This window comes from Scyliorhinus torazame, chromosome 1 (assembly GCF_047496885.1).
Source record: "Scyliorhinus torazame isolate Kashiwa2021f chromosome 1, sScyTor2.1, whole genome shotgun sequence".
In the NCBI taxonomy this organism is placed as follows: domain Eukaryota; kingdom Metazoa; phylum Chordata; class Chondrichthyes; order Carcharhiniformes; family Scyliorhinidae; genus Scyliorhinus; species Scyliorhinus torazame.
The window spans coordinates 351,310,027-351,454,205 of record NC_092707.1 but is presented as its reverse complement, the minus strand read 5'-3'; the positions used below and the strand labels follow the sequence as shown (position 1 = coordinate 351,454,205).

Sequence of the window (144,179 nt, the reverse complement as noted above, 5' to 3'; positions counted from 1 at the left end):
TTTATTTTCACTGCCTCTGTCCGGACTACTCTCAAGCTTCCAGATAGGGGTCTCTCTCTTGGGAGGCATCCAGGCAGAAGTCTCTCTTCTGGGGGTCTCTTTAATCAGGGGGTTTATTGGGGGTCTCTTTAATTAGAGGGTCTCTAGTAAGGCGGCAGTGGATGAATTCTGGTGGAGATGGGATGGGCAGGTCTTGCATTTTGAGGGGGAGGGTGCCCTCTGATGGATACTATGGGGCCAACTCTCTTAAAGAGTTACTCCCTTGGCTCACCACGAGGTCCACCACGTCAGGTACACGCTTGTCACGACCTGCACCAATTATCACCCATGTGATTCCCGTCCAGCGGTCCGGACAATCACTAGGGCCGGGCGCCGATCAAGTTTCTTCCCCGACGCTGGATTCTCCACCACATCGGGAACGCCAGTAGCAGCAGCAGGTGGAACAGAATCCAACCGATGATTTCCCTTTCATAAAACCATGTTGACTCTGCCTGATTACCTTGAACCTATCGAAGTATCCTATAACTGTAACATATTTAATAATAGCTTCTAACACTTTCCTTTGACAGTTGTTAAGCTAAATGCCTATAGGTTCCTACTTTCTGTCTCCCTCCCTTTTTGAATAACCGAGGTACAATAGCTAGTTTCCAATCGAATGCAACCTTCTCCAAATCTAGTGAATTTTGGAAAATTATGTTCACAGATTCAAGATATTTTTCAATTACATCTTTCATCATTATTATATTATCTTTCCTCCATCTGATGTTGAATTAGCTGACCTATAGTTCCCTGAGCTTGTCTATCTCCCCTTTTAAATATAGAAATCATATTACCTGTCCAAAGTGCCCCTGCTACCTCTTCCCTGATTTATTTTAATCCACCTGAACCAGCGGTTTGGTCCTTTCTACGTTTTGTCTGCACATTCTCCCAGTGTCTGTGTGGGTTTCCTCTGTGTGCTCCTGTTTCCTCCCATAAGTCCCAAAAGACGTGCTGATTAGGTGATTTGGACATTCTGAATTCTCCCGCAGTGTAGCCCAACATGCACCGTAGTGTGGCAACTAGGGGCTTTTCACAGGAACTTCACTGCAGTATTTATGTAAGCCTACTTGTGACACTAATAAAGATTATTAGATTATTATTATTAGTTTATCAATTATCTTCTCACTTTCTATCTTAAATGTCCTTATGTCATTTTTGTTTTCTTCTTCCAATGTCATGTCTACCTTTTTAGTCCCCTTAATAGGCCAAGTGACGATTCGAATATTTCTGCCATTTTGCTATTATGCTTAGTATTGCCTACATATTTCTGTTCAGAAATGCTGTTGTGGTGATTGTCCCTTAAGGGCAACACAGCAGAGCAAGGGTCACCTGGCCTTGGTAACCAATCGGGACTCAGGGTGGGGAATCACCCCGGGGTTCTCCAATGCAGATGTATTATAGAGCTTGCTGCAATCATGCTGCTGCTCTTGAAGCTCACTGAACAAAATCCCTTTTGTTCACTAGTGAAGCTTCTGAAAGTGCATCATTGCAGTTGTGCACTCTTCCAAGGTTTAGGCACTTAAATTAACCTTTTTCTGAATTTTTGCAATTGTTGGACCAAGAATTGTTACTAAAAAGCAAGAATATTTTGGCATTTTAAGTCTATTTTCTGTGCAAACCATGCACAATCTGCTATGTTGCTGACTGTACTGAATATATCGTATCAAGAAGCTAATCCAGCAAGGACTTAGTTCCAGCATTTGCCAGTCATTAAATGATAATTTTAAAAGCGAGCATTCAGTGTTGGGGAGTCATGGTCAACATTTCTATCTTTAGTGGTTCTTTTAAAAAAAAACAAGATTATAAGACAGGTCATTAATTCCACTGCAGTGAATTCATTACACTATCACACTCTTCGGTGCTGTTAATGCCAGAAAGGGATGAAGATTTACCGCCTGTGATTTGTGTGTAATGAAACTACAAATCAGTTTGTAAAGAATGAGCTTACAATTTTGTTACACACAGACCACAGAAAAGCTTCCCGTATGATGATTAAAAATATCTTTTCTTTTTAAATTGCCAGTCACCATACCACAGTGTGCAAAATCATGGCCGTCGGATTTGGAATTATACTATTTCACTTAAAAATTGTTATGTCTGAGAACTTAACTCAGGCCTGATTGAACCAATGCAACCAGCCAAATTAGCACATCTTTCAAACATCTGCCTGCTGCTGGTGGTAATACAAGATGAAGTAGACTTTTTGACTCATGCATCTGATGTAGTCAAAACAAATTTACATCAGCCCTTAATAGCATGACAGGGTCCAATTTGGTGGTTTGATTTGTCAATCGCCTGGCCGTCAATGCCAAGAAAACTGAGACGCTCACTTTATGCTTAGCCACAAAAAAGAAAGTCAGGAAAAAAGCAATTTGCCATATGGTTTTGTATATTCTCATCAGTGAATTGCAATTAGGCTGAATAGGGTACGCGTCATTTCAATCAAGTTAAGGAAGCCACATCAAGCCAGTAGACCCAATGTGAATAGCCAGCAGTGTACATGGGACGACCCAATATCTGAAAGAGTATACATGAGGTTAAAGTCGTGTGAGAAGCTCAAATCCACAGGCTTTTCAGACAATCTGGATGTAGTTGTCTAAGAGAGATCATTAGAGGAATGTCTGACCAGAACTATCCTTTGGAAAAGTAAACTAGGGGGAGGTTAGGATCAAAATCAATATAAGCAGCCCTCATATCTGTGCGTCAAAGATTTGCCTTTGTTGCAAATATTTATAAAGCTGAACTCTTTGGGGTTTAAAGGGACATAAATCCACTTTATGCTCTGTTTTTTATTATTGGCTTGTTCATGTTTGTTGCAACTCAGGAATACCAATATTTCATGGCAAGATTTTGTTACAAAGTAATGTCAGCAAAGTTAGAGCATTCGGTGCTTCAGTGCTGTGTTAATTTTAGCCAACTATTGTGCCTTGACATTATAAACCTTTTGATGCTGTCATTTATTACCACAATGAGAACTTATCAACGTGGTACAGCAGCGGCTCATTTTGCCAGCAAGCAGTCAGTCGTTCATTTGCAGGCTAAAGTTCTTCCCATATTAGGTCAACTTCATCGCCTGAGCTGGTTAACAACAAAGAATGTAAATCCTCACGATCTGTTTAAATTACCCAGCTAGGTCAGGGTGTGTAGCGTGTCTTTAAAATTTGGTCATTGCTGACCTTTCATGATGGATTCCAGTGGCTGGTACAGTGACTGTCTTGGAGATCAGGGTGGGCGGGTGGCGAGGTTGTGTGGAGGGGGAGTGCGGGGGGGGGGGGGGGGGGGGGTCAGGGGGTGTGGATGAGGGCGATGCTGGTATAAGCTAGCAATTTCCAATATTCTGGGACAATACATCGTTTCCTCTCTTTCTCTTTTTATTTCTCTGTCTCTCTCCTTCATTCTTTTTCTCTCTCTCTCTTTCAGTACGTTTGTGTCTTTGTTTTATGGTCGTTGCTTTCCAAAAAATGCTGGAATTGAAATGGTGTACTGATCACGCTCAATAAACGGTACAATTTTAAAAGGGGTACAGCAACAAATAAACTTGGGAATTTACTTGCTCAAATCTTTTAAGTTAGCAGGTTAAGTTGAAAAAGGATCTTTGGTGTTCCAACCCCACGGAGATCATAGGGTATGGACCATCAGGTTCCCCATGACCTTTGCTGAGTACAAACTTCCCCAGTAACGGGGTGGGTTTCCCCTTAACAAGAGGAGCCTGGGCAGTATATAAACCCATACCTAAGTGAAGGTTTAGGCGGGAGAACCCTTCAGGCAGTGGAGTAGTCTACTTTACCTATGTGAGCAGCACGGTAGCAGTGTGGGCAGCACGGTAGCATTGTGGATAGCACAATTGCTTCACAGCTCCAGGGTCCCAGGTTCGATTCCCGGCTTGGGTCACTGTCTGTGCGGAGTCTGCACATTCTCCCTGTGTGTGCGTGGGTTTCCTCCGGGTGCTCCGGTTTCCTCCCACAGTCCAAAGATGTGCAGGTTAGGTGGATTGGCCATGCTAAATTGCTCTTACTGTCCAAAATTGCACTTAGTGTTGGGTGGGGCTCCTGGGTTATGGGGATAGGGTGGAGGTTGGACCTTGGGTAGGGTGCTCTTTCCAAGAGCCGGTGCAGACTCGATGGGCTGAATGGCCTCCTTCGGCACTGTAAATTTTATGATAAGCCCAGTTTCATTGTGGTCACTCTGTGGGGATTCTACACTTGGCTTTATAAATCAAGCCATAGAATACACTAGCATGGAGGTTATGCTGAACCATTGCAAATCGCAGGTTGGGCTTCAACTGCACATGTAAAAGTGATGCATCTAGTGCGTGGGCAAAGAGAGTTAGCCTGCATTCCACTTTTGTGTACTCATTTGCTTCTCACTTTTAGCCTGGCTAGCAGCGATTAAATAAAGAGAACCAAACGTGCAAGTCTCTCCCTGTCAGCCTGTCCATCATCAAGTCCTCACCTGTGCCTCCTTGTGGCATCACATGTCCCTCGTGGCCCCAGGCTAAAGTCTGAGGGGAACATGAAGGGGGTTTGGCCCTGATCAGTGTTCAGGCCCAGAGACATTGGGGACACACACTGGCATTCATGGAACCAAATGCCCAGCTACGGGTGAATAACTCCACTGCCTTGTGGAACCCTCAGGAGAGTTGAAGGCTGAGGGAGTAAGACCTGATGAAGAATCAGGAATGCAGCCCAAAGGCAGAGTGATATCTAAACAATTCCTGCATCCGAGGTGATGCCAAATGGAATGCTTTGCATTCCTTTGGGCAAAACCTGGACGGTCAAGAGGAGGTCCCTGATGATTGGGCAGCACAGGGTCATCAAAGATTTTTCCCAGGCTTGGGCCCTGGAGAGGGTACTCCATTTTCACTATAAAGCGTTAAGACAACACAGGAGACAGCAGTTACGCGTGATAAGCCCAACTCAATTGGCATAGAAAACGGATGTTGAGGGGCCGACTTCAATAGTGGGAGGGAACATCATGGCCGGGATTCTCCGACCCCATGCCGGGTCGGAGAATCGCCGGGGAGGAGGGGCGCGAGAATCGTTCCACGCTGCCCCGATGCTGGCTCATCGATTCTCCGGCGCCAATTCCCGGGCGCCTGCGGGATCGCCGCCGCGCCGGTCGGGGGCCATTGAAAGCGGCCCCCTCGGCAATTCTCCGGGCCGAGACACTCACCGAGTTCGGCCGGGTCCCGCCAGCGTGTGTTACGTATGGTCCCACCTGCCTGGACCTCGGAGTTCTGTCTGTGGGGGCCGTCCTGGTTTAGGGGGGGGAGGGGAGGATCCGACCATGGGGGGGGGGGGGGGGGGGGTCCTCCACGGTGGCTTGGCCCGCGATCGGGGCCTATCGATCGGCAGGCGGGCTAGTTCCGTGGGGGCCTATGGTCCTCTGCGCAGGACCCCTATAGGGCTCCACCATATTGCCCGGGGGCCGGCACGGAGACGGGAACCCACGCACATGTGCGAACTCGCGCCAGCCATGGCGCGCATGCGCAGACTCATGCCAGCCGTGGTACACCGGCTTTCAGGCACCGGAGCTGCAGACACCACTCCGGTGCCTACTAGCCCCCTAGGAAGGGGTGGATACCTGCCATTTGAGGCCCGTTGACGCTGGAGTGGCTCGCACCGCTTTTCACATCAGCGTCAGAACTTGCCCTCAGGATTGGAGAATCCCGGCCCATATCTGCTGGTCAGCCACCACCCACATCAAGTCAGGAAACCCCCAACTAGTAAAGTGCTGACCTGCCATTGTCCAAATGTTTCAATGGGAACTCAGAATTTAGTCTCTGTTCAAAGTGGACAGAATCCATCACAGCCGCCAAGCAAGTGAAGCAAGCAATTGGCAAGCTGGAACCTCAGGACGATGTGCACAGGGTTGATAGGTGACTTGGAGCTGGTAAGAGGGATGAGTTGGCTGTGATTGATTGGGTAACTTCATTGAAAGGCATGACGGTGGATAAGCATTGGTGAATATTTAAGGCACAAATGTATACATTGAGACAGTTATACATTCCTCTGTGGCACACACACACAACTGGAAAATCAACCCAACATGTCTATGTCTATATATGTCTAATAATCAAGGCTGGTATCAGATCCAAAGAGGAGACATATGAAGTTGGTTGAAAGCTTGAGGATTGGGGGCAGTTCAGAGTTCAGCAAAGGAGAACCAAGAGATTGTTTAAGAGGGGAGTATGAGAGTAAACTTGCAAGGAACGTAAAAGCGGACTGTAATAACTTCTATAAGTATGTAAAAAGGAAAAGATTAGTGAAAGATTAGTCTGAAATGGGAGGCCTGTAACAGATGACAGGGGAATGGTAGAGCGATTAAACATCTACTATAGTGCTATCTTCACAGAAGATGCAAATAACTTCCCAGAAATGCGAGGGAAGCAAGGGTCTAGTGAGAGGAGGAATTGAAGGAAATTAGTATTGGTTAAAAAAATAGTGTTGGAGAAATGAATAGGACTGAAAGCCTATAAATCCCCAGGGCCTGATAATCTACATCCCAGGGTACTAATAGTGGTGGTGTTGGAAATAGAGGATGTGTTGGCTGGCAAATGTAACCCCACTATTTAAAGAAGAAAAAGGGGAATTATAGATCAGTCATTCTAACATCAGTAGGAAAGAAAATGCTTATTCCTGGGATGGCAGGATTGTCGTATGAGGAGAGGTTGGGTCAACTAGGCCTATATTCCCCGGAGTTTAGAAGACTGAGAGGAGATCTCATTGAAGAGTACCACTTCTGACAGGGCTGGACAGACTGGATACAGGGCTGATGTTTCCCCTGGCTGGAGGGGTCTAGAACAGAGGTTAAAGTCTCAGAATACAGGGTAGCACTGTGATGAGGAGAAATATCTTCACCCAGAGGTGAACTTCTGGAATTCTCTCCCACATAAGGTTGTGGAGGCCACGTCACTGAATGTATGTAACAATAAAATAGGTAAGAGTTTTCGATAGAAATAGCATCCAGGAGATTTGGGATAGAGCTGGAGTATGGTGTGGAGATAGAGGGTCGGGCCTGAGCACATTGAATAGCAGAGAAGACCAAATGGCCCACTCCTGTCCCTAACGTTCTATGTTTCTATGAGAAGGTGCACAAAAGATTAACTAGATGGTACAAGGGATGAGAGACATCGGTTGTGTTAAGATAATTGAGAAGCTAGGTTTGTTCTCCTTAGACCAGAGCTGAATCATAGAATTTACAGTGCAGAATGAGGCCATTTGGCCCATCGTGTTTGCACTGGCCCTTGGAAAGAGCAGCCCACCTAAGCCCACACCTCCACCCCATCCCCGTAACCCAATAATCCCACCTAACCTTTTTGGACACTAAGGGCAATTTAACATGGTCAATCCACCTAACCTGCACATCTTTGGTTAAGACAAAATTTAATAGTCGTATTGGTATTATGAAGAGTTTGGATCAAATAAACCAAGGAAAACTATTTCCACTTGTATAAACAGAGAACATAGATTTAAGCTAATTGGCAAAAGAACCAGGGAAATATGAGGAGAAAAAAAATGTGAGTTTTTAGGATCTTGGGGCGAAATTCTCCTACCCGCCCCGCCACATTTCTGCGCCGACCGGCCGGCGGGAGTCTCCGTAACACCGGCCGGTCAATGGGGTTTCCCATTGTGGGGCAGCCCCACGCCGTCGGGAAACCCCCGAGCGCCGGCAGAACGGAGACTCCCGCCGGCGGAGAATGACGCCCTTGGAATCCGCTGCCTGAAACAGACTCAATGGCAACTCTCAAAAGGGGAAAGAGCTGGTGAGTGAAAACTAAATGGATAAGGTCAGGCAGCCAAGCCAATACCATCTACTTTGTTAGTGTTGTAAGATACTCCCACTTATATCTATAGGACTAGCAGAATATAACAGTGGTTTAGGAATTGTGGCCGGGATTCTCCAATCTGAGTTCGCCCTCCGCTGCTGCCAGCGAGATGGAGAATTTGGCGCTCAGCGAAAACCCTATTCACTGCAGCGGGACTGGAGAATCCCGCCGGAGTGAGCGGACGGGGAATTCCGGCCAATGATTCTGGGCATTGGCCAGATTCAAATCTTTGAGGTGAAAGGACTGTCTATCCAGGGCAGACATTTATGGCTTAAATAACAACCAGCATTTCCAGAAACTAAACAATTCATGGTCTATGTTTAAAAGGAACACCGATAGAAAGTCACTTTCACTTCACTTTTACCATTTTGCTTCAAGTCTCTTTTTAAAGGTACAGTTTGGATAGTATATTGTTATATCTGGACTGTTTAATGGATGGATTTGAAACTAAACTTTATAAATTCGAAAGGATGAATGAATCATACATTGTTATAGAATCATACATTGCAGAAGGATGTCATTATGTGAGATCAATGGAAATACAAATCGTGAGCAATATAAAAACAGGCTGCGGGGGCAGCATGGTGGCGCAGTGATTAGCATTGCTGCCGCATGGCGCTGAGGTCCCAGGTTCGATCCCGGCTCTGGGTCACTGTCTGTGTGGAGTGATGCACGATCAATGACCACTAAAGCGAGGTTGTAGTCCAACTGAAGGCTTTAATAAGCTAGATGTTTCCCCAGCAGCTCAGGTACAGAATGAAGGCTGCTGGGGCAGCACGGGCTCTTATACCCTGCCTAGCAGGGCGGAGCTACCATTACAGCTTGACCAATAGGAAGCATACAATGGTGTTTCAGCATTACCAGGTACCGTAATACCTCTACACAGGCTACCCACATTCACCCCCTGTTATAAAAGAGTCCAGTGGGGGTGGTGGCCTGATACTACAAACATGGCAAAGTGGTAGAATTAGTTATGGAGGTACCATAATAACTCCGTACAGCGTTTGTAACGATTTACAATTCTATCAACTATTTACAATTTATGATTTAAATTTACAGTTTAAAATGAAGCAATCAGTCGATCGGGGGCCCTGGTCATCCTCTGTGATCGCCGGAGTTTCGGTAGTGACTCCGGTGGAGGCTCTGGCATCTGTGACTCCGGGAGCGTGGCCTCGGTCTCTGTGGCAGCTTCGACACCCCTCGACGGTGCTGGTGGGGAAAACAGTTGACCTGGTAAGGGAGCGGGGTGCGTCGATGGGTGGGGGGGCCTAGGCGGGGCCGGCGGAAGGACCGATCCTCTTGTAAGATGCCCTGGTGGAGGGGAGGGTGGGACTGGTGGCTGGGGTGTGCATGGGGTTCCGGCGGGCGACAGGTCTCGTAGGGAGACCGTATCTTGTCGACCGTCGGGGTACGCAATGTAGGCGTACTGGGGGTTAGCGTGGAGACGATGGACCCTCTCGACCAACGGGACCGACTTGTGCGCCCACACATGTTTTCGGAGCAGGATGGGTCCAGGAGCTGCCAGCCAGGTCGGGAGCGAGGTCCCAGAGGAGGACTTCCTGGGGAAGACAAGGAGACGTTTGTGAGGTGTCTGGTTGGTTGTGGTACAAAGCAGTGACCGGATTGAATGGAGGGCATCCGGGAGGACTTCCTGCCAGCGGGAGACTGGGAGATTCCTGGACCGTAGGGCCAGTAGGACGGTCTTCCAGACCGTTCTGTTCTCCCTCTCTACCTGTCCGTTACCCCGGGGGTTGTAACTGGTCGTCCTGCTCGAGGCGATGCCCTTGCTGAGCAGGAATTGACGCAGTTCGTCGCTCATAAAGGAGGACCCCTATCACTGTGTATGGAAGCGGGGAACCTGAACAGTGCAAAGATGCTATGGAGGGCCTTGATGACGGTGGTTGCGGTCATGTCTGGGCAGGGGATGGCGAATGGGAACCGGGAGTACTCGTCAATCACGTTCAGGAAGTACGTGTTGCGGTCAGTGGAGGGGAGGGGGCCTTTGAAGTCCATGATGAGGCGTTCAAAGGGACGGGAAGCCTTTATCAGGTGCGCTTTCTCTGGCCGGTAGAAGTGCGGTTTGCACTCCGCGCAGATTTGGCAGTCCCTGGTGGCTGTCCTGACCTCCTCGATGGAGTAGGGCAGGTTGCGGGTCTTGATAAAGTGGAAAAAGCGAGTGACCCCCAGGTGACAGAGGTCCCCGTGGAGGGCTCAGAGGCGGTCCACTGCGGTGGCACGTGTGCCGCGGGACAGGGCATCAGGACGGTAGCATTGTGGATAGCATAAATGCTTCACAGCTCCAGGGTCCCAGGTTCGATTCCGGCTTGGGTCACTGTCTGTGCGGAGTCTGCACATCCTCCCCGTGTGTGCGTGGGTTTCCTCCGGGTGCTCCGGTTTCCTCCCACAGTCCAAAGATGTGCGGGTTAGATGGAATGGCCATGCTAAATTGCCCATAGTGTCCAAAATTGCCCTTAGTGTAGGGTGGGGTTACTGGGTTATGGGGATAGGGTGGAGGTGTGGACCTTGGGTAGGGTGCTCTTTCCAAGAGCCGGTGCCGACTCGATGGGCCGAATGGCCTCCTTCTGCACTGTAAATTCTATGTCCATCAGGAGGCTCGTTTAGCTTCCCGGGCGATACAAGATCTCGTAGTTGTAGGTGGAGAGTTCGATCCTCCACCGCAAGATCTTATTGTTTTTTTATTTTGCCCCGCTGTGCATTATCGAACATGAAAGCAACCGACCGTTGGTCAGTGAGGAGAGTGAATCTCCTGCCGGCCAGGTAATGCCTCCAGTGTCGCACAGTTTCTACTATGGCCTGGGCCTCCTTTTCGACTGAGGAGTGGCGGATTTCGGAGGCATGGAGGATACGTGAGAAGAAGGCCATGGGTCTGCCCGCTTGGTTGAGGGTGGCCGCCAGAGCTAAGTCAGACGCGTCGCTCTCGACCGTGAAGGGGAGGGACTCGTTGATGGCGTGCATCGTGGACTTTGCAATGTCTGTTTTAATGCTGCTGAAGGCCTGGCAGGCCTTTTTCGACAGGGGAAAAGCTGTGGATTGGATCAGGGGATGGGCCTTGTCCGCATAGCTGGGGACCCACTGGGCATAGTAACTGAAAAACCCTAGGCAGCGCTTCAGGCCCTTGGAGCAGTGAGGGAGGGGGAACTCCATAAGGGGGAGCATGCGCTCAGGGTCGGGACCTTTCACACCATTTCGCACTACATAGCCGAGGATGGCTCGGCGGTCGGTGCTAAACATGCATTTATCCTTGTTATAAGTAAGGTTAAGGATCTTTGCAGTCTGGAGGAATTTTCGGAGGTTGGTGTCATGGTCCTGCTGGTCGTGGCTGCAGATGGTGAAATTTTCGAGATACGGGAATGTTGCCCGTAAACCGTACCGGTCAACCAGTCAACCATTCGGTCCATCTCGTGCTGGAAGACCGAGACCCCGTTGGTGACACCGAAGGGAACCCTTAAGAAGTGATAGAGCCGCCCATCTGCCTTGAAAGCAGTGTATTTGCGATCACTAGTGCGGACGGGGAGCTGGTGGTAGGCGGACTTAAGATCCACCGTGGAGAAGACCTTGTAATATGCGATCCTGTTTACCAGGTCGGATATGCGGGGGAGCGGATACGCGTCCAGCTGCGTAAACCTGTCGATGGTCTGACTGTAGTCGATGACCATCCTATGCTTCTCCCAGGTCATTACCACCACTACTTGAGCTCTCCAGGGACTGATGCTAGCTTCAATGACCCTCAGTAGCCTTTGGACCTCTGACCTAATACAGATCTGGTCCTGGGCACTGTCCCGTCTGCTCCTGGTGGTGATGGGTTTGCAATCCAGGGTGAGGTTCGCAAACAGGGAAGGCGGACCTACCTGAAGGGTCGCGAGGCCGCAGACAGTGAGGGGGTGGGTATAGGGCCGCAGAATTTGAAAGTCAGACTTTGGAAGTCTAAACCTAGGAGTGTGGCCGCGCAGAGGTGGGGAAGGACGTGGAGCCGGTAATTTTTAAACTCCCTTCCCTGGACTGTGAGGTTTGCTACACAAAACCCCTTTATCTCTACTGAGTGGGAACTGGAGGCCAGGGAGATTTTTTGATTAACGGGGTGGACGAGGAGAGAACAGCGCCTTACCGTGTCGGGTTGTATGAAGCTCTCCGTGCTCCCAGAGTCGATTAAGCAGGACATCTCGTGCCCATTGATAAGTACAGTCGTTGTAGCAGTTGAAAGTGTTCGAGGCCGGGACTGATCCAGAGTCACCGAGGCTAATCGCAGCAGTTGAGTATTCTCTTCGGGCAGTGTATGGTCAGCCGAGCTGGCGTCCTGGGGGTCCATCCAAGATGGCGGCTCCCATTGGTCGCACATGGCTGGGGGTGCACAAAATGGTGGCGTCCGCGGGACAAGATGGCGGCGCCCGGGGGCTACACGTGGCCCTGGAGTAGGAATATGGCGGCGCCCGCTGTCCGCACGGGGACCGTGGAGAGGATTGTGGTGGCGATCCGCATTTGCCGCCGGAGACCGCGGCAACCGTACGGGCCTGGCATACCACCACGAAATGGCCCTTTTTACCGCATCCCTTGCAGGTGGATGCGCGGGCCGGGCAGCGCTGGCGGGGGTGGGGGTGCTTGGCCCGCCCTCAAAAGTAGCAGTGGGGCCCCCCGGGGTTGCCAGGCCGCCTTGCAGCACAAGCTTGTGGGGGGATAGGGGATGTCTCGGGGTCGGCTGTGGAGGGGTTCCATGCTGCCGTGTGGTCGGGAACGTAAGCGCGGGCGTTTCTGGAGGCCACTCCAGGGAGCCTGCAAGGGCCCGTGCCTCCTTGAGACCTAGAGTGCCTTTTTCCAGCAATCGCTGGCGGATTTGGGAGGACAGCATACCTGCCACGAAAGTGTCCTGGCCCAAGAGTTCTGTGTGTTCGCTCGCCGAAACTTGCGGGCAGCTGCAGTTTCTCCCCAACACCAGGGGTGCACGGTAGAATTCTTCCAGCGATTCCCCAGAGATTTGTCGCCTCGTTGCTAGCAGGTATCGGGTGTAGACCTGGTTTAGCGGGCGAATATAATGTCCTTTTAGCAGCTCTATTGCTGCATCGAAGTCTTCTGCTTCCTCGATGAGGGTGTAAATCTCCGGGCTCACCCTTGAGTGCAGGACGTGCAGTTTCTGTTCTCCCGTGGGTGTGTTTTCAGCCGTTCTGAGATACCCGTTAAAACACACCAGCCAGTGCTTGAAGATTGCCGCTGAGTTCACCGCGTGGGGGCTGAGTTGCAGACACTCTGGCTTGATTCGGAGCTGCATCCTTTTAAATCTAGCTTATTAAATTGATGCACGATCAATGACCACTAAAGCGAGGTTGGAGTCCAACTGAAGGCTTTAATAAGCTAGATGTTTCCCCAGCAGCTCAGGTACAGAATGAAGGCTGCTGGGACGGCACGGGTTCTTATACCCCGCCTAGCAGGGTGGAGCTACCATACAGCTTGACCAATAGGAACATCACAATATCTACCAATGGTGTTCCAGCGTTACCAGGTACCGTGATACCTCTACACAGACTACCACATGGAGTTTGCACATTCTCCCCGTGTTTGCGTGGGTTCCGACCCCACAACCCAAAGATGTGCAGGCTGGGAGGATTGGCCACACTAAATTGCCCCTAAATTTGGGGGAAAAAATGCATTGGGTACTCTAAATTTATTCAAAATAATAAAAACAGTTTGCTGACTTGATAGCACCTGTTTTGCAACACCACACAAAGCTAAGGGACGGGATTCTCTGTCCCGCCAGGCCCGTTTTCTGGCGCAACGCGCCCCCGCCGGCAGCAGGATCCTCCGTCCCGACAGCCGGCCAATGTGGCTTCCCATTGTGGCTACCCCATGCCGTCGGGAAATCCGCGGGCCCGCTAGCAGGGGCGTTGGTATTCCGTGAGCCCCACGGGGAGATCAATTGGGGTGAGTTATTACTCACACCCACGGGTTTAAAGTGAGACATCTTTTTTATGCTGGGGGCAGCCTGCCCATCAAGGTGTTGCCCGTCCCCAGGTTGCCCTTCCCCCATGGTCTCTCAAAACCCAGAACCTGTCCCCCTCGCCTCCATTTCCAGGACCTGCCCGCACTTGGTGAGACCCCCCAAATGCACCCTCTGTCCTGAATTACTGGAGAGCTGCCAGCCAGGTGGAACCTCCTGATCTGGGGTGGGGGGGGGGGGTGGAATCCAACCCCAAATCCAGCCAATTGACCATCAATTGGCTGAGGGGCAGCCAGTGATCCCCTCGATGGACCCACCCCCCCCCCCAGCTTCTTAGCTGAAGGACAATTAGAATCCGGCACCTATATAATTCAGCCCAATCTCTAGGTTTGCATAGGAAGGTTGGCCACCTGGATGAGCTAAGGGCAGCTGAAAGCACCTGAAAATATGGATCAAAACTCAGCAGAAGAGGCGGGAAGAGAAAATGAAATTGAATGCCACATTTCTACAGATGTCTCCTGTCTGTCACTGTGCGAGTTTAGGCTGCCAATGAGCAAGTCAAAGGTTAATCTGTGTTTTCAGAGCAGGTTATACCCGAGGGCTGCAATAAGTGCACTTGGTGTCCCCAGTATAGCAACAAAGTCTCTGTTGAACTATGCTAAAAATAAACAAGCAGAATCTCATCAGAGCATTGCACACCACAGATTAACTGAGATAGCTCATGCACTGATTTTCGAAAACACATGCCGATACCGGGAAAGATTTAGTCATTTTGCACATTACAACTCCCAAGGGGTGTTCTGATATTTCCCTTTCACCACATGTAGAACAAAGAACAAAGAACAAAGAAATGTACAGCACAGGAACAGGCCCTTCGGCCCTCCAAGCCCGTGCCGACCATACTGCCCGACTAAACTACAATCTTCTACACTTCCTGGGTCCGTATCCTTCTATTCCCATCCTATTCATATATTTGTCAAGATGCCCCTTAAATGTCCCTATCGTCCCTGCTTCCACTACCTCCTCCGGTAGCGAGTTCCAGGCACCCACTACCCTCTGCGTAAAAAACTTGCCTCGTACATCTACTCTAAACCTTGCCCTTCTCACCTTAAACCTATGCCCCCTAGTAATTGACCCCTCTACCCTGGGGAAAAGCCTCTGACTATCCACTCTGTCTATGCCCCTCATAATTTTGTATACCTCTATCAGGTCGCCCCTCAACCTCCTTCGTTCCATTAACCGAAACAAACAAGAAAATCACCAATCATCAGTGCTGAGTGGAATTTAAAAATTGAACTGTCAAGCAGGTAAATCCCATCGAACTAATTAAAGTCAAACGGAGAAATTCGACCTGTGCCCAAAACAGTGATTTGCGAGTTCGCAAAGTGATTGTTCTACAGGTTTGACTGTTCTGGCCCGAGGCCTGAGGCCTCATTGAATAGAAGCAGCGAGCTGAAGGGAGCAAATGGACATCCAAATGATGCACCTCGGATTGGTCTTACTGATTTTATTCAGTTCTGACACACTTCGAGCCCACATGTAATTCAGATACAGGTCACCCAGGATCTAATAAAAAAAGCAGAAAGGGTTCTGTGTTCAATTATTCAAATTCAGTGTTTAATTGTGTGTGTCTGCTTAATTTAATAATCTTCATTGTCACAAGTCAGCTTACATTAACACTAATGTGAAAAGCAGACTCCGCACAGACAGTGATTCAAGCAAGGAATCGAACCTGGGACCCTGGAGCCGTGAAGCCACAGTGCTAACCACTGTGCTACCGTGCCGCTTGTTAGTCAAGCCTCTGGGTGTGGTTGCACAGACACTTAAATTAAGCTGTAAGCATTAGGCCACAGACATTTTAAAAGCTTTGCAATAAAACTCCTATTCACACGTGGAAGCTGGTGAAAGCCATCTCTACATATCTCCAAAGTACAAACACAGGGTGGAATTCTCCCATCCACGAGTCCTGTGGCGGAGGTGGGAACATGGAGAGTTTCTCACTGCAGAGGCCAGAGGGCAAACATGCCCTATCTTCCGGCCCCCACCTCATTAATTAAAAAAATAGCTTTTTTGCATCGTTGTCTGCGGCAGCCAGGCCTGATGGCGTGCAGTCTGCCATACTGAAAATGCGCCCAACATCACTAACCTATTATTGAAGAAAGAAGATGGACCTCCAGAAAATGAAGATGGATCTCCGGAGCATCCTGAGGCTGGAAAATGGACCTCGTGAGAAAGAAGATGGATATGCAGGAACATTCTGAGGCTGGAAGATGGACCTCCTTCAGGACAAGGAAGCTGGAAGATCCATCTGCAGATGCTCCACACATCCACTGCTGAGGTGCTCCGGGGTCCAGGATTGCTGCGACCTCCATCCCGAAATGCAGAGACAACTCCAGGCATTGCTCATGTGACTCTCGACATCTGCCATATTGTTCCAGGTGCGTTTTGCATTTGCTTGTTGTTCGGCTGGAGTCACAGAGAATCGGGCATGGGTGGTCAGATATTCGTTTCATCATATCAGTTTCATGCTGGACACCGGCGAGTCTCTGATCCGCTATGATGGTTACCAGCAGAAGACCCTGCTGGAAATTCACGGCAGCTTAAAAATAAGTTCTGGACCACCCGCCAAATTCTTCCCCCCACAACCACCCCCTCCGCATTGCCCGCCCACCCACCCACCATTGAACCTGGCCGGGACATGAGAGAATTCAACCCATAATATTTGGCGAAAGTGGAGAATAGTTTAAACGTATTGGCTCTAGCACCTTTCATGGATTTTGGCGTTCAATATCTACTTGGTCTCAAAGGATATGGAGGTTCACAGATAACAATGAATCACAAGAAAGCGATACTCAACCATTACCTCAGAGCTGAACGCCATTTGAGCAGCTCACAAAAGGCAGTATGTTTGAATACTGCGAACAGTTTTGTCCCCTTATATGAGAAAATATATACTGGCATTGGGGACAGTCCCAGAGAAGGTTCACTAGGTTAATACCGGTATGGAAGGATTTTCTTATGAGGAGAGGTTGAGTAGATTGGGACTGTACTCATTGGGGTTTAGAAGAATGAAAAGTGACCCTATTGAGACATATCGGATCTCAGGGAGCTTGACAGGGTAGGTGCTGAGAGGATGTTACCCTTGTGGGAGAGTCTGGGACCAGAGGGCGCAATCTCAGAGTAAGGTGTTGCCCATTTAAGACAGAGAAGAGGAGGACTTTCTTCCCTCAGAGGGTAGTGAATCTGTGGAACTCTTTACCACAGAGAGCTTTAGGGGCTGCACATTAAGCATGCTCAAGGCTGAGATAGACAGATGTTTAATCAGTAAGGGAATCAAGGGTTATGGGGATAAGGTGGGAAAGTGGAGTTGAGGATCATATCGGATCAGCCATGGTCTCATTGAATGGTAGAGCACACCTGATGGGCCAAGTGGCCTACTTCTGCTCCTATGTCTTATGGCCTTATGATAAAGCGGTAAGCGTGTCGTTAAATACTTCAAGCCGCAAAAAAGTGGAATGCTCAAACCATATACATTTCACCAGAGATGTCAGGAAAATGGTGAGTTCATAAACTAATTTATGACAGTGTTGCGCCAATTGGCCTCGGCATATAAATTTGACACAATAGCCAACAAACTAATACGTGACAAACATTTTGAAAAAACTTCAATCCCAAGAATAAGGGGCGGGATTCTCCGAAAACTGGCGCGATGTCCGGGACCTGGCGCCAAAAACGGCGCAGATCACTCCGGCGTCAGGCCCCCCCAAACAACACAAATTCTCCGGCCCTGAATGGGCTAGCAACAGCGTGACGCCATTCGTGATGGCGTCACCCAATGTGGACGGTGACGCCGTGCGGCTCAAAAGACGCGCCCCCCCCACCCCGGAAGACCTGACAAGATGGCCGCCCGCCGCGCAGCCCGAGGTTCCAGGACCGCAACATCGAGGCGCTCCTGGACGCAGTGGAGGAGAAGAGGGAGTCCCTGTACTCCGGACACGGCCGCAGGGTCGCCCCACGCCTCAGCCGGCGTCTGTGGAGGGAGGTGGCAGAGGCCGACAGCGCTGTGGCTCTGACACCACGGACAGGCACCCAGTGCCACAAGAAGGTGAACGACCTCGTCAGGGCAGCCAGGGTGAGTCCCCCCTCCTCCCTGCCCGATGTGCGGCACACCCCCAGGTGAAACCAACCCTAACCCTAACCTCTGCACTATACGTGCAACCGATGGCATGCATTCATATACCTGTCTAACACTGTTGCCCTTTACCCCTGCCACCCACCCGCCCCCCACAGGAGAAGAGTACACACAACAATAGGGAGCATGAGAGGACTGGAGGGGGCCCAGTGAGAGGCCACTCACCGTACATGAGGAAAGGGCCCTGGAACTGGCTGGCCCGGGAGGTTGCCAATGCAGAGGTCGGGGGCCCACCAGCAAGTGAGCCACCGACAGCCCGTCCCCATATCCCCCCTCCCCCATATCTCCCCTCCCCCATATCCCCCACCTCCAGTTCTGCTGTACCTTCTGGGGAACCACCTAGGCGTAGTCAAATGGCCCATAAGGCCAAACAATTAGACACTGAGTAAGTTGGCACGGGTGCAGGGCACAGACGAGTTTTAGGGGCTAGGGCACGTGTTTGCACTGTTTGTTATTAAAATCACTTTCACACCTACAGAAGCTGCCTTTGTGCTCTGTCCAAAGCGTGCGGGGGTGTCATGTACGTTGAGCGCCAGTGTGTGTGTGAGGGGTGGTCTTAATTGGCCTCAGGTGAGTCTGCCCCCTTCCCCCTGGGCCGCCCTCACCATCCCCCCGGGCAGAGGACGGGACCGTGCCAGGGATGGTCCGGGTGGATGGTGGTACTGTGGCCATGGCTCAGACATCGTCCAACGATGTGGAGCCAGGAGCTCATTGCAGAGCGGGTTGTCATCATCCTCCATGGCCTGCAATAAACCCGCTTCCACCAGCGCCCGTGAGAGCCCGGCCGATGTGCCGCAGGTGGATCTGCAATGGAGGGGTGGTGCGCATGCGGGTGGGGTGGGTGTGGTTGGGGGGGGGTGAGGGTGCTGGGTGGGTGGATGGGTGGGGGGGGGTGAGGGTGTTCAGGTGTCGCCATGGTGTGCGGTATGTGGCCATACTCGCCGCAACCCCTAGTCAGTGAAGGTTCTTAAACACGCAGAGATAGGGGCAGCATGGTGGCACAGTGGTTAGCACTGCTGCCTCACGGCACCAAGGACCCGGGTTCGATCCTGGCCCTGGGTCACTGTGCGTGTGGAGTTAGCACATTCTCCTTGTGTCTGCGTGGGCCTTACCCCCACAAACCAAAACGATGTGCAGGGTAGGTGGATTGGCCATTCTAAATTGCCCTTAATTGAAAAAAAAAAATTGCACCTTAAATTCAAAAACAATACGCAGAGATTGTGGAGCCTCTTTGAAAGATACTGCACAATGGGAATGGATGTTTACATTTTGATATGTTAAAGATGAAGAATTCAACCCACATGCGCAAACATGCATCGCAACAGATGTATCAAGAAATGCGATTGGAGATATACTCTCACACTGCATTAAAGCTAGTGAATGACCAATTGCCTATGCAGCACACCTGTTTTCAAAAACTCAACATGAACACTCTACTGGAGAGTGGGAAGCTCGAGACTGCATATAATAATAATCTTTATTAGTTACACAATAATAATGATCGCTTATTGTCACAAGGTGGCTTCAATGAAGTTACTGTGAAAAGCCCCTAGCCGTCACGCCGCCTGTTCGGGGAGGCTGGTACGGGAATTGAACCTGCGCTGCTGGAATTGTTCTGCATTACAAGCCAGCTGTTTAGCCCACTGTGCTGGCTTACATTAACACTGCAATGAAGTTACTGTGAAAATCCCCTAGTCGCCACAGTCCGGCGCCTGTTCGGGTACACTGAGGGAGAATTCAGAATGTCCAAATTACCTAACAAGCACGTCTTCCGGACTTGTGGGAGGAAACTGGAGCACCCGGAGACACAGGGAGAACATGCAGACTCCACACAGACAGTGACACAAGCCGGGAATCGAACCTGTGACCCTAGTGCTGTGAAGCCATAGTGATAACCTCTGTGCTACCCTGCCGCCCTGTGAACAGTGAGACATCTACCTCTGTGGTAGAAAGTTCACTCTCTGATCACCAAGTACTGAGTACATGTCAGGATCCACAAACAACCCAATGACCAACTAAACCATGGCAGCAAATTCCAATTGGATATTTTTGGAGAAGTGCGAACAGCCAGGCCCGAACCATCACCGTTTTTTGCTTGTCGTTCGTGATCTACATAGCAAATGGTCAGAAATCGCTGCAATGGATTCCATAATCCAGTAGAATTCCTTAATCACCACTTTGGTCATTAACATTCTAGACAACTTGTTTACTAAATGGGGTTTGCCAGGGATTATCACTACAGACAATGGACCACAGTTTGTTTCCCGTCAGTTTGCAGAGTTCCTAGCAATCAATAGAATTAGTCAACATCTGACACTGTGATACAATCCACAATCAAATGTTGGCGTTGAATATCATTCAGCAGGGTGATGAAGGACAGTCTGAGTGCTAACGTTGGAAGGGAAACCTTTTGAACAACCCATTCATATCCTACTTCACACATAACGATTCATCCCACACTGAGCAAATAATGCGTAAGGAAACTACAATTTGAAATTGGAGATTGGGTTTGCATCAACCAAATTGTGAGCACAAAAACATCATCTCTATCAGGCCCAAAGCAGGTGAAATGGTTGCTCAATGCCAGCATTTATCTGTTGGATGATGTTGCAAAGTAGAAGGTGAATGCTCAATAGCGAGCAAGACCAGGATATTTTGAGGACAGCAGTTATGAGGATACATTTTCTTTTTCTGAAGAGTGACCGCAATATGGATCATCCAATTCATCGAGGTGATCGTATAGAAGAACACCCTGAAGTCGAGATCTCAGCGCCATCACCAGCAACCTTCATATCTCAAAGACCATTTCTGTATGTGGAGAAAATGTATATTTTGAACTCTTAAGAAATGATTCAATATATATTTGATGTTTAGGATGGTTTAATTTAAAAGGAGAAAAGTTGTGTTTAATTGTTTGGTGTTTGATTGTGTGCATCTGTTGACAGCTCATAGTGTTGTGGGCAATTAATCAAGCCTTTGAGTGCAGTTACAGAGAAACTGAAAGTTAACTAGTGGCTTGTGGCAGCAGACAATTTTAAAACAATGTTGTAATGAGTCTCCTGTTCACATAGAACATGATGTGTGTAATCTCTCCATATCTGTGAGACACAAAACACAAGTAGGCTTAAGGGGCCGAATGGCCTACTCCTGTTCCTAAGCTTCCTTGGCAGCTCCTGGTTGGATGGAGGAGGAAAAGTGAAGGTCAAGGCAAACCTGAGCTGGTATTGGCCCATAGGGCTTAGGCTGAACAAGGGGGAACATTTATGCTCCTTCTGACTCCACAAGAATATACAGTAACTCGCAAGATGTTTTGTACATTATTTTGAGTGATCAGATAAATTAGGAAGCAATGATTTGGTGACATCCCGCAGGGACGTTGCGAATGTGGACGCTGAATTTGCTCGAATTTCCTGACACCATGCAGATTTGGAAAAATGGGAGCCTAATGGCCAGAGGTAAACACTACCACTGCCAGAGGGAGAACATAGAAACATAGAAACTAGGATCAGGAGTAGGCCATTCGGCCCTTCGAGGCTCCACCATCATTCATTATGACCATGGCTGATCCTCTATCTCAACGCCATATTCCCACTTTCTCCTCATACCGCTTGGTGCCATCAAAATGTAAAAAAAATATTGACCTCTGACTTGAGTATATTTGGTGACTTGGCCTCCACACACGAAGACGCTTCCACCTTGAGGCAGCCTCAATTATTATTTACTTTAATAAACCAATTGATGGACGCAGCTGGCAGGCCACTCCTGAGAGGTTAGAGAGAGGGGCCCAAAGCAGCCATTGGCAAGCTGCCTGCACACGCCTCTCAGGCTTGGCCCTCACTAGGAGTGCCGTTCACTGCCAGGAAAATTCCAGTGACATTCAAAATCAGCGCACAAACAGGCAGTTAAATATGCAGATTGGCTACTTGCCTCTGCCCTGAGGAGTCACCTCTGGGAAAAATCAGCCTGGAGGTGAGAACTTGACAGCCTACTGACCCAGTGTCCTCCCAGTCCCACCTTCAAACTTGTCCCCTCGGGACCAGGAAGAGGCTGCCCAAAGGTAAAAAGTTTTCGGTGTACAATTTTCAGGCAGGATTCTGGATCGAACACTGCACAGGGTGAACTTCACCTCCAGGCGCAAAGGGCTGAGCCTAACGCAGCTAAAGGTGGTGTACAGAGCGAACCTACCCAGAACCTGAATGAGGGAGTTCTTTCCAAGAGTGGAGAACAAATGCAAATGGTGCCAGGGAGGCCCAGCCCACATGTTCTGGGCTTGCCCCAGGTTTGTCGGGCATTGGACGTCCTTCTTCGAGGGTTGTGGGAATGAGGGTAGAGCCATGCCCAAAAGTGCCGGTCCTTGGGGTATCAGATCAGCCAGAACTCTTCATGGGGAGGGGTGCCGATGCCCAAACCTTTGCCTCCCTGATCGCCCGCTGAAGAATCCTGCTCTGTTGGCGATCGGCCGCACCACCCAAGGCTGCAGACTGGTTGTCCGACCTGGTGGAATTTCTCAGGCTGGAGAAATTAAAATTCGCCATCCGTGGGTCGGAAGAAGGCTTCTATAGGACGTGGAAGCTGTTCACCAACTTGTTTCAAGATCTGTTCGTGGCCACTAATCAGTAGAGGGAGGGGTGGGGGGAGGTGGGGGGGCGGGGGGGGGAAACGGACGAGCCATGGGACAAAGAGGAAAAGGAAAGGGGGGGAAGAGGGAAGGGGGGTGCGGGGGAGGAAGGGGGTGGGGCAGGGGTGAAGGCATGCAAAGGATATGGGACAACGCCACAGGGGATTGGTCCGAGGGCAAGTTAAAGCCCAAACCATACTGTAAATAGGCACTTGTAAAATTGCTCTGGCCATATTGGGGATTGTAAAATATGTATGCCTTCTAATGGGGGGTCACAGCCACAGTTGTAGGGAAGACACTTGCTTGTAAATATATGTGTTGGTTTCTGTTTCTCTTTTTTTCCCACCTTTTGGCACTGTTTTGTAATTTGAAACTTACGAATTGTTAAATATAAAATATGAAAATCCAATAAAAACATTTTAAAACTTCAGGCAGCATAGTGAGATGACCTGGTAAATTTTTGACTGCGTTACCTGGGCATTCATTTGGCATAGCAGATCACCCACTGCTTGTTCTTTCTCTCTGTGTCTGCACTCTAAAAGTTGAGGTTCGTAGCATAGTATCTCTGAAGAATTGAAAGAATCAAGATTTTCAGGGCCCCATGAGAAGGCAACAAGAAGATTTGCAGTTTAAGAGGAATGGAAAGATGGCATATGAACTGATGAGAATCTGGAGTAAAAGCATCAGAGAAAGAGTAAATGGTGCTGGATGATAAACATGCGATATTTGTCTGTTTATCTTAAACATCTGGAGGGTCTGAGGATAAAAGTTAATCCACTCTGATCCCCGTGAATTAAAATGTTAACATAGGCCACAATGTTAACAGAGGAAGGTTGTCTCTACAAGTTCTAATTGTTTAATCAGTGACAATTGGGCTGAATACATTTGTTTATGATAGCATAACTCAGACTACAAACATTTTTGACAAGATACCAAATGTTCGATGTGTGATTAAACTAAATGACTGCTTGGCACAATTACTTCTTACAACTGGAGAATATTACAAACTGCATAAGCTAGAGCTTTCCATTAATGGGGGATGAATTTGAATCAATCAGATTGATGAGATGAAAATGTTCACTCTACGTTTTGGCTATAAGAGACAAAATTGGAGACAAAAGTGATCCCTGAAAAAAAATAGTTGCAGGTTTACAGTGTGTGCAGCCAGTCCCTAAGTAACTCTTTCATAAGAACATGAGAAATAGAAACTGGAATAAGCCATTTGACCCTTCAAACTGCCCTGTCATTCAATAAGATTATGCTTGATCCTCAATATCAACCCCACCTGCTATAACCCACAAGTTCCTTTAGGGGGGGGCACAATTAACTCCCCCCGTGAACCTTGCAGAATATGACCTCTCCCGTTAAGGGGGCGGGGACCTTTAAACAATGTGCAGTTTTAGCGGAGATAAAGCCGGCCAATTGGGCACTGGCAAGGCAGATCCAGTTTGGAGATTTACCGTCTGATGTATAAAACAGTTATTGTAAATAAACTACATTCCTTTGAACTATTCAGTGTGGAGTCCTTTGTGGCCTTATAAAACCACCTTCCCAGACTATCTTTATAACCGTGAGTACTCAAAAACCTATCGACATCTGTCTTGACTAAACTCAATGACTGAGTATCCACAGCTTTCTGAGGTAAGAATTAGAACGATTTCCAACCCTTTAAGTGAAGGAATTTCTCATTACACTATCCTCCAGTACCCCAATGCCATCCAGCTGGGTGGACTGCTCTGGTCTTGTTCCATTCTTAGCAAGCCAATCGTAGCTGGAGAATCACTTGCAATGGCTCCTCTTCCCATTCCTGCACCGTTACCCTCCCCACCCCCAGGAACATTTTTTGGTCCCTCCTTTGTCTCATTTACACGGTGCCCCTCGGCAACGGCATCGAAAAGCACAGTATTCATTTTCATATGTGTGTTGACAAAACCCAGTCCTACATAACTACCAACATTCCTGACCTCTCCATTGTTGTTACTTTAGCAAACTGCTTATCTGACATCCAATACCAGATGAGCAGAAATTTCCTCTATTTAAGTATTGGGAAGGCTGAGGCCACTGTTTTGGTTCCCACTCCAAACTTGGTTCCTTATGGCTTCCTTATTGACTCCATCCCACTGTCTGGAAACTTTCTGACACTAAACCAGACTATTTGCAACCTTGGTGCCATATTTAACTCCTAGATGAGCTTCTGCCCATTTATTCACACCAGCAGAAAACCACCTAATTCAGCTTCCTTAACATCACCCGACCTCACCCTGCCATAGCGCATTTGCTGCTGAAGCCCACATTCTTGTCTTTGTTACCTTTAGACTCCACCCATTAGATTCAAAACCACTCCCACATTCTCCCCTTCCTAAGCCTGAGACCATCCAAAACTTTGCCGCTCATGTCCTAACTCCCAGCAAGTCCCACTCATCTATCACCCCTATGTTTCCCGACCTACACTGACAACACCTCAGTTTTAAAATTCTTATCCTTGCTTTCAAATCCCTCCATGGGTTTTGCTTCTCCCTATCTCTAAAATCTGCTCCAGCCCCAGAACCTTCCATGATACCTGGACCCATCTAATTCGGGCCTCTTCAGCAACATCAATTTTAATCGTTTCATCATGTGTGGTTATGCCTTCAGTTCTCTTGGACCCAAGCTCTGGAATATCTTTCCTGCATCTCTCTCTCTACCTCTTATAGGACATCCTTTAAAACCTACCTCTTCTCCCAAGCTTTTGGTCATCTGACTTAACCTCCTTGTTGTAGCTCAGTGTCTCATTTTGTTTTATAATGCTCCTGTGAAGCGCTCTGGAGTTTTATGGCTTTAAAGGCAGTATATAAATATACAGTGTTATTGTTGTTGACCTGAATGGTTATCCCCTATTCTGAAACTGTGGCTCACTTTCTCGATTCCCCAGTCATGGGAAACATTTTCTCAGCATCTACCTTGTCAATCTCAAAGGACAAAGAACAAAGAAGAAAGAAATGTACAGCACAGGAACAGGCCCTTCGGCCCTCCAAGCCTGCGCCAACCATTATGTCACTTCATAATCTTCTAAACTCCAGAGAATATGGATACAATCTGCTCAATCTTTCCTCATGGGACAAATCCATCATCCCATGGATCAGTCTAGTGAATTTTTGTTGCACTCCTTCAAGGGCAAGTATACACTTGTAAGGAGACGAAAACTGCACATAGTTCTATGATATGGCCTCGCCATATTAGAGCAAGACTTTTCTACTCTCGCACTCTAGCCTCTTCATGACAAACATTAGCATACTATTTGTCATCCTAATTGCTTGCTTTACCTGCATGTTAATCCCGAACAGGCGCCAGAATGTGGCGACTAGGGGCTTTTCACAGTAACTTCATTGCAATGTAAGCCTACTAGTGACAATAAAGATTATTATTATTATGTTTTGTGATTCAGATACAAGGACACCGATGTCCTTCGGAATGCAAAGATTCTCCAGTCTCTCACCATTCAATAAATTTTCTGCCTTTTTAAAAATTCCTACCAAAGTGGGTAACTTCACACCTCGTCACATTATATTTCCACCTGCCATTTTCTTGCCCACCCAACCAACCTGTCTGTATCCTTCCGCAGCCTCTTCACTCTCTCCTTGCTACTTATTTTGCTACCATCGCCATTTTGTACTATGTGCAAACTTGGATATATTAAGTTTCCTCACCTCGGTGACTAATATAGATTGTAAACAGCAGTATTTATTTTATAGCACCCCATTAGTTACCATCCGTCAACTTGGTTTCTATTTCCGTAATGGCTGTTTTGATATTGGTAAGAGTCTAAACGTTGATGCCAAACCTTGCCAGCCATGTCAAAATAAAAAGATATCTTTTGTCGAGTGGTCAATTAGAAAAGAGGCAAATAGGAATGAAGCGAGAGATTTATTATATTGACATCAACATTCATAAACAAACTTTATACTTCCGTTTTCACTGGCTTTCGTTTACTAGACATTTAATGTATTTTGAATCCAGAATTTAACTTTTTTACGATTCTACACCATGCCAGGAATTAGGACAAAGACTGAATCCTTGTCCTCCAGCAGCACCGATTGTTTACGCTAAAATTAGGCTAGTAAGTCAGAATAGGAAAAGATGAGTGGAAACATTCTGCTCATTTTCAAAAGTATCATGGACACAATTCATCAGGTTCCCATGGAAGGGAACTTCCATGAAGAACTCAATGACCCTTTCTGGCTTCAAACTACAGCCAGTTCACTCCACTTGCATGTAAAAATAGTGATGAGAACAGTAGTTAGCCACATTGTTATGTCAGTCTGAGAAAGACTGAATGTGCTTGCCAGACCAATATGCATGTATCATCCAAAGTTGTGGTGATGGTGTGGGATGGATAGGTTTTAGTGGGAGGGAAGAAATACAAACCATATATTTAGTCACCACTTTACTGTGCATGACATTGACAATTATTTGTACAAGGGCTATTTATATATGTTGGGGAATGATTATTTAAAAACACCAAAACGAGTAATGACAATATTTTTTGGATTTTCTCAGTGCACTGCTCCTTGTACATCGCTTTCAGCTGGTGCAGTTTAAACCTGAAAAGGAACCTTAAACCTATCTTGGCATTGTGTCAAAAAAGAGGTGCCATTCCCACTGTTTTAACATTCAGGGGTCTCCCATTTAAGATGGAGATGAGGAGGAATTTTGTCTCTCAGAGGAAATGGCAAAGAAAACTCGAAGGGCCGAATGACTTATTCCTGCTCCTACTTCTTATGTTCTAATGTCATGTCAATAAAAATGCCCTGTGACAAGAGAATAGTGTCTCTTTTACATATAGTTAGGCCTCATCAGGAGTTCGGGGCACCATACCTGAGGGGGGATGTGAAGGCATTGGAGAAAATACAGAGGAGATTCACAGGAATGATTCCAGGGATAAAGAACTGTAGCTATGAGGATAGACAAGAGGTTTGGACTGGTTTCTTTGAAGAAAAGAAGGCTGAGAGGAGACTTGTTAGAGGTATTCAAAATCCTGTGGGCTATGAACAGGGTAAATAGTGAAAGACGGTTCCCACTCAAGAACTAGAGTGCGCAGATTCAAAATAATTGGCAAAAGGAGGAAAAGTGATGTGAGGAAAGATTTTTTCACCCTGAGGGTGGCTAGAGTCTGTTGTGTTTGTTCCCTTGTACTTTATGAAGTAACACACCAAACACTTCGATATGTCCAAAGCAGGTTCCTTTTATTGTGTCTCGTGTGGTAAGATGGCAATCTGATACAGAGCACATTAGCATGGAGTCTTGCTACTCCTCTGGAATTTACACCTCGCACTGACCAATTACATGTACATCTTATTACCCCCTTATTCTTCTTCTGAAGATGGCCGGATGTGTCTCCCTTTATATCCGGGTACCAGGTCACCTGACCTTGGTCTGGAGACCGCATGGTGTGTCTGTACCGCCACCTGCTGGTTGGAGGTCACACACCATCCAACTGTGATATAGCCCATAGGCACCACAGAGTCTTGAAGGAAATTCTTGAGAGGGTGGTGGAGGCAGGTTCAATCGAGATATTCAAAGAGAATTGGGTTGCTATCTGAAAAGAAACAATGTGCAAGGTTACGGGGAAAAGGCAGGGGAGTGGGACTACTTAGAATGCTCTTTCAGAGAGCCTGTTCCAGATAGATTGAATGGCCTTGTTCTGCATAGAACAGATTCTGTGATATGCGTATTGCCATATTTACAAATGCAAAAATAAACTGGGCACAATATAGAAAAGCTGCAATACATGAATAAAAATAGTGGCCGCAATTCAGCGGACTTGAGTTAAAGTCTACTGAATGGCATGTTTAGCAGTGTGCTTCTTGGCACCGCACCGAAAAACATCTTGCTATTCAACAACACTTTTCCATTTTTGTTGGCCTCGGGGAGATTCTCTCCACTGAGGCCACACTTAGATCTACCCCTCGTAGATCGGAGTGCCATTTTCCCTCATCCCTCCATCAGGCCCCTGCCGCCTCACCCCCCACAACCTTGGGGAGGCCCTTAGGAATCTCCCCTCTACCTGCCAAGACCCCCCCCCCCCCAGTTCCAATCCATGCCAGTGGCATCCTGGCACTTGGACACCCTGGCGCTGCTCAGCCTGGCATCTTGGCAGTGGCACCCAGGCACCATGCAAGTGCCAGAGCAGCACTGCCAAGGGGCCTGCGTGACACTGCCAGGATGCCAGGCTGAGCAGTACTGAAGTGTCCAGGTGCCAGGGGAGAGCCAGGGTGCCACCCTGCCTTCTCCCTGACAACCGATATTCAAAGACCCCTCCCACCCGGCTTACTCACTCTTCTAACTTCTTCCATCGGGCAGGAGATACAGAAGTCTGAGAACACGCACGAACAGACTCAAAAACAGCTTCTTCCCCGCTGTTACCAGACTCCTAAATGACCCTCTTATGGACTGACCTCATTAACACTACACCCTGTATGCTTTATCCGATGCCAGTGCTTATGTAGTTACATTGTATACCTTGTGTTGCCCTATTATGTATTTTCCTTTATTCCCTTTTCTTTCCATGTACTTAATGATCTGTTGAGCTGCTCGCAGAAAAATACCTTTCACTGTACCTTGGTACACGTGACAATAAATAAATTCAATCCAATCCAAATCCAAGTCGGGCGCGGCAAAGCCATTGAATCACGTTCAGTATATCTTAAAATAAACTGGCCTCAAATTTCAATCCTACCCCCAACCCACTGTGACATGAAGTGAAGAATTGGGGGACAGGTTGAAGTCATAAAAATTAAATCCTGCCTCCAACTTGGCATAATGTTAATGGCGACCTTTGAGGCTTTGGATGTGCTTTTGCTAAAAGCAGACAGGTGCCTATGGCAAAAGCCATCAGCAGTATAGTAATGGCTTTAACCTGACTGCAGGGAAAATTCCATATTATTTAAAGCTAAGTCAACTGGCTAGATGCTTTCTTTTATTTGAGCTCCTTGAGGTCCAGAAGGAAACAGAGTGCTCCCCTCAGCTTAAGGCCAACAAGGAATCCTAGGGCCTTACTAATCTATCTCCCACTCCCCCCGACCCATGGTAGCAAGGGAAATCTCCAACCACTGACTACCAGCTCCATTCCTATCTTTTGCAGGCTCCTGTGACAAAACCTGTGGGATAGGCAGTGAATCTGACCAGGTATAGGCAAGGATCTGGGAGGCTTTACTTAACTAAAGCCCAGCTGGGTTGGAGGGATCAAAAGCTTTCTTGAGGAGCTAGGAGCAGCATTCAATGAGTGGTGAAGAAGGCGTTCAGCTTGGGGGGGACTGGTGCGGCCACCAGCTTCCACATCCTTTCACCCCAAAATGTTCTGACAGCTCGAGAACAAACACACCGGCAATTTTAAACCAGCCCCCAATTAGTGATTCAAATATGCTGATGAACTGTCCCACCTTGGGCGCCCGATACCCACACCATCAATAAAAGTGTGTTGGAATGTGCTCCCCATGTTTAACTCTTTGATGCCCCATCCCAACTCTCTCCCACCTGTCTTCGGGATGGCGGGGGATGGTGGGGGTCAACATCAAGGCCTAAGTATCTGGAACTGAACTAAGTGGCAGAACATGCTTTAAGTTCTAGGCATGTGCCAACCACTTTAACATTTTAAAAAGGTACTGACCAGCATAATGCACCTTCAGATCCGTGGGAATCATGCGATCTGTGGGAGCCTCACTCTTGAAGTTTATGACATTATCAGAATGCTTTTGACGATGTTTCTCACTCTGCCATAAATGTTCTCCTCCTGGAGGTACTGACTGAACTGGCCAGGACGTAGCCCTGACATGAATGTTCATTTTTTTTTTGTGGACCAAGAGAGTTGGCTAATTATTTGACAGTTGGGGCACATAACAGTAGCATGATGGCCAAAGCTGCTCAAGCCCTCAAGCAATGACCACACAAATGGACTTTCCAGCAGGTTTCACTGGATGGCGAAGAGGAATGAACATTTTGGTTGCCCCTTAGCTCAGTGCACGTGATGTCAATTATGGTGGTCTGGCCAATGTGCCACCTAAGATCAGTTAGACTAGCAAAGGATGGAAAGGTGAAGATTCTAGATAAATTTGACTCAGCACTTTATCTGATGGTGCATTTATCCAGACAACCATGGGCAGAATCCTCTTCAGCTATGTTACAAAAGGGAGGCGGTGGCAGTGGCATAGTGGTATTATTGCCACTGGACTAGTAATCCAGAGATCCAGGGCAATGCTCTACGGGCCAGGGTTCGAATCCCATCATGGTGGAAGGTGAAATTTGAATTCAATAAAAAATCCGGAATTAAAAGTCTGATGACCACGAAACCATTGTCGACTGTTGTAAAAACCCATCTGGTTCGCTAATGTCCTTTAGGGAAGGGGATCTGCTGTCCTTACCTGGTCTGGCCTACATGTGACTCCAGTACCATAGCAATGTGGTTGACTCTTTAAAAAAAATTGGCATTCAGATGGAAGGCAATTAGGCAAAAAATGCTGGTAACTCAGTTCCATCATTTACTCAGGATTTGAAATGGTACTTCTTTGTTGCACGCGAGCCCTGACTTATTGGGAAGGGTCCTGTTCAAGACTTACATTGGGAATATTTCATTTGAGAAGGTCTTTCATTTTTAATTGAACAGTATTTCCTGAGAGCTGCTAGAATACAAGACCAGGGATGTACTTCTGAGGCTGTATAAGGCTCTGGTCAGACCCCAGTTGGAGTATTGTGAGCAGTTTTGGGCCCCGTATCTAAGGAAGGATGTGCTGGCCTTGGTAAGGGTCCAGAGGAGGTTCACAAGAATGATCCCTGGAATGAAAAACTTGTCGTATGAGGAACGGTTGAGGACTGTGGGACTGTACTCGTTGGAGTTTAGATGTTTGAGGGGGGATCTTATTGAAACTTACAGGATACTGCGAGGCCTGGATAGAGTGGATGTAGAGAGGATGTTTCCACTTGTAGGAAAAACTAGAACCAGATGAGGAGGAATTTCTTCAGCCAGAGGGTGGTGAATCTGTGGGACTCTGTGCCGCAGAAGGCTGTGGAGGCCAAATCATTGAGTGTCTTTAAGAGATAGATTCTTGATTAATAAGGGGATCAGGGGTTATGGGGAGAAGGCATGAGAATGGGGATGAGAAAGTATCATCCACGATTGAATGGCGGAACAGACTCGATGGGCCGAGTGGCCTAATTCTGCTCCTATGTCTTATGGTCTTATAGTCTTACGGAGATTCCGTTTTTTGGTATCATCACTGTAATGGGAATTGACCACAGTCCTAGCCGGAGATTCCAGCTTTAAATAGTCCTGTCTTAATTACTGACTGACATTGACTCAAAGTATCAAAAATGCAACTTTCTGTGTCCTTTCTGTAGCTTGGAACTGGAACCTGATATTATTTGCTGCTCAAATATTGCCCAACAGGAGTGCTTTCATGTTTCATCACCCATTATTCTTAAACGTTACCACAATTAAAGATCTGTCAAAAGCGCCAGTGACTTTTTGCAGAAATCTTGTGGTTTTCAAATTGTCTTTGTAATCTCAAAAATACACACACCCTCATTGGCAATTCACCATGTTGGCAGTTCCACATACAGAGTATGAGGCAAGCTATATTCAATGCAAACTACTTTTGATATGAACCCTATGGCTAACACTGTATTCACATGGTTCCAAACTACATGCCATAAGAAAGAAATAGCATACATCTTATAGCAACTTTTACATCCTTTGGGCAGCACGGTGGCACAGTGGTTAGCACTGCTGCCGCACAGCGCCGGGCACCCGGGTTCGATTCTGCCCTCCGGTGACTGTGTGGAGTTTGTATGTTCTCCCCATGTGTGCGTGGGTTTCCTCCGGGTGCTCCGATTTCCTCCCACAGTCCAAAGATGTGCAGGTTAAGTGGATTGGCCATGATAAATTCGCCCTATGTGGGGTTACAGGGATAGTGTGGGGTTTGGGCCTTTCAGAGGGCCGGTGCAGGCTCGATGGGCCGAATGGCTTCCTTCTGCAATGTAGGGATTCTATTCTATCCTCAAGCTTTACCAGAACATTTTACAGGCAATCACATTTGAAATGCAGCTACTTGATTTATTTGGAGAAACAGAAATTCTAATTTGCACATTGCAAAATAGCAGTGATATAAATGACTGGTTAATCGTTTTTTGATGGTATTATTTGAGGGACAAAAAGTGAAAAGGAAAAATGGGAGACCATCCTGGGCGGGATTCACCAATCCTGAGACTAAGGGCTGGATTCTCTGATTGCCGACGCCGAAATTGGGTTCGCCGAATGGCCGGAGAATACGCTTTTACTTCAAAATTGGGGGCGGCGCCGTTTTTCGGAGGCTCCATCCCCTCAAAAACGGCGTAATCACTGAGTACACCGCACGCCTTTGGGACGGCCTCAGGACGTCACCTGAGGCCCTCCCCCGATGCTCCGCCCCCGATGGGCCAACTTCCCGACGCCATCGGTCGCGTGTTTTCGGGAACCATGCGTGGTGGCTGCGGACTGTATCCAGTGCCGCCGCAGTCGGGGAGGGGAGCCGTTCCGTTGGCCAGGGGGGCTTCGCCGGGGACTGGGGAGACCGGTGGGAGGTGGACCGGGAATGGCGAGGAGGGTTACAGGGTGGCACTACCTTTCAGTCCGGGTCCTTATGTGTCTGGCGCCATGTTGTACGGCGCAGCAGCCGCTTGTCGCCGCCATGCACATGTGTGGCCATGGACCCGGCCATGCTTCATACGTATCTGCAGGTAAGGCTTTACGTGGCGTGGCTGCTAGTCACAGCAGGCCATGGCTGGGAACGTCAGTGGCATTGCGTAGGCACTAGCCGACATGGCGTGTATACAGAGGGAGGTGGCTCAGTCCCAGAGGCAGATGATGCAGTCACTGGCTGATGTGACACAAATACAGAAGGGGATGGCACAGTCAATGGGTGATGTGGCGCAGTGCTAGATGGAGATGGTCCACTCCCTGTGCTCCTTGACCTCGAACGTGCAGACCCAGAGCGGGCTGTGGTCTATGGGCCATATCACAGTTGGATGGTGTGAGACCTCCAACCAGCAGGTGGCCATAAAGATACACCATGTGGTCTCAAGGCCACGATGAAAATGAAAAATGAAAATCGCTTATTGTCACAAGTAGGCTTCAATTAAGTTACTGTGAAAATCCCCTAATCGCCACATTTCAGCGCCTGTTCGGGGAGGCTGGTACAGGAATTGAACGGTGCTGCTGGCCTGCGTTGGTCTGCTTTAAAAGCCAGCGATTTAGCCCAGTGTGCTAAACCAGCCCCATGATCATGTTAACTGAGGACCTGTATATAAAGAGAGGCTCCTCTGGCCATCTCCAGAAGGACATGAGCTAGAGGGTGATAAGACATACATGTGATAGGTCAGTAGAAGTTGTAAGTTCCGGAGGAGTAGCAAGACAGCAAGACTCCATGATAACGTGCTCTGTATCAGATGGCCATCCTACTGTGTGAGACACAATAAAAAGATCTTGGTTAGACAGGTCAAAGTGTTTGGTGAGTTCATCTTAAAGTACAAAGGACCAAACACAACACGGGCCTCCAGGACTGGGAGCGCCAGGTGGGGGGGGGGGGGGGGGGGGGAGCCTCAGGGGTTAGCTCCGCTCGCACCCCTGTCCCATGGAGTAGCCCGGGGGCCATCAGGCACCCCGAGGGAGGAGGTGGTGAGTGGACCAGTGGCGGTGACTCCTGCAGGGGAGTGATGTGTTGGGTACTCTGCTACACAGACGAACCAACACGGTTGCGAATGGTACAACTCAGTTTTATTACGAACATTTATTTACAGTGGTAAACTGTTTACTGAGGTTCGATCATAACCCTAGAATCTGTGGACCTACTCCATAATGCTATCTTGTAGTAGCACTCAGCACATGGTGGATGTCTGAGTGGCTTGCTATGAGCTCTGTGCCCTGAGCTGTCTCCTGCTGGAATGCCCAGGAAGTGTCGTGTTCCCTGTTTTGTACTGTGTATGCTCTTGCCTGTGATTGGCTGTGGTGTTGTGTGTGTGTTGATTGGTCCGTTGATCTGTCCATCAGTATGTAAGTATGTTTGTACTATGATGTTTACCTGAATATCATGACAGGGAGGTGCTGGAACAATGCAGCACCTCAAACAGCCTCTCCCCAACCCCATTCCTGTCCTTCGTGCATCTGGTGGGCAGCGGGAGAAACAGGGCGACACCACGACACTTGGGACATCCGATCAGCAGTCAGGCCCATCCCAGGCCCGGTCGTCCCAGAAAATGTCCGCCAATGGGGAATCCAGAACGCTGCCTCCACTCCTGCTGTACTGTCTGGGGACCCACCTAGATGTAGCGTTAGGGACTGTAAGGCGGAAAATTAGGCACTAGTTAAGTTGGATGGGTGCAGGGCACAGTTTAGTTAAAGGGGCTAGGGCACAAATCTGTACATACATTGTCACATTAAACACCTGTTGCCACCTGTTTTGGTACTCTGTCAGATGGGTGTGAGGGGTGAGCTGGCCAGAGACGGGCTGCGGGGGAAGGGGGGGAGAATGGGCAGATGTTGTGGGTGGCCCGGGCTCCCCACCCTCCCTTCCACCCCCGACCATTTCCACCACAATCACCCAGGGATCCGATACCACCGTGTGATGTAATGGTCAGCTCGCATGCAGAGATCACCCAGGCATGGCGGAAAGTGTTACCGTGGGCAGGGGTCAGACCTCGTCATACGATGCAGAGCACCAGAGCTCATGGCAGAGCGGGTTGTCATCATCCGCCATCCCATGGACCAAACCTGCTGTTACTGCTAAACCCCCCCCCCCGTAGTGCAGCAGGTTTTTAGCACAGAGGGGGTTGCAGGCCGGAGGATGGGCGGCCGGGAATGTTGCGGTGGGATGCGGTGTCCGTGCCCCTGGCCAGTTTCCTCCTCCCACCACCCCCTCGCCCCCAGTTAGTGAACCTGGAGGCAATCAGAGCGTCCCATGCGTGTTGGCTCTGGCGCACATGTCACGTGGCCTCCCTTGTCAGCTGTGCCCCATGTCCTGCCCAACCTCGCCCTCCCCCACATCCTCCTCTATCGGACGAGGCCTGGCGTTCCTCCTTTTCCTCCAGCACATCACCCCTCTGCAGTGCGATGTTGTGCAGTTCGCAGCAGGCCACCTCAATACGGGTGACCCTCTCAGCGTCATACTGGAGGGCCCCTCCAGAGCGGTCCAGCACCTGAACCACATCTTCAAGAGACCGAAGCACCGCTCGATCACGCTCCTGGTCGCTGTATAGGTTTTGTTGTAGTGGGTCTCCGGCCTCCGGATAGATGTCACCAGCCACGATCGCAGTGGGTAACTCCTGTCACCCAGGAGCCAACTCCTCAGCCGAGAGGGGGGGGGGGGGGGGGGGGTGTCTCAAACATGTCAGGAATCATCGAGAGTGGCAGGATGAAGGCATCGTGCACACAGCCCAGATATCAGGCGCAGACGTGGATGATGCGCAGCTCATGGTCACATATCAGCTGCATGTTCATTGAGTGCAACCTCTTTCGGTTTCTGTAGAGCAGCCTGTCCTCTGCAGGTGCTCATAGGGGGGCATGCATCCCGTCGATCACCCTCTGGACCCAGGGCATCCAGTCGATGGCGGCGAACCCCACTGTCTGGGCATCCTGGTAGGCTCAGTCCACATTGAAGTGGATGTATTCAGCCGCCTGGGCATATAATAATATAATAATAATCTTTATTGTCACAAGTAAGCTTACATTAACACTGCAATGAAGTTACTGTGAAAATCCCCTCGTCGCCACATTCCTGCGCCTGTTCGGGTACACAGAGGGAGAATTCAGAATGTCCAATTTACCTAACAGCATGCCTTTCGGGACTTGTGGGTCGAAACTGGAGCACCCGTAGGAAACCCACGCAGACACGGGGAGAATGTGCAGACTCCGCACAGACAGTGACCCAAGCCAGGAATCAAACCTGCGACACTTGCGCTTTGAAGCAACAGTGCTACCCACTGTGCTACCGGACCACTGTGCTACCGTGCAGGGCCTCTGTGATGACATGGATACACCTGTGCATGGACGTGCGCACCGAGGTCTGTGAGATTACAGACAGGTACCCACTCAGTGCCTGAAAGGACCCCGTGGCGAAACGTTCAGGGCAACTATCACCTTGATGGCCACCGGGAAGGGGAGTCCTCCCCCATACCCCCGCGGTACCAGGTGTGCCATGATCTGGCGGATATGTCACACTGTCTCCCTGCTCAGCCGGAGTCTTCGACAGTATGCCCTGTTCGGTAGGTCCTCGAATGGCAGGTACAAGGCCTCATGCGGCACCTCCTTGGTACCTCCTCCTCCTTGTTGTGTTCTGTTGTCTTGTCCTTGCATTGATTCATACACAACTCGATGACTTACTTAAAATGATGATTTATTAGTTAACACATGGAAGGATAACATACAGAAAGCTATACAGACTAGGTTGCTCTGGAACTACCTGATGTGCGACTGTCCTTGTGTATGCCTTACTGTCAGCCAGATGTCAAATGCCACCTGCTGGTGGGAGGTCGTATTGCTGAGTGTATGCGATATTATTCACAACATGTCACCACATCGTCCTTCCTTTGCAGATGTTGATCTTTATAGACAAACATGATTAATATCTTCACTTTACACATGTGATTTATGAAGAAACAGATTTAACTAATGCGTCCATAGACAGGATATGCCTGCTAGGTGTGTGTCCCTCATGTACAGCTCATTATGCCTTCCTCACGGGATCACCCCGCCGATCGTCGGGGCTCGTCAGCTTTTTTGATGGCTGGTTTTCGTGCCGGCTTTTTATGTTTTAGCCATTTTAGGCGATGCATCTTAACACCTGGTATTCTTGTAGCCATCCTGGTGTCTTCAGCTTCTTCTGTTTCTTTGCCCGGTGCTGTTGGCTGCGGCGTTGCTGTGTGCTCTCGCGATGCTGTGTGCTCCCGCGATGCTGTGTGCTCTCGCGATGCTGTGTGCTCTCGCGATGCTGTGTGCTCCCGCGATGCTGTGTGCTCTCGCGATGCTGTGTGCTCTCGCGATGCTGTGTGCTCTCGCGATGTTGTGTGCTCCCGCGATGCTGTGTGCTCTCGCGATGCTGTGTGCTCTCACGATGCTGTGTGCTCTCGCGATGCTGTGTGCTCTCGCGATGTTGTGTGCTCTCGCGATGCTGTGTGCTCTCGCGATGTTGTGTGCTCTCGCGATGCTGTGTGCTCTCGCGATGCTGTGTGCTCCCGCGATGCTGTGTGCTCCCGCGTTGCTGTGTGCTCTCGCGATGTTGTGTGCTCTCGTGTTGCTGTGTGCTCTCGCGATGCTGTGTGCTCTCGCGATGCTGTGTGCTCTCGCGATGCTGTGTGCTCCCGCGATGCTGTGTGCTCCCGCGTTGCTGTGTGCTCTCGCGATGCTGTGTGCTCTCGCGATGCTGTGTGCTCTCGCGTTGCTGTGTGCTCTCGCGATGCTGTGTGCTCTCGCGATGCTGTGTGCTCTCGCGTTGCTGTGTGCTCTCGCGATGCTGTGTGCTCTCGCGATGCTGTGTGCTCTCGCGATGCTGTGTGCTCTCGCGATGCTGTGTGCTCTCGCGATGCTGTGTGCTCTCGCGATGCTGTGTGCTCTCGCGATGCTGTGTGCTCTCGCGTTGCTGTGTGCTCTCGCGATGCTGTGTGCTCTCACGATGCTGTGTGCTCTCGCGATGCTGTGTGCTCTCGCGATGCTCTCTGCTGCTGTTCTGTTGTGTGGTCTCCGGCCTGTCAGTCACATTGTCTATGCGTCCTTTCTTGGTGTCCTCGGTGGGACTCACGGTATCCCCCACTCTCCTTCTCTTCCTCTTTTTTGTTTTTAGTTCCAATTTGCGATCAGTCCTTTTATCTTTTTTGCGAGCTATCGTTTGAGTGCTTTTCGCCTTTGGTTTGGCTCTGGTAGCACCCATCGTGTCGCTGACCTGCGCCATGGAATCAGTGTGTTGTGGACCATCTGCAGAGACATCTTGAATCGGCATGCTTCCGAGGGACTGGGCAGTAGTGGTTAAGTCAGCACCTTCAGCGACCAGCTGCAGAGCCTCCTCCTCTGGTATCTGGGATGGATTAGCATCAACAGCACTGGGCGCTGCACCTTCATCTTGTGCTCGAGCCTGAAGTGATGGCTCCTTGCCACTCGATATTACGATGCACACTTCACCTTTGTCAAATAGCCCAGGTGGGGACTCATCCTCATCGTGTGATAGTATGTACGTATCAACCAACACCGTGGGACTGCATCCGGATTCAGTATAAACTGTTGTCATGTGCTGCAGATGGATGGAGGCCGTGGTTCATCCCGGTCATAGATTATGATGTATGTATCGCCCATTGCCGTGGAACTCCATACGGATGATGTTATTTGCTCTTCAAACTCCCCCTGCTGGAACGTCTTCATGGGACTTTATGGTTTCCCGTATGCTTCTGGAGCTAGTTTCTTCATAATTGGAACAATGTTTTCTGGTTTTCAGTTGGTTCGGAGCTACATCAGTTTCGTCTGAGCTGTCTGCTGCTGCAACCTTGCTGTCCATTTCGACGAGCACCATCTCAAGAGTATGCACACTACTCGAGGTCTGACACAGGCTGTGCATCCCTTGTGACCACCTCGTCATTCCTGCCAAACCACCGACGTAGCGCTGCACAGGCTCCCACATTGAGTTTGCCATCTCTCCCACGAAACAGCTTTACCAGCGTTTCATATTTGTCCAGCTCTGGCTCATCATCCAGACCTTTACTTACTTCACTATCTGCATAGTCTTCAAAAGATTTATCAATGTACTCATCTTCGCAGTCTGTGTCATTGGCAAAGACTTCTCCTGTAAAATACAATATTGCATTGTGAATTAGGTGTTCACACAGCATTCGACCAATTTCAACGTCAACAGCACGTCTTGCTGCAGAACTTTTATTTAACATTCCATGCTGCCGAGCTTCTGGAGGACTGAAGAAATTGAAGAATGAGTCATTTGGCACTGTATTTGTGACCATTTTGCGAGTGCACCGACCATGATGCCTCGGCTTCATTTTAATGGTCTTCAATGTGACATTTTTTCCTGTCTTCCAGTCGAACTGATATCCGGTGTATCCCGTGATTTCTGGTTCATCACAGAATGAGAATTCCCGCTCGTCAGGCCGCGATTCCAGCCGATATGCTTTCGTAATCACCTCGTTTGTAAAATACTCAGTTGGTTCAAATGTATACTCCAGAGTGAAACTCATTGGCTGTGTATGCTCTGAACATTTGATGTTCACATCCTGTTGATGCTTTAATATGGGCTCATCATGCTCCTGTATCATACCACCGAGTATATACACCTTCTTGAAGACTGTAAAGCAGAAGCCTGGAATTCCCTTTGGCTCTTCCAGTGCCTCATTGGATTTCTCGTCTTTCGCCTGAACTTTCGCTTGCTACTCATCAGGTGAGTGCATGAGCATATCTCGTTGCGAATCATAGTAACCGTCTGACCACTCAGAGTCTCGAGCATACAGCCGCTCACAACTATACAGAAGGATTTCTTCACTTGTTTCGGTTGAATCACTCTGGACCTTTTCTGAAATTCAATCACTAAAAAACTGCTCTTCCAGAGGCATCTCCTCCACTGCATTAACTGCTCTAATTTGCTCCATTGAAGAATGCGAAAAACATTGTTTCGTGAAATAATTTGTTCGGCTGCACCTGGAGAATATTTTTCCATATGCTGGTCATTGCTGTGGGTCATGTCGTGTGTCTTCCTGGCACAAGATGGCGGCTCCTGTCGTCTGCTTAAAATGGCCGCCCGCACTGAGACCACGTTTCTTATGTTGACGCCAAAATGTTTTGAGCTGAGTGTACTGACTTGCTGTGCAGCCAACTCACTCGTATGACAAATCTTAATTGCTTTATCCAATATCAAATCTTCTCCCCGCATCAATCTCTCAGAGCTTGTCATTTGATATGCCAAATACTATTTGGTTGCAGATCATTGAAGATTTCAGATTACTGAAATTGCAGGACTGGGCCTTCAGCCTCAAGTCAGTGACAAAACTGTGGAAAGATTTGTCAGGTTTCTGGATACGTGTACGAAAAATGTATCTTTCAAATGTCTCATTCTTTTTGGGAGAGCAATGCCGATCGAAGTACTCTATCACTTGATCGTATCTCTTGCTTTCCTCATCGCTATCGAAAGCAAATATGTTGTAGATCTTGATAGCTCGTGGACCTGCCACCATGAGCAGCAACGCAATGCACCTCACTTCAGGCTGTGCCTGCAGGCCAAGTGCTGAAACATAGAGCTTAAACTACTGTTTGAAATCGCGCCAGTTGTCGTCTACATTATCTGATACTTGAAGCTGGTGGGATGCCTCTAAACTCCCCATCTCGAGCTTCACCGTCTTTTATTGCGTCGAGTGGCCACAGGCCGTAGTTTACCAGGTTGGTTGAAGAACCTTCTTTTTTCTGTTTCGTTCTTCAGCCAGTTTTTCTTTGTCTTTTCTGCTGTTTCCTTAAATGTTAAACACTCCTCGTACCATGTTGTGTTCTGTTGTCTTGTCCTTGCAATGGTTCATACAGAACTGCTGATGACTTAGAATGATGATTTATTAGTTACCACATAGAAGGATAACATACAGAATGCTATGCAGACTAGGTTGCTCTGGAACTACCCACTGTGCGACTGTACTTGTGTAAGCCTTACTGCCAACTGACAAAAGCCAGATATCATATGACTGATGTCTTACGCCACCTGCTGATGGGAGGTCGCATTGCTGAGTGTATCCAATATTATTCATAGGCATATTATCACACTCAACAGCCTGTTGGACAGTTGGCTCTCCATGCTGGGTGGCTGCCTCCTGTTCGTCTGCAGCACGCTCCACTGCTGCGCGTTCCGCTGCTGCACACTCTGCAGCTTCCTCCTCCTTGAGCAGCTCCAGCTCATACAGCTGCAGGTCATCCCCCGGAGCTGCAGCGACTAACAGGAAGGCCACCATTGCTGGTTGAATTCCAATATCCATTGTCTGCAGGGGGTGAAAGGCTGACATGTTAGCATGGCGTGTACCCCCATGCCCAACGAGGTCCTCTGTGGGCTCTGCCTTCGCATGTCTCACCCCATCTCCGCACCCCTAGCCCCGTTATTGCCTGGCACCGTGGGGGCCTCTAGACCTGGCGCCCAACCCTGCTGCCAGTGGTATAATCGGCTGGTGCTGCCCTTGCCAGCAGTACGTTCCACAGTCCCTGCCCGGTGCCTCCGTTGGGGCTTCAGTGGGAGTTGCCCTTGAATGGGCCGTCTGATGCCCTGCCGGCGGTTGGCGGCCGTGTGGTGAGGGGTGTGGCGGAGGGTTGGTTGCGAGGGTTCAGGGGTGGGGGCGGTGTTAGAACCAGGAGCCAAGGTGCGTGGTCAGTGGGGGTTGCAGCAAGATGGCTGCCTTGCAAACTGCAGCAATGGTGGTCAGTGATGGACACCGCCCCAGTCTTATGGGGGGGGGACCCCGGCCACACGGCCCCTTCACCCGTCACCCCCAGAGCCCTCACCCACCCCAGCGAGTGCGGCCAGTGTCCGGCCCAGCAGCCGACAGTCGCACCTCTCTGTACCCTACCTCTTCTCTCTCCCTCAGCTATGCTGGCAGTGTCACAATTTTTAGCAGCAGAAGTGAACCGCGCCGTCGGGAACTCGGTCCATCGGAGGAGGAGAATTGCGGAGGCCCCGGAGAATACGGAATCGGGCCCGCTAACGATATGCAAAGTGTTTACTATACTTGTGTTCTGGAACACATTGACGCCACTGTCGAGGTGGCGGAGAATCGCGACTTGGTGTCAAACTGGCGCCTGCTGCGATTGTGACGTCGGAAACGATTCTCCGCCCAATCGCGTTTTGCAGAGAATCCTGCCCCCTTACTTTACTTTGTATAGTTCTGTGGGATCTTTTACATCACCTCAGCTGGCAGATGGGGCTTCAGTTAACATGTTGTCAAAAAATGACCATCTATGATAAAACAGCAATATTCTTAACATTGCTTTGAAGTCAGGTTAGATATTGCGTAAATGCCTTTTGAGTGGAATTCGAACTTACAGCTTTTCAGATGACCCAGAGGCCAGATGGTTATTATCGAACCAGCTGACAGTAGGCAGAGTACATTGATCTGGCCAAATGCTGTGTCCACCTTTGTCCCCCTTACATCCTACACTGCTGCCAGCCCTGGAAAATACAGGAAAATGTCTGGGAGCATTAATAAAGCTCATTCACTATCACTCAAAACCAATCTGAAGATGGAGGTGAGCCAGCTGAGTTTACAAATTCACTATTTGTGGATAGTGCATGTAAGAACATAACTAAACATTACTCCAGCCACGGAGATATTCCCTTTGGAAAATAAAAATTGGAAGCAGTTTTGGAAGAGCAGGAGTGGAACATTCAAACAGTCATGATCATAGCGGTACTGATAAAATCAAGAAGGACCACGTACAAAGGCTGCCAGAATGAAAGGAAGACAGCACATTTATCACACAACAGGCTCTTGCTTCTACCTGCCCCTATTCCGCTCCGAGGCCCCCACCCACTTCAAGAAGACCACCATCATATCGGTGCCAAAGAAGAACCAGGCAACGTGCCTCAATGACTACCATCCAGTGGCCCTGAATTCAGTCGTAATGAAGTGCTTTGAGAGGTTGGTCATGAAACGCCTTACCTCCATACTCCCAGTAAGCCTTGATCCACTGCAATTCGCATACCGCCGCAACCGGTCCACAGCAGACGCCTTCTCCCTGGCCCTACACTCATCCCTAGAGCACCTCGACAACAAGGACTCCAACATCAGACTTCTATTTATTGACTGTAGCTCCACCTTCAACACCATAATCCCAGCCAAGCTCATATCAAAGCTCCAAAACCTAGGACTCGGCTCCTCACTCTGCAACTGGATCCTCGACTTCCGAACCCACAGACCACAATCAATAAGAATAAACAAAGACACCTCCTCCACAATAGTCCTCAATACCAGGGCCCAACAAGGCTGCGTACTTAGCCCCCTACTATACTTCCTGTACACACACGACTGTGGCAAAATTTGGTTCCAAATCCATCCACAAGTTTGCTGACGATACGACCATAGTGGGCCGGATCTCGAATAACGACGAGTCAGAATACAGGAGGGAGATTGAGAACCTAGTGGAGTGGTTCAGTGACAACAATCTATCCCTCAATGCCAGGAAAACCAAAGAGCTGGTCATTGACTTCAGGAAGCAAAGTACTGTACACACCCCTGTCAGCATCAACAGGGCTGAGGTGGAGATGGTTAGCAGTTTTAAATTCCTAGGGATTCACATCTCCAAAGATCTGTCCTGGTCCACCCAGGAAACTGAGGAAATTCGGCATGTCCACATTAACTCTTACCAACTTTTACAGATGCACCATCGAAAGCATCCTATCTGGCTGCATCACAGCCTGGTATGGCAACTGCTCGGCCCAGGACCGCAAGAAACTTCAGAGAGTCGTGAACACCGCCCAGTCCATCACACGAACCTGCCTCCCATCCATTGACTCCATCGGCACCTCCCGCTGCCTGGAGAAAGCAGGCAGCATAATCAAAGACCCCTCCCACCCGGCTTACTCACTCTTCCAACTTCTTCCATCGGGCAGGAGATACAGAAGTCTGAGAACACGCACGAACAGACTCAAAAACAGCTTCTTCCCCGCTGTTACCAGACTCCTAAATTACCCTCTTATGGACTGACCTCATTAACACTACACCCTGTATGCTTCACCTGATGCCGGTGCTTATGTAGTTACATTGTATACCTTGTGTTGCCCTATTATGTATTTTCTTTTATTTCCTTTTCTTTTCATGTACTTAATGATCTGTTGAGCTGCTCGCAGAAAAATACCTTTCACTGTACCTCGGTACACGTGACAATAAACAAAATCCAAAATCCAATCAATCTCACTCTCTCCAGCTAACCTGTCTCCAGGACGTTGGCAGTGATGGATTCCACCAAGAACAAGAAGGTTGAAAGACTTAAGAAGATGGCAGCACCCTGTTTCACCACCAGGCCCTCAAGTCCTTGATCAGAGGAGTGCGGTCACACAGGGATGTGCTGTATCCCAGGGATGGGTCCAGGGGGCACACCGGCCTCACCTCTCTGTTCTGGCAGCCATCACAGAGGATGTCACCTACAGCCAAAATGCCATCCAATGCAGGCAGAGGATGAATGATCTAATTCGCTCTGTCAGGGTAAGTCACCCTTCAACTCCATCCAATATCAAACTGTCATCATGGCACTGTGCACTCAAACAGCTACTCTGTTCAGGAATCGGACACAACCATTTGCGGTGGACACATATCACCACATACCTCACAAAAACGTTCACATCACCGCCATCCCATCTATCATACTCTGCACTCTCCATCCTCAGTGCCTTTTGGGGATGGCTCACCACATAAAGGGGACATGCATCTTTCCCATGCTCTGCCCCACCCTTCTCACCACACACCCTCCTCTTGTTTTCATCCAGGGCAAGATTTCCCAAAATAGGCAGGAAAGTTTGCAGAACGGTGGGGGGAGAACGGCAACATCATTTCCCTCACTCAATTCAAGCAGGATGCTGCCAAGATCGCTGTGGAGGATGGGGATCACTCCTGTGGGGAGAGAAGCTGGATTGTCCCAGCAACCTCATACAGGTCTGAGCTCCATCACCTCATCACTCATAGTGAGTAATATGTAGTCTTATATTCCTCAACTGAAACTCCATTCACCACCTTATAGGCAACAGCAGATTAGAGGCCCACAAAGCAGCCCATCATAAGTCTCAGTCCCCAGACTACATCCGAAGAGGGATCACTGGAAGAACTCCTCTGCACTCTCCACTAATGCAGGAACACACACTTCGGTGGGGCATAGCTCTAGTTTAGGCTCGGGCTCACCTACTGGAGAACACCTCACTGACACGTCCGCCAGAAGCCAGAGGCAGGGACAGCCCAGGTCTCCGGCACTCGGAAGGCTGCTGGATACCAGCCACCTGCTCAGTCCGAGTCAGACGATGAGCCTCTGTGAGCTGCCACCAACTCAATGCTGGAGATGCAACAGCAGGCAGCGGAACAGCAGGCAGCGGAACACCAGGCAGCGGAACACCAGGCAGCGGAACACCAGGCAGCGGAACACCAGGCAGCGGAACACCAGGCAGAGTTTCAGCAGTCACTCGGCAGACTTGAGTGAAGGACGGAGGAATCCATCCACGTTCTGTCTGATGTCGTGGCTGCAACATGCCAACACCTCAAGGTCACCATGGGAAAGTTGGAAACCATTATGGACAGCTTGGTCCAGCAGGTTTTGCCAGATTTGCGCTCGGCCCTGGACGCCGTGGCCCTTGTGGGCACCATCAAGATGGAGCTCACAGGGGATCGATGCACCTTGACCTTCCTCCAGATGCACCATCTCCTCAAGGAGTCAAGACGGTGCCCTCGAGCACACACCGTGAGGATGAGACTTTGCCGGACACACTCTCAAGATATTCCAAGGATGTGCAGCTGCTCTCAGTCCCATCTGACTGTGACCCCATCCAGTCCAGTTGCTCAGACCACAAAGGGTGCCTCTATCCCTGGGTAGGATGCCAGACCGTGACCCTCCAGGCCTCAGCCCACCAGAGGAAGGCGACCACAGTCACCATAGACATCAGACAGAGCAGTCAACAGGCTGTCTCCATCTCTGCAGTGGATGTTGGGCCTGCACCTAGGCATAGTAGTTGGGCTAGGAAAGTTAAGAAATTTTGATTTCAATTTTGGGTCACAGGTGTTCTACCACTGTAAAGAAATTGCACTTTTGGAATACATTTGATGGTTATGTGTATGTGTTGCTCAATTAAAGGCATTGTGATTTTATACATTTGAATTCTCTCCTATTGAGGTTTAGCCATCCTCTCACTCAGTGAACATGTCTCACTGTGAGATTAACATCCATCTGCAGTCATCCTCAGTGAAGATAGTTTCTACACCCTTGTGTGATGTCAGAGGTGTGTTTAGATCTTTATTCTAAGTGTATGATGCACTTCAAACCCATCTTCCTCACAGAAGACTATTGTGTGAGGGCAACTCATCAGTCTTGAGTCACTGGCAGCAGTTGTGTCTCCTCAGTGATGGTAGCAAAAGACAAGACATGGATGGGAGGTGGAGATCCTTGGACATGTCCTTATCTCAGTGGCTGCTGTATTTTCATCATTATCTGGTGGCGAAAGCTTCAAGTCATCACTCGCTCTCATTCCTCAGTGGACTCTCAGTTCACAGAGTGAGCTCCTTCACAGGGCACTGGTGATCTTTGCAGAGATCATCGCCTGGTGATTCATTAGGCCAGAAACTACAAGTGTGAATGCGGAGTTTGTTATTCATAGACATAGAACATGCAGTGCAGAAGGAGGCCATTTGGCCCATCGAGTCTGCACCGACCCACTTAAGCCCACACTTCCACCCTATCCCCGTAACCCAATAACCCCTCCTAACCTTTTTTGGACACCAAGGGCAATTTAGCATGGCCAATCCACCTAAACTGGACATCTTTGGACTGTGGGAGGAAATCAGAGCACCCGGAGGAAACCCACACAGACATGGGGAGAACATGCAGACTCCGCACAGACAGTGACCCAGCGGGGAATCGAACCTGGGACCCTGGCCCTGTGAAGCCACAGTGCTAACCACTGTATTACTGTGCTGCCCGTTATTGATACAAGTGGCTTGACATCCCTCCAGAGGAATGAGAATGGCTTGAAGGCTAGGCAAAATGTTACCTTCAATTTATTGCTCCTGGAACCTGTTAACAACTCTCTATGTTCCTGGGCTCCCCGATCTTCATCCTTCAATGAGCTCTCATCCTGCTCCAATTCATCCACTGGGTAAGGGATTATCTCTTCACATTGCCAGCTTGTGAAGGGCACAACACATTACGAACATGCAGGAAACACTATCAGGAGGGCATTGTATTGGACCACCTGTAAGGTCTAAGCATCTGAAGCGCATCTTCAGAATCTCAATGGCCTGCCCTACCATGGAGTGTGTGGAGCTGTGAGCAGGGTTGTACCTGTCCTCAGAATGACTGAGGATGATGCATCAGTGTTATCAGCCAACAGTTCAGTGGGTCTCCTCAACCAGCCATCCCTGCAGATGTACTTGACCCTTTCAAATCTCAGGCACCTGGGAGTGACTCAGGATGTAGGAGTCATGGCAACCCCAAGTGTACCCAGCACCAAACATGCATATTCTGATTCCAATGATCACACACCAGTTAAACGTTGAGAGAACGGTAGCTGTAGTGGTTTATTAAACATTAGGCGCTGCTGCCATGAAGCCCTTAAAGCCACATGATCGCACCCGACACTCTAGGGAAGCCTGAGATGATGGAGAAGCTGATGAATCTCATAGCCTGGCTATTTTCATTCAGAGCAAACCCGACATACTGATGTGCCTTCCTGTAAAGAGCATTTGTCACCTCTGATGTGTTGCACACTGAGGGATGCCACAGAATCTCTTGTTAAACCCTGTAGAGAAATAGAGTACGATGGCCATATTTAAAGTCGCTGGCAGGGATGCCCTCCAATTCTACATGGTGTCAGGACTTCACAAAGAATTTGGCATCTGTGATCTACCAGAGCTTGGGACAAGTGCAGGCGTGCCCCGCATTGTCTCTCACTCGTTTGTAGGTAGGAGAGTCTTCTTCGGTATACTCTTATTCTGCTGAATCATTTCCATTGTCTGCATCTCTCCGCTTGACCTTCGTTCTTGCTCTGGTCCCCTTTGACTCTGGACATTAGCCGGGGCCTCCTCGTGGAACTACGCTCTGCATCACCTCACCTCTCCTCCTTCACCTCCTTGTTGCACTAGGACCCTCAGAATGCAACATTAAGCCCGGAACCAGTTCTTCTTTGACTTTGTGTCTAAAATGCAACATTGCAGATATTAATGATGAACGGTTCTACATAGTGAAGCTCACAATCTGCTCCTTTTAGGTTCTGTAATGGTCTACAATAATTTCAGCCATTCTTGCATTGTCACTGATGCTGCCTTGTCTTTGAGGTGCTACCACCCTCACTGAGGTCACCAAGGTGCCATCCCAGGAGTGTGACTTCTCAATCCCTGATGGGTGAGTGAAGGTTGCAATGACAAGCACGACCTAACTTGCCTCAATGCTCCAATCTATGACCTGGCATTCTAATTAACAATACATCGCTTCTGGTTAATAACTCGATGCCCTTTGATCTGTTGCAATACCAATTCTGAAGATCATTTTCGTGCTCGGCGGAAATCTTGATTTTGCCCTCTCCCGCTATTTACCCGAAACGCCGGGATCAGCGCTGTGTTCAACGCAGTCACTGAATCGTGCCCTTGGTTTCCCTTTTACCCCCGTTCTTTGTTCAAATTTTACATACCTAGATGGGTCCCTGATTCCCACCCTCAGACTGCCCCATGCCTACCATCATTTCCCCCTCCTCCTCCTCCACTGGCAAAGCCTTCCCGCTCCTATGCCTTCCATCATGCCTCCTTCCACCCCACAACCCCTTCCATGGCCATCTTTCAACATTGCCCTCCCCTCCCCATGTGCTTACGTTCCCCACCATAGCCCCTCTCTCCAAACCCCTTCCCCAGTGGATATTCTGGTTTCTTACTGCTCAGCCCTGATGAGAAGTACTGCACAGTAACTAAGTAAAGTCGCCATACATATAAAGCGGCTGCTTTCCGCTTTGAAGGGGAGAGCTGACTGGTGGTGATTTAACCTGAGGATCACCACACCTCAGGCGAGGAGCAAGGTTGAGAAGCCGGGGCCTTCATCAATAACCTCAGTCAGTACAGGAATTGAACCTGCGCTGCTCTCCTTGCTCTGCATTACAAACCAGATGTCCAGCCAACTGAGCTAATCCGGCAGCACTGCACAGTACTGTCTCTCCAAACAACGGTGGCACTCAACAGGATCAGACTGCTCCAAATCTTCCCTTGGTCGCAATACTACTCCATATCTGAAAGTTGTGCCCTGCCTGAGCACCACTGCACAGTGGTGTCCTTGTGACCATGGAGGCAAGCACTGGGAAGATGGTGAAATGAAATGAAAATCGCTTATTGTCACAAGTAGGCTTCAAATGAAGTTACTGTGAAAAGCCCCTAGTCGCCACATTCCGGCGCCTGTTCGGGGAGGCTGGTACGGCAATTGAACCGTGCTGCTGGCCTGCCTTGGTCTGCTTTCAAAGCCAGCGATTTAGCCCTGTGCTAAACAGCCCCTCGGTAGCCCTCAAGCCTCAGCTGTGTGGTTTTCGACTGCCTTTGAGATGAGACCAGCACCATGGAAGATGAGGTGTTGCACTGACCTCAAAACCACAAGCGAAATGAGATCTGACATGTGCACAACACCCTCTTTCAAATGAGATACAGAGCGATGACCCACCCTCGGGAGATTTGGAAACTATTTTTACGCCGGCCAATTTCCGGCTTTTTGTCTGCCGCTGGATTCTCTGTTCCTGCTCATGCAAATCCTGCCGAAGGCAGGATGCTGAATTCTGCCATATGTTTCTGAAAAATAATAAAAGATAACGTTTATTTTAATGTCTTCCAATGGTTCCTCTCATAATAGAACATGAGAGAACTGTTTAACATTGCTTTGGATGGCATGTGAAAACAGTTTGTTTTTTGCACTTTTGTTTGGGATGTGCCCACTCAGTACGGACTGCGAGGCTGAGAAAACACCTCACGTGGAGCAAGGAGTACTGCTAATTTTTTGTAACGAGTAGATTAGCAATGTAATGTGACCAGGTGCAGTGTTAACATTGTCTTGTCTGTTGGAATTTAGCACGATGTACTCCTGTCACTTTGTTTCCATTACCGATTGTCTGTGTTTTACTGACAGGACACGCTACAATAAGATGCCTCCTTTTAGCAGAAAGCGTGATCACCCTGTGACCTGCAGAATCTGCCTATAACAATGGTTTCATTAATCAACAGTGACATGGTGCCTGGGCTGTTTCCTTGAGATTTAACACCCATCCTCCCTACATCAGCTATTTCCTGCTCGCTAAGGTTAAATGACATTCTTTATTACTCTCCTTACATCTGGCTACTTAATTCTGCCTCTCAGGTTCTTGTAATGCGCATGACTGCTCCAAGAACACAACACTTTCACAATTAAGTGGACAACCTTTTCTCAAAATAGCCGTTTCCTCTGCAACGAGTCTTCCACACAGGCTTACACAATTCTGTCAACGTAATCAGAAAAAAACTGAAAACTGAGGTTCCCTCTATTCCTTGTTAAGCTGTGAAAGAAAAATGAAAAGAAAAATAACAGAATACATAGATCACAAGAAATCAGATATATGTTAGTTTTTTTCTGTAATCCAAATTCTGTTTTCAAATCCTTCCTTGGTCCCTTCCCTCTATATCCAACATCCTCTCGCCATGCAACTTGCCAAGTTCTCTGCGCTCCTTCAATTCTGGGTTCTTGCACATTCTGACCATTCACTCACTTCACCATTGGCTGCCATACCTCAAATCCTCAGCCCTAAGTTCTGGAATTCACTTCTTAAACATTGCTTCCTCTTTGGCTCTCGCTGAACCTATCTGGGTTGCCTGTGGCCTCTCCAGTGCCCTTTTGCAACTCGCACCCTGGATGGTAATGGCGACCTGAGCGCTCACCTCCGATATCCCCTTAAGTCGTCAGGTTCTCATTTTCAGACAGCTGTTGTAAATCGCACCAGCAGGATCGATGAATGTTCATTGAAGGGGAAAGTCCCTGCGGGAGGGCTCGCTAATGATGTTATGATGTATTAAAATGAGGTCCCGGCGTTCTGTGGCTTTTTCCCATTACGCCACTGGCAAGGGGCCTTGAAAATTGGAAAAAGCCATCTCGCCATCGAGAATCGTGTTTTCCGATTCACACCGAACATTGCGCCCGTGTCGCCGTTCTCGCTGACGGCTAACCCGGTCTCGAAATTGTCCCCAACATATCAGCAAATTGATGTTTTAAAAGCTGTTGCGTTTTTCAATTTTTTTGATTTTAAACATCTGTTTATTGGAGTTTTCAATTTTTACACAAATTCACACAAAACAAGCAAAAGAAAAGGGCAGCTGTATGTGTCAATGTACAACAGGTACAGCCCAAAACAGCTGACATTACAGGAACAAGCCGACCGGATGAAACAGGGACAAAATCCCCAACAAGTTCCCCCCCCTGGATAAATGACCTGTCTGCACACAAACAGGATACAGGCAACAATTTCGGCCTACATCACACCCATAGCTTAAAACAGTAAGACAGAAGAAGAAAACAATACCCGAGAACCCCAGTGCTAATGGGAGCTGGACTAACTTTTACAGTGTGATTTGAACTCTTCTCCAGACCCAGACCAGAGCAAGCAGCCATCCTCACCTTCGAGGTAACAAAACACAAAATTGAAGGAGAGGACAGCACGCAACCAGGCTCTGTTAACAACCCAGATCTCCCGTAGAGAAAGTAAAAAGAGAACAAGAACAAGAGCCAAGAGCAGAGAAATCAACCCCTGCACAACCCAATGACCCTGCACCAGGACCAAAGACAAAACAGATCATTGAACCACCAACACCACCCCAAAAGGCCAAGAAGCAACCATGGGGTCAAGAACCAAGACTCAAGAGGAATATAGCCTGGTCCCAGTCGGAGAGACGAGAGGGTGAGAGTGGCTCCCAAACTGGGGGCATCCTGGGATGGAGAGTCGGCCCGCTCCCCCAACCCCCCAAAATTGAATAGGATCCACCTATTCAACCAACCAAAAACCAACAAAATCGATCTGTTTGTCAGTGCCAGTAAGGCCCACCTCCCAACACCACCCCCACTCGCCCGCAAGGGCCTCAAAACTAAGAGGAATATGGGTAACACCCCTAACACCTCACCAAGTCTGAAGCAAAGTGGTGAAGAGAAAGAGCAAAAACTGTCAGAACTAACCCCTCGGATCCACCATATTACGTCAAAACAAAGACCGGCCAACCAACCACCACATGGACTAGCCTGAGTCTCAGGAGGAATTAACCAAGGATAAAGACTGGGCCCCATCTTCAGACTTACCCCATCTCAACGTTTCTCCAAACATGGATCACCCACTCGGGACCCCCCCATGGTGCCCTCAAATGGAGGTGCCATCCCTTGTGGGGCAACAGGATATGACCGCGACACAGGGCCTGGCCTAGCCCACGCCACCACACAAAAAAAAAACAGGCTAATGACTGCGACATCGGGCCTAGCCTAACCCAGCATCACCACAAGAATAACAAATGAGAGAACCAAGCCCAAGACTACCAGGGCCCCTCTATCCAACACCACCCCAAGGCTAGGCCCGCTTGGTCCCACAGGGAACACAGCACTTAAAGGAACCTGCTGAGAGGGACCACCCCACCAGACACATTACCCCCACCACAAACAGAGGATATTAAGGCTGACCTCACCACAAACGTTTTTACAGCAGAAGAACAGTCAAAGAGGGAGACCCAATTCAGGATAAATGACCTAAAGGGGAGCTCGACAAATCTTGTCCTCAACATGATAAAATACAGTCCGTCTGGGCCCGGAGAAGAATAAATGCAGCCAGAAGAAAAGCGTTAGATCCGACTGCAGGGACCTCCCTCGAACATAGTGAGGACAGAACTAAACTTACCACCCATTCTCGCTCCGGCTCTGCTCATCCTCCCCGCAAGGACACAGCAGGATAAATAAACTGTGCTCAAATCCCAGAAACAATATCCAGCCTAACATGATAAAACCCTTATTAACGTAGAATAATTGATGGTACAAGACATCACTGGTTTAGCACAGTGGGCTAAACAGCTGGCTTGTAATGCAGAACAAGGCCAGCAGCGCGGGTTCAATTCCCGTACCGGCCACCCCGAACAGACGCTGGAATGTGGCGACTAGGGGCTTTTCACAGTAACCTCATTGAAGCCTACTTGTGACAATAAGTTATTATTATTATTATTAAATATTTCACTTCCCTACAAGCAGATTAAATAACCACATTAACAGACAACACCTTGACTACCAGGATCAAAACTGAGAAGTGAGGTAGTCATCAGGATAAGCGAACACTCCACTTGCTCACAAAGAAAATAGACACCAAGGAAAAAGCAGGATCTATAAGGGAGAGCATCTTCCAGGGGCTTCAATGGATTTCAACGACCGGAACACGAGCGCCATTACTTTCAGCCTGTCAACATGACTGGGCCCGGGTGGTCAACAACCTAGACTCCTGCAGGAGGCCCCCACCCTTCTCGGCCGACGCCTGGAACTGTTGTCGACAGAAAACTGTCGACTCGCTATGCCGAGTTATTGGAACTGCATTCCATCAGCATTCTAACAAAGCTTAATAGATCTGAAATCTCGACTGCCTTTCTCTACAGATGTTGCTCGACATGTTGAGCAATTCTAACATTATCGCATTTTACCTCAGATTTCTAGCAACTGCAGATTTTGTCCTTAGGATAACACACCACTTACCTAAGTCTAGGGTACTAAGCATTGCTTAGCAGTGAAAGAGACAAGGCACAGGGTCCCATTGCATGAACTGGATCCCTGTTGTATTTAACAATTAAAAGTGTGCAGGAGTGTGTGTTTGGCAGCTCTCTTTCAGTGTTATCTACATAGATCTATATAGAATATGCGCAACGCAAAAATACGAAGGCTGCTGATGCAGGCCAGAATATGGTCCACTTTCCCGGTGTCCCGACTCCATTCCCGCACCTTTGTCCCGGTCACGAATTCAGTGGCAGACCCATCTAAGACCCCAACCCTGCAAAGGTCCTGCCTCCTGGCAAACTGGCAACAAAAGCAAGAATGCGAGCTGGGAATCAGTCCTACTACCTTCAATACCCACCTTGAATCAGAAAATCCAGCCTGTGATCTAGTCATTTATCCCCTTGATGTTTGCGAGACATTCCAAATTTGGCTGCTATAATTATAACAATAGCTACACTACAATAATGAGTGAATGGCTATGAGATATTTTGCAATGTCCAACAGTTGCAAAGGTTATTACAGAAATGCAAGTTTATTCTTTTTCTTTCTGTTATAACCTGCTTGCTTACCATTGGCTGGGGACTAATGACAATCCCATAATCCTGTGAGAGTATGAGCTTCCCCAATGAGGGGGGCAGAGAAATCATTAGCAGACTCCCTGCATAAATAAAGCTGGCCAGTTTGGAACCATCCAGGGAGGAGTGAGCAGCAAGGGAAGTTGCTGCTGCTGTTGTATATATATGTTATTGTAAATAAATGTTATTTCTTTGTATTCTTAAAATTCGTACCGGATTCTTCGTGGCCCTCACAAAACTGGCGATGAGGGTTAAAGTGAATAGCTGTCTACACTGCTGAAGCCGCCTTCCTGGATTTTTGTTGGATCCAGGTTGGAAGTTGTTTTCTATTACACCATTCCTCTGTACGGACGTTTGGATGTTTTTGATGCTACGCTGGAAAGCTGGAACCAGTACGCACAACGGATGCGTTACTATTTCTGGGCAAACAACATCACCAAAAACGAGCGCCAGGTGGTCACATTGCTCACCGCCTGCGGCCCGCATTCGTTTGGGGTGATTAGGAGCCTTATGTACCCAGCTGCGCCGGACGTTTGATGAACTTGTTAACTTAGTGGGCAACATTTTAACCCAACCCCGTCCATGACAGTCCATGTTACCGGTTAAATACCGCTGAGAGGACTCCAGGAGAATCCCTTGCCGACTTTCTATCCAGGCTACGCAGGATTGCGGAGTACTGTGACTATGGTGAGACCTTGTCAGAAATGTTACACGACCGTTTGGTTTGCGGTAATAACAATGCGGCCACCCAGAGAAAGTTGTTAGCTGAGCCAACATTGACTTTTCAACAGGCCATTCAAATATTGTCCCGAGAGAGCGTAGAACGAGGAGTGCAGGAGCTACAGGAAATGGAGGTGCATGCCTTGGGGCGCAACCCCTTCCGTCCAAAAGCGTCTCCCCGCAGCCCTGTGGTACCTTGGGTGAGGCGACGTCCGGATCGACGCCAGTGGCCGTCGGACATTCCTCCCCGAAGGGAGCCTTCTCCAGAACCAATGGGTGAGGAGCCATGTCCGTGTCAGACTTGTAGGCACCGACCCCGTCGCAGACGCCGGTCCTGGGAGCAGCAGAGGCGCCGTCGTTCCGACCGAAACTGGGGCCAGCCCAGGGGCCGTACCTTCCATTTGGATGCACCTCCGGCGACTACTCCCGAGGATGTGGAGACGGAGGACGACTGCCTGCAGCTGCATTGTGTGGCAGCTCCCCGTGTGGCCCTCATTCAGGTGACAGTACAGGTCAATGGTCACCCGCTTGAGATGGAGTTGGACACTGGCGCAGTGGTCTCCGTGATCGCCCACAGGACATTCAACCGCATCAAGCAGGGTATATAGACCCTTACATTAACCGACTCACAGGCCAGGTTGGCCACCTACATGGGGGAATCATTGGACATTGCAGGAACTCCGATGACCCCCGTTTGTTTATGGACGCCAGGAGGGGCGTTTCCCACTTATCGTAGAGCGCGGCCATGGGCCCAGCCTGTTGGGTCGGGACTGGTTGCGCCATTTGCGGTTGCAGTGGCAGCACATCCTTCAAACAGTTTCTGGAGGGTTGACTGAGGTGCTAGGACGATACCCAGATGTATTCCAGCCCGGTTTGGGGAAAATCAAAGGGGCCGTAGCCCGTATCCAAGTCGAACCAGGAGCCATGCCACGCTATTTCCGGGCGCGCCTGGTGTCTTATGCCTTGTTTGAGAAGGTAGAAGGGGAGCTCACTCATTTGGAGACTTTGGGTATTATCAGGTCCGTCCGCTTCGCTGTACCTGTAATGAAGCCAGATGCCACAGTTCGCTTGTGCAGCGACTTTAAACTTCCGGTGAATACGGCTTCACGACTCGACCGATATTCAATGCCTCGCATAGAGGATCTCAACGCGAAGCTTGCGGGCGGACACTCGGTCACAAAATTAGATATGTGTCACGCCTACCTACAGTTGGAGCTGGACCTTGCCTCCCGACCATGTGTAATGATTAATACACACCGGGGCCTGTATGAATATACACGTTTACCCTTTGGCGTATCCTCTGCCTGCGCCACTTTTCAACGTGTTATGGAGGGCATTTTGAGAGGTTTACCCCATGTCCCTGTCTACTTAGATGACGTTTTGATCACAGGGATGTCGGAGCAGGAACATTTGGAAAATCTAGAGGCTGTCCTTAGACGCTTTTCGGAGGCTGGAGTCCGTTTACGTCGCACAAAGTGCATCTTTCAGGCAAAGGAAATAGTCTACCTGGGTTAACGGGTGGACCGCGAAGGTTTACACCCCATCACAAAGAAGGTGCACACGACTCAACATGCCCCCGCCCCGACTGACACTTCGCATCTTCGTTCTTTTCTCGGCCTTGTAAACTATTACGGGAAGTTCCTCCCCAATCTGGCAATTACGCTGGCCCCGTTGCACCTTCTGCTAAAGAAGAATCACACCTAGGTTTGGGGTCAGCCGCAAGAAACCGCTTTCCGGCGGGTAAAACAACAATTGTCGTCGTCTGGGTTACTGAGGCACGATCAATTGGACAAAGACGATAGTTGAAACCAACTGAGGCTTTATTGCTATCAGATGTGTGGCCTCCCACAGCAGCTGGTGAAATGGCTGCTGGCTGGAGGACACGCATATTTATACAGGCAGGGACTACCGGTGAACCTGTAGTACAGATCCTACCGTACATCACCTAATGCAGGTGCAACAGTGGTTTACCACATACACCCCCTGTTAAAAATTGAGTCTGGCGGGGTTGGTGGATAACTATATACAACAATGAGTTAATATTTACAAGATTTGAGCAAACAAATGTCCTTTGATGTCTGGTGGACCGGTCAGAGGTTTAGCCAGTCCGGGGCCTTGATGTTCCTCTGGGAGCGACGCAGTGGTGTCAGCAATATTGGTGCTGATCTGGTCGATGGTGACTCCGGGAGCGTGCCAAAATCCTCTTCATCGTCGGGCGTGGACAGGGGGGGGGGGACGGATGGTCCTGGGGGGGCTGCTGTTGGGAGCGGCGGGAGAGGGGAGGGTGGTGCCGGGGGCGGAGGGGGTGTGGGGGTGGAACCTGCTGGTGCCAGGTCCCTGAAGGAGACTGTATCCTGGCGGCCGTTGGGGAACGCCACGTAGGCGTACTGGGGGTTTGCGTGGACCAAGTGCACCCTCTCCACCAACGGGTCCACCTTGTGGAGTTAGACGTGCTTATGGAGAAGCACGGTTCCCGGAGCTGCGAGCCAACACGGGAGCGACACCCTGGATGTGGAACTCCTGGGGAAGGCAAAAGGACGTTCATGGGGTGTGTTGTTCGTAGCGGTGCACATCAGTGACCGAATGGAGTGGAGTGCATCAGGGAGGACCTCCTGCCAACGGGAGGCCGGGAGGTTTCTGGACCGTAGGGCCAACTGGACGGCCCTCCATACCGTCCCATTCTCCCTCTCTACCTGTCCGTTTCCCCGGGGGTTATAGCTTATCATTCTGCTGGAGGCGATACCCCTGCTGAGCAGGAACTGACGTAGCTCATCACTCATGAATGAGGATCCCCTGTCACTGTGGATGTAGGCGGGAAAACCGATCAGAGTGAAGATTGTGTTGAGGGCTTTAATAACGGTGGCAGACGTCATGTCGGGGCATGGGATGGCAAAGGGGAATCTGGAATATTCGTCGATCACACTGAGAAGATATGTGTGATGGTCGGTGGAGGGGAGGGGGCCTTTGAAGTCCATGCTGAGGCGTTCAAAGGGGCGGGAGCCCTTCACCAGGCGCACGCTGTCCGGCCGGTAGAAGTGCGGCTTGCACTCCGCACAGACCTGGCAGTCCCTGGTGATTGTCCTTACTTCCTCGACGGAGTAGGGCAGATTTTGTGCCTTAATGAAGTGGTACAACCGTGTGACTCCTGGGTGACAAAGGCTGTCGTGCAGGGCCTGGAGTCGGTCTACCTGTGCGCTGGCACATGTACCTCGTGATAGGGCGTCTGGAGGTTCGTTGAGTATGCCGGGGCGATACATAATCTCGTAATTATAGGTGGAGAGCTCGAGTCTCCACCACAAGATTTAATCATTTTTGATCTTGCCCCGCTGTGTGTTGTTGAACATGAAGGCTACCAACCATTGGTCAATGAGAAGAGTGAATCTCCTGCCGGCCAGGTAATGCCTCCAATGCCGCACAGCTTCAACGATAGCTTGGGCCTCCTTTTCGACGGATGAGTGCCGAATTTCTGAGGCATGAAGGGTGCGGGAAAAGAATGCCACGGGCCTGCCTGCCTGGTTTAGAGTGGCAGCAAAGGCGACGTATGTGCGTCGCTTTCTACTTGGAAAGGCAGTGTCTCATCTACACCGTGCATTGTGGCCTTGGCAACATCAGCTCTGATCCGGGGGAAGGCCTGTTGGGCCTCGGCCGTCAGGGGAAACTGGGTGGACAGTATGAGTGGGCGGGCCTTGTCCGCATAGTTTGGGACCCACTGAGCGTAGTACGAAAAGAACCCCAGGCAGAGTTTGAGGGCCTTGGGGCAGTGGGGGAGGGGGAGCTCCATGAGGGGGCGCATGCGGTCGGGATCGGGCCCCAGAACTCCGTTCTGGACCACATAGCCAAGGATGGCTAAGCGGTTAGTGCTGAACACGCACTTCTCCTTGTTGTAAGTGAGGTTTAGGAGAGTAGCGGTGTGGAGAAATTTAGCAAGGTTGGCGTCGTTGCTGATCATGGCCGCAGATGGTGACATTATCTAAGTGCGGAAAGGTGGCCCGCAACCCGTACTGGTCGACCATTCGATCCATCTCCCTTTGGAAGACCGAGACCCCGTTTGTGACGCCGAAGGGGACCCTAAGGAAGTGGTATAGGCGGCTGTCTGGCTGTAGTCCACGACCATTCGGTGTTTCTCCCCAGTTTTAACTACTACCACTTGTGCTCTCCAGGGGCTGTTGCTGGCCTCGATGATGCCTTCCCGAAGCAGCCGCTGGACTTCGGACCTGATGAAGGTCTTGTCCTAGGTGTTGCACCGTCTGCTCCTGGTGGCGACAGGTTTGCAATCTGGAGTTAGATTGGCAAAGAGGGAAGGTGGGTCGACCTTTAGAGTCACGAGGCCGCACACAGTAAGGGGTGGTAAGGGCCGCCGAGTTTCAGAGTTAGGCTCTGGAGGTTGCACTGGAAGTCCAGGCCGAGGATTAGCGTTGCGCAGAGGTTAGGGAGGACGTAGAGGCAGAAGCCGCTGAATTCTACGCCCTGGACCATGAGCGTGCCCGTACAGTACCCCCGGATCGCTACACAATGGGATCCGGAGGCCAGGGAGATGTTTTTGGTTGGCGGGGTGTATCGTGAGAGAGCAGCGCCTTACCGTATACGGGTGTATGAAGACTTTGGTGCTCCGGGAGTCCAGTAGGCAGGAGGTTACATGTCCATCGACTTTCACGCTGGTGGATGCGTTGGTCAGGTTAAGCGGACGAGACTGGTCAATTGACATGGAGATCAGTCTTGGTTGGTCGTCGGGTAATGGGGCGGCTGGTGAGCCCGGGTCCTGGAACGCTGGTGGTGCCCATGTGCTGAGGGGTAGACAAGATGGTGGCGCCCGAAGATCTTGAGGGTTACAAAATGGCAGCGCCCATGGAACGCACGTTGCGGGGGTGGAACAAGATGGCGGTGCCCATGGAACGCACGTGTTGCGCGGACGGGAAGATGGCAGCGCCTACTGGCCGCACGTGGTCTGAGGGGGGGGTGGCGGCACCCATTGTCCATGACCGAGGGGGTTGGGGCGATAGCGGCTACTGCGCGGGCCTGGCACACCGCAGCAAAGTGGTCCTTCTTCCCGCAGGCTTGACAAAGGGCAGCGCCGACCGGGCAGCATTGGCGGGGGTGCTTTTGTTGGCCACAAAAATAGCAATGGGGGCCCCCCAGGGTTCGCTGGCTGGCGGCAGTGCAGGCGTATTGGGTGGGCGGCGTCCCCGCTGGGGCGGCTGTCTGTGGGGTCCATGAAACGTAGGAGGGGTGGGCCGCGCAGCTGGGGGTGTAGGACTGGACGTTGCGCAAGGCGACCGTCATGGAGAGCGCTAGCATTTTAGTCTCTGTGAGGTCGCGCATGGCCCCTTCTAGGAGTCGCTGGCGTATGAGATCTGACCCAATTCCAGTCACAAAAGCGTCCCGCATAAGGAGGTCTGAGTGTTCCGTGGCCGTAACGGCCTGACAGTCACAGTCCTGGACTAGTGGGATTAGGGCCCGCCAGAAGTCTTCTATGGACTCACCGGGGAGTTGAGAGCGAGTGGCGAGTGCGTGCCTGGCGAAGAGCGTGTTTGTTTTCTGTGCGTAGTTGACCTTGAGTAGAGTCATGGCTTTGGCGTAGTTCGGCGCGTCCTGGATTAACGGAAAGACTTTGGCGCTCAACCTGGAATATAAAATCTGAATCTTCTGAGCCTCCGGAACAGGGGTTGGTGCCACGTTGATGTACTCCTCGAAGCAAGCTAGCCAGTGCTGGAAGTCCTTTCTGGCGTCGCTTGAGTGAGGATCCAGCTGCAGGCGATCCGGTTTGATACGGAGGTCCACCCTTAGAAACTGATAGCAATAAATTGAGGCACGATTGTGGTAGTATGTATTAGGGGTCATGTGGGACTGGAAGCCCTAATGTCATTGGCTGACAGATCCCGGGTCCTGGTTGGCCATTGACCTCTAGCTCCGCCCTGAATGCGGAGTATAAGAAGCCGGAGTCCTCCCCCGCAGGCCATTCTACTATCGAGCTGCGGGGGAACAGACATGCTTAATAAAGCCTCATCGACTTCACTCTATTCGTCTCTCGGAGTCTTTGTGCGCCACAACGATCAATTGGACAAAGACGATAGTTGAATCCAACTGAGGCTTTATTGCTATCAGATGTTTGGCCTCCCACAGCAGCTGCCGAAATAGCTGCCGGCTGGAGGACACGCATATTTATACAGGCAGGGACTACCGGTGAACCTGTAGTACAGATCCTACCGTACATCACCTAATGCAGGTGCAACAGTGGTTTACCACAGTTACTAACCCACTATGATCCTGGAAAGCCTTTGCTCGTCACATGTGATGCATCCCCGTATTGCATTGGGGCCGTCCTGTCCCACAAGATGGAGAACGGGGCCGAGCGGCCAAAAGCTTTCGCCTCCCGCACATTGACTGCAGCAGCAAAAAAAGTACGCGCAGATCGAGAATGAGGGCCTGGCAGTGGTCTTTGCAGTGAAATGTTTCCACCAGTACGTGTATGGCCGCCATTTCACTATCGGGACTGATCATAAGCCTCTGCTGGGACTTTTCAGAGAGGATAAGCCAATACCGCGCATTGCTTCCACACGGATACAGCGCTGGGCTTTGTTGCTTGCTGCATACGAGTATTCTCTGGAGCACAAACCAGGAACCCAGATAGCGAATGCCGACGCACTGAGCCGATTGCCTTTATCGACCGGCCTCATGTCGACCCCCACGACCGGTGAGGTGGTTGCAACCCTAAATTTTATGGACACCTTGTCTGTCACGGCATTACAGATCCGTGAGTGGACCCAGACGGAGTCAGTCCTGTCAAAGGTTCGGCACATAGTCCTGTATGGTGGGCAGCATAGACAGCTCCCAGGCGAGTTGCGGGCATTTTCCTCCAAGCTGTCAGAATTCAGCGTAGAAGACGGTATCCTCTTGTGGGGGACACGTGTGATTGTCCCGGAAAACGGACAGGAGCTGATACGAAGAGACTTGCACAATGGGCATCCAGGTGTGACCAAAATGAAAATGTTGGCCCGGAGTTATGTCTGGTGGCCAGGCCTCGACACCGACATTGAGAAGGTGGCCCACAACTGCTTCATTTGCCAGGAGCATCAGAAGCTTCCGCTGGCCGCTCCCCTACATCACTGGGAATGGCCAGGGTGGCCTTGGGCGCGTTTGCATGCGGATTTCGCCGGTCCTTTTCAAGGATCCATGTTCCTTCTATTAATCAATGCCCAGTCTAAATGGCTAGAGGTGCATAAGATGGTAGGCACAACGTCCTACGCAACAATTGTGAAGATGCATTTGTCTTTCAGTACGCATGACCTCCCCGAGGTGCTGGTCACGGACAACGGCACTCCATTCACAAGTGAGGAGTTTGCGAGGTTCATGAAGATTAACGGCATACGCCATATCCGCACCGCTCCATACCACCCGGCTTCAAATGGGTTGGCGGAGCGCACAGTGCAGACATTGAAACGAGGCTTAAAGAAGCAGTCTTCCGGGTCAATGGACACAAGACTGGCTCATTTTTTGTTTTCGTATAGGACCACCGCCCATTCGGTGACCGGGGTAGCTCCCACAGAACTCCTAATGGGCCGGAGACTTCGCACCCGCCTTAGCATGGTTTTCCCGGACATTGGCGCAAAAGTACGCCGCACACAAGAACGGCAGGGACATGGTTTTTCTCGGCACGGCCGATTCGGCAGTTTGCGCCCGGTGACCCAGTGTTCGTTCGGAATTTTGCTGGTGGTGCCCAGTGGGTCCCTGGCATAATCTTTCACCAAACGGGCCCCATCTCATACCAGGTGCAAGCCCAGGGTCGTCTCCAGCGCAAATATGTAGACCACGTTCGGTCCAGAAGACTATCCCTTCCAAAGATTCCCCGCCCCCGGAGCTCATTTCTACAGCCACAGAGACAAGACACAATGGAAAGTATTCCTCACAATCTTCCTCTGGTGCCTCACTCAAAGTCTGCGCAGGTCGTTACAGAACCGCGTGGAGATAGAGACATAGAACATAGAAAATACAGCACAGAATAGGCCCTTCGGCCCACGATGTTGTGCCGAACCTTTGTCCTCGATTAATCATAGATTATCATTGAATTTACAGTGCAGAAGGAGGCCATTCGGCCCCCCGAGTCTGCACCAGCTCTTGGAAAGAGCACCCTACCCAAACTCAACACCTCCACCCAACACCAAGGGCAATTTGGACATTAAGGGCAATTTATCATTGGCCAATTCACCTAACCCGCACATCTTTGGACTGTGGGAGGAAACCGGAGCACCCGGAGGAAACCCACGCAGACACGGGGAGGACGTGCAGACTCCGCACAGACAATGACCCAAGCCGGAATCGAACCTGGGACCATGGAGCTGTGAAGCAATTGTGCTATCCACAATGCTACCGTGCTGCCCTTGAGAACAAATAAATCTACACTATATCATTTTCCCGTAATCCATGTACCTATCCAACAGCTGCTTGAAGGTCCCTAATGTTTCCGACTCAACTACTTCCACAGGCAGTGCATTCCATGCCCCCACTACTCTCTGGGTAAAGAACCTACCTCTGATATCCCTCCTATATCTTCCACCTTTCACCTTAAATTTATGTCCCCTTGTAATGGTGTGTTCCACCTGGGGAAAAAGTCTCTGACTGTCTACTCTATCTATTCCCCTGATCATCTTATAAACCTCTATCAAGTCGCCCCTCATCCTTCTCCGCTCTAATGAGAAAAGGCCTAGCACCCTCAACCTTTCCTCGTAAGACCTACTCTCCATTCCAGGCAACATCCTGGTAAATCTTCTTTGCACCTTTTCCAGAGCTTCCACATCCTTCCTAAAATGAGGCGACCAGAACTGTACACAGTACTCCAAATGTGGCCTTACCAAAGTTTTGTACAGCTGCATCATCACCTCACGGCTCTTAAATTCAATCCCCCTGTTAATGAACGCGAGCACACCATAGGCCTTCTTCACAGCTCTATCCACTTGAGTGGCAACTTTCAAAGATGTATGAACATAGACCCCAAGGTCTCTCTGCTCCTCCACAATGCCAAGAACTCTACCGTTAACCCTGTATTCCGCATTCATATTTGTCCTTCCAAAATGGACAACCTCACACTTTTCAGGGTTAAACTCCATCTGCCACTTCTCAGCCCAGCTCTGCATCCTATCTATGTCTCTTTGCAGCCGACAACAGCCCTCCTTACTATCCACAACTCCACCAATCTTCGTATCGTCTGCAAATTTACTGACCCACCCTTCAACTCCCTCATCCAAGTCATTAATGAAAATCACAAACAGCAGAGGACCCAGAACTGATCCCTGCGGTACACCACTGGTAACTGGGATCCAGGCTGAATATTTGCCATCCACCACCACTCTGACTTCTATCGGTTAGCCAGTTCGTTATCCAACTGGCCAAATTTCCCACTATCCCATGCCTCCTTACTTTGTGCAGAAGCCTACCATGGGGAACTTTATCAAATGCCTTACTAAAATCCATGTACACTACATCCACTGCTTTACCTTCATCCACATGCTTGGTCACCTCCTCAAAGAATTCAATAAGATTTGTAAGGCAAGACCTACCCCTCACAAATCCGTGCTGACTATCCCTAATCAAGCAGTGTCTTTCCAGATGCTCAGAAATCCTATCCTTCAGTACCCTTTCCATTACTTTGCCTACCACCGAAGTAAGACTAACTGGCCTGTAATTCCCAGGGTTATCCCTAGTTCCTTTTTTGAACAGGGGCACGACATTCGCCACTCTCCAATCCCCTGGTACCACCCCTGTTGACAGTGAGGTCAAAAAGATAATTGCCAACGGCTCTGCAATTTCATCTCTTGCTTCCCATAGAATCCTTGGATATATCCCGTCAGGCCCGGGGGACTTGTCTATCCTCAAGTTTTTCAAAATGCCCAACACATCTTCCTTCCTAACAAGTATTTCCTCGAGCTTACCAATCTGTTTCACACTGTCCTCTCCAACAATATCGCCCCTCCCATTTGTAAATACAGAAGAAAAGTACTCGTTCAAGACCTCTCCTATCTCTTCAGACTCAATACACAATCTCCCGCTACTGTCCTTGATCGGACCTACCCTCGCTCTAGTCATTCTCATATTTCTCACATATGTGTAAAAGGCCTTGGGGTTTTCCTTGATCCTACCCGCCAAAGATTGTTCATGCCCTCTCTTAGCTCTCCTAATCCCTTTCTTCAGTTCCCTCCTGGCTATCTTGTATCCCTCCAATACCCTGTCTGAACCTTGTTTCCTCAGCCTTACATAAGTCACCTTTTTCCTCTTAACAAGACATTCAACCTCTCTTGTCAACCATGGTTCCCTCACTCGACCATCTCTTCCCTGCCTGACAGGGACATACATATCAAGGACACGTAGCACCTGTTCCTTGAACAAGTTCCACATTTCACTTGTGTCCTTCCCTGCCAGCCTATGTTCCCAACTTATGCACTTCAATTCTTGTCTGACAACATCGTATTTACCCTTCCCCCAATTGTAAACCTTGCCCTGTTGCACGTACCTATCCCTCTCCATTACTAAAGTGAAAGTCACAGAATTGTGGTCACTATCTCCAAAATGCTCCCCCACTACAAATCTATCACTTGCCCTGGTTCATTACCCAGTACTAAATCTAATATTGCCCCTCCTCTGGTCGGACAATCTACATACTGTGTTAGAAAAGCTTCCTGGACACACTGCACAAACACCACCCCATCCAAACTATTTGATCTAAAGAGTTTCCACTCAATATTTGGGAAGTTAAAGTCGCCCATGACTACTACCCTATGACTTCTGCACCTTTCCAAAATCTGTTTCCCAATCTGTTCCTCCACATCTCTGCTACTATTGAGACGGCGAGATGGTGGTGGCAGCAGACTCTGACTCCGAGATGGAGACGCAGGACGCCTCAGAGGGGGAATACTCGGGCCCACGGGCCGTGGATGTACAACTGTTACGCCGTTCATCACGGAAGCGCCGGTCTCCGTCTCGTTACACGCTGCCCGATCCAGCGCCTCGTTCAAATGGTGTCCGGCCGGGGGGTAAAACGAGTCCGACGCCCTCCTTCGCCAGTGTCTTCGGTAGATTCCTTGGACTTTGGGGGGGAGGGATGTTATAACCTGCCTGCTTACCATTGGCTGGGGTCTAATGACAATCGTACAATCCTGTGGGAGTATTAGCTTCCCCAATGAGGGGGGCGGAGAAATCATTAGCAGACTCCCTGCATAAATAAAGCTGGCCAGTTTGGAACCAGCCAGGGAGGAGTGAGCAGCAAGCGAGGTTGCTGCTGTTGTGTGTATATATATGTTATTGTAAATAAATGTTATTTCTTTGTATCCTTAAAACTTGTGCTGGATTCTTCGTGGCCCTCACAAAACTTTCTTTCTATATTTTGGAGGTTCTGCTGCACAAATGGATCGATGTGTTCAAATTTGATTAAATGGCAGACAGGTGAACTGGATATAATGCAAGTGTTCATATAATTATATAATTATGTGGCACAGAATAATTTCCAGTCTTGTGTCCTAAAAGCTACACTGGACTAAGAATTCCACAGATATCTCCACCAATGAAATGGCGTCATCTCAATCTAATTTACTTTCTTTTTGCCTAATTATGGAAAAGAGTGTCCTTTTGCAGGCATTAGGGGGGAATCTTGTGTCCCCCCTGTGGTGAGTTCAGTGGCAGGGAAGGCATCTAATTAGGTGGGAAGGTGGTGAATGGGAGACTCGTCTCCACCCTGATTAAGACCGTGACAGGAAAGCTCTTCATGGCCTGCCATTAATTGAGGCTCATCAGTGTGTGATTATGTTTCCTTAAGTGCCTCATCTCACAGCCACAGACTCACCGCCACTAACACAGTGGCAGGCGAGGAAACCGTCATGCGGGAACCATTCCCGTGTCGTTGCTGCTGACCCCCCTCCACACAACTCTCTGCACTCGCCACCCCGCGACTGTCCCCCACCCTCACCCCCCACACCTCCATACAGACATCATTGGCCTCCAGCTTGGGATCCAGCAATAACCCTCGGATTCTCAGCTTCAGGCGGCTGCTGTACCTGAAGCAGCCACCATCTCCCCAGTGGGGCTGCAGTACAATAGAGCTGGTTGACGTACAACGTAGCAGGCCTTCCCGAAAATAGGCCATGCTTAGCTCTTGCCGACTCTCCAGCTGACACCCAGGACCCCAGTCGCCTCCACAAGATTCCGTTTCGGAGATGGGAGACAAGTTAGTGTCTCCCATGCATTGCATTGCACTCAGTCATTAAGAAAACTAATGCTTTATCAGACACATGTACCTTTATTTTTCATTGTGTCCAAAGCTTAAGGCGCAGTTACATTCCAGCCCTCACACACACACACAGGCTCTATCTGCAATGATGCCATCAGGGAAAAAAGACGCAGCTTAGTTCTTTGAATGAACACTGCAATTTAAAGATTATGTGGAGTATGTCAACATGACTGCAGTGTTTACCCAGCTGTAAGGTACACATTTTTGGTTTTAAAATTTGAAGTGACAGACTGTCTTTAAATTTGTGATCAAAATCTCTCAATGAATTTCATACCACCAGCACACCTAGTCAAACATTGTGATGAAGGGGAAACAATGGATTGTCAATGTGCACATGCTTTGCAGTTACACAATTACAGCCTTCTGATATCATCAAAAATCATTGTCCTGTCAGAATTTCTGCATGTGTTGATTCATTAAATTTCTCAACAAAAAGGAAAGAATTCTGCTTCTACATTCAAAATGTGTATTTTCTTCTCATTCTATATGAATAAATATTAACATAGACCTGTCCAGTAGCTGGACAGAATTTTGTAATGGTGCTAAACCTTTATGCTTAAACCTCACCTGGGGAATTGTGCTGAATTCCAAACGCTATACTCTGTGAAGGATATCAGGGTTTGAAGAGAGTACGTAGACGACAGATTTGTCTGAACAAGACCAGGGATGGGGGACCTCAGTTATTTGGAGCAACTAGAGAAGCTGCGATTGTTCTCCTTCAGGGCAAAAAAAAGGTTAAAGGTGTTCAAAACGAAGAAGGGTTTCAATAAATTTTAATGAGGATCAACTGTTTCCCCTGGCAGGTGGGTCGTTAGCCAAGGGATACATATTAAAGATAATTGTCAAAAGACCTGGAGGGGAGATGAGGAGAAATTTCTTTCAGCAGCCAGTTGATGAAGCAGTTTTCAGAAGATAATTCAATGCATGCTTGAATCGTTGCAGGGATATGGGGAAAGAGGGGACAAGTGTGATTGAATGAGTCCCAATTCAAAGATCCAGTACAGGCACAATGAACCAAATGACCTTCTTCCATGCTGTAAGATTGTATATTGGTGGTTTTTCCAACTCCTTGTTAATAACAAGCTTCAACAGGAGGACGATGGGGGTGTATTGAATAAAAATGATTCGCAAGGAGATGCTGAATGTTTTATGCATAGCATCAATAGAATTATGACCTGGATCCAATACTGAACCACCTTTTGTAAATGTTAAAACTGAAGCAAATCCTTCTCTTTTGCTGATCCAAAAAACAATGATCCTGACAACTTTGCCACAACTCCACCTGCCAGTGCGAACACTACCTGAGTTTGCGAGGTCAGTGAGAAGGTGCCTCGTTTATAAGGGGCGAGCACTTAAGTAAGTACACCACGGTGGGTGGGTGTCCCTTTGGTCACTGTCTTCCCCAGTATGACAGGGAATCCATTGTCCACACACCATTGGGGAACCTGATTGAGATATTTCTAAATCAAATGTTCCTTTTCTTCAGGGATTGGTGCCTCTCGTCATTCCAGGTCTCCCTCCCCCCACAAACTCAAAAGTGTGCAGCGTAGGTAGATTGGCCACTTGAAATTGCCCCTTAATTGGAAAATAAATGAATTGGGTACTCTAAATTTATATTTAAAAAAAAGAAATGCTGACCTCCAATTTGACACTGAATCAGCTCTGAGTTGAAGTAGAAACTCCATAACCTTGTTGGTGACAAGCGGTGGTTTCACTCCTTATTAAACCCACCTGGGAACTCCCAGTATTGCCAAAGTATGACTGAGTTCCTGCCTTTTTCACATGGGTTCTGTTGAATCTCTCAAGGAAATTCAAGGCCTACAGTTTTAAAGTTTACATCTAATTTAGATGTGTGAAGGTTTACTTTCCTAAGTTGGAATGAGCAATATAACTGGTAGTGCCTGCCTGTTGCTACTGTTCTGAAGCTGGTCTCTAGCCTATGCCATAAAGGTTAAGTGTCACCATCCAACTTTTTGAGTATCCCAGTTCCAGATCCATTGAGTGTCTTCTTTCAACAAGCTAAGTAACGAAACTCTGAACAATGCAGGACACATGATGTTAACGTCAAATCTTTTAGCACCATACTCTTCTCAGATTGTCCAGAGAATTCTGTGGCAGGCACCAGGTAGGCTCAAAAGCAAAGAATTCTAAAACAAAAGTGAGATCAGCAGGCATTCCCTACGACAATGTGCAACAGTAATCTCGGTTCACTTTCCAAACATGCCATGACCTGTTGAGTAATGTGTCTTTGCAGCATAGCCAACAGCGAAAATATGTTTTAAGTGCTCACAGTCCTAGAATATATTTATCTAATCGACACAGGCACTTTTGTTTGTAACTTTCATGGATCAATTCTCTGCTGTTAGGTAAATGATACTTAAATAACCCTCTGCTTACCATTTGTTGCTCAGTCAATTTTCTAAGTGCAATCCTTACAAAATACTGTTCAGGCTCCGTGTGGAATGCATTAGCACATCGACTTTTACCTCAATGAGCTGCTCATTGTCCTGTACAGTTGATTTTGGAGGATTTATTTAACGCGCCCAAGTTCTCCTTTTGGGATATTTTGCGGCAGATCAAGTTCTGGAAAATTCTAGGGGGCTTACTTGTTGCCAGGGGAACTTTGGGAGCCAATTTATCCGCTGGAGCATGAACTTTTTAAATGTTTTTTTCTATCAACATCGAAAAGCAGAAATCAATAGGATACTGCAATGTGCAGTCAAACCAGTTCCACCGACTTTATGCCCCAAAGGAAAATTGAGAACTATCTGCCGGGGTACAGCATGTCCTTCATGTTCACAAAACAGGGAAAAAAGTCCTCTTTTCTATGTGCCACAGTATGCATCTTGGAGGCATTTTTATCTTTTATTGGTCAAGGTTTTCTGCCTTTGCTCCCCCTCTCCCTCCCTCCCCCCCCCCCCCCCCCCCCCCACCCCACCCACCTCCGTGGCATGTTTTCCAGCAGTGGAGTCGGCGTGGCTCACCTGTCCTGTTTGGCCTTTGGGAGGACCGGAAGATTCTGCCAGCTGACAAGGCCAGAAAATCCCGCCCGATAACTTTTCCATTCATGTAAGGACTTTAAATCCTTATCTACAGTACCACTTGGTCTTTGGAACATTGTTAATTGTTTCCCAGTTATAATGTAATAAATATTACTATATTTTCAGTGCCAATCATTGAGCTTAAAGTTTGAAGGATGATGTAATTGAGGTCTTCAAAATAATAAAGGGATTCCATAGGACTGATACAAAGGAACTATTTTCTCTGAAGGTGCGATCCAGAATAATAATATTGTAACGATAATCTTTATTAGTGTCACAAGTAGGCTTACATTCACACTGCAATGAAGTTACTGTAAAAATCCCCTAGTCGCCACATTCCGGCACCTGTTTGGGTACACTGAGGGAAAATTCCGAATTACCTAACAGCATGTCTTTCGGGACTTGTGGGAGGAAACCGGAGCATCCGGAGGAAACGCACGCAGACATGGGGAGATAATACGCTGGGTTAGAGGGATAGGGTGGGGGAGTAAATCCAGGTAGATTGCTCTTTCAGAGGATCAGTGCACTCTCAATGGGCTGAACGGCTTCCTTCTGCACTGTAAGGATTCTGTGGAAATCAGGCAACACATTTGCACAAAGGGTTGTGGAAATCTGGAAGTCTCGCTCAAGGAGGCTGTTGACAATTGCATTTTTTAAGACTAAAATCAATTGATTTTTGTTAAGTGTTCTTATCAAGGTAAATGAAGCAAAAGTAGGTAAATGAAGTTGAGGAAGACATTAGCTATTTCTAACTGAATTATGTTAGACTCATTGAAACCAATGGAAAGGAGATCAGTTGGAGGGTGTAAAGAGGGCTGCAGATAGTCCATTGTCAATTTTGCACTATTACCGGGGACCAATTTCACCATCAATATTCACAAAATGGTTTTGGACCTTCAAGCATAGGCAGTACATCCAGTCGTTGGTGGGTATATTTAAACAAATTTCAAATGTGACTCAATATTGCATAAATCAGAGGTTTTAGACTTGGGAAGAATTACCATTCTGACACCTCCCCCCCTCCCCCCCACCCCAACCCCTGGTCATTGAGTTTGTTGGAGGTTTAGCCAAAATGTGAACTTGTCCTTACAATTAAGATTGCACATGGAAAATGTAGTGGGGTAGTAATTACTACATTGCTAGCAGTATTAATGCATTGTGATAAACGTGTAGTAACACTACCACACCCAAGAGCATTTCAGGTCATGACAACCTAACAATACCTATTTCAAATGCACATGAGGGATAATTCATGGTGCTACATATCCAGTCAATGCTGTACAAACTGAGTACTGTTTTCTATGCTGAAAAACAATATTGTGCAAACTAGCTAACCTTTCTTTTAAATATCACAACTCACTCTCAGTGGCAAAACAAAAATCATTTAAAAGAGGTAAATAAAGAAATTGAAACCATTGAGCCGCCATGTTGGAATAAGGAACCAAAACATTCTCCACCATCCAGCCACATTGAACTCAACAAAGACCACTTATTTTGAAGTAGAGGGCATCAGGACAAGCATAATTACTATGATTCACAAAATTGTTTTCAAAATGCTTGCTAATTTCTTCAAAGTAGCAAGGATATGCACTCCAGTGAATATTTAGGCCACTCATTACAATAATCAACTTGCACATTGTCTTTGCTTCATTTATGCCTAGATGTGTTGTTTTAAGAAGGTTTATTTAAACAGTGAATGGTAATGACCACTGGAAGGTTCACTTGGGGAGTTCCTGTGAGTTACAGAGTGCAGGGTATCTGAATCAACATGCACGTAATTACAGTGACAAGGTTGCTGAACCACCCCAGTTAATGAGTATATTTACTGATGTTAACTCAGCCCTCTTACACTGTCCGCTGATCTCGGATTACATATTGGAATAAAACCTCCCACCTCCTGTCCTCAGTACAGATTTTAGCTATGAAACAAGAGGTTCCTATCAAGCTGGTCTAAACAGGCTAAGGTGAGTAACCTCTTCCAACCAAGGGGACAATGTCAGGGCAGGAAATTACTTTAGGGAAGGTGAAAAGAAGGGAGGTTTTGTTTACTTCAGGTCAGGCAATTGCCATAGAATTAATATGAGAAATAAGCTTGAAGATTACTTTGTACAATTATACCAGTGTTACAGAATCATACCACATACAGTATAGGCGGAGGTAATTTGTCGCATTGTGCCTGTGCTGGCGTTTTGAAAGAGACATCGTGCTTAAGCCCCACACTCCCATTTTATATCCATAACTCTGTGAATTCCTCATCCTCAAATACGTCATAGAATCTCTACAGTGCAGAAGGAGGCCATTCAGCCCATTGAGTCTGCACTGACCCTTGGAACGAGTACCCTACCTAGGCCCACAACCCAACCCTATTCCTGTAACCCATTAACCCCACCTATCCTTTTTGGACACTAAGGACAATTTAGCATTGCCAATCCACCTAACCTGCACATCTTTGGCCTGTGGGAGGAAACCGGAGCACCCGGAGGATACACACGCAGGGACAGGTAGAACATGCAAACCCCACACAGACAATTACCAATGGCTGGAATTGAACCTGGGTCCTGTCATGATATTCAGATAAACATCATGGTGCAAACATACATACACACTGATGGACAGATCAACGGACCAATAAATACACACACAACATCGCAGCCAATCACAGGCAAGAGCATACACACTATAAAACGGGGAACACGACACTTCCCGTGGATTCCAGCAGGAGACAGCTCAGGGCACAGATCTCACAGCAAGCCACTCAGACATTCACCATGTGCTGAGTGCTTCTCCAAGATAGTGTTAGGGCAAGGTCCACAGGTTAAAAGGGTAACGAACGAACCACAGTAACCAGTTTACAAATGTTGTTATTGTTAGTAATAAAACTGAGTTGTAACATCCGTAACCGTGTTGGTTCGTCTGTGTAGCAGAGCACCCAACACGACATAGTACCAGGATTGGAACCAAGTAACTGTGAGACCTACCTATACATCTTCAGGAATCTGCCATCCTGCGCCATGGACACCATCAGCCCGCCGCAGCCGCTCCAAATCGCTGGAAACCTCGGCGTCAACTGGAAGCTGTTTAAACAGCGCTTCCAGTTCTTCGTAGAAGCCACAGAAAGGGAGAATGATTTGGACACCAGGAAAATCGCCCTCCTCCTCTCCACGGCAGGGCAACATGCCATCCACATCTACAACTCCCTGGTGTTCGCGGAAGGTGAGGACAAGACGAAGTACAAGACGGTCTTTTCAAACTCGAGCAACACTTCAGCGTCGAGGTAAATGAGTTTCGAGAGGTATCTCTTCCAGCAATGCCTGCAGGGTAAGGATGAGCCCTTTCAATCTTTCCTAACACACCTCCGTATCCTCGCGCAGTCCTGTGGTTACGAGGCCACCTCCGATTCCATTATTCGGGACCAGATTGTTTTTGAGGTCACCTCGGGCACCCTACGCCAGCAGCTCCTCAAAATTAAAAGCCTCACCCTAGCTACTGCCATGGAAGCCTGCGTCCTCCGTGAAAACGCGACCAGCCGCTTCTCCCAATTCCAGGCGGCCGAATCGGCACGGCAGGGGTCCTACGCAGCCGAATCGGCAAGGCAGGGGTCATACGAGGTGAGCGGGTCCAGGCGATCGAGTTCCTCCCGGCCCGTGGCCCGGACGAGGGCGGCCATTTTGCGCGCTTTCCGCGGCATCCCGCGCTTGTACGTGCCAAAAGAGACGTCGGCGCAGAGGGACGTGACGCGCAGGCGCGCTCTACGCAGGACCGAACTGCGCATGCGCGATAGCGCAACAAACGCCACAACGTCACGACGTGCCGCAACTGTGGATCTGCACATTTAAAGCGGCAATGTCCGGCAAAGAACCGACAATGCCTCTGCTGTGGCAAGATGGGCCACTACGCTGCCTGCTGTCGAGCAGCTCAACCTGCCAATGCTCCCCAATTCCGACAGCCTCGCAGGGACGAGCGGACCATTCAACCTCCGTACTCCGACTCATACCCGGACGATATACAAACCAGTGATACAGACGACCGGGAAGCCTTCCGCGTTGCGGTCATTGACAGGAACCGGATGTCTCCAAGCAGGACCCACCAGCCGATGCCAGTGAACAGTGTCAATCCGGGTGATGAATGGCGTGCCACTCTAATGGTCAACCCAAATTCGTCACCCACCTACTCGGCTGGACGTATGAGCCTGTTTGAACATTGGACCCACTGACGTATTATGCCACAATGTTAATATGTTTCTCTTTTTGTCGTTACAGGAGTTCGTTTTGATGCTTGATGTTTACATGTATTTTGTTTATGGTACAACCTCGTTGCTATGTTGCACCTGACACCTTCCTATGTATATAGTTTAGCCTCATGTACATGTTGTAGATATTGCACACACACATTCAGCTGCACTCAGTACACATCTTTATTTATTACCACATAGGCACATATTCTTCTAAAAAAAGGGGGATGTCATGATATTCAGATAAACATCATGGTGCAAACATACATACACACTGATGGACAGATCAACAAACCAATCAATACACACACAACATCACAGCCAATCACAGGCAAGAGCATACACACTATAAAACGGGGAACACGACACTTCCCGCGGATTCCAGCAGGAGACAGCTCAGGGCACAGAGCTCACAGCAAGCCACTCAGACATTCACCATCTGCTGAGTGCTTCTCCGATATAGTATTAGGGCTAGGTCCACAGGTTAAAAGGGTAACGAACGAATCACAGTAACCAGTTTACAAATGTTGTTATTGTTAGTACTAAAACTGAGTTGTACCATCCACAACCGTGTTGGTTCGTCTGTGTAGCAGAGCACTCAACATGACAGGTCCCTGGTGCTGTGAAGCAGCAGTGCTAATCACTGTGCCACCTATCATGATATGCAGACATGCAGATAATGATATACAGACAGGCACAGACAGGCAGCTAATGAACACAGAGGACAGGACATGACCAATGAGCAGGCAGGACACTCAGGGGTGGTATCTCACTATAAAAGGCACGAGACACTCACACTCCGCCTCTTTCCACTGATGAACATCTACAGAGTGAGTCAGGGTGTATGTACAGTATCACACCTCCAGCACGTGGCTAAGAGCTAGTCTGGTTCAGTCAGACAGAGTAACCACACTTAGGTTAGCAGGGAGTCGAACTCATAGAGAACTGTGCTAACTGTGCTACTGGTTCAATAAATCAGATTGAACTAACTTCAAGGTCTGGAGTATCTCTTGGTTAAAACTGCAGCTAGTTAAAGCCTGTGTTATCCCAGAGTACATAACACATCAGATACCATTGAGCCATGGGACCTCCACTGTGGTGATCACCAATTCAAAATCTTAGTTTTAGAATGCAATATTAACTCATAATAGACAAAAATAAACAGACATACCTTTTTTAAAATAAATTTAGTTCATCCAATTCTTGTTTTTTCCAATTAAGGACCGTGAGACAGCAGTGCTAACCACTGCACCGACATTCCATCCTTGGACGTACCTTAATATTTATTGATTACATTTATTTTCCCTCTGGTAATCCCATAAGTCTGGTTTTGGAATGTGGAAAATAGGCAAATAAAATGTACAATGTTAACTAGTCGCCTAATAGCAGGGAGCAAACTTGGATGGACTTTATAAAATCTTTCAAATAGTACCTCTGCTGGTTGGGTCCTTGCTGCCTGTTATCATGAGGAATTACTATTCATGTTTATCACAAGATGAGTCAGACAGTGGGGCAGACCAATTTCACAGAAGCATCCTACAAGTGTAGGACCCTAATTTAAATATATGATCATTTATAATTTTTGTGCAGCATCCCGTGGACATCTATGGAGGAGCTAGTGCAATATGGTGAGCAGACAGCCATGATGTGTGAATGATCTGCCACTTTTTGTCGTCAGACGACCGTTTCATACCTACATTTTTGGATAGGTCTTTTCAAAATTTGTATCAGCTAAGTTTGATATCCCAAAGTGTTGTCACTGAGCCACATTGATAGTTCAGAAGCCAAAGGAGGGAGAACAATTATTTCAGAATGGGCGGACGTGACAAGCATGTTTAATTTTTTTTTAAATCAACTATGTTCTCAAACAAACAAGTGCTTTGAATCTTTGTCAGATACAGGGATCGTTTTTCACCAATCTTTGCCCAGTGTCGTTCCGATGGCAGCTATGATCTTCTGGTGGCGGCTATGAAAGAGTAAGTCGCACATTTGGTGGCTCCCACTCTGGTCGGACTTTTGGACCTTTTCCCCCGATTTTCTACCGGACATGAATTGTAAAACTGATGACAGAGGCAATTGTGTACTGAATTCCCACATCGGTGCATGGAGAGAAGGACTAGAAGTGCTCGTAACGGCAGAGACAGAAAGACAGAGAAGACTTGGGCTGAAGTTGCAGCGGGAGACAGCATGGCGGAGGATCGGACCTCTGGTTTGTCGACCCAGCAGTCAACGGAGCAGCTGATGCAAGTTATTCAGGAAGGCTTTGCTAAGCAGAAACAGGATTGCGTGGACCCGATAAAAGAGTCAATTGAGCGGCTGGAGCTTAGATTGGACGCCCAAGAAAGTAGAGAAGGCGCTGGCTGAGCAGGAGGAACCTCAAACTGCGGTGGAGTTGGAGGTGGGGATGCTGAGAGACCAGCAGAAAAGGCTCCTGGAGAAGGTGGAGGACCTAGAGAATAGGTCCCGCTGGCAGAACTTGAGAATCGTTGGGCTCCTGGAGGAGCGGACACTGGGGCATACATAGCGGGTATGTTCGAGAAGCTGCTGGGGGAGGGGACATTCTCCCCACCCTTGGAGGTGGACAGGGCTCACAGAGCGCTCACGAGGAAGCCGCGAATGGGAGACCACCCGAGGACAATGGTGGTGAGATTCCACAGGTACTTGGATAAGGAGCACATTCTACAGTGGGCCAAGCAGACATGGAGCTGTAAGTGGGACAATAGTATCCTGCGGGTCTACCAAGACCTGAGTGTGGAGGTGGCCAGGAGAAGAGCAGGCTTCAACCAGATTAGGTGGATCCTTTTTAAGAAAAAGGTGAAGTTCGGACTGTTGTATCCGGCCCGTCTCTGGGTCATGCACAAGGAACAGCACTATTATTTCGAGTGGCCTGAGGACGCGCTGGGCTTCGTGAAAAAGAAAGGACTGGTGGTGGACTGAGAACTGTTGAACTTTGCTGTAACGTTCTAGTTTTTAAGAAATTTGTTTTTCTGTTCCTTTAAAAAAAAGTTTCTCGTTTTTCGTTTTGTGGAAGCTGTTTGTAATACCTTTTGCATTGATTTGGGACCAGCGGTAGAGCTGAGTGAGTTAAGGTTTTCATTTGCACTGTTGGGGGATGGAGGTGTGTTTGTACAGATCTTGGCGTTTTTCTGTCGGGCTATTGTGTGGGGATTGTTTGATGTTGGCGTATGTTTGTATGAGCGGGGGGGGGGAGGGTGGGGAGGGAACAATAAGTAGGAGATTAATTGGTGGTGCCAGGGATGGGGGCCACCATGCTTGATTGGTGGGCTCGCTCACGGAAGCACAGTGGGGTGTGTGCATATGACTGGTTTATTAAAGGGGCTGAGATACAGAGTGTTGTTACTAGGGGGGTGGGAGGGTAAATGTTCTGCTGACGAGGGAGGGACTTGGGCTAAGGGACAGAGAGGAGGTTGGGGGCGGAGGCTGTCTGGGGGCGGGCCGATGGAGGCGAGGAGCATGGGCTGGAGGCGGGCCCAAAATATGGGATGGCTGATCGGCGAAGGGGGTGGGGGCAATGCGCCCCTCGGCTGATCACCTGGAATGTTCGAGGGCTAAATGGGCCGGTCAAGAGGGCACGTGTGTTCGCGCATCTTAGGGGACTGAAGGCGGACGTGGTAATGTTGCAGGAGACGCACCTCAGAGTAACTGGCCAGATTAGATTGAGGAAAGGCTGGGTCAGTCAGGTCTTTCACTCGGGACTAGACTCAAAGACTAGAGGGGCCGCGATCCTGATCAATAAGTGGGTGGTGTTTGAGGTGGGTAGAATAGTCTCGGATGTGGGAGTTCGGTACATTATGATCAGTGGGAAACTGGAGGGGATGCAGGTGGTATTAGTAAATGTGTATGCGGCAAATTGGGATGATGTGGAGTTTATAAAGAGGCTGCTGGGGAAGATACCGGACCTGGACTCGCACAGGTTGGTCATGGGAGGGGACTTCAACACAGTTATTGACCTTGGCTTGGACCGGTCAAGCTCGAAAATGGGCAGGTTGCCAGCAATGGCAAAGGAACTAAAAGGTTCATGGAGCAAATGGGGGGGGGGGTGGATCCATGGAGATTTGGGCAGCCGAGGATGAAGGAGTTCTCCTTCTACTCTCACGTGCATAAAGTGTATTCCCGGATTGATTTCTTTATTTTGAGCAGGGCCTTGCTGGCTGGGGTGGTGGACACGGGTACTCGGCGATTACAATCTCAGACCATGCTCCGCACTGGGTTGACCTGCAGGTTAGTAGAGACAGTAACCAGCGCCCGCACTGGAGGTTAGATGTTGGACATTTGGCTGACGAAGGGGTGTGCGAGCGGCTGAGGAAATGTATTCAGAACTACCTGCAGGTCAACGACACGGGGGAAATTTCAGCAGCAGTGGTCTGGGAAGCACTGAAGGCGGTGGTCAGAGGGGAGCTGATCTCGATACGGGCCCATAGGGGGAAGGTGGACAGGGCAGAGACGGACCGACTGGTAAAGGAGATACTACATGTCATGATAATCAGGTAAACATCATAGCACATACATACATACATACTGATGGAGAGATCAACGGACCAATCAACACACACAACATGACAGCCAATCACAGGCAAGAGCATACACAATACAAAACAGGGAACACGACACTTCCTGGGGACTCGAGCAGGCGACGGCTCAGGGCACAGAGCTCATTACAAGCCACTCAGACATCCACCATGTGCTGAGTGCCACTACAAGATAGAATTAGGAATAGGTCCACAGAATCAAGGGTCATGATCGAACCTCAGTGAACAGTTTACCACTGTAAATAAATGTTAGTAATAAAACTGCGTTGTACCATTCGCAACCGTGTTGGTTCGTCTGTGTAGCAGAGTACCCAACACTTCATAGTACCAGGAGTGACTTTGGTACAACCTACAAATCCTCCGGAATCTGCCATCCTGCGCCATGGACACCGTCAATACACCGCAGTCGCTGGAAACCTCGGCGTTAATTGGAAGCTGTTCAAACAGCGCTTCCAGCTCTTTCTGGAAGCCAACGTAAAGGAAAGCGCCTCGGATACCAGAAAGATCGCCATCCTCCTCACCACGGCAGGTCAACACGCCATCCATGTCTACAACTCCTTGGTGTTCGCGGAAGGCGAGGACAAGATGAAATACAAGACGGTCCTTCTCAAGCTCGATCAACACTTCAACGTCAAGGTCAACGAGAGCTTTGAGAGGTATCTCTTCCGGCAGCGCCTGCAAGGTAAGGATGAGCCCTTTCAGTCATCCCTTACGCATCTCCGTATCTTGCGTAGTCCTGTGGTTACGACACCACCTCCAATTCCATGATTCGGGACCAGATCATTTTTGGGGTCACCTCGGGCACCCTACGCCAGCAGCTCTTAAAAATAAAAGGCCTCACCTTAGCCTCCGCAATCGAAGCCTGTGTCCTGCACGAAAACGCGACCAGCCGCTATACCCAATTTCAGGCGGCCGAATCGGCGCAGCAGGGATCCTACGCGGCCGGATCGGCGAGGCAGGCGCCCTACAAGGCTGAACGGGTCCAGGCGATCGAGTTCCTCCCGGCCCGCGGCCCGGACGAGGGCGGCCATTTTGCGCGCTTTTCGAGGCCTCCCGCGCTTGTGCGCGCCAAAAACTACGGCAACACTGAGGGACGTGATGCGCAGGCGCGCTCGACGCAAGACCGAACTGTGCATGCACAGTGGTGCAAAGAACGCCATGACGTCATGACGTGCGGCAACTGTGGAGCCGCACATTTAAAGCGGCAATGTTCCGCAAGAACCCGACAATGCCTCTGCTGTGGCAAGATGGGCCAATACGCTGCTTACTGTCGAGCAGCTCAACCTGTCAATCTTCCACAACTCCGACAACCTCACAGGGGCTTGCGGACCATTCAGCCTCCTTATTACGAGTCGTGCCCAGATGATATCCAGACCAGTGACACAGACGACCGGGACGCCTTCCGTGTTGCGGTCATTGATGGGAACCGAATGTCTCCAGCCAGGACCCACCAGCCGGTGCAAGTTAACACAATCAATCCGAGTGATGAATGGTGTGCCACCCTAACGGTCAACCGATCACCGATAACATTCCGTCTGGACACTGGCGCCTCCGCCAACCTCATAGCATGGTCAGCCTTCTATGCCACGAAGGTCAGACCACCAATTCGGCCGTCCTGTTGCAGGATGGTTGACTACAACGGGAACATTATCCCGGCTATGGGATCCTGCCAGCTCCAGGTGACACACAACACACACACGGCCACACTCTCATTCGAGATAGTCGGATCATCGAAGGACTCCCTGCTGGGCGCACAGGCATGCAAGGCTCTCCACCTCGTGCAACGAGTCCACTCTCTCTCTCCAGACGGCACATCTGACTTTCCGGATGCAGAGTTCAACGCACAGCTCCAATCGCTCCTTGCCCACAACCAGGAGGCATTCGAGGGCATGGGGACACTGCCCTACACCAACAGACTTCGGCTCAAACCGGATGCCACCCCGGTCATTCACGCACCTCGCAGGGTCTCAGCGCCACTCAAGCAGCAGCTGCAGGATCTCCAGGACCAAGGGGTGCTATCCCGGGTCACAGAGCCCAAGCCATGGGTCAGCTCCATGGTGTGTGTTAAGAAGCCCTCCGGCGAGCTCCGGATCTGCATTGATCCAAAAGACCTCAACAATAACATAATGAGGTAACACTACCCCATACCCAAACGGGAAGAGATCACGAGCGAAATGGCCCGGGCTAAAATCTTCACGAAACTGGATGCCTCTAAGGGTTTTTGGCAGATCCAACTGGATCTGTCCAGCTGAAAGCTGTGCACCTTCAACACCCCTTTCGGCAGGTTCTGCTACAACCGAATGCCATTTGGCATCATTTCGGCATCCGAGGTCTTTCATAGGATCATGGAGCAGATGATTGAAGACATCGAAGGGGTGCGCATCTACGTGGACGACGTCACCATCTGGTCCACCACACCACAGGAGCTCATCTATCGTGTTGGTTCGTCTGTGTAGCAGAGTACCCAACACTTCACTACAGATCGATAGGAGGTATGCGGAGAACCCAGAGGCAGGGCTTTTAAGAGAACGGCGGAGGCTACAGGCGAAGTTCGGCTTGTTTACCACAGGGAGGGCAGTGGAGCAGCTGAGAAAGGTGAGGGGGGCGATCTATGAGCATGGAGAGAAGGCCAGCAGAATGCTTGCACAGCAGCTTAGAAAGAGGGAGGCAGCCAGGGAGAAAGGGAAAGTAAATGACAGAGGTGGGAACCTGGTTGGAGATTCACCAGGGGTGAATAAGGTGTTTAGGGATTTCTACAGTAGGCTGTACAGGTCGGAACCCCCTACGGGGCTGGAGGGGATGAGGCACTTCTTGGAGGGGCTGAATTTCCCAAAGGTGGACGGGGAGCTGGTAGAAAGGCTGGGGGCCCCGATCGGGTTGGAAGAGATAGTGGAGGGTCTGAAGGCCATGCAATCAGGTAGGACCGACACCCAGTGGAGTTTTATTTAAAGTTCTCTGGGATCTTGGGGCCGGTGTTGATGAGGATGTTCAATGAGGCAAGGCAAAGAGGGGTGCTGCCCCCACCGATGTCACAGGCCACGTTTTCGCTGATTCTGAAGTGGGACAAGAACCCGGAGCTGTGTGAGTCTCACTCTTTGCAGACGTCCTGCTTCTGTATGTATCAGACCCAAGAGAGGGGATGGAAGAAATCATGAGGATTCTAGGGGAATTTGGCCGGTTTTCGGGTTATGAGCTAATTATGGGGAAAAGTGAGATGTTTGCGGTCCAGGCGAGGGGACAGGAGAGGCGATTGGGGGAGCTGCCGTTTAGATTAGTAGGGGGAATCTTTAGGTACCCAGGCATTCAAGTGGCGCGGGAATGGGACCGGCTGCATAAATTAATCTGGCCCGACTAGTAGACCAAATGAAGGACGATTTTCTTTGATGGGACGCGCTTCCGTTGTCACTAGCTGGGAGGGTGCAGGCGGTGAAGATGACGGTCCTCCCGAGATTCCTGTTTGTATTTCAGTGTCTCCCCATATTTATTCTGCGGTCCTTTTTTAAACGGGTCAACAAAGTGATCACGGGCTTCGTCTGGGTGGGCAAGACCCCGCGAGTAAGGAAGGTAATGCTTGTGCGGAGTTGGGGAGAGGGAGGGCTGGCGCTGCCAAATTTTAGTAACTATTACTGGGCGGCGAATATAGCCATGATCAGGAAGTGGTGGTGGGGGAGGGGTCGGCATGGGAGCGTATGGAGGCGGCTTCATGCAAGGGCACCACTCTGGGGGCGTTGGTAACCGCACCTCTGCCATTCCCGCCGGCACGGTACTCGACCAGCCCCGTGCTGGTGACGGCCCTGAGAGTCTGGGGGCAATGGAGGAGACATGTGGGAGCAGAGGGAGCATTGGTCTGGTCCCCAATCTGTAATAATCACCGGTTTGCCCTGGAGAGTATGGATGGGGGTTTCGGATATAGCGGAGAGCAGGGATTGAGAGGATGGGGGACATGTTTATAGAGGGGAGCTTTCCGAGTATGAGGGAGCTGGAGGAGAAGTTTGGGTTGGCGAGGGGGAACAAATTCAGGTATCTGCAGGTGCAGGATTTCCTACGTAAACAGGTGTCAACCTTCCCGCTCCTACCGCTGAGGGGGATTCAGGACAGGGTAGTTTCCAGAGGGTGGGTAGGAGAAGGGAGCGTCTCCGACATTAATAAGGAACTTATGGGGTCATAGGAGACGCAGACCGAGGAGCTGAAGCGCAAGTGGGAGGAGGAGCTGGGAGGAGAGATAGAGGATGGTCTATGGGCGGACGCTTTGAGTAGAGTCAACGCGTCCGCAACATGTGCCAGGCTCAGCCAGATGTGCCAGGCTCAGGCTGATACAATTCAAGGTCATTCATCAAGCTCACATGACAGTGGCCCGGATGAGCAGATTCTTTGGGGTGGAAGACAGGTGTGCAAAATGTGCGGGAGGACCAGCGAACCATGTCCACATGTTCTGGACATATCCGAAGCTTAGGGTATTTTGGCAGGGGTTTGCAGTTGTCATGTCCACGGTGTTAAAAACAAGGGTGGCACTGAGTCCAGAGGTGGCGATTTTCGGGGTGTCGGAAGACCCGGGAATCCAGGAGAAGAAAGAGGCAGACGTTCTAGCCTTTGCTTCCCTGGTAGCTTGGAGGGACTCAAAGCCCCCGAAGTCGGAGATCTGGCTATCGGACATGGCTCGCTTTCTCTGTTTGGAGAAAATCAAGTTCGCCTTGAGAGGGTGACCGTTAGGGTTCGCCTGGAGGTGGCAACCGTTCGTCGACTTCTTCGTGGAAAATTAATCGTCAGCAGAAGGGAGAGGGAGGGTTAGTTTAGCTTAGAGTAGGGGGTTAATAAAGGTGGGACCTGTAAGGAAGGGAGACGGCTTTTGCACTATGCTTATAGTTTCATGTACATTGTTTATTTTGTTGTTGTTACAATACCAAAAATACCTCAATAAAATGTTTATTAGAAAAAAAATCTTTGCCCAGTGTCAGCAGTTGACAACTTCAAATATTTGATTGCGGAATCACATTAAGGTCTTTTGAAATTACAATCTACACATAAATACTCAGTTAACAAGCTGACGGTTTACAAAGAAACCGGAATCTATTTCCAAAGTCCTGCTAACAGAGTGTGGGTCAAGGTGACCTCAGGAAATTTACTGAGTCAGCAAACAGAACCGGGGGTGTCAGTGTGTGTGTGGGGGGGGAGGGGGGAGTTCAGGGGGCTGAAGGAACGGGCTCAAAATGCCTTTCAAGCCAGAAATTTGAGTCCCGGGGTATCTCAACTCACTGAGCCTCATCGGTAGGCCATCAGTCAGCTTCCTCCCCAGAATGAGCTGAAAGAGGTAACTGGCTGGCAGATGGAAGTAGCGTGGGCGGGCAAGCAGATCTGACATGGGAGGGATTTCAGGTGGGGGGGGGGGGGAGGGGAGGAATAATTTTCCTTAAAGTGCCTTTAATGGGGCTCTTCCAACTCCAAGTTGGATACAGAACTGGCTTGGGCACAGGAGACAGAGGGTAGCAGTAGAAGGGTGCTTTCTAAATGGAAGGCTGTGAGTAGCAGCATTCCACTGGGATCAGTTCTGGGACCTTTGTTGTTCGTGGTGTATATAAATGATTTGGAAGAAAATGTAGCTGGTCTGATTAATAAGTTTGAAGACGACACAAAAATTGGCAGAGTTGCGGATAGTGAAGAGGATTGTCAGATTATACAGCAGGATATAAACTGGTTGGAGTCTTGGGCAGAGAAATGTCAGATGGAGTTTAATCCGGACAAGTGTGAGGTAATGCACTTTGGAAGGTCCAATGCACGTCGGAATTACGCAATAAACTCTTGTGAGTATTGACAGGCAGAGAGATCTGGGTGTGCATGTCCACCGATCACTGAATGTGACAACGCATGTGGATAAGGTGGTCAAGAAGACATAAAGCATGCTGGCCTTCATCGGTCGGGGCATTGAATATAAAAATTGGCAAGTCATGTTGCACTTGTACAGAACCTTAGTTAGACCTCATATGGAATATTCTGAACAATTCTAGTCACCACACTACCAGAAGGATGTGGATGCTTTGGAGAGGGTACAGAAGCGGTTTACTAGGATGTTGCCCAATGTGGAGGGCATTAGCTATGAGGAGAGGTTGGATAAACTCAGCCTGCTCTCTCTGGAATGACAGAGTTTGAGAGGCGACCTGATAGAGGTCTACAAGATTATGAGTGGCATGGACAGAGTGGAAATCAATATGCTCTTTCCTAGGATAGGAGAGTCAAGTACTAGGGGACATAGGTATACAGTATGTGGGGAAAAGTTTAGAACAGATGTGCGAGGCAAGTTTTTTACTCAGGGGTTGGTAAAAAAAAAAATGTTTTTAAATTTAGAGTACCCAATTAATTTTTTCCAATTAAGGGGCAATTTAGTGTGACCAATCCACCTAACCTGCACATCTTTGGGTTGTGGGGGCGAAACCCACGCAAACACAGGGAGAATGTGCAAACTCCACATGGACAGTGACCCAGAGCCGGGATCGAACCTGGGACCTCAGAGAGGTGGGTAAATATATGGATAGCGCTGCCTGGGGAGGTGGTGGAGCAGGTACGATAGTAGCATTTAAGGGGCATCTAGACAAATATATGAATAGGATGGGAATGGAAGGATACGGACTCTGTAAGTGCATACGGTTTTAGTTTAAGCAGGTACCATGATTGACGCAAGCATGGAGGGCCAAATGGCCTGCTCCTGTGCTGTATTGTCCTTTGTTCTTTGTTCCTGGTTTAGGAAAGAAAATACTTTCAGTTGCCCTGAAGGACCTTCAATAAGATGTTGGATTCATAGAATCATTGAATTTGCAGTGCAGAAGGAGGCCATTCGGCCCATCGAGTCTGCACCAGCCCTTGGAAAGGGCACCCTACCCAAGCCCACACATCCACCCTATTCCCATAACCCAATACCCCACCCAACCTTTTTGGACACTAAGGGCAATTTAGCAAGTCCTATCCACCTAACCTGCACATCTTTGAACTGTGGGAGGAAACCGGAGCACCCGGAGGGAACCCACACAGACACGGGGAGAACGTGCAGACTCCGCACAGACAGTGACCCAAGCCGGGAATCGAACCTAGGACCCTGGAGCTGTGAAGCAACTGTGCTAACCACTATGCTACCATGCTGCCCATTGAAGGAAGAGAGAGACAGTTATCATGAAAAATTGATTTAATCAACACCAGTGCCTCTTCGTAGTCAAATTTGGATGGCATAGATGTTGGGCGGAATTCTCCGTAGCCCGACGCCAAGAGCGTGTTTGGCGATCGGGCAGAGAATGGGCTCCGACACCAAAATCGAGGCTGGTGCCGGTTTGACGCTGGTCAGCCAGGCTCTGCCCCTCTGAAATGGCGTCATCGTGATGCTTACCGCACGCAGTCGCTATGCCATTGGCGCCTCATAGGCCGGTCCACCCGCGATGCTCCACCCTGATGGGCCAAGTTCCCAACGGCGCGGGACACGTTTGGTCACACAAATCATGAAACCGACATCCCGTCTGCAGACTGTGTCCGGCGCCAGCACACTCAGCTGGCATCCCTGCAGCTGCCCGGGGGGCTTCTGCAAAGTATTGGGGGACTGGTGGGAGGTGGCCAGGAGGTGGCCTGTGGGGTCGCGGATAGCAGGTTGGGTCCACGCACGGCGGTTGTCATGTTGTACGGCGCGACCGCTGCAGGTCGTCAGCCATGCGCGGCCCAGGAACTGGCTATTCTCCGGCCATTTTCGGCGCAGAAGGCGGAGGTTTCAGTTGGTGCCGATGCCAGCCCCTCACTGGTACCGGAATTGATGAGGTGTTTGCATTGATTTCTTTCACGGGGACCTCCCGCAGATTCTCCATTTGAGCTGGCACTTAGCCGCAGGAATGGAGAATCCAGCCCATTGTTTGTGGAGATGCACTGGAATACAACAGGCACAGTCATGGAGTGAAATACAATGGTGATACCAATTGTAGTAGCACATTGGAAATTTGGTGCTACAAGAAACCAAGCAGATATTTTGAAGTACTTGAATAAATTCCTGTTATAAGCTGGTGTATCATCTCTACATACCTCCGAGGTGTAAAATATACAACACTGATCAGAACCCTCATGCGCCTGAGCAGACAGAGAAGAAAAATTGCAGAGCCAATTTCTGCTGCTATCAATCATAGTAGATGTCGTGATAATGGCAAGCCATAAAAATAAAAATATAGACAGACTTGACTTTTCACAACTACCGGACGCCTCAAAGGACTTTATGCCAATTAAGTGCTTTTGAAGTATAGTTGCTTTTGCAATGCAGGAAATGTGGCAGACAATTAGATGGATTCTGCGTTGTCCGCCACTGGTAGCAGATTTTCCGAATGGGTGGGGAAGCGAGCATCGGCTGAAAAATGGTATTGACTCTCGTCTGATGCTCCAGTCTTCCGCCAGCAGTGGCAACGATTTACATGCCCTGGCACCATGCAAAACCCCAATTTGCATGAAATCTAACATAATTAATGGGCTGGAAGAGGGCGTGAATTGGTGCAAGTGTTCACTTTTTAAAAAAATTTAAGTATCCCCTGAGGTGATATGCATCACTGTAAATACACAAGGGGTTAATGTAGGTACACTGCAAATAGGTAAGCACTAGAGGGAGCACCAGAGTTATCATGACACACAGACATTCAACCAATAGGTCAGTAAGATAGGACACGACCAATGGGCAGTCAAGACATACCCAGAGGTGACACTACCACAAGGGGGCTACCCATATAAAAGGACAGGGTACACATGCTCTTTCTCTTTTCCACAGGCGACACTCCGAGAGACAGGGGCAGATCGGAAGCATCACACCCACCGCATGGATTAGAGCAGACTGGGTTGTTAGATTGAGTTACTATAGTAAGATTAGCAGGAGAGTCGAACTCAAGTAGGAGAATTGTTAACTGTTCAATAAATGTGTTAAACCTATCTCCAAGTCTGAACCTTCCTTTGTCAGAGTATACATCAAGGAAGCAGCTTATGCTCCATGAAGAAGCATAACACAACATCCCCAATTCTTTTTTTCTAATTAAGGGCCAATTTAGCGTGGCCAATCCACCCAGCCAGCACATCTTTCAGTTATGGGGGTGAAACCCATACAGACACGGGGAGAATGTACAAACTCCATATAGACAGTCACCCGGGGCCAGGATCAAACCCGAATCCTCAGTGCCGTGAGGCAGCAGTGCTAACCACTGTGCCACCGCGCCGCCCTAAGGTGCAAGTACTAACGAGCAGGATTCAGCCACCATGGCCGTCGAGGAGGAGCAAGGACGTAAGACAACTTTTCAAGCTTTTCGGGTTTGCTGGGGGGTATATGATTAGACCTCAGGGAGTAGCGGGGAATGACTTGGTGGCAAGTGTGTGAACTTGGGATGCTCCCCTTGGGGTCGGAGTGTTCTGGATGAGACCCCATTGCTGCTGTCTAATCATTTAAACCCAACCCCATTGCTGCAACCTACAGGCTTCTGGCTGTCGAGACTGCTGACTGCTCACAGTATCCTCCATATGCTCTGAGGGCTTTTAGTCATCTGGATTTCCCCTCTAGAAGCCCTCATACCCCAGTAGTGCCCTCAAGGGGATGAATGTGTCCATGCTCAATTTCCAGCCATCAGGTGTTGACAAGTCCTCAATGTACTCCTCAGAAGTGCAGCCCCACACCAGAGGTAGCGTCGGATCAGGAGAGCTCACCCTAAACAAAGGGCACAGCTCCTAGGGCGGCACGGTAGCACAGTGGTTAGCACAGTTGCTTCACAGCTCCAGAATCCCAGGTTCAATTCCCGACTTGGGTCACTGTCTGTGCAGAGTCTGCACGTTCTCCCCGTGTCTGCGTGGGTTTCCTCCGTGTGCTCCAGTTTCCTCCCACAGTCCAAAGATGTGCAGGTTAGGTGGATTGGACATGCTAAATTGCCCCTTAACATTCAAAAAGGTTAGGTAGGGTTACTGGGCGTACTGGTCCACCATTCAATCCATTGTTCATTGGAAGACCGAAACCCCGTTGGTGACGCCGAAGGGGACCCTGAGGAAATGGAAGAGGTGGCCATCTCCCTCGAAAGCAGTGTACTGGCAGTCTTCCGGCCGGATAGGGAGCTGGTGGTATGCGGACTTCAAGTCTACAGTAGAGAAGACTCGATACTGCGCAATCTGATTGACCATATCAGATATGCGTGGGAGGAGGTATGCATCAAGCTGCATGTACCAGTTGATCGTCTGACTGTAGTCGACTACCATACGGTTCTTTTCCCCGGTCCGGACGACCACCACTTGTGCTTTCCAGGGGCTGTTGCTGGCCTCGATGATCCCTTCCTCCAGGAGCCGCTGAACCTCTGACCTGATGAAGGCCCTGTCCTGAGCACTGTACCATCTGCTCCAGGTGGCGACGGGCTTACAGTCTAGGGAGAGGTTCGCGAAGAGCGAGGGAGGGGCAACCTTCAGGGTTGCGAGGCTACAGATTGTGAGAGGGGGCAGGGGTCCCCCGAATTTTAGTGTTAGGCTTCTGAGGTTGCGCTGGAAATCTAACCCGAGCAGGAGGGGAGCGCAGAGATGAGGGAGGACGTAGAGCTTAAAGTTAGTGTTCTCTATGCCTTGTATTGACAGGTTTGCGACGCAATACCCCCGGATCTGTACAGACTGTGAACCAGACGCAAGGGATATAGTCTGCGAGACGGGGAGGACCTGGAGGGCGCAGCGCCTTACCATATCTGGGTGGACAAAACTATTTGTGCTCCCGGAGTCTAAGAGGCAGGACGCCTCCTGCCCGTTGAGTTTGACAGCCATCATCGAATTACGCAGATGGTAAGGCCGGGACTGGTCGAGCTGGGCCGAGCTGAGGTAATGCGAAGGACTATCTGTGGCAGCAGCGTGATCACAAAATGGTGGCATTGACGATGTCGGCCAAGATGTCGACCCCAACGGGTTGCACGTGGCGGGCTGCGTCGGCGACGACGACCAAGATGGCGTCCTCCATGGGTCGTAAGCGACGGATGACGCATCGGAAGGGGGCGGTCCCGGCTGGCACGATGCCACGTTGTGGGGTCTGTGAGCCTCAGGCCGACTGGCTTTTGATTTTGGGGCTTTAGAGCGGCTCAGACATACCTTCGCAAAATGACTTTTCTTGCCGCTTTCATTACACACAGCGCTGCGTGCTGGGCAGCGCTGCCGGGGATGCTGGCCCTGCCCGCAGAAATAACAGCAAGGTCCTCCGGAGCTGGCCGGCAGCCACGCGGCGCAGGAGTGAGGTATGCCTGGGTCAGGTGATGGCTTCGCCTCTGACGTCCCCGAGGATGCCGCGTGGTCGGACGGGAAGGCCTCGAGGCACTGGAAAGCCACTTCTAATGAGGTAGCCAGCTTCACTGTCGCCTTGAGGTCGAGATCCCCTTTTTCGAGAAGGTGCTGCCAGATATAGCTGGACTGGACTCCAGCCACATAAGTGTACCGAATCATTCGCTCCGAATGCTCCAATGCAGAGACCGCCCAGCAGTTACAACTGCGGGCGAGTACCCTCAATTCACAAAGATACTCCGCGAGCGACTCACTCTGGCACTGACGCCGCGTGGTCAGGAGGTGTCGGGCGAGGGCCTCGTTGACCGGCCTCACAAACGGTTCCTTGACTACATCTACAGCCTCCGTATATCAGCCCGCATCTCAGATTAACTGGAAGATCCGGTGGCTCACCCGGGCGTTGAGGAGACGTTGCTTGAGTGCCGGGGAAACCGCAGCAGTCGAGGATTCGAGGTAGGCCTCGAAGCAGCTGAGCCAATGCTCAAAGATAGCCGGCGCTTCAGCGGCTACGGGTCCAGTTCGAGACGTTTAGGTTTGAGGGCATCATCCATTATCAAAATTTTAGCTTATTAAATTGATAGACATCAATTCAGACGAGACGCTGAGAAGCAGTGAAGCGATGCTTTAATAAGCTAAATATGTGCTGACCTGTAGCTCCTCCCGCACTGCAGGGCTGACCCAGGTCAACAGGCTTTATACCTCCACAGCTGGGCGGAGCCACAGGCGGAGCCAACAGCAGCAGCACATTCCAACAGTACAACAGGAACAACCAATAACAGAACACTAATAACAATAAGTCTTTACAACAGTGGAGATAACAATACTAATAGAACAGCAGAACATATATACAACAGCCTTACGTAACCATACGTGGCTCACCACACTGGGGACGGGGATAAGTTGGAGGTGTGGGCTTAGGTCGGGTGATCTTTCCAAAGGCCGGTGCAGCCTCGATGGGCCGATTGGCCTCCTTCTGTCCTGTAAATTCTATGATCTATGATGAATGAAAAAATGAAATGAAAATCATTTATTGTCACAAGTAGGCTTCAATGAAGTTGCTGTGAAAATCCCCTAGTCGCCACATTCCAGCGCCTGTTCGGGGAGGCTGGTACGGGAATTGAACCGTGCTGCTGGCCTGCCTTGGTCTGCTTTAAAAGCCAGCTCTTTAGCCCTGTGCTAAACCAGCCCCTGGTGACACATGCACCGTTGCCGCTGGAACCCTCCCTGGCACACAGCTTCTCTCAGAGCAAAAGCCTCAGAAGTGACACTATCAGGCAGCCCCCCCCTCAGCTGTCTCCAAGCCCCTGCCTGTTCACCACGCACTGATCCCTTCCTAACTGCAGACTGAATCTGCACATTAACCTTAAGAGAATCATGAACAAGGACTCTCAAGTCCCTTTATGCTTCTGATTTCCTCAGCATTTCCCCATTTAGAAAATAGTCTATGCCTAAATGTTTCCTTCCAAAGTGCATAACCTCACACTTGTATTTCATTTGCCACTTCTTTGCCCACACTCCTAGCCTGTCCAAGTCCTTCTGAAGCCCACCTGCTTCCTCAATACTACCTGCCCCTTTACAGATCTTTGTATCATCTTCAAAGTTAGCAACCGTGCCTTCACTTCCTTCTTCCAGATCATTAATGTATATTGTGAAAAGTTGTGGTCCCAAAACAGATCCCTGAGGCACACCACTAGTGCTTTGCCATCTCAGCTTTAATAACAGACTCTAAAATCTTACCAATGACCGAAGTCAGGCTAACCGGTCTATAATTTCCCATCTTCTGCCTCCCTCCCTTCTTAAACAGCAGTGTTACATTAGCCACTTTCCAGTCCTCTGGGACCCTACCTGCCTCCAAGATCCTGCAAGACAAAGGACATGGGGTGAGATCTTGGGAAGAACTGGTCTGTGGGAGACTCACTCGCTGTAGGGACATCTGCGTTGCATTGGACTCCCACTTCTTCGGTGCATGCCGAACTCCATCACACCCACTGTCCCCCTCCTTGGTCTCCCCTGTAGATTGCAGAGCCCTTTCCTCTGAGGGGTGTAGACCCGAATATTTGGGTTACCCCCTATCGCCTTTTGGTGTTCCCACTGATTATGGGCCATTTTATCCTTGGGGACACAGATATGACGTAGTGAGAGGCAAGGAGATGGGTTTTTGGCCAGGTCTGAAGCTGGTCGCATGTGTGTATAAGGCACCTGGCCAAAGAGGACAAGACATGTGATGGGGTTTTGTGTTGTGGAGAGTGGGTTGTAAGGGACGTGCAGGCGGTAGGGGGGGGGGGGGGGGGGGGGATTGGGAGCTGATGTGAGGAGTAAGGGATGGGAGTGATGCCAGGGACACAGAGGTGGTGACTCACCCAAGGTCGTTCATTTTCTTTTGGCATTGCGTGCCGTTCCTCCTGGTGAGGCTGGCAGCATTGACAGCCTCTGTCGCTTCATCCCAGGTGTTGTTGGGAATGGCGGGTTTGAGTCTCTGCCACACCCTGGGGAAAAGGATATCGCACCTCTCCTCAACATCGTTCATAGTCCAGTCGAACTCCAACTCCCAGAAACTTAGACCAGATCTTCGCGCGGCCTCCTTAATTGCAGGAATGGACAATCTGTGCTGAGTGGAGCGCTTAAAAGCTGCTCCAGCTTGTCAGGCTATTGACACGATTCCCGACTCCAACGAATCAGATGCCAGAGGAGCTGGGAATGGCTCAGGCTGCATGTGGGCAGTGTGCTGGCCCATTTGCATGGCCTGAATTTCTCCTGGCTCACGCTTCCAGTGGGAGCACGTAATTTCCACAATTCTACTCCAGTGGGAGAATCCAGCCCAATATGTGCACAACATACTTCCACAAACAGCAATGTCATGATGACCAGATTGAGGAATAAATATTTTCCAGAACACCAGGAAGAACTCCCCTGCTCTGCTCAACATTGGTCAGATAAGGTGCAAGTGTGGGAGGCCACCATACATGGAGTATCAGGATTGGCAGGAATTATATTTATTTGGCATTAGAAGTACAACAAAGTTGTTTTTTGAAAACTGCCTCTTCTTTCATTGGGAAACATTTCCACCGGTGCCAGAGCACTCGGGAACTCACTCATGAGGCCAGTTTTCATCTTTGAACCCAGATTGCAAATGTTTGGCAAGAGTGGCATTTATATCACATGCACAAGCAAATCATTCTGAGTTTTAAAAAACCCAAATCATTGAGTTGTATATGGCAATGTAAATTCCTGCGGCATTTTTTGAAGAGGCCTCGAGCTTAGAGTTCCACTCAAACAATTTGACAGGGTTCATTCAATCGTTGCATAGGCTTTGTTGTCTATTTGATTCATTAATGCTTTACCGTCTGATGCTTGCCTGCAATCCCCATCAATTATGGCTTCATCCTGCTGACTCATGATGACAGGAGTCACTCCTCGTGATGCCAATGACAGCCTGACCCAACTGTCTGCATCTGGCATGAATGTGACATCTCAGGAACCTTGTCCCCAAAGCTAGTGTAATTTTATAACTCACTGCCGCGCTCACTTCAAAAATATTACTGTTTTTAAGGCGACACTTTACAATTCCCACAATGCAGTTGGGGAACAATGCTGGAAGGAAGACACAGCACTTTTTTATTCAATCGAGGAATGTGGACTTCACTGGCGAGGCCAGCATTCATTGTCCATCCCTAATTACCCTTGAGAAAGTGGTTGTGAGCTGCATTCCTGAACCGCTGCAGTCTATGTGGTGTAGGTACATCCACATTGCTGATAAGGAAGGCTTTCTAGGATTTTGACCCAGCGACAGTGAAGGAACAGCGATATATTTCCAAGTTAGGATGGTGACTGGCTTGGAGGGGAACATCCGGGTGGTGGTGTTTCCATGTATCTGATACCGTTGTCGTTCTAGATGGTGGTGGTCACGGCTTTGGAAGTTGCTGCCTAAGGAGCCTTGGTGAGTTGCTACAGTGCATCTTGGAGATGGTACATATGGCTGTCACTGTGCGTCGGTTATGGAGGGAGTGAATGCTTGTGGAAGAGGTGCCAATCAAGTGGACTGCTTTTCCTGGTTCTCTGAGTCATACTCCCTTTGAATGTATCTTCCCTGCTGGAAGATCAGGGTTGGTTCTTTGTTCAGCAATACGGTCTGGTGAATCTAACTGTCATGCCGCCCTCAGCTAAAGCAACTTCAATGACAACCTTTATTTATATAGCTTCTTTAATGCAATAAAACATAAAGGAGGCGATTTTCCGGCCCTGTTTACTATCTCTCATGAGAGGGCCATAACGGGATTTGCGCCAGGGAGATTTCAGAATAAGATGCCTCCCCCGGCAGCGTAATCAGGTTCATGCCTAGCGAGGGCATGAACCTGAATACAATCAATTTACATAGCTTTGAATATGCTGAAATGGCAGAACGTCTTGTCTTCTGAGTTTGTTGTCCCCCCCCCCCCCCCCCCCCCCCCCCCCCACCCACACACACCCCTCCGCCCACGCTGGTGTGACATCACACCGGCAGTAATCACTACTGTTCTGTAGCGGTCGAGATGACCATGCCGGAGGCCTGGACGCCAGTGTAGCCCCCAGGTGGGCAGGAACTTGGCAGAAGGGGTTGGGGCCAAGGGGGCAAGGCCACAATGATGGGGTGCTATGAAGGGGGGAATTGCTGGCGATGATTATTAGAAAGGGGGTAAATTGCTGGTGATGCTGAATGGGGGTTTCCAATGTCCATTGAAAGGGGGGGAGTGGTCTGTCTCTTAACCTTGAGATCAAAGGACGCCCTGACCTCTTCGGAGGCTCCAACCCTCAAGAACGATGGCACAAAACATGCGCCCCACTGTTTTTTGTTGACAAAGTGTCAGAAGATCTAGAGAGAAAACCTGGCTGTTTCTCTGGGAAGGAACATGTCGGTTTTCGGTCAGAACCTGACACTTTGCCACCTTATGGGAAAGTTCCGCCCGAAGTGTTTGACAGGAGTACGAGAAAACAAAATACCACACCAAGCTACAGAAGGAGATTTTAGGTCAGATGACCGAAACCTTTGTCAAAGAGGTTAGATTTTCTTCCTGTGTGTAACGCATTCTTTGCTGTTTTTCTTGATACGCTGGTGAAAGTAGGTTGATGAGAGCATGCAGAAAAGGAGCATTGGTTTACTTTTACTGATCTTAGTGCTAAATAAATTGATTTAAGATTAGATTTCATCACCGCAGTCTTTCCAGATTGTAATCAAGTTCTTGCTGACATTACGCTGTAGTCTATGACCAGCTTCCATTATCTCTCTCATTTAACCATATATTACTAGTTTGTTTTATCTTGTCATTTTTTTTCCCCCTGTGGAATAAAGGAATTTCCATCGATGTTGAGGCTTTCTAGCAGCCACATCTGGCAATGCTGGTGCATTCTGAAATGTACTGAGAAAAATCATCATTAAGCAACTGGCTTTAGCTTCTTTAGCCTCGTTAAAGGCTGATATGCTGAAATTTACACAAAATTATACAGCGTGCCTTGAAAGGAACGTGCAAATTAAACGTCAGTTTGCATCTATTACTTGTTGGCTTAAAGAAGGTTCCTGGAGAACAGTAAAATAATTATTGGGTATTTCTTCATACAACAAGATGAAGAAGAGAGCTATAGAGGGGGCAGAGGTAATGAATAACTCTTGGAACAAGTTACTTCAGGAAATTGGTCGACCAGAATATGGGGCGAGATTCTCCGCAATCAGCGCGATGTCCGCCGACCGGCGCCAAAAACGGCGCGAATCAGTCCGGCATCGCGCCGCCCCAAAGGTGCGGAAATCTCCGCATCTTGAGGGGCTGAGCCCTCACCTTGAGGGGCTAGGCCCGCGCCGGACTGATTTCCTACCCGCCAGCTGGCGGGAAAGGCCTTTGGTGCCCCGCCAGCTGGCGCGGAAATGACTTTGCCGTGCGGCGCATGCGCGGGAGCATCAGCGGGCTCTCACGGCTTCCCTGCGCATGCACAGTGGAGGGGGTCTCTTCCGCCTCCGCCATAGTGGAGACCATGGCGAAGGCGGAAGGAAAAGAGTGCCCCCACGGCACAGGCCCGCCCGCCGATCGGTGGGCCCCGATCGCGGGCCAGGCCACCGTGGGGGCACCTCCCGGGGCCAGATCGGAGTTGTTCATCGCGGGGGGAGGGGGGGGGGGGGCTGCAAAAGGGGATAAAATTGTACAAACTGTGTAGTTGACTGCTGGGAAGTATGTTTCCTGGGCTGTTTATGTGCTGTCGACCTCCAACTCCCAGAAACATGGGGCGTCATTCTCCGACCCCCCAGCGGGTCGGAGAATGGCCGTTGGCCGCCGTGAATCCCGCCCCCACCGGTTGCCGAAGTCTCCGGTACCAGAGATTGGGCGGGGGCGGGAATCGGGCCGCGCCGGTTGGCAGGCCCCCCCGCTCGATTCTCCGGCCCGAATGGGCCGAAGTCCCGCCGAGAAATTGCCTGTCCCGCCGGCGTAAATTAAAGTAGGTATTTACCGGCGGGACAAGGTGGCGTGGGTGGGCTCCGGGGTCCTGGGGGGGGCGTGGGGCGATCTGACCCCGGGGGGTGCCCCCACGGTGGCCTGGCCCGCGATCGGGGCCCACCGATCCGCGGGTGGGCCTGTGCCATGGGGGCACTCTTTCCCTTCCGCCTCTGCAACGGCCTCCACCATGGCAGAGGCGGAAGAGACTCTCCCCACTGCGCATGCGCGGGAAACTGTCAGCGGCCGCTGACACTCCCGCGCATGCGCCGCCCGGGGATGTCATTTCCGCGCCAGCTGACGGGGCAACAAACGCCGTTTCCGCCAGCTGGCGGGGCGGAAATTCCTCCGGCGTCGGCCTAGCCCCTCAATGTTGGAGGATTCCGCACCTTTGGGGCGGCGCGATGCCTGTCTGATTGGCACCGTTTTGGACAGTCTGCGGACATCACGCCGTTTGGGGAGAATTTCGCCCATGGACCTTGGGCGCGATTCTCCGACCCCCCCGCCGGGTTGGAGAATTGCCGGGGGCGGGCGACGAACTCTGGTTGACCGCCTCAAGGGTGGATCAGGGGCCGCCTGCACTTGGATAGGCGGGACCACTGCCAAGGTCGCAGAGGTCGGCAGGATTTCCGGTAGATCGGTGGCCTCATGGTAGGGCACGTCCGGAGGAAGCATTGTGTGAGACGGGACATCATGGTTAGGTGGCGGGCGTGGAATTCTGCGCAGCGCCCGTCTGTTGCGTCGTAGGAAGGAGCCATCAGCCGTGCGGACGAGGAACGATCTCGGGGCCACTTGCTTGACCACCACAGCTGTGGCGGACCAGCCGCCGTCAGGCAACTGCACACGAACACGATCAGTTGGGACCAGCTCGGGGAGATCCGTGGCATGAGCGTTGTATGCTGATTTCTGTTGGGCCCGAGACTGCTGCATCTTCTGTATGACCGTGAGGTGGTCAAGGCCTGGAACATGGATGGCTGGAACCGTGGTTTGCAGAGTGCGATTCATGAGCATCTGTGCGGGAGACAACCCAGTGGACAGCGGGGATGCTCTGTATGCCAGCAGCACCAGGTTGAAGTCTGAGCCTAAGTCTGCAGCCTTGCATAGTAATCTCTTGACGATATGGACCCCTTTTTCGGCCTTCCCGTTTGACTGCGGGTAGTGGGGGCTGGAGGTTACTTGCCGAAAGTTGTATAGGCGGGCAAAATCAGACCATTCCTGGCTGTAAAAACAGGGACCGTTGTCACTCATCACCGTGAGCGGTATCCCATGCCTGGCAAACGTTTCTTTGCATGTTTTAATCACCGCCTTCGACGTGAGGTTGGACAGTTTCACCACTTCAGGGTAATTGGAGAAGTAGTTGACCAGGAGGACATAGTCACGCCCCTTGGCGTGGAAAAGGTCGACACCGACTTTAGACCATGGGGAGGTCACTATCTCATGATGCTGCAGAGTTTCTTTGGGTTGAGCTGGCTGAAATTTCTGACATGTGGGGCAGTTGAGGACCGTGTTGGCAACGTCCTGGCTGATGCCCGGCCAATAGACTGCCTCTCGAGCTCTGCGTTGACATTTCTCGACCCGCAGGTGACCCTCATGGAGGTGGCCGAGCACCATAGCTCGCATGTTCTGCGGAATCACAATCCTATCGAGCTTCATGAGGATGCCGTCCACCACCGTCAGGTCATCCTTGATGTTGTAAAACTGGGGACACTGTCCCTTCTGCCAGCCAGTCGTGAGGTGCTGCATCACATGCTGTAGCAGAGGATCCTTGGCTACTTCCTCACAAATTTGGATGACCCTCTCATCACTGGCCGGAAGGTTGGAGACACACAATTGCACCTGCGCATCAATTTGGCAGACAAAGTCAGTTTGTTCACAGGTGTGGTGATAGACCTGGAAAGGGCATCTGCAACAATGAGTTCCTTGCCTGGCGTGTAGACAAGTTCAAAGTCATAGCGGCGTAGCTTGAGAAGGATTTGTTGTAACCGAGGAGTCATGTCATTCAAATCCTTCTGGATTATGTGGACTAGTGGCCTGTGGTCCATCTCAACCGTGAATTTGGGCGGCCATACACAGAGTCGTGAAATTTGTCGATTCCCGTTAGGAGGCCCAGGCATTCCTTCTCAATCTGAGCGTACCGTTGCTCAGTGGGCATCATGGCTCTGAAGGCATACGCAACTGGGGCCCATGAGGAGGAGTCATCCCGTTGGAGGAGCACCACCCCAATACCGTACTGGCTCGCGTCAGTGGATATTTTGGTTTCTTTGGTGGGGTCGAAGAACGCCCGAACCGGGGCTGTGGTGAATTTTGCCCTGAGCTCACGCCATTCGTTCTCATGAGCGCGCAGCCACTGGAATTCCGTTGACTTTTTGACGAGATGGCGGAGGGCTGGGGTGTATGCCACCATGTTGGGAATGAACTTCCCGAGGAAGTTGACCATTCCTAGAAAGCGGAGGACCGCCTTCTAGTCCTCTGGGGTCTTCATGGCGTTGATCGCCGAGACCTTGTCAGCATCTGGCCGCACGCCTTGCTGCGAGATGAGGTCACCAAGGAATTTGATTTCTGATTGACCGAACGAGCACTTGGCTCTGTTGAGTCGAAGGCCATGCTCATGGATTCTGTGGAATACCTGCTTGAGGCGATCGATGTCTTCTTGACGAGTTGTGGACTAGATTATGACATCGTCAACATACACACGCACCCCCTCGATACCCTCCATCATCTGTTCCATGATGCGGTGAAATACCTCTGAGGCAGAGATGATGCCAAAAGGCAAAGGTTGTAGCAGTGCGACCGAACGGGGTATTGAATGTGCACAGCTTGCGACTGGATGCATCCAGCTGTATTTGCCAGAACCCCTTGGAGACGTCCAGCTTCGTAAAGAGTTTGGCATGAGCCATCCCGCTGGTCAACTCCTCTCGTTTTGGTATCGGGTAATGTTCCCTCATGATGTCGCGGTTTAAATCCTTGGGGTCGATGCAGATTCGAAGCTCCCCTGACGGCTTCTTGACGCAGACCATGGAGCTGACGCAGTCCGTGGGTTCTGTGACCTTTGATATGACGCCCTGGTCCTGGAGGTCCTGTAACTGCTGCTTGAGGTGGTCCTTGAGGGGTGCCAGCACCCGACGTGGTGTGTGGATCACAGGGGTGGCATTTGGTTTGAGCAGGATTTTGTATCGGTATGGGAGTTTGCCCATTCCGTCGAACATGCTGTGGTACTGCGTGATGATGTCATCAATTTCAGCCTGGAAGTTCTCATCAGGTGAGGCCGTCGCCTGTGAGGATGACATGGTGTGGACTCGCTGAACCAGGTTCAGGAGTTTGCAGGCCCGAGCACCGAGCAGGGATGCTCTGTCAGGCCCCACGATCTCAAATCGCAATGTCGCTTTAAATGACTTATTGGAAACTCCGGGTTGGCATGAGCCACTGGCAGCTATGGCATTGCCATTGTAGTCAAGGAGCTGGCAGGTCGGTGGAAGAATGCTTGGTCTGACGCGGACGGTGTCGAGAACAAATTTGGAATTGAGGATCGCCGATGCGCCGGTGTCCAGTTTGAACTGGATGCGAGCCTTGTTGACTGTGAGGACAGCACACCACTCGTCGTTGGGATCCACGCTGAGCATCGGGAGGTACTTCGCTGTCTTGGAGAAAGGCAGCGCATGCTTCGTAACGATGCCCACCCGGTATGGAGATTTGGGGCACGCAGCATCAGGATCTGTTGGGCCATCGGGGTCGGAGTCTGGCATGGCCTGCTGTATTGAACGGACACTTCTGCGCCGCGGCTGGGATCTCTGGATGCTGGGCAGTGGAGCAGATCTGCAAAGGGCTGCGTAGTGGCCAGGCTTGCCACACTGTAGACACCGTCGTGATTTTGCCAGACATTGCCGCTTTAAATGGGTGGAGCCACAATTCGGACACGTCATGACGCCAACGTCAGCGCGTTCCGTGCACCATCGCGCATGCACAGTGCGGTCGAACGACATACGCACCTGCGCAGTCTGGTCGTCGGCCTCACCGTCCCCTCGGTCGTGGCGCGCATGCGCAGGGGCCCGGGAAAAGCACGTGGAATGGCCACTCTCGTCGATACTTAGGCCCTGCATTTGTGCGATGGCCTGCACCCGTTCCGCCTCGTGGGAGGTTAGCTTTTCCGTTTCTGCCACCCTGATGAGGGAGTACCGATTGTTAGCATGTTCGTGGAGAACGCACGTTTCCATGGCGATGGTGAGGGTGAGCTGCTTGACTTTCAGGAACTGCTGGCGAAGGGAATCGGAGTGGACTCCAAAAACAATCTGATCCCGGATCATGGAACCAGTGGTCGAATCATAGTTACATGACTGCGCGAGGATGCGGAGATGGGTCAGAAAGGATTGAAAAGGTTCATCCTGACCCTGAAGCCTCTGCTGGAAAATGTACCGTTCAAAGCTCTCATTCACCTCAATGTCGCAGTGGCTGTCGAACTTCAGTAGGACTGTTTTAAATTTCGTCTTGTCTTCGCCTTCAGCGAATGTAAGGGAGTTGTAGATGTGGATGGCGTGGTCCCCGGCAATGGAGAGAAATAGTGCGATCTTCCTGGCGTCCGATGCGGCCTCGAGGTCGGTGGCTTCTAGATAGAGTTGGAACTTTTGTTTGAAGATCTTCCAATTTGCACCGAGGTTGCCGGCGATGCGGAGCTGTGGACGTTTTCCATGTCACTGGATGGCTGTTTGCTGGTCAACGCTGATTCACTCAAGGTAGGTCCGTCAATTTTCAGCACTGGTACCATGATATGTTGGGTAGGCTGGGTCGATGTGGACTGCACTTGATGCAGTGTAGCGAGAGACAGACCTCCAACACTTGATAAGATGCAACACGATTTTATTTAACATCTAAACTATTATACATGTCCAACTGTGGGTTGACACTATGCTGACTTGACTGGAGACCTGATACTAGCCGAACCAGACTTACTAGCTACCACATGGTGTTTGCACTGGCCAGCTCACTAACTTGGACTGTCTCAGAGGCTGGATCCCGAGAGAGTGGGAAACCTGGTGCCCTCTGGCTTTATAGTGGTCGTGTCCTGTCTGGTGATTGGCTGCTCTGTTCTGTGTGCTCACTGGTCATCCTGTGTGTCAATCAATGCCTGTCTGCACTTCATTATATACATAGATATATATTATGACATAGACCTGCACCAATAATAAGCCCTTCCTGATTTAAGGGCGTAAGCAAAGAGAAACAGCTGCTCAGCTTACTTAAAAGCTACATGAGATAAAAGAAAATATCCACTAATCGTATCTGAATTAGGGTCAACCCTCTTTCTCAGTGTGATTCCATTCGAATGCCTCAGGCTTCATGTGAGCCTGGTGTGCGGGGAGCATCTAATGGGAGAAGCACCAAGTGCTGTAGCGAATGCATCTTGCCAGGTGCTTCCCGACGGGCGATCCAGCGAGACCGTGGCCGGTGTTTAATGCCGATTAGGGCCGGCAATAATCCCCCAGGGGCTTCACGGCAGCAATGGCAGTCCCGCCAGCTCATTCACCTGGACTGCGCCAGGCAGCTGCCCGCTAAGGAGGGGGAGCAGCACATAAACCAGTTCCTCCGAGCAAATCCAGGCAGCAAGCAGCCATGACACCAGGCAGACCCACTGCGGTACGGTAGCACAGTGGTTAGCACTGTTGCTTCACAGCACCAGGGACCTGGGTTCGATTCCCGGCTTGGATCACTGTCTGTGTGGAGTCTGCACGTTTTCTCCAGATGCTCAGGTTTCCTCCCACAAGTCCCGAAAGACGTGCTGTTAGGTAATTTGGACATTCTGAATTCTCCCTCTGTGTACCCGAACAGGAGCCGATTTGTGGCGACTGGGGACTTTTCACAGTAACTTCATTGCAGTGTTTCTGTGAGCCTACTAGTGACAATAAAGACTATTATTATCTTTCTGAGGTGCTGACCTGGCCAGACTATTGGACACAGTGATGTCAAGATGGGACTCCCTGTTCCCCTGAGGGTGTCAGAGGGTCAGCCACAGGCCAGCAAGTGCCATCGGGGAGCGTTACAAGGAGGACCTCAGTCAAGTGTCGCAAGAAAGCTCAATGACCTCTAACGGGTGGCACGGGTGAGTTGGCTTCAGTCGCCTGGCACCAGTCCCATGTGCCACCACTGGAACCCCCCCACCAATGAGTCAGCGGCTCAATGTGCCCCCCCCCCCCCCGCAGCACAATACCATGCCTGTGCCCCAGCACACCTTGACTCCCACCAGCACAACGTACTCCTGCCCAGCAGTGGTGCCCATAGCTGTCCCCATCCATAGACCCCCCACCTGATGCATGAAGCGTTCGGCATATAATACCCTCTCTTTGTCCCCACAGGAGAAGTTGGCACATAACAGGCAGGAAAGGGTCCAACGGGTGACGGGCTGCAGGACATCAGTGGAGATCGTGGGGTGGGTGACCAAGGACAGAGCGGTTACTGACAGCGAGGTTGGGCTGCACTGCAGTGCTGAGGATCTACCATCCCTGCCAAGATGACCTGTTGCAAGTGAGTTGTTCGTGTCAGACATGAGTATCCTTCCCTCTCAATGACCACCTGTCCATTCTCCTGCAGGATCTCCATCTGATGGGGCTGGGCCATCTGCAGTGCACCATCTGCCTTCCAAGAGAACAACTCGGAGGAGAGTTCCGAGAATGCCAGCATCGATGTGTCACAGCTGTCATCCCCACACTCCATCAGCGCAGGGGCACACACCTCTGCTCCACAGAGCTCCCCAGCGCGGGGGTGACCCCCCCAACAATGGTGTCTAGCCGTCCTGAGCACTGGGGCAGTCGGTCCACAACACCCTGGCTGCGGGCCCAATTTTGAAGATGGCGACTCATGTCCTCCGATCCCCTCAGCAGTCATCGCACCAGTTTCCCGTTTTTAAAGAGGTGTGCTAAAGGGTGGTCGCGTGACTCCCGCTGGGGAGCCGGTTAGATATCAGCAGGCCGTTAGATAGGTCGTCCGGCTGGTTAGTGATGTGGAGATTGCCCTCAATTGCTGCTGATTGGAATCTCGCCACGTCTAGGCAGGATCTGGAATCTGTCAACGGGAGCGACCGGTTAGATTGGAAAGCGATCGGCGACTGGCACAGATCCCGATTTCGGGCTCTCCCGCGATCTAACCTTATGTATCCGCGTCGAGACAGACAACAACACCCAAAAGAGCTGAAGAGTCTCGTCCAATCTATAACTCCAGAGCAGACTGACCGAGTTCTGACAATAAAGTTAATCAGTTGGTCAGTAGTTTTCTCATTTATCTGTCAAAACTCATGTCATTTTCGTAATTGTAACGTTTTATTAGTCGTAGAATGTTTACTGATAGTAGGTGAAGCTTATTAGATTGGCAGGTGAGTGCTTCTCTTTTATCTTAACTAGGGAATTTCAATCAGGGTAAGTAGAACATTTATTGAAATAATAAGAAATTGAGAACAGACAGGACTAGAGACATTAATTAAAATTTAATCAATAAAATAATTCATTTATTAAACATCATAAAGATGGCCGGCCAGCGAAACTGTGGGGTTGCCGATTTTGGGGGTTTGTGGACACCAATGTGACCGAAGGCAAATACATCTACAGTAAGTGTCTGTGGCTGGGGGTGCTTTGGTTCTGAGTCATTGAGCTGGAGACTGAGCTGCAGACACAGTGACACATCAGTGAAGGAAATCTGCCATCCTGTTGTCGGCTGCAAAGAGACATAGATAGGATGCAGAGCTGGGCTGAGAAGTGGCAGATGGAGTTTAACCCTGAAAAGTGTGAGGTTGTCCATTTTGGAAGGACAAATATGAATGCGGAATACAGGGTTAACGGTAGAGTTCTTGGTAATGTGGAGGAGCAGAGAGATCTTGGGGTCTATGTTCATACATCTTTGAAAGTTGCCACTCAAGTGGATAGAGCTGTGAAGAAGGCCTATGGTGTGCTCGCGTTCATTAAAGAGGGATTGAATTTAAGAGCCGTGAGGTGATGATGCAGCTGTACAAAACTTTGGTAAGGCCACATTTGGAGTATTGTGTACAGTTTTGGTCACCTCATTTTAGGAAGGATGTGGAGGCTTTGGAAAAGGTGCAAAGAAGATTTACCAGGATGTTGCCTGGAATGGAGAGTAGGTCTTACGAGGAAAGGTTGAGGGTGCTAGGCCTTTTCTCATTAGAACGGAGAAGGATGAGGGGTGACTTGATAGAGGTTGATAAGATGATCAGGGGAATAGATAGAGTAGACAGTCAGAGACTTTTTCCCCGGGTGGAACAAACCATTACAAGGGGACATAAATTTAAGGTGAAAGGTGGAAGATATAGGAGGGATATCAGAGGTAGGTTCTTTACCCAGAGAATAGTGGGGGCATGGAATGCACTGCCTGTGGAAGTAGTTGAGTCGGGAACATTATGGACCTTCAAGCAGCTATTGGATAGGTACATGGATTAAGGTAAAATGATATAGTGTAGATTTATTTGTTCTCAAGGGCAGCACAGTAGCATTGTGGATAGCACAATTGCTTCACAGCCCCAGGGTCCCAGGTTCGATTCCGGCTTGGGTCACTGTCTGTGCGGAGTCTGCACGTCCTCCCCGTGTCTGCGTGGGTTTCCTCCGGGTGCTCCGGTTTCCTCCCACAGTCCAAAGATGTGCGGGTTAGGTGAATTGGCCAATGATAGATTGCCCTTAATGTCCAAATTGCCCTTGGTGTTGGGGGGAGGTGTTGAGTTTGGGTAGGGTGCTCTTTCCAAGAGCCGGTGCAGACTCAAAGGGCCGAATGGCCTCCTTCTGCAATGTAAATTCAATGATAATCTATGATTAATCTAGGACAAAGGTTCGGCACAACATCGTGGGCCGAAGGGCCTGTTCTGTGCTGTATTTTCTATGTTCTATGTTCTTACGTAGTCTGACCTACATGTGACCCCAGGACCACAGCAAAGTGGTTGACCCTTTACTGTCCTCTGAAATGGCCGATCAAGCCACTCAGTTCAGGAGTAATTAGGGATGGGTAACAAATGTTGGCCTTGCAAGTGATGCCACATCACATGAAAGAATATTATCTGGACACTTTGTTCAGGGAGCCAAGCACACACCTTCGTACAGGATGATCTGATTTGATCCATGGTCAGGGTCATGAGGACACACAATTGGGAGCTGTGCCTCTGGGACAGGCTTCACCTAAACATCGACAGGATTTGTTTATAGGTCACCCAACAGTAGTGGTCATGTAGGGCATAATATAAATCAAGAAATTAGAGGTGCATGCACAAGGGTAATACAGTATTCTTGGGGATTTCAATCTACACACAGACTGGGTAAACCTAATTAGCATTAATGCTGCAAAGGAGCAGTGTTCTGGCAAGTCATCGCGAGGACTTTAAACTAAATAGTGGGGACTTGAGGTCAGGTGAGTGAAGGTATGATAAATTCACCAGAGAGAAAAAGATAAGAGAGAAAGGTGGCAATAAGGGAATTGATAACTCGAGTGTGGCAGAAAGGGGTAGATGCGCCAGTAGATAAGGCTAGAGGTTGCAAAAATAAAAAAGACAGAATTAATGGCACTCTATCTGAATGCATACAGGATTCACAACAATTAGGTGAATTGATGGCACAAATGGAAATAAACAGGTAAATATTACAGACTGTCGGGTGTAGGCTACAGGCTGTACGGTGACCAAGGCTAGGGGCTGAATGTTCAAGAGTGATCCACATTTAGGAATGACAGGCACAGGGGCAAAGGAAGTGGGTTAGCTCTGTTGATAAAGAATAAGAATAATGCATTAGTGAAAGAGGATCTTAGATCGGATGATCAAGATGCAGAATCATTTTGAGTGGAGCTAAGAAACCACAAGGGCAGCAGACATTGTCAACAGTTGTTTATATGTCACCAAACAAGTATTGGTAAGGTGGGGCATGGTATAAATCAATAAATTAGAGGTGCATGCAGTAAAGGTAATATAGTAATCTTGGGGGACATCAGTCTACAAATAGACTGGTTAAACTTAATTAGTACGAATGCTGCAAAGGACGAATTCCTGGAATGTATATGAGATGACTTTCTGGAATGGTATGTTGAGGAACCAGCTTCAGAATGGTTATTTCAGATCTAATATTGTCAATGGGAAAGGGCTAATTAATAATCTTGTTGTAAAGGGGCCTCTACAGAAGAGTGACCTTAACAGGGTAGAATTTGAAAGCGATGTAATTCAATTTGGAATCTTAAATCTAAACAAATTAAACTCCAAATGTTTGAAGGGAAAATTGGTTGTTGTAGGTTGGGTAACTACATTCAAAGTATGACGATAGATAGACAATGGCTAGCATTGAAAGAATTAATATAGGGCTTACAATAAACTTGCCTTTCTTTGAGGCATAGAAACCTAGCAGGAAAGGTGATCCAACCATGGCTAACAGGAGATGTTAAAGATTACATTAGATCAAAGGAAGAGGCTTATGAAGTTGGCAAAAAGTAGTAAGCCTGAGGATTGAGAGCATTTTAGAATTCAGCAAAGGAGGACCTGCTGCCATATTACCTTCACCACAGAGAAGCGAATACAACTGAACATGGTTAAGATATAATAGCCTCGTAATTATTTGGGTGCGCCTTTAGTCAGCCACTTGTGCTAAAGTTTAACTCCACCCACCCAAAAAGACCCTGCGCCCTGTTGGGTCTATATGACATGAAAAGAAATCTGATACAGTATGTTCAAAACTTTATTTTTCTTGCTATTTTATTCAAATTGATTTTCTGCAAAATCAAAAAAGGATGGCTGCTACATGTCCCATGATGGCGGGATTTGTTCTGGGAGTTATGTCCAGGAGTTATAAGAACAAAATAATTCCTCACTCAGCCTGTGGCATCTCACACCTCTTTGTACAGACACCTTGTAATCAATGAAAACAGAGGCAGTGCAGACGAACTGGCACTCCCGGCCTGAACTATCACAAAAGAGAGAAATCAAACCTCATTAAAATGGAAGATATGTTTGGCGGAATTCTCCAGCCTCCCAGCCACGTGCTTCTCAGTGACGGGTGGCGGCGTGGAAATTCCTATTGAAGCCACCTCATGCCACCTGGAAACACACCGGAGGGGATGTGCTATCAACGGGACCAGAGAATGTCGCTGCCAGCGGGCAGCTGTCGAATTTTGACTACTAATAACTGCCTTGTCCCATTCTAAGAAAGAACAATGGAATTCTGGCCAGAAGCACAGAAACTGATGTTGAGCTACAATTAGCCATTAATGGACCATGTCACATGACTCAAGCCTCTACATCTTTGGCTTCACAGGCAATCTGCCATTTGACATCCAATTGGCGAACCATTAGGAAGCAAATCTCCAGAGAGAATGATGACCTGCTCTTAGAAGCCTGTCTCTACGGGAAGATTTCCTCCCATTGCTTGCAGAATTGATCCAGTCTCTATACCTACTTCACGTTGCAGTATCAGCACCAATAGTAAAGCGAACACTCTAACTCCGATCTTTAGCCAGCTGAACTCGAGATCATATGTGAAGTAATTCCTCATTGCACTCTCACTCAGGACTCAGGAAATCATGTGAACTGATATTCATTTCTGTGGCTCTTGTACACCTGCTATCCATAGTTGTAAAACTCTTTATTTCTATCCCTCCCTTTACTGTGTGTGTGTGTCAGTGTGTGTGTGTGTGTGTTAGTGTCTGTCGTATGTGTGGGTGTCAGTGTGTGTAGTGTGTGGGTGTCAATGTGTGTGCAGTGTGAGAGTGTGCCAGTGTGTGTGTAGTATGAGCGTATGCGTGTCAATGTGTGTGTGTACAGTGGGAAGTTACTAACACTTCTCCCCCTGGGTTTTGAATGTGAAATAAATTAGCCTGCTGGGTTAACCATTAAAACATTTTTTTTTAGAGTTTCCAATTCATTTTTTCCAATTAAGGGGCAATTTAACGTGGCCAATCCACCTACCCGGCACATCTTTGGGTTGTGGGGGTGAAACCCATGCAAACACGGGGAGAATGTGCAAACTCACACGGACAGTGATCCAGAGCCGGGATCCAACCTGGGACCTCGGCACCATGAGGCAGCAGCGGTAACCCACTGCACCACCGTGCTGCCCACCTGCTGGCTTAATCATAACGTCGGTTTGCTGCGCATTATATATAAATTGGATCACACAAACTAAGAGTTTGGAAAAACACGCCACCACAGACATTTAAAATAATTCAAAACACCTTCTGCTTATGGACAGGTGGTGAGGGGAAATAAATGTAATTTTCCTGTTCTCTGCTGTCAGCAACATTCCACTTCAAGGGGCCTCACTCACGACTAAATGCCTGGTCAAGGTCAGATTTGTAAAATGTAGCACACCACATTCCAAATTCTCTCCACCACCTTCTGCCGCCCCGTCACCCAAGCATTTCCTCCCAATCACACTTGATGCTCCCAATATCAGCATCACTTTCCATTCGGTCACTCATGAATACCCTGGACCTTATTACAATCCAACAATCCACTTAAACATGTCTCCCCTCCCCTCAGAGCCAACAGCCATAACCAACCCCATGCCCACCCTGGCTGGCCCAGGCCCAGCTCCCCCACCCTCCCCCCCTCCCCACCGCGCCATTCGGCGAGCCACCTGTCTAGCTCCCTTCTCTGACTTCACCTACCAGATGCCAGAATATTGTTAAATGGCAAAGCAGGTGGTTGCCCCTCAATTGGAAAAAAAAAAAATTGGGTATCACTCTAAATTTATTTTAAAAATAGATTACCTATTGACAAGAAAGCCCTTCTCCATTTGGTGTCTGGATGAATGTATTACTGACCAATCTTCCCTGCCCTTACCCAGGGATGCAGGGAACCTCCCCTAACCGGCAGAAGGCTGTGGAGGCCAAGTCACTGAGTCTCTTTAAGACAGAGATAGACAGGTTCTTGATTTCGGCGGCAGCGGTGCGCAGGGGCCTTCTGGGAGGTGAGTTGCGACTTTAAAACCACTTACCTTTACAGGAGCAGCCCTTTGGATTTCGGCGGCAGCGGTGCGCAGGGGCCTTCTGGGAGGTGAGTAGCGACTTTAAAACCACTTACCTTTACAGGAGCAGCCCTTTGGATTTCGGCGGCAGCGGTGCACAGGGGCCTTCTGGGAGGTGAGTAGCGACTTTAAAACCACTTACCTTTACAGGAGCAGCCCTTTGGATTTCGGCAGCAGCGGTGCGCAGGGGCCTTCTGGGAGGTGAGTAGTGAATTTAAAAACCCTTACCTGGTCCCGTGTCTGTTCTTCTTTTCTGTTTTATTTGTTTTTATATAAGGCGGGAACCGGAAGTTCGACCCGCGGACCTCTGGGAAGTCCCCCCCCCAACCAATAAATTCTGGTGGAGAGGAAACCCGAGACACTACACGTGTAGTGTCTCCCACCCGCCCTTCTCCTCTAACCTAATAATAAGACCCATTGGTGTGAGGTAAGTGCCATATTATATTATTATTATATTATTAGCATTGTGCAGGTCAAGGTTCGGAGGTGGAGGAGCAGTCTCTGTCAGCGAGAGAACCTGAGAACATCTAAGACACTCAGAAGGTAAGAAGGTAAGTAAGTGATTTTTACTTATTTTTACTTTTATACCTTTTTTCAAATTGTGTGTGTCGGGGGAAACTGAAGTGACATCACAGAAAAGCTGTGGCCAGAGTGGCGAGTATTTGGTAACTAATTAAACATAATAACTTAATTATAATTTAGAGGGATATCTAAGCCAGAGATCGGAGAGTACTATAGTTAGCTATCGCATTTCTATTAGAAATCTAGTGCTAGGAAACAGATAGTTGACAGTAACTTTGAAATTTAAAAAAAAATATTTTTAAAAAAAAGACAAATTTTAATTTTAATTTTAATTAATTGACGCAATGTCAGTTAGAGGGGTGCTGTGCTCTGACTGTGAGATGTGGCAGATCCGGGAGGCTTCCAGCGTCCCAGATGGCTTCATCTGCAGAAAGTGCACCCAACTGGAGCTCCTCACAGACCGCATGGTTCGGTTGGAGCAGCAATTGGATGCACTTAGGAGCATGCAGGTGGCGGAAAGCGTCATAGATCGCAGTTATGTAAATGTGGTCACACCCAAGGTGCAGGCAGAGAAATGGGTGACCACCAGAAAGGGCAGGCAGTCAGTGCAGGAATCCCCTGTGGTTGTCCCCCTCTCGAACAGATATACCCCTTTGGATACTGTCAGGGGGGGTAGCCTATCAGGGGAAAACAACAGCAGCCAGAGCAGTGGCACCACGGCTGGCTCTGATGTTCAGAAGGGAGGGTCAAAGCGCAGAAGAGTAATAGTAATAGGGGACTCTATAGTCAGGGGCACAGATAGGCGCTTCTGTGGATGTGAAAGAGACTCCAGGATGGTATGTTGCCTCCCTGGTGCCAGGGTCCAGGATGTCTCCGAACGGGTAGAGGGCATCCTGAAGGGGGAGGGCAAACAGGCAGAGGTTGTTGTACATATTGGTACGAACGACATAGGCAGGAAGGGGCATGAGGTCCTGCAGCAGGAGTTCAGGGAGCTAGGCAGAAAGTTAAAAGACAGGACCTCTAGGGTTGTAATCTCGGGATTACTCCCTGTGCCACGTGCCAGTGAGGCTAGAAATAGGAAGATAGAGCAGCTAAACACATGGCTAAACAGCTGGTGTAGGAGGGAGGGTTTCCATGATCTGGACCACTGGGAGCTCTTCCGGGGCAGGTGTGACCTGTATAAGAAGGACGGGTTGCATCTAAACCGGAGAGGCATAAATATCCTGGCCGCGAGGTTTGCTAGTGTCACACGGGAGGGTTTAAACTAATATGGCAGGGGGGTGGGCACGGGAGCAATAGGTCAGAAGGTGAGAGCATTGAGGGAGAACTAGGGAATAGGGACAGTGTGGCTCTGAGGCAGAGCAGACAGGGAGAAGTTGCTGAACACAGCGGGTCTGGTGGCCTGAAGTGCATATGTTTTAATGCAAGGAGCATTACGGGTAAGGCAGATGAACTTAGAGCTTGGATTAGTACTTGGAACTATGATGTTGTTGCCATTACAGAGACCTGGTTGAGGGAAGGGCAGGATTGGCAGCTAAACGTTCCAGGATTTAGATGTTTCAGGCAGGATAGAGGGGGATGTAAAAGGGGAGGTGGAGTTGCGCTACTTGTTCGGGAGAATATCACAGCTGTACTGCGAGAGGACACCTCAGAGGGCAGTGAGGCTATATGGGTAGAGATCAGGAATAAGAAGGGTGCAGTCACAATGTTGGGGGTATACTACAGGCCTCCCAACAGCCAGTGGGAGATAGAGAAGCAGATAGGTAGACAGATTTTGGAAAAGAGTAAAAACAACAGGGTTGTGGTGATGGGAGACTTCAACTTCCCCAATATTGACTGGGACTCACTTAGTGCCAGGGGCTTAGACGGGGCGGAGTTTGTAAGGAGCATCCAGGAGGGCTTCTTAAAACAATATGTAGACAGTCCAACTAGGGAAGGGGCGGTACTGGACCTGGTATTGGGGAATGAGCCCGGCCAGGTGGTAGTTGTTTCAGTAGGGGAGCATTTCGGTAACAGTGACCACAATTCAGTAAGTTTTAAAGTCCGGATGGACAAGGATAAGAGTGGTCCGAGGATGAATGTGCTAAATTGGGGGAAGGCTAATTATAACAATATTAGGTGGGAACTGAAGAACATAGATTGGGGGCGGATGTTTGAGGGCAAATCAACATCTGACATGTGGGAGGCTTTCAAGTGGCTGTTGAAAGGAATACAGGACCGGCATGTTCCTGTGAGGAAGAAAGATAAATACGGCAATTTTCGGGAACCTTGGATGACGAGTGATATTGTAGGCCTCGTCAAAAAGAAAAAGGAGGCACTTGTCAGGGCTAAAAGGCTGGGAACAGACGAAGCCTGCGTGGAATATAAGTAAAGTAGGAAGGAACTTAAGCAAGGAGTCAGGAGGGCTAGAAGGGGTCACAAAAAGTCATTGGCAAATAGGGTTAAGGAAAATCCCAAGGATTTTTACACGTACATAAAAAGCAAGAGGGTAGCCAGGGAAAGGGTTGGCCCACTGAAGTATAGGCAAGGGAATCTATGTGTGGAGCCAGAGGAAATGGGCGAGGTACTAAATGAATACTTTGCATCAGTATTCGCCAAAGAGAAGGAATTGGTAGATGTTGAGTCTGGAGAACGGTGTGCAGATAGCCTGGGTCACATTGTGATCCAAAAAGACGAGGTGTTGGGTGTCTTAAAAAATATTAAGGTAGATAAGTCCCCAGGGCCTGATGGGATCTACCCCAGAATACTGAAGGAGGCTGGAGAGGAAATTGCTGAGGCCTTGACAGAAATCTTTGGATCCTCGCTGTCTTCAGGGGATGTCCCGGAGGACTGGAGAATAGCCAATGTTGTTCCTCTGTTTAAGAAGGGTAGCAAGGATAATCCCGGGAACTACAGGCCGGTGAGCCTTACTTCAGTGGTAGGGAAATTACTGGAGAGAATTCTTCGAGACAGGATCTACTCCCATTTGGAAGCAAATGGACGTATTAGTGAGAGGCAGCACGGTTTTGTGAAGGGGAGGTCGTGTCTCACTAACTTGATAGAGTTTTTCGAGGAGGTCACTAAGATGATTGATGCAGGTAGGGCAGTAGATGTTGTCTATATGGACTTCAGTAAGGCCTTTGACAAGGTCCCTCATGGTAGACTAGTACAAAAGGTGAAGTCACACGGGATCAGGGGTGAGCTGGCAAGGTGGATACAGAACTGGCTAGGCCATAGAAGGCAGAGAGTAGCAATGGAGGGATGCTTTTCTAATTGGAGGGCTGTGACCAGTGGTGTTCCACAGGGATCAGTGCTGGGACCTTTGCTCTTTGTAGTATATATAAATGATTTGGAGGAAAATGTAACTGGTCTGATTAGTAAGTTTGCAGACGACACAAAGGTTGGTGGAATTGCGGATAGCGAGGAGGACTGTCGGAGGATACAGCAGGATTTAGATTGTCTGGAGACTTGGGCGGAGAGATGGCAGATGGAGTTTAATCCGGACAAATGTGAGGTAATGCATTGTGGAAGGTCTAATGCAGGTAGGGAATATACAGTGAATGGTAGAACCCTCAAGAGTATTGAAAGTCAAAGCGATCTAGGAGTACAGGTCCACAGGTCATTGAAAGGGGCAACACAGGTGGAGAAGGTAGTCAAGAAGGCATACGGCATGCTTGCCTTCATTGGCCGGGGCATTGAGTATAAGAATTGGCAAGTCATGTTGCAGCTGTATAGAACCTTAGTTAGGCCACACTTGGAGTATTGTGTTCAATTCTGGTCGCCACACTACCAGAAGGCTGTGGAGGCTTTAGAGAGGGTGCAGAAGAGATTTACCAGAATGTCGCCTGGTATGGAGGGCATTAGCTATGAGGAGCGATTGAATAAACTCGGTTTGTTCTCACTGGAACGAAGGAGGTTGAGGGGCGACCTGATAGAGGTATACAAAATTATGAGGGGCATAGACAGAGTGGATAGTCAGAGGCTTTTCCCCAGGGTAGAGGGGTCAATTACTAGGGGGCATAGGTTTAAGGTGAGAGGGGCAAGGTTTAGAGTAGATGTACGAGGCAAGTTTTTTACGCAGAGGGTAGTGGGTGCCTGGAACTCGCTACCGGAGGAGGTAGTGGAAGCAGGGACGATAGGGACATTTAAGGGGCATCTTGACAAATATATGAATAGGATGGGAATAGAAGGATACGGACCCAGGAAGTGTAGAAGATTGTAGTTTAGTCGGGCAGCGTGGTCGGCACGGGCTTGGAGGGCCGAAGGGCCTGTTCCTGTGCTGTACATTTCTTTGTTCTTTGTTCTTTGTTCTTTGATTAGTAAGAGGATCAGGGGATATGGGGAGAAGGCAGGAGAATGAGGATGAGAAACATATCAGCCATGATTAATGGGCCGAATGGCCCAATTCTGCTCCTGTGTCTTATGGTCTTATGCCTTAACTTCTTGTCCAGCTCAGGTCAACTGGTGCAGCACAAATAGGTGATCAATGTGGGATGTACCCGAGAGCATTCCTCAATAGTTAAACTTGACGAAACATCAGTGAAGCCCTCACTTTAGACAGTCTAACTGCTAGTACACTGAATTATGCAACAAGGCATCAGCGGGTCGATTCACCATTTTATCACAAGGCCAAGGAGGTTGGATGACAAATGCGAAAAATCAGTCTGACTTGCCAGCTGGAAATGAGGTAATTTCAGACTTTTCTGTGTAAACCTTCCCAGATTTCCTCAGATTCTGGTAAGATTTTGTTTGAGGCGGGATTTAATTTCCTGATTTTCTGGGAATGCTGGAGAGATAATTTCGGGAATGAGATTCTGCTGCCAATTGCCTGTCGGAAATTCAAGCCCACACCGTGCGGGCATTATTTATTTAAATGGTTGGAAAATCTTACTCTGCCGTTGCCCACATTTCTGGCAAGCGCAGTCAGTGAAGTCAGAAAATCATCTTTCAACTGCTGGGAATTTTCAGAACCAGCTATCCACCCGGATAGGTTGGTAAAATACTTGGAGCTGGGTTTTGGCCTGGAGCAGAGTCAGACATGGAACTATCACTAGCTCTGCTAACTGGTATTCAGGACATTTTAACAGAGGCAGCATCGGGGGAGGGCAGGTGGCTGTATGGCGACCTGTGGGATGGAATAGGCAACTAATCAGGCTCATTAAGGGCTTCACTGGGGCAAATCAAAGGAGACCAACTGGAATTTCCCAGTCGGCCTCCAAGTTCCCACAGATTAGGTCCCAGGAAGTAGCCTCCTGGCGACAGACTGAGCAACTATTACTCCAGTCAGGCCTGAAGACCCTCCCAGCCCTTCTGAAGCAGCCACAGACTGACTCAAAGAGGGCCCATGCACACACTATACATATCCCTCCCCATCCCGCAACAAACACACACACACACACCTGCCCCAACTACCAATGGTGGCCTATCTGCAAATTTTATTTTTCAATTAAACATTCACAAAAATCTGAGGGGCCACCTCCATCTTGAATGTAAGCCTATTTGTGACAACAAAGATTATTAAAAGATTATTAGAAGTCCAAAGATGTGCAGGTTAGGCAGATTGGCCATGCTAAATTGCTGTTAGTGTCCAAAAAGGTTAAGTGGGTGTCGTGTTGGGTGCTTTGCTACATAGACGAACCAACACGGTTGCGGATGGTACAACTCAGTTTTATTACTAACAATAACAACATCTGTAAACTGGTTACTGTGATTCGTTCATTACCCTCTAACCTGTGGACCTAGCCCTAACACTATCTTGGAGAAGCACTCAGCACATGGTGAATGTCTGAGTGGCTTGCTGTGAGCTCTGTGCCCTGAGCTGTCTCCTGCTGGAATCAGCGGGAAGTGTCGTGTTCCCCGTTTTATAGTGTGTATGCTCTTGCCTGTGATTGGCTGTGATGTTGTGTGTGTATTGATTGGTCCGTTGATCTGTCCATCAGTGTGTATGTATGTTTGCACCATGATGTTTATCTGAATATCATGACAGTGGGGTTACAGGGATAGGGTGGAGGTGTGGGCTTGTGTGCTCTTTCCAAGACTGGTGCAGACTTGATGGGCGGATTGGCCTCCTTATCCACTGTAAATAATCTTTTTTCTCAACTTCTCCTGCTGCTTCTCTCAAGCTGGAGAGTCTCTGATTGGGCATTTAGCTTTGTGAGTCTACCCCCATCCTTAACTGGACTAAACCTGCACCCTGGCCATTAATTAGTCGCCCTGGGGAAGATCACAAGTCACTGTTTCCCCCGGGGGCAGGTTTGAAACACAAAAACAATCCCCACCTCCACACCCACCCCATGAGTGAACGCCCAGCCCCCTGGCATCAAAGGTTAGTCACAAAGGCATCAAATGTATGCAAAATAGCAACTTAATTCCTTTTACAACTAGATTCATGGCAGGAGAGAGAACAAACTGTAGCACAGTGGTTAGCACAGTTGCTTCACAGCTCCAGGATCCCAGGTTCAATTCCCGGCTTGGGTCACTGTCAATGCGGAGACCGCACGTTCTCCCCGTGTCTGCGTGGGTTTCCTCCGGGTGCTCTGGTTTCCTCCCACAGTCCAAAGATGTGTGGGTTAGGTAGATTGGCCATGCTAAATTGCCCTTAGTGTCCAAAAAGGTTAGGTGGGGTTATGGGGATAGGGTGGAGGTGTGGACTTGAGTAGGGTGCTCTTTCCAAGGGCTGGTGCAGTCAATGGGCCGAATGGCCTCCTTCTGCACTGTAAATTCTGTGAAACTGGTCGACTCCCGTCAACCAGGGTCCATGTGATTAAAGACAATAATTTGTCTCAGTTGCATATATTTAACTTTTTAATTATTTACATGTATTTCTTGAAAGGTAGTAATCCCACAGTGTGATCATTTTTCCTATTGCTTTGCCTCGCTGGTGTTTATAGCAGGCAGGCTACTTCTACACTGAATTGAGGAGCTGCCACACAAGTATTCCACTCTGCTGCATGACTGTCTTCAGAGATAAATCTGATCGAATAAAGCTGCTATGCTGTCGGAACCTTGAAAAAAAGTAACTCAAAAAAACTCATAAAATCAGCCAACGTGAAATATAAACAAGATACATTACAGGACTCGGGTTTACAGAAAAATAAACGGCGAGTGAGTCAGGCCAGCTTCACTTACTTCTCTTTTCTCTTTGTGAGTTATGGAGCCCCTAGTGCAACTGGTTGGTTTATTTTTCAGTAAACCACCGAGCCCTGTCATGTTTCATCTATCTTCCTGATAAATCCATCACTCCAAGAATGTTCTCATTTAGCTGCTCTGCAAAATGTTGCTTTAAGCAATATTTAGAACTGTTGTTACTTACAGAACTTTCAATCTCTTCAAGTAAGTCGCAGGTTGGAGCTGAAGTTATGTTTCACAGGGAATCCAGGGGTAGGGAGAGGTGGTGGTGGCGTAGTGGTAATGTCATCATAACCAATAATCCCGAGGCCTTGGTTCATGCTCTTTAGAAGTGGGTTCGAATCCCATGAGAGCTACATGACAATAGATGGAATTTAAATTTGGTTAATTAAGTTGGAATTTTTTTTTAAAAAGCTTTTCTTCGTAATAATGACCACAAACCCATACTGTCCATTTTGCAGCCCACCTTGCAGTGTGTTTTCCAGCGGCGGAGGAGGCTCACCATTGATCTACGGTCTTGATGTTTTCATGGCTCGCCTGTCCCGCTGCCAGGAACCGGCCTTTAGCGGGACTGGAAGATCCTGCTGGCGGGAAGGGCTGCAAAACCTTGCCCAAACATTGTCAAGTGGCATAAAAGCCCATCTGGTTCACTAATGCCCCTTAAGGGAAGGAAATCTGTTCTCCTGACTAGGCCTGGCCTACATGTGATTCCAAATTCTTATCTGCTCTCCGAAATGCCTCAGCAAGCCACTCAGTTCCATCAAAGCCATTACAATGCCTCCAAAAAGAGAGAGCCTGCATGGATGACCAAGGTACTGGAAATGACAGTGGAAAACCAATCCTTCAAAATCCTCCTGACTAACATCTGGGGGCTTGTGTCAAGAGCTGTCCCACAGAATTGTCCAGCAACAGCCTGACATTTCTGTACTCACACCATCATTGGATGTGTTCTGTACGACTGACAGGATAGGCCCAGCACAGGTGTCGGCGGCACAGTGGTATACAGTCGGGAGGGAGTTTCCCTGGGAGTTTTTAAACGTCAACTCTGGACCCACGCGGTCTCATGGCATCAAGTCAAACATGGGCAAGGAAACCTTCTGCTGATTACCACACCCCTCCTCCTCCACCACCCGCTCCCCACATCCGACCCCCAGATGATGGATCTGTAGTCCTCCACGTGGAACACCACTTGGAGGAAGCACTGAGGGTGGGGGAACCTTTATGTCCATCATCAAGAATGGCTCAGTAGCGGGCAGTATGGTAGCACAGTAGTTAGCACTGTTGCTTCACAGCTCCAGGGTCCCAGGTTCGATTCCCGGCTTGGGTCACTGGGTCACTGTCTATGCGGAGTCTGCACGCTCTCCCCGTGTCTGCGTGCAGACTCGATGGGCTGAATGGCCTCCCTCTGCACTGCAAATTCTATATCGCTACTGACTGAGCTGGCTGAGTCCTAAAGGACTTAGCTGCGAGACTGGGTCTGCGGCTAGGTGGTGAGGAAACCAACAAGAGGGAAAAAGATAGTTGACTTCATCCACACCAATCTACCTGTCGCAGATCCATTTGTCCATGACAGTATTGCTGGTAGTGACCACTGCAAAGTCCTTGTGGAGACAACATCCTGCCTTACATTGAGGATACCCTGCATCATGTTGTGTGGCACTATTACTGGGCTAAATGAGATGGATTTCAAACAGATCTGGCAACTCAAAACTGGTGCTATGAAGTGCTATGGGCCATCAGCAGCAGCAGAATTGTATACAATCACTATCTGTAACCTCATGGCCCGGCATGTCCCCCACTCTTCATTACCATTGAACAGTGGAATCCACATTGGTTCAATCAAGATTTCAGGAGGGAATACCAAGAGCAGCATACCTAAAAATGAGGTATCTCCCTGGTGAAGTTACAATACAGGACTACTTGCATGCCAAACAGTGAAAGTAGCAAGTGGGAGACAGATCTAAGCAATTCCACAACCAACGGATTGAATCCAAGCTCTGCAGTCCTGCCCCATCCAGTCATGAATGGTGATGGACAATTAAGCAACTAACTGAAGGAGGAGGTTCCCCAGCCTCAATGATAGTGAAGCCCAGCACATGTCTGCAAAAGGCAAGGCTGAAGCCTTTGCGACCACCTTCAGTATGATACACCTTCAGTCAGAAGTATCATAGTATCATAGAATTTACTGTGCAGGAGGAGGCCATTCGGCCCATCGAGTCTGCACCGGCTCTTGGAAAGAGCACCCTACCCAAGGTCAACACCTCCACCCTATCCCCATAACCCAGCAACCCCACCCAACACTAAGGGCAATTTTGGACACTAAGGGCAATTTATCATGGCCAATCCACCTAACCTGCACACCTTTGGACTGTGGGAGGAAACCGGAGCACCCGGAGGAAACCCACGCACACACGGGGAGGATGTGCAGACTCCGCACAGACAGTGACCCAAGCTGGAATCGAACCTGGGACCCTGGAGCTGTGAAGCAATTGTGCTATCCACAATGCTACCGTGCTGCCCCAAAGTGCTGAGTGAATGACCCATCTCGGCCTCCCCAGCATCATAGATGTCAGCCTTCAGCCAATTCGATTCACTTAACGGGAGATGAGAAAACAGCTGAAGGCACTGGATATAAGGGTCTTGCCAACATTCCAGCAATAGTAATGAAGAATTGAGCTCCAGAACTAGCTGTACTATTAGCCAAGCCTTTCCAGCATAGCTAACAACACTGGTGTCTACCTTGCAATGTGGAAAATTGCCCAAATATGTCCTTTACACAAGAAACAGGACAAATCCAAACAGGACAAATGGCCAAGTACCATCCCATCAGCCTACTCTCTGTGATCAGCAAAGTGCCGGAAGATGTCATCAACAGTTTTATCAAGCGACACTTACTCAGCAATAACCTGCTCACTGACGCTCAGTTTGTATTCCCGTCCTCATTGCAGCCCTAGTCCAAACATGGACAAAAGAGCCAAAATCAAGAGGTGAGGTGAGAGTGACTGTCCTTGACATCAAGGCCACATTTGACCAAGTGTGGCATCAAGGAACCCTAGCAAAATTGGAGTCAATGGGAATCAGGGAAAAAGTCTCCACTTGTTGGAGTCATACCTAGTCCAAAGGAAGATGGTTGCAGTCACTGGAGGTCAATATCTCAGTTTCAGGACAGCTATAATGCGGGAGCAACACAAGTGATGTTCACCACAAACAGGATGCTACCGTCAAGCCAAAAAGTAATTCTGCCTATCACACAAATGAGTAACATGGTGTATGGACGTCACTGCAGGAGTTCCTCAGGGCAGTGTTCTTGCCCATCTTCAGCTGCTTCACCTTCCTTTCCTCATAAGGTCTGAAGTGGGAATGTTCACGATTGATTGCACAATGTTCAGCACCATTTACGATTCTTCAAATACTGAACCAGTCCATACCCAAATGCAGCAAGACCTCGACAACATTCAGACCTGGGCTGGTAAGTGGCAAGTAATATTCTCACCACGCAAGTGCCAAACAATGACCATTTTCAGCAAGAGAGAAGCCAACCATTTTCCGGTGACACGGTAGCACAGTGGTTAGCATCGTTGCTTCACAGCTCCAGGGTCCCAGGTTCGATTCCCGGCTTGGGTCACTGTCTGTGCGAAGTCTGCACGTTCCCCCCGTGTCTGCATGGGTTTCCTCCGGGTGCTCCGGTTTCCTCCCACAGTCCAAAGATGTGCCGGTTAGGTGGATTGGCCATGCTTAATTGCCCTTAGTGTCAGGTGGGGTTACTGGGTTGCGGGGATGGGTGGAGATGTGGGCTTAAATAGGGTGCTCTTTCCAAGGGCCAGTGCAGACTCGATGGGCTGAATGACCTCCTGCACTGTAAATTCTATGATCCTATGATTCACATTACCATCGCTAGATCCCTCACTATCAACATCCTGAGGGTTACCATTGACCAGAAACTGAACACGATCAGACATATCAATACAGTGGCCTCACAAGTAGGTCACAGTCTGGAAATTCTGTGGTGAGTATCTCACCTCCTAGCCATCCCCGCTCCCCACCACCCTGCCCCCATAGCCTGACCACCATCTACAAGGCACAAGTCAGGAATGTGATGAAAGATTTTCCAATTGCCGAGATGGGTGCAGCTCCATCAACACTCAGACAGCTCAACAACATCCAGGACAAAGCAGCTCACTTGACTGCGGTCCCATCCACCACCAGAAGCATCCATTTCCTGCATTGCTGATACACAGGAGCAGCAGTTCCACCTACAAGGTGCACTGCAGCAACTCACCAAAGCATCTTCTAACTGCGTGACCTCTTCCACCGAGAAGGACAAGGGCAGCAGGTGCATGGGAACACCATCACTTGCAAGTTTCTCTCCAAGCTACATTCCGACTTGGAAACAGTGAAAACATTTTTTTCCTGAAATTTAGATTACCCAATTCTTTTTTTTCCATGAAGGGAAACTTAGCGTGGCCAATTCACCTACCCTGCCCATCTTTTTGGGTTGTGGGGGTGAGATCCACACAGACACGGGAAGAACGTGTAAACTCCACACAGACAGTGACTTGGGGCCGGGATTGAGCCCAGGCCCTTGGCACCGTGAGGCAACAGTGCTAACCACTGCACTACCGCCCTTCGATTTGGAAATAGTTTCTTCACTGTCGCTACGTCAAAATCCTGGAAGTCCCCTTCACCATCCAAGCAGCACAGTGGGTGTACCTATTGGACGACAGTGGTTCAAGAAGGCGGCACCCCATCACCTTCACAAGGGTAACTAGGAATCGGCAATAAAAATGCTGGTCTAGCCAACGACTAGAAAGTCCCATGAAATAATTTTAATGAAATTGTTACACCTGTGTTAGTGCCCGGTCAATTTCAGTCCCACTAGACCTGCAGTCAAAACACAAGTGAATTAACCAATGATTCTTAGAAAAATACCCGAGGTCTTTGGCCCTTGGTTGCCCAATAATTACAGTCGCCAGGTTTGTAAATGTAAACATAATTACGTTGTAACAAGAACAGCAGCAAATGCAACTGGTTAATTATTATTTAATTCCTAATACTCCACTTTAAAAAAATAAATTTAGAGTACCCAATTATTTTTTCCAATTAAGGAGCAATTTAGCGTGGCCAATCCACATACCCTGCACATCTTTGGGTTGTGGGGGTGAAACCAACACAGACACGGGGAGAATGTGCAAACGCCACATGGACAGTGACCCAGGGCTGGGATTCAAACCCAGTTCCTCAGCGCTGTAGGCTGCAGTGCTAATCATTGTGCCATATGCCGCTCCTCCTAATACTCCACTTTAACTTGTCCCATACCCTCTACCCGCACACACAAGATAGACAAGCAGAGGGGAAGAAAGGGGTAAAACATCATAAGTAAAAGGGAAAAGAGTCAGACGGTGGTTTCCAAGCATCTCACTTCTCTTCAAACCTTGTTTTCAGTTCACAGTCTTCACAGGTTCATGGCTGCATGGTAGCACAGTGGTTATCACTGTTGCTTCACAGTGCCAGGGTCCCAGATTCAATTCCACGGTGGGTCACAGTCTGTGTGGAGTCTGCACGTTTGCGTGGGTTTGCTACGGTTTCCTCCCACAAGTACCAAAAGACGTTCTGTTAGGTGAATTGGCTATTCGGAATTCTCCCTCTGTGTACTCAAACAATTTTAATGAAATTGTTACAACACCCTGTGCTAGTGCCCAGTCAATTCCAGTCCCACTAGACCCGGAATCAAAACACAAGTGAATTAACCAATGAGTGCGGCGACTAGGGGATTTTCACAGTAACTTTGTTGCATTGTTCTTTTTTTTATAAATTTAGAGTACCCAATTCAAATTTCCAATTAAGGGGCAATTTAGCGTGTTCAATCCTTACACATCTTTGGGTTGTGGGGCGAAACCCACGCAAACAAGGGGAGAATTTGCTAACTCCACACGGACAGTGACCCAGAGCCGGGATCGAACCTGGGACCTCGGCTCTGTGGGACTCTTCACTGCAGGTTAATATGAGCCTACTTGTGGCAATAAAGGTTTTTATTATTTATTATTATTATGGTTTTATTGTAGGTTCATTCAGGTCTCTGTAGTTTCAGAAATACTGCACTCACAGGTCTTTCTGGAGAGAGATAGCAGGTTCTGGTCTTTGTTTGCAGCCTTTAATAGTTTTCCTGTAGATACATTCATCCATGTTCTCTGCCAGCTCAGAAATACAGCACTCACAGCTTCTCTGGAGAAAACAAAGAGAGAGTAGCAGGACCTCATCTCTGTGCTGCCAGGATCAAAACTGAAACTCCTTGGGACTCTGAAAATCATTCCACTGGGATAGGATCCAATCACCACCTGTTACTGTGCACACCCCAGTCCAACGCCGGCATCTCCACATCACACCTGTTACCAGGCAGAGTACGGCCTCTTGTGCCAATTCATTGGCCACCAGCCAATCAATCAAACTGAGTCCCAACCCATCTCTCTCTCTGGTGTCGACAAGTCTGCAGCTCCTGTTCAAACCAGCAGAAATTAGCAGAGTGCTCCTTCTTGTAACTTCTGAATTCTGCTACTTGCCTTAAAGATACACATCCATTAATCAGCTATGGATCAAAAATAACCACGGCAAAATAAAATAGCGTGCAAATCAGGGAATAAACAGGAAGGACTCTTACAAAGTATTTTGAAGAGATACACTAACAAAACTATGTACTTTCCCTAAATAGTCTGTGGAATCTGTAATTGTTTTTAAGAATATTTGAAAGGGAATTTTATGAGATTGCATCAATTGTACAATGGACCAATTGCAATTTCCTTGGTGAATAAAAAAAACTGGTCCATGTGACCTGATGATCCTTTACCTGGAAGTAATACCAACAGGAAGGAAGCTAAAAAATTAGGCATGTGGCTGGTACAGAGAAAGGAGAGCTGCAGACACAAAGGAGAGCTACAAGTAGAGGAGTTGGAGGATGATTCTTGCGATAAGCACACTTTTTCTTCTTTATCTCAATTGCTATCACCTTTTTCATCCAGGATGCTGTGGATTTGTTTGCCCTACCTTTTCCTTTCAAGGATGTACACCTTTTTTTTAAATAAACATTTTATTGAGGTATTTATGGTATTATAACAGTAACAGAAGAAACAGAGTAAATACAATTATAAACATAGTGCAAAAGCCGTCTTCCTCCCTCACAGGTCCCACCTTTACTAGCCTCCTACTCTACACTAAACTACCCCCACAGCCCCCACTACCTCCACCCCCCTTCCGCTGACGGTTAATTTTCCCGAAAGAAGTTGACAAACGGCTGCCACCTCCGGGCGAACCCTAACATTGACCCTCTCAAGGCAAACTTGATTTTCTCCAGACAGAGAAAGCTAGCCATGTCAGTTAGCCAGGCCTCCGCCTTTGGGGGCTTTGAGTCCCTCCAAGCTAATAATATCCGTCTCCGGGTTACCAGGGAGGCAAAGGCCAGAACGTCAGCCTCTTTCTCCTCCTGGAATCCCGGATCTTCTGACAGCCCGAAAATCGCCACCTCTGGACTCGGCGCCACCCTTGTTTTCAATACTTTGGACATGACATCCGCAAACCACTGCTATAATCTCCTAAGCTTCGGGCATGCCCAGAACATGTGAACATGGTTCGCTGGTCCTCCCGCATACCTTGCGCACCTGTCTTCCACCACAAAGAACCTGTTCATCCGGGCCATTGTCATGTGAGCTCGGTGAATGACCTTGAACTGTATCAGGATGAGCCTGGCACTTGTTGTGGACACGTTGACTCTACTCAACGCATCCGCCCAGAGACCATTCTCAAACTCTCCTCCTAACACCTCTCCACATTTGTGTCTCAGCTCCTCGGTTTGTGTTTCCTCTGGCCCCATAAGCTCCTTATAAATGTCCGAAACCCTCCCTTCTCCCACCCACACTCTGGAAACTACCCCATCCTGTATCCCCCTTGGTGGTAGGAGCGGGAAGATTGAGACCTGCCTGCGTAGGAAGTCTCGCGCCTGCAGGTACCTAAATTCATTCCCTCCCGTCAATTCAAATTTCCCCTCCAGTTCCCTCAAGCTGGGAAAGCTCCCTTCTATAAACATATCGGGAGGGTTTAAACGAGTTCAGCAGGGGCTTGGGAACATGAATTGTAGCTCCAGTATACAGGAGGTTGAGAGTAGTGAAGTCATGAGTAAGGTTTCAAAGTTGCAGGAGTGTACCGGCAGGCAGGAAGGTGGTTTAAATTGTGTCTTCTTCAATGCCAGGAGCATCCAGAATAAGGTGGGTGAACTTGCGGCATGGGTTGGTACCTGGGACTTCGATGTTGTGACCATTTCAGAGACATGGATAGAGCAGGGACAGGAATGGTTGTTGCAGGTGCCGGGGTTTAGATATTTCAGTAAGCTCAGGGAAGGTGGTAAAAGAGGGGGAGGGGTGGCATTGTTAGTCAGGGACAGTATTACGGTGGCAGAAAGGACAGTCGGTGAGGACTCGTCTACTCAGGTAGTATGGGCTGAGGTTAGAAACAGGAAAGGAGAGGTCACCCTGTTAGGGGTTTTCTTTAGGCCTCCGAAAGGTTCCAGAGATGTAGAGGAAAGGATTGCAAAGATGATTCTGGATAGGAGTGAAAGCAACAGGGTAGTTGTCATGGGGGACTTTAACTTTCCAAATATTGACTGGAAACGCTATAGTTCGAGTACTTTAGATGGGTCTGTTTTTGTCCAATGTGTGCAGGAGGGTTTCCTGACACAATATGTAGATAGGCCAATGAGAGACAAGGCCATATTGGATTTGGTACTGAGTAATGAACCACAACAGGTGTTAGATTTGGAGGTAGGTGAGCACTTTGGTGATAGTGACCACAATTCGATTCAGTTTACTTTAGTGATGGAAAGGGATAGGTATATACCGCAGGGCAAGAGTTATATCTGGGGGAAAGGCAATTATGATGCGATGAGGCAAGACTTAGGATGCATCGGATGGAGAGGAAAACTGCAGGGGATGGGCACAATGGAAATGTGGAGCTTGTTCAAGGAACAGCTACTGCGTGTCCTTGATAAGTATGTACCTGTCAGGCAGGGAGGAAGTGGTTGAGCAAGGGAACCGTGGTTTACTAAAGTAGCCGAAACACTTGTCAAAAGGAAGAAGGAGGCTGATGTAAAGATGAGACATGAAGGTTTAGTTAGGGCGCTCGAGAGTTACAAGTTAGCTAGGAAGGACCTAAAGAGAGAGCTAAGAAGAGCCAGGAGGGGACATGAGAAGTCTTTGGCAGGTAGGATCAAGGATAACCCTAAAGCTTTCGATAGATATGTCAGGAATAAACGAATGACTAGGGTAAGAGTAGGGCCAGTCAAGGACAGTAGTGGGAAGTTGTGCTTGGAGTCCGAGGAGGTAGGAGAGGTGCTAAATGAATATTTTTTGTCAGTATTCACACAGAAAAAAGACAATGTTGTCGAGGAGAATACTGAGATTCAGGCTACTGGACTAGAAGGGCTTGAGGTTCATAAGGAGGAGGTGTTAGCAATTTTGGAAAGTGTGAAAATAGATAAGTCACCTGGACCGGATGGGAATTATCCTAGGATTCTCTGGGAAGCTAGGGAGGAGATTGCTGAGCCTTTGGCTTTGATCTTTAAGTCATCTTTGTCGACAGGAATAGTGCCAGAAGACTGGAGGATAGCAAATGTTGTCCCCTTGTTCAAGAAGGGGAGTAGAGACAACCCCGGTAACTATAGACCAGTGAGCCTTATTTCTGTTGTGGGCAAAATCTTGGAAAGGTTTATAAGAGATAGGATGTATAATCATCCGGAAAGGATTAATTTGATTAGAGATAGTCAACACGATTTTGTGAAGGGTAGGTCGTGCCTCACAAACCTTATTGAGTTCTTTGAGAAGGTGACCAAACAGGTGGATGAGGGTAAAGCAGTTGATGTGGTGTATATGGATTTCAGTAAAGCGTTTGATAAGGTTCCCCACGGTAGGCTACTGCAGAAAATACGGAGGCATGGGATTCAGGATGATTTATCAGTTTGGATCAGCAATTGGCTAGCTGGAAGAAGACAAAGGGTGGTGGTTGATGGGAAATGTTCAGACTGGAGTCCAGTTACTAGTGCTGTACCACAAGGATATGTTTTGGGGCCACTGCTGTTTGTCATTTTTATAAATGACCTGGAGGAGGGCGTAGAAGGATGGGTGAGTAAATTTGCAGATGACACTAAAGTCGGTGGAGTTGTGGACAGTGCGGAAGGATGTTACAAGTTACAGAGGGACATAGATAAGCTGCAGCACTGGACTGAGAGGTGGCAAATGGAGTTTAATGCAGAAAAGTGTGAGGTGATTCATTTTGGAAGGAATAACAGGAAGACAGAGTACTGGGCTAATGGTAAGATTCTTGGCAGTGTGGATGAGCAGAGAGATCTCGGTGTCCATGTACATAGATCCCTGAAAGTTGCCACCCAGGTTGAGAGGGTTGTTAAGAAGGCATACGGTGTGTTAGCTTTTATTGGTAGAGGGATTGAGTTTCGGAGCCATGAGGTCATGTTGCAGATGTACAAACCTCTGGTGCGGCCGCATTTGGAGTATTGGATGCAATTCTGGTCGCCGCATTATAGGGAGGATGTGGAAGCATTGGAAAGGGTGCAGAGGAGATTTACCAGAATGTTGCCTGGTATGGAGGGATGATCTTATGAGGAAAGGCTGAGGGACCTGAGGCTGTTTTCGTTAGAGAGAAGAAGGTTAAGAGGTGACTTAATTGAGGCATACAAGATGATCAGAGGATTGGATAGGGTGGACAGTGAGAGCCTTTTTCCTCGGATGGTGATGTCTGGCACGAGGGGACATAGCTTTAAATTGAGGGGAGATAGATTTAGGACAGATGTCAGAGGTAGTTTCTTTACTCAGAGAGTGGTAGGGGTGTGGAATGCCCTGCCTGCAACAGTAGTGGACTCGCCAACACCAAGGGCATTCAAATGGTCATTGGATAGACATATGGACGATAAGGGAATAGTGTAGATGTGCTTTAGAGTGGTTTCACAGGTCGGCGCAACATCGAGGGCCGAAGGGCCTGTACTGCGCTGTAATGGTCTATGTTCTATGTTCTATCCTCTCGATCCCAGTTCTCTGCCATCTCCGGAACCCTCCATCTAGCCTCCCCGGGGCAAACAGGTGATTGTTGCAAATTGGAGACCAGACCGATGCTCCCTCTGCTCCCACATGTCTCCTCCATTGCCCCAGACTCTCATGGCTACAGCCACCATGGGGCTGGTGGAGTAGCATGCCGGCGGGAACGGCAGAGAAGCGGTTACCAATGCCCCCAAACTAGTGCCCTTACAAGATGGTGCCTCCACTCACTCCCACACCGACTCCCCCCCTCCCAACCATCCACTTCCTAATCATGGCGCTATTCGCCGCCCAGTAATAATTACTAAAGTTCGGGAGTGCCAGCCCGCCCTCCCCCCAGCTGCGCTCCAGCATCCCCTTTTTAACTCGCGGGGTCTTACCCGCCCATACAAAGCCCGATATCACCTTGTTGACCCGTTTGAAAAAGGACCGAGAAATAAAGATGTGGGGCGAGATACTCCGACCCCCAGCCGGGTCGGAGAATCGCCGGGGGCTGGTGTGAATCCCGCCCCCGCCGGTTGCCGAAGTCTCCGGCACCGGAGATTCAGCGGGGGCGGGAATCGTGCCGCGCCGGTTGGCGGGCCCCCCCGCTCGATTCTCCGGCCCGGATGGTCCAAAGTCCCGCCGCTAAAATGCCTGTCCCGCCGGCGTAAATTTAACCACCTACCTTACCGGCGGGACAAGGCGGCATGGGCGGGCTCCGGGGTCCTGGGGGGGGCGCAGGGCGATCTGGCCCCGGGGGGTGCCCCCACGGTGGCCTGGCCCGCGATCGGGGCCCACCGATCCGCGGGCGGGCCTGTGCCGTGGGGGCACTCTTTCCCTTCCGCCTCCACCACGGTCTCCACCATGGCGGAGGCAGAAGAGACTCCCTCCACTGCGCTCCCGCGCATGCGCCGCTTGGAGATGTAATTTCCGCGCCAGCTGGCGGGGCACCAAAGGCCTTTTCCGCCACCAGGCGGGACGGAAATTTGTCCGCCGCCGACCTAGCCCCTCAAGGTTGGGGCTCGGCCCCCAAAGGTGCGGAGCATTCCGCACCTTTGGGGCGGCGCGATGCCCGTCTGATTTGCGCCAGTCGGCGGACATCACGCCGTTTCCGGAGAATTTTGCCCAGGGAGACACTGAAACACAAACAGGAATCTCGGGAGAACCATCATTTTCCCAGTCTGTACCCTCCCCGGCAGTGACAGCGGGAGCACGTCCTAACTCCGAAAATCCTCTTTCATTTGGTCTACTAGTCGGGCCAAATTTAGCTTGTGCAGCCGTTCCCATTCCAGCCTCACCGGGATGCCTAGGTACCGAAAGCTTCCCCATACCACTCTAAACGGCAGCTCCTGCAATCGCCTCTCCTGCTTACTTGCCTGAATCGCGAACATCGCGCTTTTCCCCATGTTCAATTTATAAATCGAAATCCGGCCAAAATCCCCCAGAATCCCCATAATTTCTTCCACCCCTTCCGATCGGTCCGACACATATGAGAGCACATCGTCCGCGTATAGCGAGACTCTGTGTTCAACAGCCCCCCCCCCCCCCCCCCACCCCGGACCAGTCCCTTCCAGCCCTTTGAGGCTCTCAACGCAATTGCCAGCGGTTCTGTGGCCAGTGCGAACAACAGCGGAGAGAGGGGGCATCCCTGCCTCGTCCCCCACTGCAGCCTAAAATTGCCTGTTCGTCCGAACACTTGCCACGGGCGCCTGATACAGCAGCCTGACCCAGTCAATGAAGCCCCGTCCAAATCCAAACCACCCCAGTACCTCCCACAGATATTCCCATTCCACCCGGTCAAATGTTTTCTTTGCGTCCATTGTGACCACTACCTCTATGTCGCTACCATCCGTTGGCATCATTTTTTCTTTTTTTAAATACATTTAGTGTACACAATTCATTTTTTTCCAATTAAGGAGGCAATTTAGCATGACCAATCCACCTAGCCTGCACATCTTTGGGTTGTGGGGGCGAAACCCACACAGACACGGGGGGAATGTGCAAACTCCACACGGACAGTGACCCAGAGCCACAAGGGATCAATGAGATAGTGGCCTGTAACATCGACGGTGGGAGACCCCTCTCTCCCTTGTCTTATTAAATGTCCTCATCAACAGTGACCCCAGCACAGAGAACCTTTTGTAAAACTCCACGGAGTACCCATCGGTCCCAGGGCTTTACCCGACTGCATGGCCTTCAGCCCTTCTGTTATCTCTTCCAACCCAATCAGGGCCCCAGCCCTTCTACCAAGTCTTCATCAACCTTCGGGAAATTCAGCCCCCCTAAGAATTGCCTCATCCCCTCTGGCCCAGCGGGGGGTTCCGACTCATACAGCCTGCTGTAGAATTCCTGCAACGCCTTATTCACGATTACCACTGGCAGCCCCTCCAGATTTCCACTGACCATTATGTACCGCCTCCCCCCCCTCCCCCCCCCTCCATGTCCACAACTATTCTTCCCGGTTTGAATGACACTGGCTTATTACTCAAATTGGAGACCAGACCGATGCTCCCTCTGCTCCCACATGTCTCCTCCATTGCCCCAGACTCTCAGGGCTACGGCCACCACGGGGCTGGTGGAGTAGCATGCCGGCGGGAACGGCAGAGGGGCGGTTCCCAACGCACCCAAACTAGTACCCCGACCCCTCTAGTCTTAGAGTCCAGCCCGAGTGGAAAACCTGTCCGACCCATCCCTTCCTTAGTCTGACCTGGTCAGTTACTCTAAGGTGCGTCTCCTGCAGCATTGCCACGTCTGCCTTCAGTCCCCTCAAATGCGCGAACACGTGTGCCCTCTTAACCGGCCCATTAAGCCCTCTTACATTCCATGTTATCAGCCTGGTTGGGGGGGCTTCTCGCCCCCCATCCCCTCCGCCGATCAGCCATCACCTTTCTTGGGCCAGTCTCCAGCTCGCGCCCCACGCAGGCCTGTCCCCCGGCAGCCTCCGTCCCCGACCTCCCTATTGTCCCACAGCAAAAGCCCCTCCCCCGTCAGCAGAACATTTCCCCCCCCTCCCTTCCCCCCCAGTAACAGCACTGTACACATAGCCCCTCCAACAAGCATACCATCTGGTTACCCCCCACTGCGCTTCCGTGAGCTAGCCCGCCCAGCTATCTTGGTGGCCCCCGCCCATGGCGCCAGACATTTTCCCACCTAGTGCTCCCTTCCCCCCCCCCCCATCCCCCCTGCTCGGACACATATGCAAACGTAAACAATCCCAACCCAATTGCCCAAAAGAAACACACAAAGAAAATCAAAAAGATCAAACATCTAACATCAAACATCTAACATCTAACATTCACACCTCCATCCCCCATCAGTGCAAATGCAAATTTGAACTCAAGCAGCTCATCCGCAGGCCCCAACTCAATATAAAAGGTTTTACAAGTAACATCCAAAGACAAAAATGTTTCTTTTTTAAAAAAAAATAACTGAAGAGAAGACAGCCAAAAAAAACCATGAGCACTGCAGCAAAGTTCAGTCCAAACACCTCAGTCCAATACCAGCCCTTTCCTTCTCGCCAAGTCCATCGCTTCATCGGGCGACTCGAAATAGAAATGTTGCTCTTCGTCCGTAACCCAAAGACGGGCCGGGTACAGTAATCCAAACTTAAAAAGGGTTGATTTTATCTGGTTGAACCCTGCTCTTCTCCTGGCCACGTCCGCGCTCAGATTCTGATATATATGCAGGACACTGTTCTCCCATTTGCATCTCCGTGTCTGCCTGGCCCACCGTAGAATGCACTCCTTGTCCAGGTACCTATGGAATCTCACCACCATTGCTCTCGGGGGGGTCACCTATACGCGGCTTCCTCGCTAGCGCTCTGTGCTCCCTGTCCACCTCCAAGGGTCGGGAGAACGTCCCCTCCCCCAGTGACTTCTCGAACATACCCGCTATGTATACCCCTGCTTCCATTCCTTCGGATCCCTCCGGGAGACCCACAATTCTCAGGTTCTGCCGGCAGGACCTGTTCTCCAGATCCTCCACCTTCGCCTGGAGCCTTTTCTGTTGGTCTCCAAATTCCCACCTCCAACTCCACTGCAGCTTGGTGCTCCTCCTACTCAGTCAGCACCTTCTCCACTTTCTGGATCGCCCCATCTTGAGCATCCAGTCTGAGTTCCAGTCGCGCAATCGACTCCTTAATCGGGTCCAAACAGTCCTGTTTCTGCTTGGCGAAGCCCTCCTGTATCAACTGCATCAACTGCTCCATCGACCGCTGGGTCGTCAAGCCAGAACTCCGGTCGTCCGCCATGCTTTCTCCCATTGCAGCCTCAGCCCAAGCCTTCTCCGTTCGCCTACTTTTTCCTTTGCGAGCACTCCTGGTCCGCTTCTCCATGCACTGATGTAGGATTCCTCATCACAGTTGTATCCAACATCAATTTTCCACTTCAGATCCGACAAAAAGTCGGGGGAAAAGGTCCAAAGTTCCGAACCGAGCGGGAGCCACCAAATGTGCGACCTACTCCTTCAGAGCCGCCACCGGAAGTCCCAAGGGTGTATTCCTTGACTGTGCATGAATTTCTTCAAATTTATTTGTCCCAGGTCTACTTATTATCTCATTGAAGTTGGCTTTCCCCCAGTTAATCTTTCTTACTCTGGATATTCTTTGCCCTTTTCCATAGTCAGTTGAAGATAATGAGATAATGATCACTGTACCCCACTGTACTTTTGAAGTGTTGTATTGTGGAAAAACACAGTAACCAATTTGTGCACAGCACGTTCCCGCAAACAGCAATGTGATGGTGGCCAGACTGTGTCGCACCTTCTCATTATTCCCGAGATTGTTAGGTGTTAATATGATAATGTTGCCATCAGAAACACTGAGGCTCACTTTATGTTCCAAAAACCGCAGGTGGTGCCTTATGCCCAGAACTCCAGGAGCAAAGTGCTGATCAGCAGCACCCGGAACCACTAACTACATACTTACGTTATTGTGCAACTGATTCACTGCTGTTGCAATATGAGTGGGGCAGGTTCTGCAGCAGGGGAATTACATGTTATAGGGCCACTTGCAAATGCCACCATTCTACAACACAAGCAAGAAGCTAGTTTCTTCTCCCACTCACTGGTTTGCTCCTGGGTAATCTTATTATCCACTGATGTAAAATCTGCTCATCCGCCACAGTCTCCTCATGCTTCTCTCATTAGCCACGCAGAGTAGTTTACGGGCCACCATATCAAATTACCATGGCTGTGATGGAGAGAAAAAAACAATTTCTGGTGCAGGATTTAAAAGGCTGCAGTCAACTGAGGTCAACACCACTTTCAGGCAAAATGCTTTGTACAGCAACTTTAGGGATGACAGCCTTTGAAAGAGCCCATACCTTCTCTGATGCTTCTGCTGGAGGTGCTGCTGGCCCAGCGGAGGGCAAGAGGCCCCATAAGGGAATGATACAGGCTGTCTGGAAGGAGGTGGCAGTGAGAGAGATGCTTAATGATCTCACTAGGTGGTCAAAGTAAGTTAAAACCCCCGCGACACGACACGTCCTCTACCACACAGACAGCTTCACTCATCTCCTTACTTAAGTCTACTCTTCCTCTCTCAGCACCCGTATTCACCTCAATAATACCTTGCAGCAACTCTTACCACCATTAATATAGTGGCAGTAATTATTCGGAAAGGAAATAGAAAGGAATGGAGTGGAACATTTAGCTACACCCTTTTACCATTTGAAGTGGCGCATAAGCTACAGATAGGATTTAAAGGGAGTTGGCTTTTCTTTTACGCAGAGATCGCAAGTGTGATTATTTTGTGGTGGTGGATATTTGAGGCAGCAGTCTCTAATAACACGTTTTACTGCAACTACTTCCTTCAATTTGTGCCAAATCTGATGTTAGCAGAAGAGACTCTAAACCAAGGTATCGCATTTAGCTCATCAGATGGATTTGCACACCTACTATATTTATCAGGATCCGAGAGTTTTTTTGCACACTTTCATTCCTTTTTGACTTTTCGGCTTGTGGAATTTTGAACATTCCGGTAAGATCCAGGCAAGTGACCAAGAGGAAGCGATGGTGGTTAGGAACAAAAAGGTTTTATTTCATTTACTCACTGCACACTGTACTCGCCGAAGGATCTCCCGCACCCCGACCCACACTCGGGCCTGGGTATTTATGTCCCAGGGCACCCTTGGTTAAGGATGTAGGCCCGCAGCCTCATCTGGGAAGATCATACACAGGTGAACCACGGGAGCATAATGGTACAGACCAGTGGCCTCCAGTAGGGTTGTAACAATTCCTGAGCTATTTAACCGTCACCCTGAGATATGGAGGTACCCATGAAACTCTGATGCTTCCAAATTGTATTGTGCATTGTTTGCACTGTAACATATTAACACATTTGTTTAAATTTCTTTCTCTACTATTACAACAACATTTTAACCTGAAAACTTTAATAACATAACAAATGAGATTTCAAAGCAGGGAGTGAACTTCAGAAAGGCCCCCAGGCAAGAGTAAATCAATCACTTGAACTATTCATGACATGTTATCTATTGCCTGGATTCTAAAGAAAATAATTAATAGGGGTGGCTTTCCTCTAGGGCCAAACAGTGGTGCCAATTCAGTGCAGCAGAACTGGCATCCAGCCCGTGCCTAGAACCCTGTAAAAGGTTTACCAGGGTCAGACTTACAGGGCTCCCTGCGAAGTTCCAGCCTCTAGGTGTAATTGGGAGCCCAACTGTAAAAGGTAGGGAAGAGAAAGCCTGGACAAAAGGTGAGCAAGGCAGCTGAAGGGAAGCCAAGAATTAAAAAATAAATATCTTACAACTTTCATTTAGCTTCAGGTAGAATCAATTACTTTCTGCTGAATTAAATTCCCTTTGGGCATTTAAGATCTAAATTGTGCCCTAATATCCAGCCTTGCCATGGTGCAGATGCATTGAACCTGTGGAACTTGCAGGTTGTTTCTTTTGTGCTTTTGTCATTTTTTAATGATAGAACATTATAGTACAAATCATTTTTGTTTCTTGGAGATCTGAAGGCCTTTCGTACTGAAGGCTGTGTGACTTGCAGATTGGACAAGCTGCCAAAATCCAACAGCTTCAGCATCTCCTTGGTATCTGGGTCCACCTCAATCATCTCCTGATCCAGAGCGGGAATCTCTGGGACATAGTTATTTCTCCTCTCCCGCTCTTCCTGCCACTTGATGGAAATGCATCTGACAGGCCCATGCTGAATATGCTGAATGAAGTCTGTCACATACCCTATCTGATGAACGGTTACTGTAACACTGTACCCTTGTCATCATGTAAGGTGATGTCCCCTTTAAGACCGGGCTTGGAACCCTGGGGAACTCCGCCTCCGGCTCCGCCCATCTGGGAGCCGTATATAAGGGGCCACCTTGTGGGCAGTGCAGCAGTTAGCACACGTCTCGGCACTAGTCTAGTTCTTAGTTTATTAAAGCTTTCTTTACTGTTTACTCTCTAAGCATTGTTATTGAGGGTACCACACCCTGCAATTCTGTTGCAAAGTTTCTTGCTGGGGTTGATGGCAATCCCCTCTTGTTGGTGTGGAAGTCATTGCCAAAGTGGGTGTAATACTTTTTGATGGTCACTCAGGCGGCTTTCTTGATCGTCTTAGTCCTGGTGTGACCCACCTTTGCGGGTTGTTAACACCCGTCCATAAACCCACATAGGTGAACATGCGTTAAACAAAACGAGGGACTCCCCCAGATGCTATTTAATGTGATCACTATTCAACTTTCAGGTGAGGTGCTTTGACTTTCTTTTACTGCCGCAGACTTCTGGAAGTATTGTGTGTTCTTCTTGTCGAGGGAGGCAACAGATGCCTTTTCAGTCAGAGTGACATGAAACAAAATGTACTCTAAACAGAAAACCTGCTGCAAAGCAAGGGGGGATATAGTTGCAGTTTCTCTTGGCTGTAGCATACTGGTAATGGTGCAGACGCAACAGAAGGAGAAGCTGTTCACAGAGGGAGGAAGAGAAGGGTATTGGGTGAAATTCTCCGGAAACGGTGCGATGTCCGCCGACTGGCGCCCAAAACGGCGCAAATCAGTCGGGCATCGCGCCGCCCCAAAGGTGAGGAATGCTCCGCATCTTTGGGGGCCGAGCCCCAACCTTAAGGGGCTAGGTCGGCGCCGGACGAATTTCCGCCCCGCCAGCTGGCGGAAAAGGCCTTTGGTGCCCCACCAGCTCGCGCGGAAATGACATCTCCGGGCGGCGCATGCGCGAGAGCGTCAGCGGCCGCTGACGGCATTCCCGCGCATACGCAGTGGAGGGAGTCTCTTCTGCCTCCGCCATGGTGGAGACCGTGGTGGAGGCGGAAGGGAAAAAGTGCCCCCATGGCACAGGCCCGCCCGCGGATCGGAGGGCCCTGATCGCAGGCCAGGCCACCGTGGAAGCACCCCCTGGGACCAGACCGCCCCGCGCCCCCCCCAGGACCCCGGAGCCCGCCCGCGCCACCTTGTCCCGTCGGTAAGGTAGGTGGTTCAATCTACGCCGGCGGGACAGGCATTTTAGCGGCGGGACTTCGGCCCATCCGGGCCGGAGAATCGCGCGGGGCGGCCCGGAAACCGGCGCGGCGGGATTCCCGCCCCCGCCGAATCTCCGGTGCCGGAGACTTCGGCAACCGGCGGGGCAGGATTCACGCCAGCCCCCGGCGATTCTCCGACCCGGCGGGGGGGTCGGAGAATCTCGCCCATTATTTGTACAAATTAAGGTTAGGGGCAAAATTCTCCCCCAACGCGCGATGTCCACCGACTGGCGCCAAAAACGGCGCCAATCAGATGGGCATCGCGCCTGCCCAGAGGTGCGGAATGCTCCGCATCTTTGGGGGCCGAGCCCCAACATTGAGGGGCTAGGCCGGCGCCGGAGGGATTTCCGCCACGCCAGCTGGCGGAAATGGCGTTTGGTGCCCCGCCAGCTGGCGCGGAAATGCGGCGCATGCGCGGGAGCGGCAGCGGCCGCCGACAGTTTCCCGCGCATGCGCAGTGGGAAGAGTCTCTTCCGCCTCCGCCATGGTGGAGGCCGTGGCGGCGGCAGAAGGGAAAGAGTGCCCCCACGGCACAGGCCCGCCCGCGGATCGGTGGGCCCCGATTGCAGGCCAGGCCACCGTGGGGGCACCCCCCTGGGGTCAGATCGCCCCGCGCCCCCCCCCAGGACCCCGGAGCCTGCCCACGCCGCCTGGTCCCGCCGGAAAATACCAGCTTTGATTTACGCCTGGCGGGACAGGCAATTTCTGGGCGGAACTTCGTCCCATCCAGGCCGGAGAATTGAGCGGGGGGTCCCGCCAACCGGTGCGGCCCGATTCCCGCCCCCGCCCAATCCCCGGCGGGGGGTCGGAGAATGACGCCCCAGGTGTCTGCAGGTTGGGGGGGGCACTCATGGGATAATGACTTATGCATATATAATGAGACAATCCTCTCTAAGTGGCTGTCAATGTGCTCATTGGTTAATTTGCTTTTTTTAATTGGCATACTCAAAAGTGTGTAAAGAAACGCTGCCTTCCACTGCTGGAGTGCATCACCATTCGGAAAGACAAGTTAATTTAATTTGCCAAATTTCCACTGATGTTTATATTCAAGTTATCGTGACTCATTAAGGGGCTATCAATTTGTTAATTTGATTATTTGTTTTACTCAAAGGAGTTAAGAACTATAGATTTGCAATGCCTCACTTTGTGAATAAAACTGAGCAAAGGTTAACTTCCGGTCTCTTCTTTCACCTCCGGCCAGTTTAACAGAGGGGGTCTCAACAGAAAGTCATGTCCATCTCAAGTCTTCAAAGAGGACTTGTCCTGCCCGGCCCTCACTGAGGAACAGGGTCTGCATCCGCTACGATTCACCGAGGAGGTGGTCATGGAACTGCACCACTGTTCCAACCTGGACCTGCAACTGCAGAACAGGGCAAGGATGGCACTGGTGGTGCCCATCAAGGTCACTGTGACCTTCAATTTCCACGCCTCCAAGTCATTCCAGACTGGACCTGGAGACATCACCAACATTTCCCAGTTCATAGTGCATCACTCCATCTGGGAGCTCATCCACACGCTGCAGACAGGGACAAGGGACTTCATGTTCTCTGTCAAAGCAGCAACACAAAATGCAAATTAATCGCAGGCCTGTCTTATACCACTCCCAGCTTTATTTTCCATTGGCTTAAATGTGAAATAGATGGTGGCTTCACTGATATCCATTTGGTGCTACTGGCTGAGAATTCATTTACCCCTTTGCTTGTTTTGTATAGATTTTCGGGATAAGGATGTCCAAGTACCATTTTTCACACTGTTCCAAAGTTGGCTTTGTTCACCCTTAAAATGCGTGTGGAAAAGGAATATAAAGTAGGTCATCCCTTCTGCAAATTATTGAGGAGTATTTTAAAGGATGTGTGTTTATAAGAAATTGCAGATGTATTAAATTAATGCTTTATGTCAATTTGAATGAACAAAGATTGCGGACAAATTCCAGAAAATGTCAAACTGGCTCAAACATTTCCAACATGTCTGGAGGTCAGTGAAGCATGTGCCATGTAGAACTTTAACCAGATGTCTTTGCAAGCAAACTCCTCAAGGCAATCAGTGAGGAAATAGATGAAAGACCTCATTGGTATAATTTGAAGTGCCATACCTGAGATAGTGGAGAAGAGTGAACATTATTCCAATATGCAAAGACAGATTGAATTATGTTCCATTTATTCTGACCGTCATCACAATTTGAATAGTTGGACAGAGGCATCCTATGAGCCCACCATTTCCAGGAATCTGCTTGACAGGGACAATTATGCTAACAGTCAGCGGAATGACTGGGGCCAACAAAATGACTGGTGTTAAGCTGCCTTTCCAGCGATGGATTGGGGGCTTAGTTGCCCAATGTAATACCCTGCTTTCATCCCGCCATTGGGAAGATCACATTTTACTCGCCTCGTTCCCACTCCTGGGAGCTTCAGGTGTTCTTTCGCCGTGCAATTCCAACTTGATCTAAACTGAAACCAGATGCTCTTCTAGGGTTGACTGATTTTTAATGGGCTAGATAAACACCAGGCAGGGACATCACCTGGGAATGGGGGAATGCCCCTGATCAATGGAGAGAAGTTGAGCAAGGTTGCAAGTATTAAAAGCCTGAATGCAAATTTCTGGAGTCGGTTCTGGGCCTTTAATAGAAAGAGCAATGATCTACAAATATAATTCCCAGTCTGTCAGGGGAGATGTGCTGTACCCTAAAAGTAAGATAAAAGTTTACTTTAAGTGCCAAGCAGTTAGCTACCAGCCCTTCTGATTTCAAAATTCTGTGAACTATAGCACAGGGTAGAATTTTAAGGTTGGCATGCAGTCAGCACTCATCATCCTGAGAGTCAGTGTGAAACACGCTGCCGATGACTCTCAGAAGTCCACTGCTATTTAATTCTCACTTGAGCATTGATTGACAGAGGGTGGGACTTTCATCTACCCTTGGAAGGAAGTCCTGACCGTGAGAGCTATCGGCCAATCGGATTGGCCGACAGCTCTCCCACCCAGCCAAGCACAGCACCGCTGTGGCCAGAAGAGGCATTGCAGTGCTCTGTCTGGAACCAAGTCCTGGGGCCATTGGAAAGGTCCCAGAGGTCCCAGGAGCGGCAGGGAAGTGAACGCCCTGGTGGGGTTGTGGGGTGGGACGAACATGACTTCGGAGGGTCGGCCAAGGAGGCCTCAAGATGTCTGAGAGGAGGACGTCCCAAATCTGAAGGGGTCTTCAGATTGAGATGCCCCCACCTCTTACCGCCTGAGATGACAAAAAAATATTTCTCTGTTTCCCACATTACTCGCACCTGCTCCCACCAGCTTAAAAATTTATGCTGTGCAAGAAAAAACCCTTAAATGGCCACTTAAAGGCATTAATGAGTGAAAGGGAATGTTTCCCACTTAAGGTCCCGCCTGCCCAACTGTAAACTTGTGCCTGGGTTGGGGTACGTGGAATTGCAGGGGGAATCCCATCCATTCAATTTTACTCCCACCTCCCCCCCCCCCCACCCCCCTACCTTGGAGGGTGCATAAAATTCCACCCACAGTTTCCTTGCATTACTTTTACTCTACTGGTGCAAGAACCCACTGGTGTGGAATCCATGGAAAATGTTATGGAATCCCATGGAAAATGCCACATCACTTCATATCATTCACACACTATTTCAATGCAAGGCAATGTACATTCAAATGTGCAATAGACACAAAATGAGCAGAGGCCTAATACTCCGATTGCCTTTTGCTAATGTTCCATAAACTCCATAAAGCAGAAGGCAGAAGAAACCTGCCTTGAGATTATTTTGGATAAAATAAAAGTTTCTGCACGCTCCATGTAATTTATCTTTTGTCGTTAACCCAATATCAGGGTTGTGCATTTGATAGAATAGAGCCAGAGCTGTCAGTAAAGCAATATTTATTGACAAAAATACAGTGGTTTCAAGTATTTGCAGTTTCGGTTGTTGATATTTTAAATGATTTGCTGATTGACACTTTGATTCACCTGTCGTAAAAAGAGTTTTTTTTACCAAAGTGGAAATCTGGCAATGAATGATTGGGGGTTTCCCACTTAAGGCCCTGCCTACCCAACTGTAAAATTGTACAGAGTTGGGGTGCGTGGGATTGCAGGAGGAATCCCACCCAGTCAATTTTACTCTTCCACCCCCACCTTGGGGGCTGCATAAAATTCCACCCACAGTTTCAACAGACTAATGGATTTCTAGCTTCTCAGTCATACCTCATGATGTATTATTGGTTGAGAACGCAATCATCAATTAGAGTATGAAAACACCGAATGCCTGAGAAACCCATCCCCTCTCAAAGTCAGCCTCCACTGCAACATGAATCACATGGCCTTATATCCAGGTAGAAATGCTGATTAGCTCTCTTTGAGAACCCAACTTTCTTTTATCTTGGAAATGAATGGATAGTTTAAAGCACAACTGTTTACAAACTGACATTCTCAACACTTCCTGGGGCATTGGAGATACACAGGGCGTGATCCAACGGCCACGCTGTGCCAGGAAAGCAGCTGGCTGTGGCGTGCATGGCCATTGAAAGCCGGGCGACCCCGCTCCCGGGATCTATCCTGATCACCACACCCCGTGAAATGCAACACGATCTCGCAAGACATTGTGATGTGAATCCCGCCCACAAATGGGGACCAGATGGAACGGCAGTCATGGGGTCTCTCAGGGGATCCGAGCCTCCCCAGCTGCATGCCCTTTAGGCAGGGTGGTGCCCTGGCACTGGTTGTGCCATCTGGGTACACTGGTAGTGCCAGCCTAGCATTACCACCTTGGTGCCAGCCTGGCACTGCCAAGGTGCCCAGGTGGCACTGCCAGGTGGCATAGGAACTGTCAGGGTGCCAGGTTGGCACTGCCAAGATGCCAAGCAGACATTTTTCGCGCACGCATGATCAGGCCAGGGTTGCCCGGTGTGGGTGTTGGGGGAGGTGCACAGGGGACCGCGGACCCGCTCATACTGCATTCGGGCTGGGGGGAGGTCAGGGGTTGTTTTGGGCGCCTCAGAGATCGGGAAGGCATTTAAAAATAGCATCCCAATCGTTCACTACAATGAGGAGTTCCAGCGAGCCGAGCTCCCCCTGGACAAAGTGGAACTATGTTGGGCCTCTGCCGCGTGTTCCCAGTTCAGGTCCCTTATTCAACGCGGGCCACGTTGAATAGTCTTGTGTTTCTCGGCACGTGCTCGCTAGGGGACTTTGTTCCCTTTTGGGAGAACTGCGCCCAGAGTCTATCCACTATCAGCACACAGGCTACTGCTATCACAATATCGAAACACTTCACACTATCAACCAGTAAAATAATGTGTGTACCCATTTGATTTCTGACAATCAACCCCCCCCCCATTCTTGCTGTCAGGCAGACTTCAGAGCAGGTCATACGACTCTCAACTTTTTGCTTTAAATTAAAGACACAGTCCCAAACATAACAATATTATCAACCTCATAACTGCGACGCAGGCAAGCTGGAGAACAGAGAACAGAGTCAGAAATAATTGAAAACATGAAACTGATAAGCTTAAATTCCTCACTGCATTTGCCCATATCAGCTTGACAAAGCTTGTTACACTCTAACTTCTGAGCCAGAATGTTGTAAATTTGAAACCCCATTCCAGAACTTTAGTACACAATTTAGAATATAAATGTGTGTTTCAGTGCAGTGCTGAGGGAGTGTTGCGAGATTGGTAGTGCTGGTTTGGTGGGGGTGGGGTGACGGGGTGTATGTTGCGAGCGGAGGTCGGAGAGGGGGTAGGCAGCATGGGGGTGGGGTGGGGGGGGGGGGTTGTGTTGTTGGTGGCTAACAGAAAAATGAAAGTCAGTTGTCACGGCACCACAGCCCCCAATACCCCAGCAAATAATTGCATCTTCAAGAGGAGGATGTGGTAGAATCATCAGGGGAACTTGGGGAGATTTTTGTTTCAAAGCTGAAATGAGTAACCCTAATGCAACACCGAGCATGGGAGAACCAACTTTGGGAATTTTACCTGACACGCATTAAATAAAAGGCACGTGCTAGCCTACATCTAACTTACACACAATCTGGAGTTATCATGGGCGGGATTCTCCAATAATGGGGCTATGTCCCCACTTCAGCATGTGATCCTGAAGAAAGTCAAGAGTGATTCTCCTACCTGAAGGAGATTGGTGGGCCCCAATCGATAGCCTGGCCGTCTGTGAGGCCCCTCCAGTGAAGGATTGCCCCAGCCCCCTACCGCGTTGCCGACGGGTGAGACCATGAGAGACCCATGCCGTCGGGAACTCAGCCAGTTACACTTGGAGAATCGCTGCTGGGGCCTCTGTCAATGGCCCCCTACCATTAGTCCGCGTGCGATTCACGGCAATTCTCTGGGGACCGGAGAATCGCAGGAGCGGCGTCAGTCCGGATTCGGCGTCAAAGCCCATTCTCCGCCCCCCGCGCCGATCGCATTTTCACCGCGGAGGCTCGGAGAATCCCGCCCCTATTTCTGTGATGTGGCTTCGTAATGAAGCATTCTGTTAATAACAATATAAAAACTGAACCGGACACACTCATCAATCCATTTTTAATGGTGTTCATTAACATAAGCCTGTGTCATGCAAGAGTTTCTTTAAGAAATGGATGTGTAAGCAATGTACCTTTAAGAAAACAGTGATGTCAGAGAGTGGGTGGAGCTCAGCTCAGTTCAGCCATTTTGCAGTTTGGTTTTGCAGTTTAAAAACTGCCTGGCTGGTTTTGCTGAGAGCAGTTTAAAAGTGCCTGGCTGTTTTGCTGGAGCTGAAGTCAACCAAGCTAATATATCTCTGCCATTCTAC

The 144,179-nt window shown here is 49.3% G+C and overlaps 1 long non-coding RNA gene across 2 annotated transcripts; it reads right to left on the bottom strand.

Annotated features, from left to right (window-relative positions):
* Nucleotides 1-27,825: 27,825 nt before the first annotated feature.
* LOC140426056 (uncharacterized) lies at nucleotides 27,826-134,267 on the bottom strand. Of its 2 annotated transcripts, none has more exons than XR_011948118.1 (3): nucleotides 134,239-134,267; nucleotides 118,033-118,201; nucleotides 27,826-28,199 (listed from the first exon to the last, which is right to left on the bottom strand). It is a non-coding gene; the product is annotated as an uncharacterized lncRNA (long non-coding RNA). The 2 variants fall into 2 exon arrangements; XR_011948115.1 differs by lacking the exon at nucleotides 134,239-134,267 and adding an exon at nucleotides 123,952-124,071.
* Nucleotides 134,268-144,179: the final 9,912 nt, after the last annotated feature.